Source organism: Dendrobates tinctorius, unplaced genomic scaffold, assembly GCF_039654945.1.
Source record: "Dendrobates tinctorius isolate UK_male_01 unplaced genomic scaffold, ASM3965494v1 ptg000156l, whole genome shotgun sequence".
Classification (NCBI taxonomy): Eukaryota; Metazoa; Chordata; class Amphibia; order Anura; family Dendrobatidae; genus Dendrobates; species Dendrobates tinctorius.
In genome coordinates, this window is record NW_027361823.1 from 11,274,162 (window position 1) to 11,418,340 (window position 144,179).

A 144,179-nucleotide genomic window follows, 5' to 3' on the forward strand; every position below is an offset into this window, starting at 1 on the left:
AGCTCACCCCAGCAGGGAATGGCAGAATACAGAAAAGCAAGGAAAACAAAAAACAAAACAAAAATGCTAACAGGCAAAACAGAAAACTTAGCTTTAGAGGAGCAGGAATCAGACTGGTGTCCTAGAAGTCCACAGAGAAATCACCCGCAGGGCAGAAGGGCTTCGGCAGCCTTATATCCAGTCCGTGACTCCACTCAGCCAGTCATCCTCATTATGGTCAGGTGCCTGATAATCAGGCTCATTACCTTCCTTTACCAGAATAGGGAGTTCACCAGACCTCAGTGACGAAGGGGAAAATGAACTCACAACAGTATACTGTTTTAAATGGGGGGGCGGTCCTGTTACTGTGCAGAGCGACACTATGTCGCCTTTTTTTCTTCATGTGGTGTAATGTAGAAGTTGGGAAAAAATAAGTAATGTGTTCTGCAAGCAGAGCTCTAGATAACTGTGTTATTTCCTGCAGAAACGAGTCCTGGCTGGAAGACGTGATGGCGATCTGTGCTGGATGAATGAAAAGCAAGGATTAAGGACTTCACCTAGAGATGTCACTGGTGAGTTAGTGTGTTACCTGTACACTGACACTATACATTGTATACTATATATACAGATTTCCTGTGTATAATGTCACCAGTGATCACTGTGTTACCTGCACATTATATACAGAGCTCCTGGGTACTGTATAATGTCATTGATCACTATATTACCTGAACACAGACACTGCATACTAAGTGCAGATCTCCTGTGTATAATGTCATAATGCCACTTATGGTGATAGTATTATGTTTTTTTATTAATGATCAGTATTGTAGTATTCAGTCACCATGTGGTGGTAATATGTGGTCTGGGCATGGTGCGGTGGTATTTGTCCCTTGTGTGTGCTATTTGGTCACTTTGTGGTGGTAATATGTGGTCTGGTCATAGTGTGGTGGTATTTGTTCCTTGTATGTGATATTATTCGGTCACTATGGTAGTAATATGTGGTCTGGTCATGGTGCGGTGGTATTTGTTCCTTGTATGTGGTATTATAAGTCACTATGTGGTGGTAATATGTGGTCTGGACATTGTGTAGCGGTATTTGTTCCTTGTATGTGATATTATTGGTCATTTTAAAAATTGAAAAATAAATAAAAATATACCTATGGTAAATTGTATTGCATATTTTAACAAATATTTAATAGGTTACAGTAGAGTAGAGCCCGGCCAAAAGTGTCTACCCTGTTATGGTGGCAGCTTAAAAAAATCTTTTGTTCAAAGCAAAAGCTGCTTGCTATATGTGTGATCTGGTGATGGGAACTGTTAATGTGTGATAGGTGAGAAGTGGAGTTTTTCCAAGAGAGAGCGGTAGGACTGTGGACAGTTTGAGGGGTGGAGGCGGGGCTGGTTGGAGCCTGGGCGGAGTCTCAAGGGGGCCCCAAAATACCTAGTGGCAGCCCTGGGTGCATATATGAAAAGACTTTTTGGGTTACCCACTCTAGAGCAAACAACGTAGAACTGTCCATGTGAAAAACACGGGCTCTCTAAATTAATGCCGGCCACTTTTTCAGTGATTGACATGCGTGTGTGGTCCTTGCGTGTGTGAGTGATATGCATGTGATATTTATGGGGTGGTGTTTGTGTTGTGTGTGTGTGTCTAGAGTGGTCTAGTGTTTGTATGGTGTGTTGTGGCATTTGTGTGGTGTTGGGCTTGTGGATTGGTGCATGTGTGCTGTCTGTGTGATGTTTGTATAATGTTTCTGAAATGTTTTTGTTTAGTGGTGCGACCCCTTTAGCAGCGACTCTTTGGCACCATCCCTATAACCCGTCCCTGTCAGTCACAACTGTTTTCCCCTCAGCACTTTTACTTTGACCTTTCTCCAATATATGTATAGGGCCTAACTTCGGTGGCCCCAATCTCATGATGGAGGGGGCTAGCAAAATTTAACGTGCGCAGTATTCTGCTCCTGTGGGTGGAGAAGGGGCGTGCCAAATTTCACCCAAATTGGGTGAGTACTGTGGATTTGTATAGAGCGGGCTACTACAGATTTCACATATCCCCATTATATGTATAGGGCCTAACTTCAGGGAACCTAATCTCATGATGGGGGGTGAGCCAGCGAAATTTAACATGTGCAGTTTTCTGCTCCTGTGGGTGGAGAGGGGGGCGTACCAAATTTTACCCAAATCGGGTGAGAACTGTGGATTTGTATAGAGCGGACCACTATAGATTTTGAGTTTTATATACAGTATATATATTGCCATACTCTACCCCCTGCATACAGTATCATTTAGTTTCTTTTATAGCCTAGATTTTAAATTTTAATAACATTTCTTTATTTTATTGTGGTATTTTGTGTCATTTAGCTTTATGTATCAATAATATAATTAATCCATCATATGTTTAATGAATTTTTTGTAGGTTTATCTTTATATACATTAGACTAATGTCAGACAAACCTGCCAATATCAGTGAGACTGGCTGACAGTCTGATGTGTATGGTGTCGGGGAAGAGAAAGATCCAGTATGTCTGATTGCAAACTGTAGATCACTTTGTTCTTCCTCAAATAAGCTGCTGCCAGGTGTCTGGCAGCCGCTCTCTCATAAAGAACACAGGGGTCGCGAGCTCGTGTGTGAGGATGTCAGGAGAGATAGCTGTCAGCCAAAAGATCAGCAGAACTATTGCTCATCAGACAGCTATTCATTCTATATGGGGGCTTTTCACTGTAGTTTCAAAATGCAACTTTTCAAATAGATTTTATCTACATAGAAAAACTTGATTGTTGTTTGAAGCTGCTTTTAAAAGGTTGATCCAGTCCTTTTCAAATATTTTTTTTAAACACTTTTGTAATTAACTTCACAACACAATACCCTACACTTCTCCTTATCTAGCTAAGCCGCAAAAGTGGTTTTTTAGTCTCAAATGCGTGGGTGAAGATCTGAATCCCCGATCTGTGCCGGTCAAGGTTCAGGGGCCAGACGACGACAACCAGGAGCCAGAGCCAAGCCCTCTTTCCCCTAGTCCTAGAAGACAACCGCCGTCAGTCAAGCACCGAAGATCCAAGAGGAGACTTCGACAGGGAGAGGATGCCTACTGTGATAGAAGGGAGACACGTTTGAGACAGGCGGTCACTTCTTACACCAACGTATGGTACAGGGTTGACCTGAGCAAGGACAGCAGGCGGGGTGGGGGTCGGTTGGGGCAAATGAGCTTAGCATTCCTTTATAGACTTCATTAAGAGGACTTATGGCCTAGCAGGATTACCCTGTGACCCCCGCTAGAGTCATTGTGTCAAGAGGAGCTAGCTTAGCAGTTCTTCCAGGAACTGATGTACCACATCTGTTGAAGAAACACTAGCATAATCCTTTACGAGACTTCTCTGATTATTTTGATTGAGCTGTAAGACTTATTGTATGTTTTGCATTATATAACCCACTTGTGTTTGTGCTGCTTCCTATTGTTTGACTGCTTCCCCAGAAATTCCCACCATACTGGAAGCAATAAATAGTTTTGCTGTCTGTTCCCGCCTTGTGCTTGTCTGTGTGTTGCATCCGGTCACTTACTTACAGGTGCTGACGGAGTCACCGTGTGCTCTGTCGTGCATCATTTTTGGCTGTATATGCCTATTGGAGGCAGAAGGATAGATGCAGTCTACTATGTCTTGCTGGCCGTCTCAAATAGGTGTATACAGCCGAAAATGATGCACGACAGAGCACATGTGACTGTCTGCACCATTATAGTCATTGGGCGATTGGAGCATACGCCCGAAAAAACTTTTTTTTTTTAGGGGTTTGCATGTAAGTTCTGATGGGACCAGTAAACACAAGAAGAAAGAAAACACTGTGTGAAAGGACCCCCAGAAGCTGCAGCAGAGGAGATAGAAGCTGTGTGAGAGGCGAGTACATCACTGGCAATCTGCTTCTATCACCTTGGATCCAAGACATCTGCAGAGGGCTGTGTTACAAGAAAGTGTAGAAAGCAACTGCTGATGACAGGAAGGGTGATAGGAGCTGTGGGAAAGTGACTGCAGCCCCAGCCTCCTGTGCCATCACATTAGAGACTACTCTCAAACAAAATATCACAAAAAGTGAATAAAAAAAAACAAAACACATTTAGGGATTAGCTAAACAGGGAGAAGTTTAGAGTATTGCCACTTTTTAATAAAGTTAATTACAAAAGTGGTTAAGGTGTTGGATTAAAAAAAATAATAATTTTTAGGTACCGCACCCACCATTTAAGGAGTTGTCCAGGGTTTGAAAAATATGGTTGCTTTCTTAGAAATGAAATGTCATGCCTGGACTGCTGGTTTTTTTTTTTTTGGACAAGAGGAGCCATATTTTAATTCCAACTTGGAATCCAGATCAATAATTTGCAATGGGTTTTAGAACAGCATCCTATAAAATTCAAAATAATGATTCGCAGACAATTTATGAACATTTTTTCAACAAACAAAAAGCATATTATCACTCAGGGTTATTGGTTGTATATACAAGTTTATTAAAGATACAGTAATCAATCTCTCAGTTAATTAGTACATTTGTCAACTAGTATTTACATCTGCATTTGATATATAGGGCACCAATTTGATTTATTCCTTGGAGAGTTTCTCCACATATCAAGATAATTAAAATCCACTTTCTGCAAATGAAATATCCCACAGAGGTGTCTGTAAATACCCTGTGACTCCTGCTTGTGGCTATATGTCAGCTATCAAGACACGGTTTTCAAATAGACTCCTTTAGAATACTTATATCTGAGATTACTCATTCCTATCTACTGTTAAAGGGGTTGTTTCAAATTTTTAAATGACAAAGTACATGTAAGAACAAGCAAGTTAGCATTTTACACCTTATTAAAGTCCTCTGTTCTCAAGAGTGGAGGGATTTGGAATTTTCTCGTGTACAGCTCATTGCCTAGCTTATCAGCTACCCTGCAGTCCCAGCATGGTCCATTTCCTAGGCAAGGAGCACTAGCCACAAGCAGATACTATACTTTAGCAGCGTTCCCCAACTCCAGTCCTCAAGAGCCACCAACAGGTCATGTTTTCAGGATTTCCTTAGTATGGCCCAGGTGATAATTGAAGTACCTGCACAGGCAATAATTCCATCACCTGGGCAATACTAATGAAATCCTGAAAACATGACCTGTTTTTGGCTCTTGAGGACTGGAGTTAGTGAACACTACTGTTGCTTGGATAGCTGGATCTGGCCAGCTTTTGTTCCCATGTATTTCTCCATTGCTGCCAAGGCAAAACTGGCTCTACGAGTAGCTTGAGAGAGAGCAAACTTTGGATTAGTGGTGCAGCCTTGCCACTAGCTCCAACCGTCAATCTTCAGGAGTACACCACCACCGGCAAAACAAGAAAGCCTGGAACAGTGTCCTCCTGAAGATTCAGCATGATTCTCAGTATCAGGGCTTGTCCACATGACCGATTATATCAGACGAGTGTGGTTTGTGATTTTGATTGGTAGCTCTCGTACCCATGATATTCTATTGCACCGAGCGGTCTGAGAAAATTTTTTTTAGAGATATCCAAGTGTTGGATCAAAATCGTCAATACAAGTCTAAATGGGTCAGTGAAAAACATCGGACTGCACTCAGATGACTTCTGAGTAAGGTCCAATTTTCAATGACTGACATAATAGACAAGGTGGAAAACCTTTATTTTTTTTATTTTTTTTTTTTTTTTTTTTAGAAAAAACGATGCTACTTTGGTCAAACTCTGATCAGAATAATCAGACTGTTTTTCTCGGATGGGGATAAAACGGTCGTGTGCACCTACCCTCTCACCAATTTTCGCCTTTGGTTTTACAAATAAGCCAGGTAATTTTATGGCATTATTTTATCAGTCCAGCTGCAACATTTGGCTACTTTCTCACATGACGGTCACACTATGGCTGAAAACCACAGAAGCCCTGTACCATTCTGGTCACTTAATCTTGCAGGATAAAGCGACTGTGCAGGGCTGTATAAGACTTCATCCGCAATGTGACTGCTCCGTGTGAATACAGCAATAATGCTACATTACTGATCAGTTTATGATGATTTCCTTTCAAGGATTGTATGTTGATAACTGCAGAATTTTTCATTTGATGATAGAACCTTTTATTCACAGTATGACAGTCCTTTACAAATAGCTATACAAACATAAGTGCTTCATGCACATCATAATACTGCTGCCTTTGCTCTTATTTTCCAAATGCAAAAAGAATAAATCAACCAATAACAATGTTACATCCCAGGCCTTAAAAATCAATAGATTTTTTTTTTTTTTTTTAAGTTTGCTTAAACTTTGGCTGGTCATTGTCTGGTCAAGTTCATATTTATTGCTCAATATATTTCCCCAGCCAGAAACAGGACATGTCGATAAAAACATAACAATAAGAATAATCATCAATATCTACCTATTTTATACACTCCAAGATTTTGTAGTGTTTTTTTAATTCTAACAGGTGTGACAAACTTTTGGAGAGACTAATATACAGTATTAGACCTTAGGCATGTGGCAGAGATGTGTGCAGGAAATTAGACACTGGCTCAGAGTTCACTATGGTCCTGTATTATGGAGCTGCAGATGTGCTCTATGTTAAAGGCTATGTGCACCTTCAAATGGCATTGCTTCCTATTTGCGGAATTAAGCAACATTCTAAAACAGCTCTCTCTTATTTTGTACCATTTTGTTAGTTTCAGACACGCTGCACTCTTATGTGGGTGACTACTTCAGTAAAACATACAAATTCCTCAGAACTCTGACTTCTGCTCCTCATTGCGCTCCTTCCCTTCTTTTAGTGTTAGAGATAGCTGGAGGGAGAGGCTTTTGTGCACAGATATGCAGTGGAAAGGGGAGATCGTATGTAAGGGATGGTACAGAAAACAGGCTGCAGACAAGGAGGAATGTACACAGAGTGGGGATAAGTACAGTATTGGAGCTGTGCTTATACATACAAGCAAGGGAAGACAGCAGCACTCTGCAGACACACAGAGCTCCCATCCAGCCTATCTTACTGAGAAAGCCACTCTCATAAGAGAGGAATGTGAAACTTTAATCACACTGCAAAGTGCCTGAAAATGAATCATAAGAGAGGAATGTGAAACTTTAATCACACTGCAAAGTGCCTGAAAATGAACAAAAGAATGAAGAGGGAGAACTGAAACTTAGTGCAAGTTTATTAACTAAAGGTAAAACTATCATATGTTAATATCAGCTTCCCATTTTGAGGATGCCCATAGTCTTTTAAGATGTTTTTGTCCTAGAAGTAATGCTTTAATGGAAGAACATGCCCATGTCATGGTAAGAAATTGCAGGCACAGTAGAGCCCATTATAGGCTACATTACATCACAGTGCCACAAGGCCTCTAATAGTTCACACTATTCACATTGATTTCTACTCCATATATTATCTTCAAGATGTGCCAAAAACAAGAGCAGATCTTTTAGAAAAAAAGGAGGTAAACCTTAAAGAAACACTCTCAAAGTTTTTATCCTCATATTATATTGGAGTTATATTATACAGCACTGTGTGCATACAATTGCTCATTTTGCCATTCGACCCAGTTAATTCTTCTTTTCTCCATTAGGCCTATGACAGCATGTGATTAAAAACCAGACTAGCTGAATCCATCTAAGCTCTATGTAGAAGCAGAAAGTCTCTTTCTGTAGGAGTCCTCATTAGATCTACAATCCTACATCACTGCTAATTCCGTGGCAGGGGAAAGGAGCAGTGCAGCTAAGTCAGGAGTTGAAGAGGTGGAGCTGGGCTGCTGGGAACTTTGCAGAAGTGTAGTATTGCAGTTGTAATGATGACTCATGCAGGAAAAAGGGACTTCCTGTTTCTACAAGGAGCTTAGAAGGATTTTGATAGTCACATGATGTCATAGACCTAATGGAAATTGAAGAATTAACTTGGTAGAAGGTAAAATGAACAATTGTAAGTACACAGTGCTATATAATATGATCATTGCAATATATTAAGGGGATAAAAACTTTGATGGGAGGATGAGGAGTGCTTCTTTAATTTATTACCTTCCTACAATGAAGTCTACTTTATTGGCTATGTGTATATGAATCTAATAATTAAAAAGATAGTTCTTTCTAATTGACTTTTGACAAATGCTTAAAGTCCTCCGTAGCCTTTGAGGCTGAGCCTGCAGAATATATTAAAAAAAGTGTCAATAATATCAATATTGAGAAAAAGGACCTCCAAATCGGAGATAAAAGCCAGCTACAAAAACTATGGCCTAAATAACTCATTACCTTCTTCACGAAATAAAAAATGACAAGGAAATGGAATAAAATACAATAAAATAAAAATAAAATCCCGATCTCTCGTTCACATTCAACGGTCACATGAGGTTTTGTTTAGAATGTTCCATATGCATCTCCTCGAGCCGCCACAGCAAAAGCTGGATAGGCTTCATAAGCCGCATAGGCTGCAAGGTCTTGTCCCAAGGCTACAGCTTGTTTCAGTTGTGTGGCGGCCACTGCTGCTGGTGCCGAGGTGGCTATGGCATATCCTACAGTAATAAATCACAAACGCCGCAGTAATTAGTATGTGACACGGTGTTTGATACTTTGACAAACAGGTGAAAAGAACGTGAGCAATCTAAAATAATCAGACAAGAGTCAGCTGAGCTTAGCTGGGATTTGCTGATAACCTTATGTGAGGATTGGGCATGTTGGTTTTAAACATGTCCGATCCTTCGTTCTCATAGGAAATGGGCGATTTGCAGCAGGGGTATGGTAGTGGCTCATTCTATAAACTTTATTTACATGAAAAAATAAGATGTTTCATTAGTTTTTCCACTTTTATCTGAAAGTTACCTGCAAAGGCTGCTGTTGTATCTGCTGTTTCAGTTGGAATCCCCAAGGTCTGAAGCGTATACTCTGCTGCATAGTTTTTTGCTTCATCCACTGATATACAGAGTTTAGGAGGTGTAAATGGGAGTCTGCAAAAAAAATAATCAAAATGAATAAAAAGAGACCATTGCTGGAGGAAAAGAAATAAAGGGATCATCTAGGGCAGCAGAATATTAGAAGCAGCTGGGTTATTATTTAGATGTTCATACCGATCCACTTTAAGGGAAGGTGCAGACTGCCGCAGATTGTCTCACCCGAGAGATTCGGGTTGATTGTGCAAATCACACTCTGATCAAACCGAGTGTGAGCACAGTGGGATACAATGATTGCCTCAGATGAGGAGAAGATGGAGAAAAAAAATATGACCATCTCCTCCATTCTGTGAGGCTGCAGAAATCGGACTGCACTCCGATGTCATTCAAGTATAGTCCGATGTTTCCCATGCACTCATTTACATGCATGGCCGAGTGTGAATCGAACATCAGATCAAACTCAAGCATGTGCAAGGCCTCATAGTAAAACATTGGTCTGGTGCGATCAGATGTTTTGTTGGATCACACTTGGACAGCAAAGAAGCCCGTCTGCACGTGCCCCAAGTCAATAATATTAGGTATACGTTACCTTACTTTCTATTATAGAGGTGAAACCTGTAGGAAATGTGTTTTCAGAAATTGATCTACTGCTTACTGTATTTTTCAGACTATAACATGCACTTTTTCCCAAAAATTTTTTTGGGGAAAATGAGGGTGCATCTTATAGTCCGTATGTACTTACCAGGAGTGTGGCGGCAGCAGGAGTCAGGTGCTTCTGCCAGCCCTGGACTGGGAAGAGGGGGTGTTCTGTGGTCCAATGCTACAGGGCAATATGACTCCCATCCTAGTCTGGTTAGGCGGAACAAAATCTCATTGCCAAGATCTCAATCTGCACATACGCCGCCTCCAGCGGCTATTTTCCCAGAGGCCACTGCATTGCAGCAATGGAAGTGCGGGGGCTCAGGGCTTTCACAAAATGTCGGCACCACCGAACCTGCTGCACCGCCTGGATGAGAGTAAAATCATCACCGGACCATCGAACACCTCCTTTGATCCCGCTCCACCAGCACTGCCGATCAGCCCCCTGATAAGCTGAATTCAGACTCTAATGGACGCATTAATTTTTTTTCCCCTTTGTTCCCCTTCTGAAAATTTGGGGTGCGTCTTATGGTCCGGTGAGTCTTCTAGTCCAAAAAATACGGTATATCGTTTTTAGATTAAATGTATTTTTTTTTATTACATTTTTTAGCATTTTTCTTTTACTTTTCATAGCACAATTTGTACTAAAGAGGATTAAACATCTTCTAGTTTTCACACTTGCCGGAGCTATTCTAAAGTGATACTTTCCATTCTTTCAGAAACTCTACATGTACACTAAAGCCCCCATTACACTAAACGATGTCCCAGCGATCCGACATGATAGGATTGCTGGTGAGCTGTCACATAGACAGCCCCAGCGATCAGGACCAGCGATCAGCGACGCTGGTTGCTAATGTAAACGTCAGGTATCCAGGAGCAGTGCGACTCCAGTATACCCGACGTTTACCTTGGAAACCAGCATGTACGCCGGCTTCCAAGGTAAACAGCGGGTATCCAGGAGTCGTGCTGCTCCTGTATACCCGACGTTTACATTAGAAACCAGCGTCGCTGGTCTCTCGCTGCCACACGCAGCGATGCGCCCTGGGCAGCGGGAGACCAGCGATCAAAAACCGTCCCTGGCCGCTCAAGCACGATCAGCGATACCCGGCAGGGGGGCCGGTCGCTGATCCCCGTCACACACACAGCGATCTCGCTCATGTGTCACAAAATCAGCGATCTCGCTAGCAAGATCGCTGTGTGTCATGGGACCCTAACAGCATTAGACTGAAACATATCCTGTCTTTTGTATTGAAGCAACTAATGAGAGAGAGGGTGCAAAGGTCAATGTGAATGGAGGAGGAACAGAGGGAATTGTGACATCACCTATAGTGAATGGTGGATCCTGTATCATCAGCTGAGTATAGAGTTGTTACCTGTTGCTTGAACCCTGCCTGTGATAATGAGACTGCTCAAAAGTTTTCTGAAAAGAACAGGAAGTATGAGTCTAAAATGGCCAGAAGGAGAATTGCCAGATTTCTTTTTTTAATACAGATTGTGATATGAAAAAAATAGCCTACATTAAAAAAAAAGAAAGAACAAACCCTTCCTTTCAACTCTTTCATTTTGTTTTCTACCCCTTAAAGTTAGTACTTCAATTAAACATAGTTTGGTGCCTATTTACCCGAATTATTGGCCTCATATGAGCAGCAAAGCTTAAAGAGCAAACAGAAGACAGAGATAATACATGAACTCACATGGTAGGGTTCTGGCTCGCCAGGACGGGAATTGTAATCTTATACAGAAACAGCTGCCTTTGGTCTGAACCAATTGCTGAGTGTAGCTGATAAACTGGTTGTCCCCAACTGTTTTTTTGGCAGATTTCTTCCAGAATCTTAAAAATGGAAAGGTAGATGTAAAACCTATTCATATGGATTTTACATTCATTTTAAACAAATATACATAATCAGGGAGTCACCAAATAAGTGATATCAGTACACATAAAGCAAAGCAAATGTTATTGTTCTTTTATGGATGTTTCATATCCTGGATGATTTCTTAGGCTTTTGGAAGGAGTGGAAAGAGCCTGAAACAAGAGAGCTGCAGTATTTTGTTATATCTAGTAGATCATAGAACGTCCATTACCAGTTCTGTACATATAGCAATTTATTAGTCGCCCAAACAAGAACTCATATGTATAGAAGGCAACCTAAAAAGCTACACACTACAGAACAATGGGTAAGATAAAAAGAAGCCGAGAACATCAAGACAGATTATGGTAGTATGGTAGTCAGCTAGGATTGTTTCATTTCCTGCAAGACTGATGTATATTAGAAAAAAACATGATAAAGTTTCAAACTCCAAGTATCAAAAGCTCACTGGTGGAAGTTAACTCATTTTGCAGTCATCAAAAACAGTGAAATAAAAAGCTCATAAAACCTAAATGGTGCAAAAGTTTTCGTGAAAGGCACGTGAATGATTTATTTTTAGCCCAAAATACATATTAAATAACGAAATTAGCCCCCAAAGGGATTCCCATTTACAGGATCAATTAAATAATGCCAGAGTTCAATAGCGCATGCTGTACATATGGGGGAAATAACACGTAGCCTTTCTAGATTGAAATCATAATGTGTGTCTCATCTGTCTTAGAGGATTGAGGCCGCTAGGACTATGGACCTTCGTGCATTGGCCGAATGCCCAAAAATAGTACTCTACAGGGCGACTGGGTATTGATACCAATTTTTTTTTCCTATTCTGTTAAGGAGTTTCTTGGTTAAAACAAGAAATATTTCTACTTTCATAAGATGTCTGTAAGAATGGCACAACAGGGGTTGTCTTCTAGTCACCTGACCGCTGCAGCCAAACAAAGGCCGCAGCGGTGCAGAGCAGTAGCAGGTCTCTGGAGTGGCCTGCACAGGCGATTTGGATGCCCTGGAAAGTGATTATGCCTTTGTTTGTTATTTTCGAACAATCCATACCTACGAAAACCACTGTCTAATAACTCCTTTATTAATACATTTTATATTTAATAAAAAATAAAGTAAATAAAAGTATTTACTGAAAGTCAGGAGACCTGATATGTCCCCTTTACCTACAGCTGTGGCAAAAAATTAAGAGACCACCACATCAAAACCCTGTCATGGGCAGCCCATTCTCCAGACTTGAACCCCATTGAGAACCTCTGGAATGTAATCAAGAGGATGATGGATGGTCACAAGCCATCAAAGAAGAACTGCTTATATTATTGCGCCAGAAGCAGTGTGAAAGACTGGTGGCAAGCATGCCAAGACGCATGAAAGCTGTGATTAAAAATCATGGTTATACCACAAAATATTGATTTCTGAACTCTTCCTGAGTTAAAACATTAGTATTGTTTTTAAATCATTATGACCTTGCTTTCTTTGCATTATTTGACGTCTGAAAGCACTGTTTTGTTTTTTTTAAATTTTGACCATTTCTCCTTTTCAGAAAAAAGCAAAAACAAAAATGATTGCTTGGAAATTCGGAGACGTATTGTCAGAAGTTTGTAGACTAAAATAATTTACATTTTACTAAAAAATATACCTATAAAGAGAAAAATCAGACAAACTGAACATTTGAAAGTGGTCTCTTAATTTTTGCCGGAGCTGTATGGGATATTAGAATGGTGCTAATTCCGCTCATTAGTTTTGCTTTCTTGACTTTCTTGGTGGAAGATGGCAGAAGGAGCAGCATCCACAATTGAGGTAGGTTTTCCTGATCAATAGTTACTCTGAAGAATGAAACTTTCATTTCTGTAGTTAATATTGATATTTAGCCTAAGGAGTATTTAGAAAAACAAAAGGTTACAGTGAAGATTTCAATCTATATTAGCTCCCTGTCATTTACACGAGAGAACTGATGTTTCTGTAATTTGCTGCCTTATTCCAGCAGACAGAACACAAGGTTCTTTTCTTTATCTAATGGTGCATTCCCTAATCTGCAAATTAAGGTAAAAAGCTTCTCGGCAGATGTAGTTGTGGAGGATGTGGTTGGATAAATTACATAATGGAAATGTTGTATTTGATAAAAGTCATTTAGACTATGTGCTCAAATGCATTTCAGGAAGCAACATGTTTTATTAGTCTATTAGGAGTATCATTTTTTACTGTTCTAACGACAATATTATATCAGCAGGAATAGTAACGACTAAAGGGATTATGAGTCTTTATGTCAGAAAGTCCTCTTCCTCTCTGAAGAGACAGTTTGCATATTTAATTTACCAGGGGAGCATGCAAGACTTAAGTCTCCTCATACTGGCATGCCAGACCTGGCCTGTCACTCTCCACAAGGAGAAGCCTTACCACTTGATATCTGGAAACTGGTGTAGGGTTGCCAACTTGACATTTTAATTTTTATGAACAGGTTTTGAAAACAAATCACAGACAGACAATATTTTTTACGCACAACCAACCATTATGATCAGTGATCCATGTTTACAGTCAATAATTCTGATATCAATCTCCATTCATTGTAGACTTTAAAATGATGATAATTACAGTTTAAAATAATCTGTATAAGTTCCTTAAGCTTCAAAAAAAATCAGACGCCATAAATTCTTTTTATGGACAGGGCAAAAAGATGTCCTATGTTGGCAACCCTGATCTGGGGACAATATAACGGGGACAAAAATATACAAAATATGACTTATCACAACATTCAGTTTCCATTTAGGGCATGCTATGACTATTCATCATTAATAAAATTCCTAAAATATTATAAAAACAATCATATGTAACTGACTAATGTAGAATATGAATGGGTACAATAAATATTGAAACCCAGTGCTGGTCTATTGTAAATGTCACCATTCACTGAAAAGATTATATCCTCCTGTAATTAAAGGGAATCTGTCTGCAGGTTTTTCCACATCATCTGAGAGCAAGATAATATTGAAAAAGAGACCCTAACATCTGTCATGTATCACTAAGTTTATTGGGTACAGCACTTTTGACACAATCCTAGTTTTTAGATGTAGCAGAGATCAAAAAGCTAACCCTGCCCACACCAGGCTCTCTATGTACATTGTCTAATGACAGTGAGCTGCTTATCAGTGGAGGGGGTGTGGTCAGGCCAGGGCTCAAGGGAGCTGTAGCCAGTAGCATTAATCTCCTGGTCATAAAACCTTCATTGTATGAAAACAGCACGCAGCCTAATAAGTGACACATCCCTGAAATTTGTGTCTCAGCCCCAACTTCATGCTATTCTCAAATTACATAGCAAAAGCCTGCTGACAGATTTCCTTTAAATTCTTTGTACCTTTATCTCAATGCATTCGTTCACCTCTGTGCCAGTAGATGAATAGACCAATATATGGATATGTAGTGCACATCCTGATCATAGCAGGAGGTACACACTTGGTCAAAATTGTTGGTACCCCTCGTTTAAAGACCAAAATGGTGACAGAAATAACTTGAATCTGACAAAAGTAATAAATAAAAAAATCTATGAAAATGAACAAATGAAAAGTCAGACATTGCTTTTTTGATGTATTATTGCCACCTATGTAGTGTATCAAAGGAGGCCGGTTTCCTAAGCATATAGCGCAGGATTGAAAACTCTGTAGTGGAGCACAGAACATTGATTAGTGACCTCCGACTCACTCCATAAAACACTGGAGCAGCCAGATGACAAACTGCAGAAGGCGGTCCGGAGCGTTGGCGGGAACGGATGAAAACGCTGGAAGGTGAGCATCACACAGGAGGCAGGGGACTTGGATTTTAAGCACCACTTCAGCAGTGAAATAAAAAGATGCTGGAGTGGTGCTTTACAACTGGACATAATGTGTACTTTACATTGGGCCTAATAAACAAACAACGACTTCTAATTCTAGAATATGGAAAGTGATCAGATAAAGAACTATTTTAGAGCATCATCTGATTGGCTCCAAAATTTGCTTCAAACATGGATCCAAAATCGTTAAAAACTATCTTCAGTGTAAAGAAGGACAAGCAGTCCTAGAGGTGATGATACGGCCCCACAAAGATCTGATCTCTACATCATAGCATCTGTCAGAATACATGAAGAGACAGAAGGATTTACACAAGTCTACATCCACAGAAGATCAGTGGTCAGTCTTCTAAGATGTTTGGAAACATCTCCTGCAGAGTTCTACAAAGAATGTGTGCATGTGCATCTATAATAATTGATGCTTTCATGCTGTTTTGAAGGCAAAGGGTGATCACACCAAATATTGTTTTTGTTTGCTCACTTTGCATTTTGTTAATTGCTAGGAAATAAACTATTAACACGTCTATGTTAGAAAACATCCTTACCATTTTTCCACTGCTGCCTAAACCTTTGCACAGTACTGTACATATTAAATACCATATGTAACGTTAATGGGCAGCTTGATGAGAGGATGATAAGCCCGCAATCTAAAACACTCTACAACAGAGTGAATACATTACCATTTCTCTTAACAGATTATGTAAAGCTGAATAAAATATTTAAGCCCCAATTCAAAGTTTTGTGACCTTTCTGCAAATTTTTGGCCTTTTCTTGTTGGACAGGAGCACAAAAGGGGCAGGACGCCATAGCTCGTCTAGTTCATGAAGAGCTGTGGCGTGCCTTATGCCAGAAATCTTACTTCAGTTCCTGACTGGAGTAAGTTTTGTGGCAAGGCTCATGCCAATTGTTTGATGCTCCTGATTTACAGGCGTATGCGCCCTCCTAATGAAATCAGTAGCACCAGACTCCAATATGCCCTCTCGTCAAGATCAATGTGAACATCGCTGGTCTGGATGAATTGGGGGTCATAGACTTTATTTGTTCTCAGGGAGATAATCCATTGTTTCAAGTGTTTGGCAGGATCTTATTTCTTTCTCCCAATTGATGACACATACGTGGCGAGCCACACTGAGTGTTTGTGTGTATGGGGAGGTTATGAATGATAACTTATGGCTCCCATATATTGAAAAAGTGTGGGTATCTTTAGATCAAAAATCTTTGAACACCAGGCTTGATGAGGGGGTGAGGTGGAGTCAGAGTCCTCTTAATATATGACACATCTTAACATTGTTGTGCGCCTCAATGTGCCTAGCCATACTTCTCCCTCCAGTTGTAGACTGGAGTAAGATTAGTGATGTAAAGTATGCCACTGCTCGTCATGAATTAGACATGCGGACAATGCCATGCCTGTGTAACCCTTTGATGAGTCGGGTCCACAGTGTATAATGTGCTTTTCCTTAGTTCTGCTCCAGCAATTTGTTTACAACTACACTAATAATCCATCTTACCTGTGATGCCAGTTTGATGCCCTGTGGTTTCAAAGCCACAGCACTCATAGGTGTGAGCTCCATTCCTGGTAAAATATCATAGAGTTTCTCTTCTCTCTTGTCTCCTTTCATCTGGTATCCCAGACATCCTCGGCCCAGTCCAGTGTATGCCAGGTATCCCCGTCCTCCCAGTCCTCTAACGCCCGCAGCCCCTACAGGTACACTCATGTAAATTTCTAGGAATGTAAGAAGGCATTAAACTGAATCAAATCAGCAGAAAATCACCCAGATTCACGATATAATAAAGAAGCTGGAGCCATGTGCATTGAACATGCTTGAAACAATGGAGTCGTGTCACAGTCAGTGACCTTAAACTAAAGTGCATATGTTGTAAAAAGGTAAAGAAAAGCATCTAAAAGCTTGATATATAATAAAATCCCACTATTTCACACGGAAGTAGGTGTCACATGGAAAAACTTTCCAACATACAGTAAAATGCTACCTGCCATCGATAAAAAGAAGAGCGCATCATGCGGCCAGACTAACACTAGATTTTTAGCAATCCAATATGACCATGATTATATTCTTCCCCTTCTTAACCAGACAAAATGTCAGCCAAGTATCAAGCTGTTATGTAGAAAACCTGTGGAAACTAGAAGAGCCCAGTTTTCTACGATAAAGGTGTAAATGCCCTTCTTCAGGTAGAGGTCCTCCATTGTTCAGAAGATGTTTAACACATGCTGGTTCCAACTTTCTATGAAATTATTGCACAAATTACAGCCTTTTAATTACTTTAAACACATAGTACTGTCCAGATTATGCACAAGCACCATTAGTATATGATAGCTGTAGATCACCAATATTACTCTTCCTCCTGATGAATTACAAAATGTAGGTGATCACATTGTAATAAATTGGAGCTGTGATCACGAGTCACCAATGGAATTCATAATGGTGTTTAGCGCCTTGAATAAGCCATTTAGGCTAATATCTAAATCCTGTCATATATGCTCCACACAATCATACAAAAAACTCTTTTTTTTCACGGTCAATATCATATAAAGAAATGATCGAGAAACAAAAGCCGTTTAGAAGTCTCTAATCTAGCTACTGTAAGCTCTCCCGACAAGTGGGTTTTAGTAAGCCTCCTATGAAATATCAGTTATGGAGAAGCTTTCTGTTTTGACAGATATGCATTGTATGATATTCTGTTATTCCTCTTGGGAATGTTTGAATAATTTGACAACTGGAGGCTAAAATTTCCTTTGTCAAAGGGGTGTGCCCTTCTATATTTTAACATTGTAAGCCACATCCCTGTATAAGGCCGGGGTCACACTTGCGAGAACCTTGCACGAGTCTCGTGTCTCAATACCCGGCACTGCCCCCGGCACTCAGACCTGAGCGCTCAGCTGCATAGAAACACATACAGCAACACACTCCGGTCCCGAGTGCCGGCGGCAGTGCCGGGTATTGAGACGCGAGACTTGTGCGAGTTTCTCGCAAGTCTGACCCCAGCCTATGAGGAGTGTCAGTGCGAAAGTGACAGTGTAATCATAAATTTCCCAAAGAAATAAGGAATGAAGAATACAGATGAGCAACATCAAAAAATATTATCCAGACTACATAGATAGACATGTCAGGAAAACTAACAGATCCTCTTTAACTAATTAGGTAAATCCTTGGGAAAAAAAAAATCTAAAGACTTATCCTGATATAGTGTGAATACAAGACAAGGCATATACTTAGATGCAAGGATGACTAGCCCAAGCTCTAGACCCAATTCTAGAATTGTAGAGGAATTCTTGGCTGCAAAATCTCATTTTATAAAGCATAAAGAAAAAAAAGTTCTAAGAAAATTGTAGAGCTCAATTACTGCAGATATAATTATAGAAAATATAGGCATAGATTAAATCTAATTACACCCATTTTGCATTCTATGGTTTCACATATCAGGACATAAAAATAAATAAGTACACCATTACTACTTTCATTAGAATTAGTGTATGGGGGCAGTCAGTGGGTACAAATGGGTGCTTCTATTAAAATGCTGCTGAGTAATTGCTCATCAGGAACTGGGATCACCTCTATTAAAGCAGAAGTTTGGGCAGTTTGCTGGTCTGATACTACCAGGCTGCTCTTTAATTAATAAAAAAGAAACTCCTTTACGACCTTTGACGTGGGCTGAGCTGATCTTTCCCTGCACATGATTGCTAAATTTAATGAGCCATCATGTGCCTCCCGCAGCTGTTAGGGCCCCGTCACACATAGCGACTCACCAGCGATCCAGACAACGATATCAACTTGTCAGGATCACTGGTGAGTCTCTACTTGATCACTGGTGAGCTGTCAAACAGGCAGCTTCACCAGCGATCAGCACCAGCGACGCCGAGCGCGAGGCGTCGCTGTTTACGTTAGTTACCAGCGCGCAGATGCAGGGAGCTGGTAACTAAGGTACACATCGGGATTGTAAGCGGCGTGCGTCACTTAGAAACCCAATGTGTACCTTGGTTACCAGCTCCCTGCATCAGCACACTGGTAACTAAGGTACACATCGGGTTTCTAAGCGGGTTTCTAATCAAAGAGGCAGAATTACTTTTTTTTGTCAGTCATAGCATTGCAGTAAAATGATATAGGAGGCGATGAAAACATAATACACTCCTCAAAATGGTATCAAAAACGTCAGCTCGGCACAGAAAATGAGCAATTGTGGAATTGTACTTTCTTCGCAATTTCTACGCACTTGGAATTTCCCCCCTCCTTTTCCAGTGCGCAATGTGGCAGAATGAAAGGTGGCATTCAAATGTACAACTTGTACCACTAAAAACAAGCCCTCTCATGTTTTGTGGATCGAAAAATAAAGTTATGGCTCCTGGAAGAAGTGGAGGAGAAAACAAAAAAACAAAAAAAAAATGGAAAATTGTCAGGAGGTGGAGGTGTTAAAATCCTTGTGACAGCCATATAATAGTAGAAAAAGCGCACCCGGGAACCCATAACATCACAAGACAGAAAGCGCTGTCATAGGGATTTTGGAATACCAGGAAAATGCTTAGCCCCTTCACCACTTTGTTATTTTCTGATTTTTTTTTGCTCCCCTTCTTCCCAGAGCCATCATTTTTTTTTATTTGTCCATCAATATGGCCATGTGAGGGCTTGCTGTGTGTGGGAAGAGTTATACTTTTGAGTGGCATAACTGATTTTACCATATCGCGTACTGGAAAACGGGAAATAAAATTCCAAGTGTGGTGAAATTGCAAAAAATGTGCAATTCCACAATTGTTTTGTTTGTTTTTTTTATTTCCCATGTTCACTATATGGTAAAACTAACATGGAAATATGATTCTCCAGGTCAGGACAAGTATGCAAATACCAAACATGTAGAGGTTATATTTATTTAAGTGGTGAAAAAAAATCCAAAATTTGTATGAAAAAAGTGCTTATGTTGCCATTTTCAGAGACCAGTAGCGGTCTCCATTTTTAGGGATATGGGGCTGGCTGAGGGCTTATTTTTTGTGCCCTGATCTGATGTTTTTACTGATATCTCGGGGTAGAGAAAAACCATTGTATCGCCTCTTATTCCTTTTTAATGCAATGTTGTGGCAGCCGAAAAAAAAAAAAAAAAATCGTAATTCTGGCATTTCGATTTTTTTGTTGTTACGCCGTTTACTGATAGATCGGACATTTCTGAATGCAGCAATACCAAATGTGTATTTTTAATGGTTTTATTTTGAAATGAGTAAAAGGGGCGTGATTTAAACTTTTGTTTTTAATTTTTTTTTTATGTTTTTCAAAGTTTTTTTAAACTTTACTGACTTCAATAGTCCTCTTAGGAGGCTTGAAGCTGCGATCATCCGATTGCCTGCTCTACACATAGCAGGGCTTCAGAATCATGTGTACCAGAAATCACAATCTCCTATGAACGCATACGGGTTAGCATTCATAGGAAATTCACAATGACAGACACGGGGCTCTTCGGCAGACCCCCGACTGTCATGACAACCCATCAGTAGTGATTGACAGCGGCAATGGTTAACAGCTGCTGTCATGTGCGGGGAAAGATGTAGGCTCAACACTGGAGCCTGCATCAAAGGCAGGGACACAACCTGAAAGGGTTAATAATTAAACTTTTGCTTTATTTTTGTGTAAAATAGATTTTAGCATGAAGTATATAGGAGCTCTTGTTAAAAAATACAGTAAGTTGATGATCCTATGAAAATGTTTTTTCTTACTGACTCTCCAGTTTGTAAAACCTATTTTATTAAACATTTTTAGGTAATTCGTCTTAATATAAGGAGTCTTGTGTTCAGAATCCTCAGAGTATAAGTGGTTACAAAGAGCGTCTCTCCGGAGGACCCGTTCGGTGTGACACAGACAGCCCAATAATAGCTTTTTAGTTATACAAACCAAATTCAATCACTTTGCAGTTTGCTATATTGGTGCAGTAGGTGTCTACATAAATTGGTGTAATTTAACTCAAATAAAAGCAATTACAACCTATATTATCATGTATTCCATAAAGAATATGAAACTATGTTGCAATTGATTCTCTTCTGTATTAGAAGCAAAGATTAATTTGCAGTCATTTTTCATACTCTCAGTAATCTATTTACAAAGTATCGGACACGCATTATGCAAAATCTCAGGTTAGTAACTGCTCCCTGTATATTACAAAGGTGACTGATTAGGATTCTAATTAAATAAATTACATAGCGCTAACTTGCAGAGGGATTCTAAACAGCTAATTAAATGTCTAAATTGTCATGTCACGCTCTGCCTTCTCAATTAACAACAAGTGCCGACATTTATTACACTTAATATAGATTCATTGAATTCAGTTACTGCGCCGTTACCTCTAACAGATGGAGGTCGGATGAGGCCACGGTTGCTGACATAGCCTTTGGCAGGTGGAAAGTGAAAGCTGGGGATAGTCGCAGCGTAAGTGGGTGGCGCATAGAATACCGGCGCTCCAAGATAGGCTGTAGTTGGGTCATACACGTGGCCTATGGTGTAGGCATATTCTCCTTGTATGGATCCACCTCTTCCGCCAGTTCCTCGTGTATATCTTACATAACTGTCTTTGTCTACTGGTTTAGCCAAGCTTACTTCTATGGGAGAGCCATCTATGATCTACAAACACAGACTTATAAGACATTTGCACATTTATATGTACTGTATATACTGTTTGTAGGTGTGAATCACATTGGCATAGGGACGCAATCAAACTGAATGCAAACTCTGTCTATCTGGAGCTTATAGGGGGGTCAACCAAACTGGACGCAACACTTGCACTCATGAATTCTGGCTTTTTTCATATCTACCACAGTAACGCTAACCTTGGGATAAACCATTAGTTCTTGTGAATACATGGATTTATATTATATTTTTTCTCAGATCTGCATTAGCGGGGTTAGTTACCCGTGACAATGCTTTTTTTTAACAATGTGCCTAAGAGCTAAGAGTCAGATAATTGCTAAGTACCTACCTGTTGTGCCCGGCACCAATATCTGCCAGCTCAGAGTCGTCACAGACCACTACTGCCAGCAATTCAATGGCTTGCATTAATGCAACGTCAGCAGAGCAGCAACTTCTCTTCTGCTTTGCACTTCTGAAGGGGAGTGGCTGCCAATGTCATGCTGGTTGACAACCAGTTCTCCGTTGCCTAACTACTGGAAGCTGGCTGTCAATCAGCATGATGTCAGCAGTCATGCCCTGTTGGCAGAACAGCCTGGAAGAAAAGCTGCTCTTTTGAAGCGGAGTAGCCGATTTGCCGGCAGGAGCAATCGGTGACCGCTCTCAGTCGGCGCCGGGTACAACTGGCAGGTACTCCATGAGTAAAGGCTGAGATTCAGTTCAAAACATCTAGAAAAAGCTCTTATATTTATTATTGTTTCTATAGTACTGGGAGTGTTCTGTTTCAATTCCACATCTAAAATTGTTTTGCAATTTTTTTACCCAAAAAATGGCTGGAAATACCTACAGTACATTTTTTCAAGTTGCCTCTGTTAGCAACTAACTGACTGTTAGTTTTTAGGCCTATAGTAAAAAAGTATGCCTGGATAACTCTTTAAGAGCTATATGAACACTTACTAACTACCTCAATCCATTAAAAAATTCTGCATATTGTAAAGCAGTAAATACTAAATGGAGGAGGAGGGGGATGCAGCTGAAGTATTATGTCTTAGCTGTTGTACGAGATGAGACTTATGCCATGAGAATGTAAGAGGACAGTAGTGTCCAGATAGGCGAACATAGCTCTAAGCAAACGTTTCCTTCTTTATCATATGCACCCTTATTATTGCCCACTAGCACTGATGTCATCTATTCCAACTTCTGTACAAGCATGCATACTACACATAGTGTTTCAAATCGTACCTTTCCATTTAAAATATTCATTGCTTCAACTGCATCATTACGATTGTTAAAATGTACAAAGGCATAATCTCTAATTTTCTTTACCCGTTCAACTGCGCCTATAAAAGTAGTAAAGAGGAAAAATAAAAACATATATTAGTTACAAAACACAGTGTTGCATAACATGAAAGATCTGATGTCTAACAATTTGGTTAGCCCATTCCCGACATGACTGTTTTCCATTTTTGTGTTTACGTTTTTTCCTCTCCCTCTTCCAAGAGGGACATATTATCGCTGTTGGAAAGGGGATTTAATGTGAAGTTGACGACATTAGTAGAGTATGTTGACACTATACAGGGTGATTTAAATATGATGGTGCAAATTTGTAGTCTCTGTATTCATAACCAAGAGAACATAACACTAATTTATTAACTTGAAAATACTCACGATCCATCCAAGTTTTATCTATACACTACCAAGGTTCAAAGTGATTTCTTTTGGTGACACGGAAGAGGTCTAGTCGGTATTCCAGTTGTGACATTATATTCTCAGATTTTTACTCCACTGTGTCAGTGATATGTGAGTCCTTGATATAGTACACAAAAAAAGTCATAGGGCGCTAGATCTAATGATTGTTGAGACCAGCACAACATTGGTGAATCATTTCCTCACTGGCCAATCCAACATTCCGGTAGAGTTTCATTCAAACATCCAAATGGAAAAGTTGATGTTCATCATTCTGTTGATAGACTAAATTTGGCAGATCTTCCTCTGTCTGTGGCACAAGCCCATCCTTTAACAGGTCATGATTTGCTTCCTCCAACGCAAAATGCAATTTCTATGCAGAGAATATCTAGAAAATTTGTTTTGAAAGTTTCGCTGCACAGTCACAAATGACCCTGTCCAACGTGCAAACCGATTTTTTCCCCTTAAGTGTGGCCATCTTATCTCACACCATGTAAGATCATTTTAAATTTGGATCTTGAAAAATTAAATCTGTAATGTGATTGGTTGCTAAAGGCAAGTTTTGGTTTGATTTTTAGTCACTTTACCATTGATGTTACTTTATCTAGAGACCATTACTTTTGCACCATCTTTTTGTATTCACCCTGTATTAAAAATGAAATGTAACAAATTAATATGGCATTTCAGCCTGTTGTTAATAATCCAGTTTATCAAGATCTTCAATAACCCTAGGCAGGAAACCCAGTTCACTGAGCTTCTTATATCACAACACTTCTGCTATCTAGAAACTTATCCTTAAAATATAATCAGACCAATAGACATGTTTCCCACTGTCTGTTACATCTTTTTCCATGCTGATTGGTCATTCAATCTATATTCACTTTAGAACCGACCTTACATACTCACCAATAAAGGGAATTGACATTAACAAAGTGATCCGGTCACTCAATACATTGAACGTGCTGGATGTGCTTCATTCAGTCAAAATGCTTAGATTTGCTGAATTTATCCTTCTAGAGCTGTAAAAATAACTTCTTGGCCAAGTACAAGGACAGGACTTTGAAGTCAGACAGAAATTACAAAGCTTTTGACTTAATCGCTATCTCTCTAGTTGATTCGAAAAGCATGTCAATAACCATTTTATTACCTACAGATTTATCAAGTTTCAGGGTTCACAGTTCAAAGTTTCCACATTTTTAACTTAAGAACTGTAGGTTAAATGGTAAAACAGTATTTGGTTGGATTTATGTAGAATGACTTGTTGGTCAGTAATAAAGGATCCTGCAAATCAAGACATTTCTCTAAATGTGTTCTCAGTTTATGGATCTCTTCCATCATAGGTTCTCATCAATCTCTGAAGACACTCAATCATTGATGGGGCAGCACGGTGGCTCAGTGGTTAGCGGGTCCTGGACAACATCTGCAAGGAGTTTGTATGTTCTCCCCGTGTTTGCGTGGGTTTCCTCCGGGTACTCCGGTTTCCTCCCACATTCCAAAGACATACTGATAGGGAATTTAGATTGTGAGCCCCATCGGGGACAGTGATGATAATGTGTGCAAACTGTAAAGCGCTGCGGAATATGTTAGCGCTATATAAAAATAAAGATTATTATTATTATTGATGTCAGGCAAGATCTCTAGAATTCACTTTAGCAAAATAGGTACATTCTAAGCAGAAATACTATAAGCTTCACTCAGTCTTTGCCGATCATGTTCAGTGGTATAGTAATTTTGCTATTACTACTCAGAGGTGGAATATGGAAAAATAATGGCAGCTTGGGATGTTAAGGTGGACAATGGAAAAATTAAGACCATTCATAATAATTTAATGGACATTTATAAATAATTGTCATAAAGTATATTACCGGGTTTGATGTTATTAAATTCCTTTTCAATTGCCTCTTCTGTTGTTGTGAGCATAAGATTTCGTACATATAAAATTTTAACTGATGACATTGTATCTTCATCAACTTCAACCTCTGGTTCTGCCCAGTCCACTGCTATTGGATGACCCCATAACTGAATACGTCCTGTAAAGGGACACCATAAAATGACATTTGTGAGTATTTTATTGGGGAATTTGAAACATGATGACATTGTCCAAGGCAGATCATCCCTGTATTGGACAATGTCAGGTGTCCATAGTCTTTAAGATGTAAGGTAGACGGATTAGATTTTGTATAGATCTGGTCTCCTTCAGCTGAATCCGGCAAAAAAAATAAATAAAATAAGACATAATATATAGTGTATTGCCAATTTTACATTTTTCTTTCATCTACGTGTTTAAACTCGTACATTTTTTTCATTGCTATGAATAACATGGCCCTTTATCCCACCTGGTAATAATTTCCGTCTTGCCATAGCTGCTGCTCGGTGACTTTCATATTCTACAAAGGCAAACCCGCGATTTTTAGTTTTATCGGCAGCACTGGGATAGACAATAACATCTAGCACACCATCTGTGACCTTCTTCATCTCAACTAAGATTTCTTCTCTCTTTTTGGTTTTTGGGATCCCACCAACAAATAATCTGCAGTTGTCCACACTGGCACAGACCCCAAGCAATCTCCCATTCCTGCAAAAAAAAAAAAAAAAAATTATTACGATTTTAAAGTAATTCTATTATTTTTACTATTTAGAGTAAAATGATCCAATGTAATAATTATTCTAATTATTGATGAATTACTTTTTTGTTGTCTTTATCTATATCAATAATTTTCAAATGCAGTATATTGCCATAGTGGTACCTCAATGTTTGACACTCACAGAAGTCCGCTGTTACCTCAAAGAAGCTTGTTTATGTAATGCAACCCTTAATATAAATCTTGTGCAACACATGATGGCCAGAGCTTATACCATATTACATAAAACATTTTGATTAATTTGTTTTTATGTCTCAAAAACAGCAGGTTTACCAATATACAGTAAGTCCAGGAATGGGGTAAACGCTCCAGTGATTAAGTGGTTAAAATTGCATACATTTTGTTAAAAAAAAAGTTACAATTGGGGCTGCACCGGCCATTCCAGATGTGCTCTTTAGTCTTTGAGTGCCAAGTTATGATTTTTGTGTAAGGGCCAAATTGTTTATGTCCATGAAGTTCTAAGCGCTTAATGTATATGAAAACAAAATCACAGGCATCCATCCCTCACTAAAAAACTCACAAATGAAAAAAAAGTATTTTGCAAAGTTATAAAAGCAATATACTTACCGAATTTCATAATTATTGAGCTGTTTGATTGCATTTCTGGCATCCTGTCTGTTAGTGAATGTTACAAAAGCATATCCCCTATTATTTCCATTGAAGTCCATCATCATTCTCATTTCAAAGATTCTTCCTATCTGCCAAAATAAAATTACATGACATAAAACACCATATATGAATAAACATTAACCATTTAATCTTCACTGTCAGGAAACAGCTTAGATTCCTATTCACTTACTCCCTTAGTGTAAAATGACATACTGTACATGTGAACACTGGGCTCACCTTGTTTGTAGGGGGCTCAGGAGTGGAGTTCCCCCCCAAAATGCGGTAGATGCTGGCTGTGTTACACAACCAGCATCTATCTCAAACAGCAGTGGCCGGAGCTTAGCTCTGATCGCTGCTGTTAGCCATTTAGATGCTGCTGTCAATCTTGGACAGTGGCATTTAAATGTAACTGTTACCAGGGCACACATGAACAAACTCCCATTGACCCCCTACTATATGTTCACAGGGCACCGATGGGTTATGATGGCAGCTGAAGGCATTCTAAAGGTTCATGTTTTTGCCATTTGGTTGTCCTTTGAAGCTCATCCACCTGATAAAAAAAATATAATCTCCAATTAAGCTTATCACTAAATATTGCAATACTGTGGTATTGTATTGCTGTATATAGAATTACCGATCAGACTCACAAATTCAAGTCCATTTAGGGGACTAAAAGTACTTCTTTAAAATTAAAGAGAAAATTTAAAATACCATAAAATAAACTTTGAATTATCGCAACACCCTCCCCCCCCCTATTAAAAATAAAGAAATAATTAAAAGAAAACATATTTGGTATCATCACATTAATAAAAGTTTGTTATATTAAAATGGAAAATTAATTTAGCCATATGGTAAACACTATAAAGAAAAGAAAAGAAAAAAAGCAATAAAATTTTCTGCATGTACCCCAATTTGGTATCAATAAAACCATCAACAAGTTCTCACACAGATCAATTGATACAAAGATTATAAAGGACCCAGAAAATAGCAACACAAATCAAAATTTGTTTAATTTTGTTTACAAATTTCTGAATTTTGTTTTCAGTACTTTGATAAAAATTAAATATTTGCAAGTTTTGATAATTGTACGGATGCGGAGAATAATTTTCTCAGATAATTTTTTTACCATACAATCAGTATTTTAAAGGCAAAATTCCTAAAGCTAATGCAAAAAAAGGGAAAATGCAAATGCATAATAAAAATGGTCTATGGCAAGGAGTTTGAGTTGCGGCCAAGCTACATAGATATCTTTTTAAAAAGGTTTTTTTTTTTAAAGAATAAACACTGCAATGATCTTTCAGTACATTGTTTTTTTCCCAACATTTCCTGGATTGCCTAACAGTCTCTGCCCATCTGGACTGACATGTGGCCACTAAAATCAATCACTGACTGCATTGGTCCTGCATCCTTAATATTCTTTGTTCTACCTCCTCCATCTGGACTGACATGTGACCATTGCAGCCAGTCACAGACATACAGTTGTGGCCAAAAGTATTGACACCCCTGCAATTCTGTCAGATAATACTCAGTTTCTTCCTGAAAATGATTACAAACACAAATTCTTTGGTATTATTATCTTCATTTAATTTGTCTTCAATGAAAAAACACAAAAAGAATTGTCCTAAAGCCAAATTGGATATAATTCCACACCAAACCTAAAAAAAGAGGGTGGACAAAAGTATTGGCACTGTTCGAAAAATCATGTGATGCTTCTCTAATTTGTGTAATCAAGAGCACCTGTAACTTACCTGTGGCACCTAACAGGTGTTGGCAATAACTAAATCACACTTGCAGCCAGTTGACATGGATTAAAGTTGACTCAACCTCTGTCCTGTGTCCTTGTGTGTACCACATTGAGCATGGAGAAAAGAAAGAAGACCAAAAAACTGTCTGAGGACTTGAGAAACCAAATTGTGAGGAAGCATGAGCAATCTCAAGGCTACAAGTCCATCTCCAAAGACCTGAATGTTCCTGTGTCTACCGTGCGCAGTGTCATCAAGAAGTTTAAAGCCCATGGCACTGTGGCTAACCTCCCTAGATGTGAACGGAAAAGAAAAATTGACAAGAGATTTCAACGCAAGATTGTGCGGATGTTGGATAAAGAACCTCGACTAAAATTCAAACAAGTTCAAGCTGCCCTGCAGTCCGATGGTACAACAGTGTCAACCCGTACTATCCGTCGGCGTCTGAATGAAAAGGGACTGTATGGTAGAAGACCCAGGAAGACCCCACTTCTTACCCTGAGACATAAAAAAGCCAGGCTGGAGTTTGCCAAAACTTACCTGAAAAAGCCTAAAACATTTTGAAAGAATGTTCTCTGGTCAAATGAGACAAAAGTAGAGCTTTTTGGGCAAAGGCATCAACATAGAGTTTACAGGAGAAAAAAAAGAGGCATTCAAAGAAAAGAACACGGTCCCTACAGTCAAACATGGCGGAGGTTCCCTGATGTTTTGGGGTTGCTTTACTGCCTCTGGCACTGGACTGCTTGACCATGTGCATGGCTTTATGAAGTCAGAAGACTACAACTCTGTACTGTAACCTGAAGAAGAGGTGCGGTTTGTCACCTCGAAATGCGTAGTTTCTGTAGTACATATAATAAAGAACTTGAAAGATTTATATGGATTTCTGAAGAATGCTTATCACTAAAGCAGCGCGGATGCTCAGAAGTGCTTTTCTTGGATCCTCAACTGATGATACCTAGTGGACACTGTCCACCTGCACGAGCTCTGCAGCAGCTATATGACTGCAACAAACGTTGAGAGTGGTTGTGTCTGAACACAACCCATAAAGGGTGAGTACTCCAGAGTGCTTTTATATTTTAATTGATTTATACCAGGTGAAGCCCTATGTCTGCGCCCCCGCCCTTGTTTTCTCTTATACAAGGAGAAAAAAAAAAAGAGGCATTCAAAGAAAAGAACACGGTCCCTACAGTCAAACATGGTGGAGGTTCCCTGATGTTTTGGGGTTGCTTTGCTGCCTCTGGCATTGGACTGCTTGACCGTGTGCATGGCATTATGAAGTCTGAAGACTACCAACAAATTTTGCAGCATAATGTAGGGCCCAGTGTGAGAAAGCTGGGTCTCCCTCAGAGGTCATGGGTCTTCCAGCAGGACAATGACCCAAAACACACTTCAAAAAGCACTAGAAAATAGTTTGAGAGAAAGCACTGGAGACTTCTAAGGTGGCCAGCAATGAGTCCAGACCTGAATCCCATAGAACACCTGTGGAGAGATCTAAAAATGGCAGTTTGGAGAAGGCACCCTTCAAATATCAGGGACATGGAGCAGTTTGCCAAAGAAGAATGGTCTAAAATTCCAGCAGAGCATTGTAAGAAACTCATTGATGGTTACCAGAACCGGTTGGTCGCAGTTATTTTGGCTAAAGGTTGTGCAACCAAGTATTAGGCTGAGGGTGCCAATACTTTTGTCTGGCCCATTTTTGGAGTTGTGTGTGAAATGATCAATGTTTTTCTTTTTGCTTCATTCTCTTTTATGTTTTTTCATTTAAGACAAATTAAATGAAGATAATACCAAAGAATTTGTGTTTGCAATCATTTCCAGGAAGAAACTGAGTATTATCTGACAGAATTGCAGGGGTGTCAATACTTTTGGCCACAACTGTATGGGTCACAACCGGAACCTGTGATTGGGTCCTGCAGTCACAGTTCTGTTTAGATGGAGCAGGACGGATGGAGGACTCAGAATAAGGGAATCGCTTACTTAAGTATTACTTATGTTATTTTTTACGCTATTTTGAGAAGCCAGTGATTGGCTGCTGGGATCGCATTTTTGTCCTTATGGAGCAAGACATACAAATTTGGCTGTTGACCTGAAAGTGTTGCAACAAGAGTAGCAGAGGATTACCAAGGTGACTACTACTTATTTGATTAATTTATAACAAAATATGCATTCTTAAATAAGTAGTGGCTTGGCATTCTATTTAAATTTGCCTTTTCAACTTTTTTTTATTTTTCTTCCTCCATTTGACAAATGCAATATTATTGTTGCTCTTGGCCCTTGTTAAAGCACTTGTGTATTTTTTTATTAAATGTGTGTACATGTGCATGTAATGTAATTTCAGTGTACTAATACATTCAACTACCGCTGGTTTCTCCACTGTCCAGCGCTGTTCTGCTTCCTTTCTCAGTGACAACACCGCAGTTACGAATAGCCGGCTCACTCTATGCTCTGTGTGAGCCAGAAGTCTCCTTTAGGTCGGGGTCACATTTGCGTTGAATACGAATGAGTGATATGTGAAAAACATCGCATAGCACTCGGACCACTGTTAATGTACAGGGCAGCTCCATCACCATTTTTTTCTCGCCCATATTCTACGAGAGAGAGAGAGAGAGAGAGAGAGAGAGAGAGAGAGAGATATCGCAGCTTACTGCAATTTGCACTGACACTCGGCCGAGTCTCGGCTCACTTGCACCCATATAAGTCTATGGGCGCGAGTGACACAGCGCACATCACTTGGATATCATCCGAGTGCTGTGCGATATATGCTGACCCCGGCAATGGAGGAGATAAACTAATTTCTGTCTCCTCCCCAGCTGTGCTCCTATTCACTCTGTGCCAGAGGCTCGGAGCACAGATGCATGACACTCGGTTCCTGCTCGCAGCAGAGCAGGAGCCGAGGTTCATTAGTATATCGTATACGATGCCATACGCTAGTGTGACCCTGGCCTTACAGTGTAATTCTATGGATCCTCGTTCTGCTGCTCCATAGACTTACATTGTAAAAGTCACTTTCAGATCACTCAGAGCGCAGAGTGACCCAGAGAGTCTGCAGAGCGGTGACATCATTGAGAACAGAAGAAGAACGGCACTGGACACCCGAAGAGAGCAGCGGTGAGTATATAAATACACTCACATTACATGCACATATACACACATTCAATTTAAAAAAACATAAAAATGGAAGTTCTTTAATAATTTACAGTTCAACTTTTAATTTTTGGCCCCAATTCTTCAAAGTCTTTCCAAATCTGGAGTAAAACACTCTACGTTGTACAAAAGTTGTGTGACTTTAACATTTTTTCGACTTCTGGCATCTTCACACCAGTATCGAGCAGATCTGCCAAAAATGAGCAAAGCATAGGTCGGGTGAGCCATCACAAAGCCACCCGACAATTTTGTCAAATATTACACATCTTTAGTGGGATAATATATACCAGAAACATATTACAGTCCCCAAGATTCACTGTTAAGATATGCCTAATTTATTCAGTGGCATGCGATTCAGGATGAATTACCTGCTTTGAACTCTGGCATGCCCATTAGTCTTGCATACTTCATGAATCAAACTCAATATGTTGAAAATCTTTATAAATAATTGTACCTTTAACAATTTAAAGGGACCGATAAAAAAAACTATTTTGCTGTTAAAGAGTCTGTAAAATCTCTTTTCATATGACCAATATAGATATACGAGTTGAGCCATGAAAGGGAGCCTGGCGCATAAGACTTTGGTTCATCACTAGAGATGAGCAAACCCAAACTATAAAGGTCAGGGTTCATACCTGATACCTAGTGTCCGATGCTGATCACCGAACATGGACTTTTAAAGGAAGTTCATTTTACAGTTTGGGTATCTGGGGAGGAGAGGGAGAGAGATATTACAGATCCAAAGTTCAGGTCCAAATTGGTTTCTATGGGGTTAAGGTGCAACTTCAGGTGAGGTTCTGAACCGAACTTTGGACTAATGTTCGGTTGAACTCAGAGAACCTGAACTTCCATAAGTCCGCTCATTCCTACTCATCACATATTTCACGGATATCTCACATTTAGACTTACATTCTTACAACTTCAAAATGCAAGCAGGCATCATGGGAATTCAACCCATAAGCCATTTTACAAAGAAATAATCAGCCAGTACGTACTTCTCTATGCACTAGATGTTTTGATTACATAGTTGCCCTTAGTTAATAGATCATTACTTTACCTTTTCACATAATGGTATAAGTTCATCTTCAAAAAGATCACGGGGAAGTTTGCCTATAAAGATCTCACATCCTCGTTCAGGAGGTGGTCCTTCCCACCCAGGAGGAGGACCTCCATATCTTCTTTGCCCATTTTCCTGTTGAATTAAATAAGTGGTAAATTACCAGCAGCATATAATATTGAATTGTCTACATATTTCTACTACAGTAAACAGTAGTCCGATTAGCTGGATAAACTTAAAGAAGCACTCCAATGTTTATCCTCTTAATATATTGCAATCATCATATTACAGTGGCATTTAAAGTTTAGGCACGCCTATTCAAAATAATGGTTATTGTGAACAGTTAAGCAAGTGGAAGATGAAATGATCTCTAGAAGGCCTAAAGTTAAAGATGACATGTTGCCTTTGTAATTTAGTAAAAAAAAAAATTATATATTTTCATCTTTTACATTTTAAAAATTACATAAAGGAAAATGGGCCAATGTAAATGTTTGGGAACTCTGCATGGTTAGCACCTGCTAGCATCCCCTTTTAAAATTACCACAGCTTGTAAACACTTTTTGCAGCCAGATAAGAGTATGTTTCCACAGGCCAGATTACGTCAGGAATTGCTGCGGATTGGACGCTGCATAAAGCCACAGCATCCATTCCGCAGCATCTAGATGTTAAAACAAAAAAACTGAACTGGAGTAGACTTGAATGACATGCATGATGTAAAAGCATGTTCACACTGGCCATAAGAGCAAGCAAAACCAAAGGAAAAACAATGTATGTATATACCCTAATGAAAATCAATAAGTAAAAAAGCAAGTGCATTAAATAACATAGGGTACTTGGTAAACACTATTTTGATCAAAAAAGTATAAAGCTGTCCCACCACGGCAAGGTGTACCCATTTGAGACAGTAACTACACTAACGGTTAAAACCTACCTAGTGTGAATAGTGGCAGAGTCTCTGGGTCCCAAACGGACACCCAGCTTCAGAGGGACTATAAGTGAACTACACAGCTCAGTAGAAAGGAGGCCACACCCTATTTGTACTGAATACAAAAATGCTGAAGAAAAAACAAAAAAACTGAACTGGAGTAGACTTGAATGACATGCATGATGTAAAAGCATGTTCACACTGGCCATAAGAGCAAGCAAAACCAAAGGAAAAACAATGTATGTATATACCCTAATGAAAATCAATAAGTAAAAAAGCAAGTGCATTAAATAACATAGGGTACTTGGTAAACACTATTTTGATCAAAAAAGTATAAAGCTGTCCCACCACGGCAAGGTGTACCCATTTGAGACAGTAACTACACTAACGGTTAAACCGTTTTAACCGTTAGTGTAGTTACTGTCTCAAATGGGTACACCTTGCCGTGGTGGGACAGCTTTATACTTTTTTGATCAAAATAGTGTTTACCAAGTACCCTATGTTATTTAATGCACTTGCTTTTTTACTTATTGATTTTCATTAGGGTATATACATACATTGTTTTTCCTTTGGTTTTGCCAGCATCTAGATGTTGCAGCATAGTGGAGGAGATTTTATGAAATCCCATCTCCACTATGCGTTGTGTCTTTATAGACCGCAGCATGTCTATTTATCTTGTGGAGATGCGCCGTCTCCGCAAGATAAATAGCCCAGTCTATGGATACGATGCAGTGATACCGCATGCGTTCATTGAACACATGCGGTATCACCGCACGTACAAAAGGGGGTGGCTCTTTGGGAGGAGCAGGGTTTCCGCAGCGTCCAAAGCGCCGGCAATCCGGCCCGTGGAAACATACTCTAAGAGTCTTTTAATTCTTGTTTGAGGGATTTTCAGCAATTCTTTTTGTAAAATTCTTCCAGTTCTGTGAGATTCCTGGTTCGTCTTGCATGCACTACTATTTTGAGGTCTAGCCATAGATTTTCAATAATATTCAGATCAGGGGACTGTGAGGGCCATTGTAAAACCTTCAGCTTGCGCCTTTTGGGGTAGTCTATTGTGGATTTTGACATGAGTTTAGGATCATTATCCATTTATAAAGTCCAATCTCTTTTCAACTTCAGCTTTTTTACAGATGATGTTATGCTTGCATCAAGAGTTTGTTGAAATTTCATTGAATCAATTCTTCCCCCAAAGCATGATTGCTCCACCCCCATGATTAATAGTTGTCGAGATGTTCATTCCTGAAATTGTCCCCTTTTTTCTCCACACATTCATATGATCATTGTGACCAAAGAGTTCTATTTTAACCTCATCGGTCCACAGGACGTACCTTCCAAAATGAATCATGCTTGTTTAGATGTTCTTTTGCATAATTCTGACGCTGCATTTTATGGTGAGGACGCAGGAGAGGTTTTCTCCTCATGACTCTTTCATGAAGGCCACATTCGTTCAGGTATCTCTGAACAGTAGAACAATGTACCACAACTCCAGAGTCTGCTAAATCTGCTGAAGGTCTTTCGCAGTCAAGCAGGGGTTGTAATTTGCCTCTCTAGCAATCCTACGAGTATCTATCACTGAGATTTTGCGTGGTCTCCCAGATCTTGTCTTGACTTCCACTGTTCCTGGTAACTGCAAATTCTTAATTACATTTTGAACTGAGGAAAGAGCAACTTGAAAATGCTTTGCTATCTTCTTACAACCTTCTACTGCTTTTTGGGTCTCCACTATTTTCATTTTCAGAATACTAGGCAGCTGTTTTGTGGCACAAGGTTACCTGGGCACACAAATCAGCAGGGTTGCCCACACTTTTGCATTGACTCATTTTCCTTTTTGTAATTTTTAAATACACACACACACACACACACACACACTATATATATACACTCACTGGCCACTTTATTAGGTACACCATGCTAGTAAGGGGTTGGACCCCCTTTTGCCTTCAGAACTGCCTCAATTCTTCGTGGCAGAGATTCAACAAGGTGCTGGAAGCATTCCTCAGAGATTTTGGACCATATTGACATGATGGCATCACACAGTGGCGCAGATTTGTCGGCTGCACATCCCTGATGCGAATCTCCCGTTCCACCACATCCCAAAGATGCTCTATTGGATTGAGATCTGGTGACTGAGGAGGCCATTTGAGTACAGTAAACTCATTGTCATGTTCAAGAAACCAATCTGAGATGATTCGAGCTTTATGACATGGCGCATTATCCTGCTGAAAGTAGCCATAAGATGTTGGGTACATTGTGGTCATAAAGGGATGGACATGGTCAGCAACAATACTCAGGTAGGCTGTGGCGTTGCAACGATGCTCAATTGGTACCAAGGGGCCCAAAGAGTGCCCAGAAAAAATTCCCCACACCATGACACCACCACCACCAGCCTGAACCGTTGATACAAGGCAGGATGGATCCATGCTTTCATGTTGTTTACGCCAAATTCTGACCCTACCATCCGAATGTCGCAGCAGAAATCGAGACTCATCAGACCAGGCAACGTTTTTCCAATCTTCTACTGTCCAATTTCGATGAGCTTGTGCAAATTGTAGCCTCAGTTTCCTGTTCTTAGCTGAGAGGAGTGGTACCCAGTGTGGTCTTCTGCTGCTGTAGCCCATCTGCCTCAAAGTTCGACGCACTGTGCGTTCAGAGATGCTCTTCTGCCTACCTTGGTTGTAACGCGTGGCAATTTGAGTCACTGTTGCCTTTCTATCAGCTCGAACCAGTCTGCCCATTCTCCTCTGACCTCTGGCATCAACATGGCATTTCCGGCCACAGAACTGCCGCTCACTGGATTTTTTTTCTTTTTCGGACCATTCTCTGTAAACCCTAGAGATGGTTGTGCGTGAAAATCCCAGTAGATCAGCAGTTTCTGAAATTCTCAGACCAGCCCTTCTGGCACCAACAATCATGCCACGTTCAAAGGCACTCAAATCACCTTTCTTCCCCATACTGATGCTCGGTTTGAACTGCAGGAGATTGTCTTGACCATGTCTACATGCCTAAATGCACTGAGTTGCCGCCATGTGATTGGCTGATTAGAAATTAAGTCATAACACACAGTTGGACAGGTGTACCTAATAAAGTGGCCAGTGAGTGTATATATATTATATATATATATATATATATATATATATATATATATATACACACACACACACATGCACACAATATAATATACATACATACACTGCTCAAAAAAATAAAGGGTATACATAAACAACACAGTGTAAATCCAAGTCAATCACATTTCATGGGATATTAAAAATGATTATTATAAATTAAAATTTTGTTTTATTGCTCTCAATGCATTACATGTGTAATGAATAAAGATTTGCAAATGGAATTGGTCAGTGATATCTAGGATGTGTTTTTTTTGCCTAAATACGGTGGAAATGTGTCATCTTTAACTTTAGGTCTTTTTAGAGATCGAGATCATTTCATCTTCAACTTGCTTAACTGTTCCTAATGACATTAATTTTGACAAAGGGTGCCCAAACCTTTACATGCCACTGTATGTAGCACTGCGTACTTACAATTGCTCATTCTGTCATTCTTCCTAATTAATCTTTTTCATTAGGTCTAACACATCACATGAACAAAAACTGACTAACTGAAACCTTCTAAGCTCTATAAAGAATCAGGTAGTTCTCTTTTCCCTGCATGAGTCATCATTAAAACTACAATTCTACATCACTGCAAAGTCCCTGACAATGGAGAAGAGCAAACCAGCTGGTTCAGGAGTTGAAGACGGGTAAAGCTGGGATGCCAGGAATTTTGCAGTTATGCAGAATGTAGTTCTAATGAGGACTCATGCAGGGAAAAAAAAAAAAAGACTTCGAAGGATTCAGCTAGTCTGTGTTTAATCAAGAAATGGAATAGACCTAATTGTTTTTTTTTTTTTTTTAACTCTGGCATACTCCATAAATCTAGAAAGAACCTTATGGCAAAACTAGTCCCATGGATTCTTGTGCAGTCAGTTTTATGGTTGGTGTTATCTGATGTGACATCAAAAGGCTCCCATAGATAAGACCATGTCCATCCAAGGACACAATGTTGATCCGAATTACAATTGGCGATATTTTTCCGTACATATGTCTAGACTGATAACATCGACATGTGTTTCTCAATACAATAGATATTGAAAACCTTGTGATAAATAGTCACAATTGAAGTAAGGAAGGGAAATCTAAAAAACAATTGAGATTCCGATATATCCATGCCATTACATGATACAAGGTGAAACCAACATACATACCATACAGTATGCAGTAAAATATAATACAGGTAACATATTGACTAGAATATAGCATGTTACAATATGGTTGTACATTACGCTTTGGCCAACAGGTATTAATTCAGGGTTTCATATAGGACTGTCTATAAAAAGCGAGTTGTAATGAATGGTGACAAATTAGAAATGATTTATAAAAAGGCAAATCTCCAAATACATTTGACACATTTCCGACTGCTTGAAAGCTAGAAAGCAATTTTCTGGTTGAAAAATTAAGACCAATCCCTCTCCTAATCCACAACCACGTTTTTGGATTTTCAGAAACACACCTTGTTAGGCTAGGGTCAGCCAAGAAAATCAAGGACGATTATGCTAATCACACTCTGATCAAAGTATGCTCAGATTTTTTTTTTTTTTTTTTTTTTTTTTTTTTTTTTTTTTTTCGGAAAAAATTCTCCATCATCTCCAATCTTTGAAAATCGGACCTTAGGCTGGGGTCACACTAGAGAAGTACAATGCGAGAAACTCATGAGAGTCTCTCGCATCAATATCCGGCATTGCTGCCAGCACTTGGTACCGGAGTGTGCGGCTGCATAGAAATACATGTAGCCACACACTCGGTCCGAGTGCCGGCAGCAATGCCGGGTATTGATGCCAGAGACTCGCACGAGTTTCTCACATCACACTCGCATGTGTGACCCCGGCCTTACTCATATTTCTTCTGAGTGCCATCAGAATTTTTCCACAGACTCACTGACTTGAATGGTTGAGTGCGATCTGAATATCAGAAGGCAATCATGCATGCTGCGATTTTTACCTTGCAGACTTGGTCCTAGGGAAAAAAAAAAAAAAAAAAGAAGGTGTGCACGGCCCCATAGAAAAACATTGGTCCTAGTGTGAGCTGATGTTTTGTTGAATGGCACTCTGACAATATGGTCGTCTGCACAAACCCTCAGGGTATGTGCACACTATGTTGTTTAGACACTGGCGTACCCGCAGAGTTTTTGAAACAAAACACACTTTAGGAAAACGACTGCCGGCTTTTTCCTGAAGAATTATCTTTGGCGTCTAATTTTGTCGTTTTTGTGGCACCTTTCTCACAACATTGTTTTTTTAAAATTTCATACATAAGATAGTGGCGGCTTCCAAGAAGAAGCCGCCTGAAGACTGATCAGGTCACTTCTTCCAAACATACTCAACAATGGGGCGAATGGTTCCAGGCACCAGAGATACGAGAAATGACAAGAACATTTGGTGAGTCATTAGTAAATCAGTTACACTTAATAACTTTTAGAAGTGTGTAAATACAGTCCACGTCTCACAGTCGTGCATTCATGTACTCTGTGTAAAAAACCCCACAGTCTTTTGTTTTTAGATTGTGAACCCATTCCATTTAAAGGATTCTTATTAGAGATGAGCGAATCTAAACTTAAACGCCGGTGCTAAATGCCGAACATTTCCCGGAAGTCCGTTGCAATTTTAGGAGTTGGGGGGGGGAGTTGGGAGACAGAGCGAGAGAACCCAAACTTCCACAGGTCGACTCATCCCTAATTACAAATCAGCGACAGCAAGCAGTAATTTTGAATTTATGAACCTGAGAATTTATGTGTCATTCAAAAATAAATGCTTTTTTTTACATTGATTTTTTCAGTTTTCCATATCATTATCTACACTGAAAAATAAAAAAATAAATCTAACATTAACCCCTTCACGCCGCAGACCATTTTAATTTATGCATTTGTTTTCTGCTCCCCTGCTTCCCAGAGCCATAACTTTTTTTTTATTTTTCAGTCAATATGGCCATGTGATTGCTTGTTTTTTTGCGGGACTAGTTGTACTTTCGAACACCACCAAAAATTCCAAGTGCGGTGTAATTGCAAAAAAGTGCAATTCCACAACTGTTTTTTTTTTTACCATGTTTACCAAATGTTAAAACTGACCTGCCATTATGATTCTCCAGGTCATTACGAGTTCATCAACACCAAACATGTATAGGTTCTTATTTTAATTAAGTGGTGAAAAAAAAAATCCAAAGTTTGTTAAAAAAAAACAAAAGCGTCTCCATTTTTCGTGATGTGGGGCTGGGTGGTCCAGATACGATTGATCGCCCATTTGTGGCGACCAAAAAACGTAAATCTGGCGTTGTTACATTTTTTTTGTTACCCCGATAGGGTTAATTATTTTTATATCTGATTATTCTGAACGCGGTGATACCAAATGTGTATTTTTTTTCTCTTTTTAATTGCTTTATTTTGAATGAGCGAAAGGGAGGTGTTTGAACTTTAATTTTTTAAAATTTTTAAAACTTTTTTTTTACTTTTCACTTGCTTCAATAGTCTCCATGATAGTCTTCTGATCGCCTGTACTACACACAGGTGATAATCTGATTGCCCCAGCTACACACAGGCGATGACCAGATTGCCTGTGTGTAGCAGGAATGCTCACTTGCTATGCGTGCCGACCACTGGGCGGCGCTCATAGCAATCCGGCAATGACAACCATGGGTGTCTGCTGCGATCACATTAAATGCCACTGTCAGATTGACAGCAGCATTTAACAGGTTTACAGCTGTGGGTGGATCGCGATTCCACTCGCGGCTGTTAGCTGACATATGCCGGGAATGATGTGGGCTCAGCGCCGGAGCCCACATCACAGTGAGAGATACAACGTGTGCTGTACATGTATGGTGCATGTCTTGAAGGGGTTAAAAACTAGAACTTTTTTTGACTTATACTTCACTGTAATTATCATTTCAGACAGAATTATGACAGGCAACACCTCTGTACACAGCAGATATCATAGGATCACCAGTCACAATATGTGATGTTACAGCTCACCTTCCCCACTTCCTTCACAATGACTCTTGCTCTGATGAGAGTTTGCTCATCCCCCAAACGGACGACATGTAAGTCCTTTAATACTTATTAAATTCTTACCTTTCTTGCAGAAATTCATTTTGCTGTTTTTGAGAAATCCTTTGTTGAAATTGTATGGGTTGACACTTCTCTGCCTTTTCTTCACCTGCTGCCTATTGTCTGACTGGTAGGAAACTTTCATGTTTCAGTGATCGGTCACTGAGAGACAGGAGGCAGGCAGTGGGCACGTTAGAGCTGTAAGTGCAAGGCACATCCTGTGCACTTGCAACTCATTAGTATACAATTTCAACTATAGGTTTATCTACAACAGCAAAATGGATGTCTACAAGAAATATGAGGATTTAGAGAAGTTGTCCACTACTTGGACAACTACTTTTCATACCCGATAAAACAAAAAAGCCTTTACTCTCCTCCCATGCTGGCGCCGTTATCATAACTGCCACCTGAGGAAGATGGAGCTATTCCGTTGAAACGCATTGTGGAAACTAATAAATGAAGACTTTTAATGCCAGCTGAACTGCGTCGCTTGCGCTCCTTATGACCGGTCTTTTACTTTCATCATATCCTTGGACGATGGCAGCAGAGGAGGTGTAGAAATTAATTTTTCTCCTCCACAGCTGTGGTCAGCGCACTGACACTTGGCTTACGCTGGCAGCAGAGCAGGAGCCAAGGGTCATTAGTGTATTGCATCCGATGTACTCGCGTGAGAGAATCATCAGATGCCATACGCTAATGGGACCCCAGCCTAAGTCTGTCTTTAAGATGTCTTTTTATATGACTTGTAAAAACCGCTTTGGACTTTTTCCTTTTCTGTTTGCTATTTTTTTTTTTATGAAGTACCTGGCATTCTTTGAAGTACAAGCCGTCTTCACTTTCGTACCGAACAACATTGGCCTGGCATCCTGAGCACCTCTTGCACTTACCATACTTCACAATATCACGGCGATGTGATGTCTAGTCACGAGGTTTTACCAAATATCATTAATTGTGCTGCACCATGAAGTCATGAAGTGTTGCCCCACGAGGCCTAGCAGGTGATCCAAGATACCAGGCACAGAAATGAAAACCGAATGCCATTGTGGACTGGACTCAATGCCAGGTCAACATGAATCAATCTGCTTATCACTACTTGTTATGTATATAAACATCAAAAATTCCGGCACTCTTATAATATGCAGAAATATTGAAGAAATCCCAAAATTCATAACGTTTCGGTTTTACATCTAGACCTTCAGACGGATTGCCATGGAAGTGAGGAATGCCCAAATGCTTCTGCAGCCGATGAAGTAACATTTTACCTATTTGGTGATGGGTGTTATGCCTATAAAGCCAATAATCAGGAACGAGCTTTCTTATAAACGATTGTTTGATTATCGTCTGGTGTAAAGGGATCGTAATACTAAGAATAAGTATTATTAAAGGTAAAGTATCTCATCACTGTGAATGCTATGCCATTATGACACTTCTTTCGTGCCTACCTATGCATTGGCAACATTTCTGGGGATGTTTAAGTCTTACATCCCAAAGTTGTTTCTCTTGGGAAGCCCTGTGGCCCTCCTGGGAATGCCACCGGCCCACCCGGAGTTTATACCCAACCCCCCTTCAGTCCAGGAATACTATGATATTCAGGACATTTGGTAACCATGCTTATGACAGCTGTATGTACCAAATTGTGCCATAGATTTAAAAGCTATCAAAGCAATTGACAGCACTGCTACTACTACAACCACTGCTGATAATTAAAACTATTCTTCAGATCATTAATAAATTGTCTAATGCAGAGAAGAGAAGGAAACCAAAATAAGCAAGGTATTAAACAGGCTGCAGATACAGAGCTACATGATTGCTGGTGAGCTGCCAAGCAGGCAGATCTCAGCAGCGATCAGGACAGCAACACGCGGGTAAACAAGCGACGCACGTCGCTCAGTTACCCACAGTGTATGTTAAGATACCAGCGCGCTGGTGCAGGGAGCTGGTAACCAAGGTAAACATCGGGTTTCTAAGCGCCGGGCGGCGCTTAGAAACCCGATGTTTACCTTGGTTACCAGCTCCAGTTCGCTGATCGCTGGTCTCCCGTCTGCCACACGCATGCCAGCGGGAGACAAACGATCAAAAAAAATGACCAGGCCATTCAAGCACGATCAGTGATACCCGGCAGGGGGGCTGGTCGCTGATAAGTGTCACACACAGCGATCTCGCTGGTGAGATCGCTGTTGCGTCACAAAACTTGTGACTCAGCAGCGATCTCGCTAGCGAGATCGCTGTGTGTGACGGGGGCTTAAGGGTGGATTGACAAAGAGAAAACAAAGGAGACATGAGATAAGAGGAAAGAGATAAAGGATGCCAGCATTAAGGGAAGGGGAAGGACACAGGCACACAATGTGCTTTACAGAACCATAGATCAGGAGCATGTTGTCTCCACACTCCTATTTTCTATGGTTACAAATGTTTTTTTTTTTATCTGAGATTAAGGATCTAAATGAAGTGTCCAGAATTGACCTATTGATAAACAATCCATAAGATAGGTCACCAATATGATGAGATGGTTGGTGGTCTAACACCTGGCATAGTCAGCTAAAAACTCCAACAGAAAAAAAGCAATGCATCACATGCAGCACAGTTGCAGATAGATCACCAGTAGTTCCGTTCTACACAACTTCTCTAAACACTATGAATCTAAAGGTGTAAGGGGTGGAAGATGTCTTAAAATCCATCCAAAGTGGTTATATTTATTTCCTAGAATCTCCCTACACAGGGGTGTACAGTATCTGTAAAAAAATATAATGCAGTACTCACTTTGGAAAGCAAATAACTTCATATTGGAGATGAGCAAATCGATTTGCAGGACCCTGCTCTAGTGGCAACGGTAGTAGTCCATGGCCATCGGACAGGAGTCCTACAAACCGCCTCCTACCTGATGGCATTCTGGGCTCCTCTGCTTAGTAGGGTCTGAGTGTCACCATGCTTGTGACATGTTGCAATGATGATGCTGTGACAGGTCTACAAATCAGAAGAGACACTGAAATTTCCATCAGGTAGGAAGCCCTTTGCAGGGCTCCTATATGGTGGCCATGGACTAGTGACGAGGCCACCGGAAAAGGGTCCTGCCAAGTTATTATCTCAGTTTTACTTTATATGTTATATTTCTACATGTAATAACTGCAGTATAAGATGATGTGGAGCATCTTTTAGTAGATAGTTTATTACAATTGGAGTCAAAATTACAAGCATCCAGAGCTGTCACGGACCGCCCCCGACACGTTAACCCCTTGCACACCGCAATCAAACATGATCGCGGTGTACCGGGGGTTAAAGGGAAGCATCGGCAGGGAGGGGGCTCCCTCTGTGCTTCCCTGAGCCCCCCACGGCAGCGCAATGTGCAGCGCTACGGCGGGGGGCTCCTTTCCTGCAGGCCCCCGAATCCAAGATGGCGACGGGGGCCTTCGGGGGCCTGCAGGAAGCTGGCTTCCTCAGTGCCTGCAAAGCGCAGGGAAGAGGAAGTCTTCTTCAATGCCTGTGACAGATTGCTGATCTGTCACAGTGATCTGTGATGTGACAGATCAGCGATCTGTCACAGGACAGTGATGTCCCTCCTGGGACTATGTAATAAAGTAAAAAAAAAAAATAAAAAAAAGGTGTAAAAATAAAAATCGCCAAATAAATTAGAAAAAAAACAAACAAATATTCCCCCAAATAAATCCATTTTTTGGAAATAAAAAAACCCCAAAACAAACAATAAAAGTACACATATTAGGTATCGCCGCATCCGTAACGACCCGCCCTATAAAACTGTCCCATTAGTTAACCCCTTAAGCGAACCCCTTAAAAAATAAAAAACGAAGTAAAAAATAATGATTTATTATCAAACCGCCAAACAAAAAGTGTAATAACGCGCAATCAAAAAGACGCATATAAATATCCATGGTACCGCTGAAAACGTCATCTTGTCCCGCAAAAAACGAGCCACTACACAGCATCATCAGCGAAAAAATAAAAAAGTTATAGCTCGCAGAATAAAGCGATGCAAAAATAATTATTTTTTATATAAAATAGTTTTCATTGCATAAAACCGACAAAACATAAAAAAAACGACCTAAATGAGGTATCACTGTAACCGTACTGACCCGAAGAATAAAACCGCTTTATCAATTTTACCGCACGCGGAACGGTGTAAACGCACCCCCCCAAAAGAAATTCATGAAACGCTGGTTTTTGTTCATTCTGCGTCCCAAAAATTGGAATAAAAAGCGATCAAAAAATGTCACGTGCCCAAAAATGGTACCAATAAAAACGTCAACTCGTCCCGCAAAAAATAAGACCTCACATGACTCGGTCGGTCAAAATACGGAAAAATTATAGCTCTCAATATGTGGTGATGCAAAAACTATTTTTACAATAAAAAGCATCTTTTAGCGTGCGACAGCTGCCAAACATAAAAACTGCCATAAATAGTAAATCACACCCCCCGTTATCACCCCCTTAGTTAGGGAAAAATAATAAAATAAAAGAAATGTATTTATTTCCATTTTTCCATTAGGGTTAGGGCTAGGGTTAGGGTTAGGGCTGAGATTAGGGTTAGGGGTGTGTTGGGGTTCGGGTTGGAGTTAGAATTGGGGGTTTCCACTGTTTGGGCACATCAGGGGCTCTCCAAATGCAACATTGCATCTGATCTCAATTCCAGCCAATTCTGAGTTGAAAAAGTCAAATGGTGGTCCTTCCCTTCAAAGCTCTGCCATGCGCCCAAACAGTGTTTAACCCCCACATGTAGGGTATCAGCCTACTCAGGACAAATTGCAAATTTGGGTCCAATTTCTCCTGTTACCCTTAGGAAAATAAAAAATTGGGGGCAAAAATATCATTTTTGTGGAAAAAAATGATTTTTTTATTTTCACGTCCGAGCGTTATAAACTTCTGTGAAGCACTTGGGGGTTCAAAGTGCTCACCTCACATCTAGATAAGTTCCTTAGGGGGTCTAGTTTTCAAAATGGGGTCATTTGTGGGGGGTTTCCACTGTTTAGGTACATTAGGGGCTCTCCAAAGGCAACATGACACCCGCAGACCATTCCATCAATGTCTGCATTCCAAAACGTCACTACTTCCCTTCCGAGCCCTGACGTGTGTCCATACAGTAGTTTTCTCCCACATATGGGGTGTCAGCGTACTCAGGACAAATTGGACAACAATTTTTGGGGTTCAATTTCTCCTGTTACCCTTGGGAAAATAAAAAAATTGGGGACTAATTGATCATGTTTGTGGAAAAAATACGATTTTTTTATTTTCACGCCCGGGCGTTATAAACTTCTGTGAAGCACTGGGGGGTTCAAAGTGCTCACCACACATCTAGATAAGTTCCTTGGGGGGGTCTAGTTTCCAAAATGGTGTCATTTGTGGGGGGTTTCCACTGTTTAGGTACATCAGGGGTTTTCCAATCGCGACATGGTGTCCGATCTCAATTCCAGACAAAAACGTCAAATGGCGCTGCTTCCCTTCCGAGCTCTGCCATGCGCTCAAATAGTGGTTTACCCCCACATGTGGGGTATCAGCGTACTCAGGACAAATTGCACAATAACTTTTAGGGTCCTGTTACCCTTGGGAAAATAAAAATTGGGGTGAAAAGATCATTTTTGTGGAAAAAATATGATTTTTTAATTGTACCGCTGTACGTTATAAACTTCTGTAAAGCCCTTGTGGGTTCAAAGTTCTCACCACATATCTAGATAAGTTCCTTGGGGGGTCTAGTTTCCAAAATGGGGTCACTTGTAGGGGGTTTCCACTGTTTAGGTACATCAGGGACTCTCCAAACGTGACATGGCGTCCGATCTCAATTCCAGCCAATTTTGCATTGAAAAAGTCAAACAGCGTTTCTTCCATTCTGAGCTCTGCCATGCGCCGAAAAGTCGTTCCCCCCCCACAAATCAGGTATCAGCGTACTCAGGACAAATTGCACAATAACTTTTGCAGTCCAATTTCTCCTGTTACCCTTGGTAAAATAAAAAAAAAATTGAACCTGAAGTATTATTTTTATGAAAAAAAGTTAGATGTTCATTTTTTTTTAAATATTCAAAAAAATTCCTGTGACGCACCTAAAGGGTTAATAAACTTCTTGAATGTGGTTTTGAGCACCTTAAGGGGTGCGGTTTTTAGAATGGTGTCACTTTTGGGTATTTTCTATCATATAGACCCCTCAAAGTGGCTTCAAATGTGATGTGGTCCTAAAAATAAAATGGTGTTGTAAAAATGAGAAATCGCTGGTCAACTTTTAACCCTTATAACTTCCTAACAAAAAAAAATTTTGGTTCCAAAATTGTGCTGATGTAAAGTAAACATGTGGGAAATGTTAGTTATCAAGTTTTTTGTGTGCCGTATCTCTGTAATTTAAGGGCATAAAAATTCAAATTTGGAAAATTGCGAAATTTTCAAAATTTTTGCCAAATTTCCATTTTTTTCACAAATAAACGCAAGCTATTTGAATGAAATTTTACCACTAACATGAAGTACAATATGTCACGAGAAAACAATGTCAGAATCACCGGGATCCATGGAAGCGTTCCAGAGTTATGACCTCATAAAGGTACAGTGGTCAGAATTGTAAAAATTGGCCCGGTCATGAACGTGCAAACCACCCTTGGGGGTGAAGGGGTTAAAGAAGCACTCCCATGAATATTTTTTCATGTTAAATGTGTGTATCTAAGCAGGTAATGTAATGTGAGGGCATTAGTATACTCACCTACTGCTGCATTCTCTGAGATCCGGCGCCGTTCTGCTCCTCTTCTCAGTGAAATCACTGCTCTTCAGACTATCCGGATCACTTTATGCGCTATATGTGAACTGGAAGTCTCTTTTACAATGTAAGCCAATGGAGTCTTGTTCTGATTATTCATAGACATATTGTAAAAGCCATTTCCAGTACAGGTAGAGCACAGCGTGACCCAACGAGTCTGACGTCACTGAGAAGAGGAGAAGTATGGCGCTGGACAGTGCAGAGGTCAGTGGTAGGCGAGTATATTAATACACTCACACTACACGCCATGCACATACTGTATGCACACATTTAATGTAAAAAAAAATATTCATGGGAGTTCTTCATTATATCTCCATTATTACCATTGCCTATACTGGCCGTGCAGATCTGTCTTTTCAGGGATATTGTACATCAAGAAAAATTGTGCAAAGCGTCATTTTATACGTTCGGATATCATTTATTGAAAGATCACTATGCGTCAAGCCTAAAGCGCCTACCTGAGTCAAACTATATCCTGTACGCTGAATCAGAGCGCGCAGTGAGGCCTCCTTCTGTGTGGCGGACATTCCATCCCCGGATTTTTGATTTGATTCCATTGTGAGTGATTATCAGCAAAAAATCAGGTTAATTAGGTGTGCTCACTGCAATCAAATTTAAGATAAATTAAATGAATTAATATTTCTGAAAATTAAAAAGGTTGCAAATAATTTAAAAATTATTGTATGTCACACTGCATATAGATAGGAATTATTTGGTGACAACCATTTGTCTTTATTGATATAGATATTATTAACATAAGAAATTACAGTATACATTGTACGTCACATTATCAGACATTATATATAGAGGTGTCCACATTACATTTTCACAAATGGTTTTAAAGTAAACCTGGCATCTTCAAAATGCTATCTGATCTGCCAACAGGACGTTACTTAGCTGAACTGATTGATAGACATTTTTAATAACGTTTCAGTAAACCTTACACTTTATTAATTGAAATCATAAGGGTTGGTATGCATACAAGTCAAGTGGGCGGTCCTATTCATTCATTGACAGTTTATATGACTTTAGGTCTGCCCACTGGGCTTTCCCCACAAAACTATATATCATTCTGCTCAGCTTCTACTTCTCTATACCATACTGCAAGACTGTATATGCAACGCGACAAGTTCCTTTTAAAGAGGTTGTGGTTTTTGTGCTAAAAATAAAAAAGTACATTCACCTCAAGTCTGTAGTTTAAGTAGTTTAAACCCCTTTAAAAGGAACCATCACAAACTTACCTATTGTTTAAATTAAGTTTTTGTGTTGAATCTCATTTGAAAAAGAATTGGTGCAGTCTGTATAAAAACAAATCTTGCATTTCTCATACTGGTCACTGGGGCTAGTTTAGATTCATACATTATGGTAGACTTTTCCGAAATCTCATAATCATCACAGGCAGGAATAACATGACAGGTAATGCCTTTACACACAGCATCCACCATTCACTGTAGGGTGGAGGACAAATATCGTTAGTAGGAATGTTTGGTCCTTCTAAAGTTTGCATATTGTCGGCAGCACAGAGTAGCTTGAGAAGTATACACCCCCTTGGCTTGTTACCTATTTTGTTACATTACTACTTCTGTTTAAATAGGTTTGTATTCTGATTTGTGTGGGATGAATCAGTACTAAATTGTCTAAGTTGGTGAAGTGAGAAAAATTTAGGCATAAACTAAAATTTCTGGGATCAAATAGCAAAAAAAAAAAAAAAAAAAAAAATTAGCATGTGCATATGTATTCACCCCTTTTATCATGAAACTCGTAAAAATTATGGTGCAAGCAATTCCCTTCATAAACCACATGGTTAGTGACAGGACGTCCCAGTGTGTGCAATCTAAGTGTCACATGGCCTGTCAGTATATACACACACATTTTTTCTGAGAGGCCACAGAGGCTGCAACACCGTTAACCAAAAGACACCACTAACCAAACACCATTTAGACCAAGGAGATCTTAAACAAGTCAGGGGCAACGTTGTTGAGAAGAACAAGTCAGGGTTGGGTTATAATAAATAATAATATTGCTTTTTTTTTTTTTTTTATATATCCTGATCTCTGAAGACTCACCAGAGAACCATCAAATCCATTGTCATCAAATGGAAAGAGTGTGCTACCCCGACAAACCTGCCAAGAGACGGCCACCCACCAAAACGCTCAGCCAAGGCAAGAAAGTCATTAAAAGGAACCTGTCAGCAGGATTGTGCTGAGTAACCTACAGACATTGTCAGTTTGGCGCCGTTATACTGATTACAATGATACCTTGGCTGATGAAATCCGTCTTGTGGTTGTTTTTTAATCTTTATTTTCAGTTTTGAGTTAATATGTTCGTGCTCTGGGGCGGCCAGTGGAGGTGTCCAGTATAGCTTCTGACAGGTCACTGATCCCTCACTGACCTACCTCATAGTTTGCAGAATGAATATTATAATAAAATAAATATAATAATATATCTAATATATCTAATATATTATAAAAAAAAGAAAAAAAATCACATTCAGCAGGAAGATGCCTGCACTGCAGCATGATCGCATGTATAATGTGCATTAAATTATTTCATTTGATATAAATTTATAAAAAAAAATAAAAAATAAAAAAAAGATGGTTTCCTCTAAGAATCGGGCTGGCGGTACCTGCTCAGTAGCATCTATCGGATCGCTGATAGATACTACTGCACAGGTACCATTTTGGAACAAAATTTTGTTTTTCCGAATAAATTTATATCAGGAAATAGAATCATTTAATGCAAGTTATACATGCGATCATGCTGCAGGCAACCTGCCTGCTGAATGTGATTTCTTTTAATATAAAATATTGATTCTGTAAACTATGAGGCAGGTAAGTGAGGGATCAGTGACCTGTAAGAAGCCAGCAGTATGAACACATAATCAGAGCACCACATGAAGACCTCCCACAGGCCGCCCAGGAGCACAAGAATCTCATTAACGGAAAATAAAGATTACACAACAACCACAAGACAGATTTCATCAACCAAGGTATCATTGTAATCAGTATATCGGCGCCAACGTGACGCTGTCTGTAGGTTACTGAGCATAATCCTCTTCACAAGTTCCCTTTAATCAGAGAGAGGCAGCACAGAGACAAAAGGTAACCCTGGAGGAGCTGCAGAGTTCCCAAGCAAAGACTGGAGTATCAGGCCATATGACCACAATAAGCCATACACTCCATAGAGGTGGCCTTTATGGAAGAGTAGGCAGAAATAAGCCTTTACTTACACACAAATATTATAATGCTCATTTTGAGTTTGCAAATGACATGTGGGAAACTCACCAAACGTATGGAGGAACGTGCTGTGGTCAGGATTGAACTTTCTGGCCATCAAGGTAAACACTATGTTTGGTGCCAAACTAACACAGCTCATCACCCCAAAGAACACCATCCCCACAGTGAAACAGCATGGTTGCAACATCATGCTGTGGGGAATTTTTTGGCAGCAGGGACAGGAAAAATGGTTCGAGCTGAGGGGAATATGGATGTTGTGAAATACAGGGATATTCCAGAGCAAAACCTGTTTCAGTCTGTCAGTGATTTGAGGCTGTAACAGAAGTTCACCTGCCAACAGGACAATAACCCAAAGCATACTGCTAACTCAACACTGGAGTGGTGTAAGGGGAAACGTGTAAATGTTTTGAAGTGGCCTATCCATTGAGAATCTGTGGTCAGACTTGGATTGCTGTTCATCAGAAGAAACCATCCAACTTGAAGGAGCTGGAGCAGTTTTGCCTTGAGGAATGGGCAAAAATACCAGTAGCAAGATGTGAGGCGTTCATAGAGACTAAGGGTTCCGTCACACATAGCGACTCACCAGCGATCCCGACAACGATATCAACTTGTCAGGATCGCTGGTGTGTCGCTACATGATCGCTGGTGAGCTGTCAAGCAGGCAGCTTCACCAGCAATCAGCACCAGCGACGCCGAGCGCCCGGTGTCACTGTGTACGTTAGTTACCAGCGCACTGATGCAGGGAGCTGGTAACTAAGGTACACATCGGGTTTCTAAGCAGCGCGCGTCACTTAGAAACCCGATGTGTACCTTGTTTACCAGCTCACTGCATCAGTGCGCTGGTAACTAAGGTACACATCGGGTTTCTAAGCACCACATGGTGCTTAGAAACCCTGCGTTTACCCTAGTTATCAGCACGCTGATCGCTAATCGCTGGTCTCCTGCCTGTCACACGCAGCGATGCGTGCTGGTCAGCGGGAGACCAGCGATCAAAAAAAGTCCTGGCTATTCCAGGACGATCAGCGATACCGGCAGGGGGGCCGGTCGCTGGTCAGTGTCACACACAGCGATCTCGCTGGTGAGAACGCTGTTGCGTCACAAAAATTGTGACTCGGCAGCGATCTCGCTAGCGAGAACGCTGTGTATGACGGGGGCTTTATCCAAAGCCACTTGCATATGCAAATCACTCTGCAAAGCAGTGACTTTGGGGGAGTGAATACTTGTGCACACAGAAGTTTTTTCAGTTATTTTGTCATATTTATTTCTCAATAAATAGAAAACCAAATGTTCACTGTTGTAGACTGTTCTTTATGTGAACGGATACGAGCCTTAAAAAAAAACAAACAAAAACACTGACATTTCAGGTTGTGAGGTAGCAAAACACACAAAATTCCAAGGGGAAATGAATACTTTTGCAAGCTACATTACCTTTGTTTTTTTTTGTGTTTTTTTTTGTTTGAGAGTCCAGCATGCTGAAAAAAAAGCATAAAAGATGCCCCACTACTTCTCCTTACAGTGCATGTGTATTGGAAAAAATATGTCTGAACAATGCACCACTGATGGGGACAGTTTTTGACTGAATAGTTTAATTGTTTGTGTGACTGGAATAAGATGTACAAAGTCTGTTTCTGGCCCATCTTTGGCATAGCATTGATAAGGCAAGTATGAATATTCCATTATTTTTCAGCATGATGGGTTGCTTTTTAATCTACAGTAGACAACCCTTTTATTGAGACTTTTCAGAAGTTTCATTATCATCACAGGTAGAATTAGAGGCAACACGTCTAGATGCAGAATCCACCCTACACATTAGTTGAGGCAGGGGGGCGGACACTGACAATATATAAATATATAGCCACACATACATACATTATATATATATATATATATATATATATACACATACATACACACATACATACATACACACACACAGTATATATTACATAGTCTCCTTTATTATGTATATTGCTGGCCCTTATACAGTGCCCTCTCTTGCTACGTACAGCACTGCCCCTTACATATCGGATACAGCCCTGTTTTTTATTACATACCGTCCTCTCTTGTTAGCTCTATAATGCAATGATGGGAATGGTTCCTTTCTATTGGAGTAGCTGATTGACTGGTAGTTTGGTCACTGGCTGCTCCATCAGCAGTCATTTTTTATCTAAAAAGAGAGGGGACTATGTAATAAAAGAGGGCGCTGTGAATAACAAAATTAACAAGAATACACTATGTAAGAGAAAGCACTGTACATAATAGCAGAAGAAGCTATAATAAGGGACGGCACCATATATAACTAGAGAGGATGGTACGTAATAAGGGACGGTGTTTTACATAAAAGAGGAAACTATGTAACTAAGGATGGTGTTATACAGAATTAGCGAGTACACTATATATATATTAAGGGACTGTTATACATAATAAGTACATACACTATATACTAAGGGACAGTGTTAGACATAATAAGCGATAATGTCTTACTCCATCTCCCCCTGCTCCTAAGTCCATTATAAGTCCCCATTCCTCCCATCCAAGTTCTTCACACCCGTCATTGTCCTCCTCCCCCTGCATCCCATTATTGTCCTCTCCCCCACCCCATCATGGCCTTCTCCCCTACCACTATCATTGCTTTCTGCCCTGCCACCCCATCATTGCCCATTCCACCACCTCCATCATTTTCTTCTCCACCACCCCCATTATTGCCCTTTCCACCACCATCGCATTCTCCTCTACCACCCCCATCATTGCCTCCTTCCCCACCACTCCCATCATTGTCATCTCCCCTACCCCCATCATTATCCATTCCACCACTTCCATCATTTCATCCTCCACCACCATCCCCATCATTTCCTCCTCCACCACTACCATTCCCCATCATTTCCTCCTCCCCATCATTACCTTCTCCCCATCATTGCCTTGTCCCCTCCACCCACCCACACACACACCTCTATTCCCCCGAAGAGCTACACATGCGCGCACACACACACACACACACACACACACACACACACACACACACACCACTTCTCACCTGTCTGCACGCTCTCCCGCAGCATCATCACCACCTCTCTCAAAGACAGGAAGCAGGACGGATCCCTGCAGCTCCGCTGTAGGCAGCGGAGCTGCTGGGATCGCTCCCTACCAGCCACACATGAGGGCAATCTAGCCAGGGGCCCCCCGGAGCCTCGGGCCTGGAGAAACAGGCCAGATTGCTCTCATTATTAGCCGCACTGCAGGGAGCCCCCCCTCCACTACTGGGCCCTGGTGCAGCCACATAGGCGGTATGTCCACCCATGAGTTGAGGTCACACCTCCTCTTGCTTCAATTTCTTCATGAGGACCTTTGCTCATGCTCACTAGGTGCTTCATTACAAAGAGATGGTCACCGACAGTCTATTGTTGCCAATATACACGTGCATTTTCTGAAAGAACAGGAAGTACAATGCTTCAAAAGCCTGTCGCCAGTGTGAAAACCGAAATTTTTTTTTAGATACAGATTATGACATGAAAAATTTTAAACACATTACCAAAGTCTAAAAAAATATTTATTTACCATAAGAAACGAGAATTAGCCAGTAGGTAATTTTCTAGTGACACATTTCTCTTAAAGACTCCAATCTCTATACAAATTTGATACTTTCTCATGCAGACACATGTAGCATAAGCTGTGTCCAACTGAGTATCTTGTGCCACCTAACTTGGAACATGTCAGTGAAAGAGAAAAGTATGGGTGACAATATCTTCTGTACTTTTATTTTTAGACTACAACAAAGGAGACACAAGATAAGAGAAAACTATAGAATGTTTCATCTTGTCCATTAAAGGGATGTTCTGATACCTATAATGCCCTTTCTAAATATCTATCTGTAAGCCCTAACCACTTCTGCAATTTGCTTTATTATAAAATTCCCTGCCATTCTCCCTATACAGCCAATCCCTAATCACCTAATATATTTTCTTTTTACTTTCAATAATGTTTCATTTGAGTGGAGTCTCAAAAGGGACTGTTCAATAGAAAGGACCTGCAATCACTTCCCCACAGTTTGTACTACCCCTCAAAATAGACGTTTATCAGGGGAAGGTCCTGCGGACACTTAGCACGACTTTGTTACTGCCTTCTGATACTGCTTCGAAGTAACTGCTGCAGAGAAGTGAATGCTGGGCCATCCTCCTCTGACATCCCATTAGAGACTTCTCTCAAACGAAAGGTCACAGGAGGTAAGGAAAAAAAAAGGACAAATAAAAAGGGATTAGCTGTATAGGGGAATTTATAAAGAATTGCATAATAACACAAATTAAAAAACTGGTTAGGGCTTAAAGAGTAACTATTGTTTTAATTTTTAATCCATAGTGCAAATAAAAATAAGCAACTTTGTGATCTTATCAGAGAAATTTGCTTCTTTCTCTGCTAAAATTGATGAGCCATTATCAAAATTCTCAATTCTGAGATAAAAAAAAAATAAAAAAAAAAATTGATATTCAGTGAGGACAGACTTTCCCATTACTGAGATAGGAGATGGCAGCTGCTACTGATAAGATTCTATAACCTAAAGAATATAAATTGGTATGAATGCAATGTATAGGTGCATGTTCACACTGGCCAATAAAGAGTCAAAGCCTAAGATAAAAGCCATCCCACCATATCACAGTTACCCTATTCTGGACATAAAAGCTATTCCACCCAGTCACGGTGATCTTATGAATAGGGTCACCGTGATGGGGTGGTATGTCTTATGCTTTTTTTATCAAAATTATGTTAACCAAGTACAGTACCATATATTATTTTCATGCACTAATGTTATTTATGTCATTTATTGCAGAGTATTTGCTCACTTTGTTTTTTATCTTAGGTTTTGATAAGATTCTATGTAGATGAGGAGGAAGGATGAATCTTAAGTGCCTGTCACACTAAGCGATATCGCTAGCAATATCGCTATAACGTCACTGGTTTTTGTGACGTAGCAGCGATATTGCTAGCGATATCGCTATGTCTGATACTTACCTCCAACCGCTCCCCCGCTGGTTATCGCTGATCGCGCGAGAACGTCCTGGACCATTTCTCGTCGTCAGCTTCCTGCTGTGACGACGACAGACGCATGGACGCGGGCGGAGGACGTCAGGATCACCTCGTCTGACAGGTAAGAAGCGACCTCCGACCCCTGCTATGTCGCTGGTGAGATCTGCCTGTGTGGCAGCTCACTAGCGACCACTTAGCGATGCACCAGCGATCCTGACCGCGTCATATCGCTGGTCGGGATCGCTGGTACATCGCTAAATGTGACAGTACCTTTATTTGTAGCATCTGCCATCTCCTATCTCAATCATGGCAAAGTCTGTCTTCACTGAATACAGATTTTACCTCAGAATTGAGAATTATGATATATTACAAAGTTATTTATTTTCATGTAGACGATTGATTTACGGAATAAAAATTAAAACGGTGGTTACACTTTACAGACAGATATTTATAAAAGGCATTATAGATATAGGGCACCCCCTTTAATGTAGCCTCAATATAAGAGCTTCCAAAAATGTTGCATGTCTATTGAAGTGTGATTTAAATAAGGTAACTTGAATAAAGTGTCCAGTTTATCTCAGATAGCAGAATTTGTGGGACTAACCATTTGTGGGTGAACATTTGTGGGGCTAACCACAATGTAAACATGGGTTCTGGCAAATCTATGGAAATTTTAGTTCTTAGTTAATTTGGTAATGCTAATAGGTGAGTAAAAATATCAATCACTACATGTTTGCTTAGAATCCACCAATATCTAGTAAACCTTACTATATGACTTTTTTATTGAATTTAGTAACAAAATTATTTAGAATACTACTGCTTATAATAGTAAATTAATATAATAGTAGTGATTATAATAGTTACATTGATGACACTAGTGCTTATAATTACAATGATAAAAGTAGTGATTATAATAGTAGTATAATATGAGTTACATTGATAATAGTAGCGCTTATAATACTACTATATCAGTAATTGAAGAACTACTATAATAGTAGTACTCCAATTTAATCCATCTGCCTCCCGCTCTGTCAATCCCTGCACTGGCTTCCCATTACCCAGAGACTCCAGTTAAAGCCCTAACCATGACATTCAAAGCCATCCACAACCTGAGTCCTCCATACATCTGTGACATGGTTTCCCGTTACTTACCTGCACACAACCGCCAATCCTCACAAGATCTCCTTCTCTACTCCCCTCTTCCCACAATCACATACAATTTCTCCCACATCCCCCCTACTCTGGAACGCTCTACCACAACATATCAGACTCTCGCCCACCATGGAAACTTTCAAAAAGAACCTGAAGACCTACCTCTCCCGACAAGCCTACAACCTGCAGTAACAACTGATCAACCAAACCGCTGCACGACCAGCTCTGCCTTTGCCTACTGTATCCTCACCCATCCCTTGTTGATTGTGAGCCCTTGCGGGCAGGGTCCTCTATCATCCTGTACCAGTTGTGACTTGTATTGTTTAAGATTATTGTACTTCATTTTTATTATGTACACCCCCTCCTCACATGTAAAGCGTCATGGAAAAAAATGGCGCTATAATAAATGATAGTTACATTGATAATAGTAGTGCTTATAGTAGTTACATTTATTGTTGCACATTATGATAAAAATTACTTCAACTTCGCTCATCATTGCCACATATATTGTAAACACCTCCCAGCAGGCTATTTTTTTTTTTTTTTACACAAGCTGGCCATTTTAGGCCACTCATGTTGGAAAATGTTAATATTGGTGAGGAAGCACATTTTTGTATGTGGCTTAAATTGCAACATTAGTCATCAACTGGTGGCTCTCTAACTTCTGTGAGTACAGCTCTCCATATACGAGAGTCTTGACAGCTGCCAGTTAAGAGTCACTGGTCTTAGGCAACTATGTTAAAATGTTATATTGACAGCTGTATAGTGGACCACAACACCATCTGTCCTAGGTCCCACAAAACAGAAAGAACACGTGAGAACTGAGAGATTAATAAATCCATCTTTTGTCCTACCAGTGCACAGGGTCAGAAATGCCCCATCATTGTGCTGCTGATACGACATAAGGGAATCTATGTTTATCTTCTATCAATTACATTTTTTAGTCTATCTTATCTGCCATCAGAAAGGTTTGGTCCCATTAAACCATACATTCATGTGGCACTGTCTCCGAGCTGTCACCATCTGATTACTTCTCCATGTCCCTCTGATCACTGTTTACTCTGCTAATATCCATAAATCTCATACTGTGTGACTGCTCCGATAAGCAATGTGTCACAACTTCACGTGAACAACATTATATTCTTGAGCCACGATCAGAAAAATAGGATTCTACTGAAAGTCTGAATCATTCCTTAGATGCATTGCCTGCTGTTTCTGATCCTAACCCAATTATTGATTTTGCATGGGGCTTCCAAGACAGGACATAAGTCCTACTCTTAGATTAAGTTCCCATGATGAGTATTTTGTAAACTTAAAAGTTGCAGACTTTCTTCAGCAGTTCTACTAAATTCAGCTACTTGTCTTTTCTTATGCTGGGGTTGTTGTCTCTTATTTTGTCTGTCATGTTTTCGATGAAGCTGCTTTGTTTTTGATACTTCCCAGTATTTGGCTTTGAGAAAACTTTACTGCGTGGTTTACATGTTTTTATTGCATTTCCACAGCAAAAATGCATTAAAAAAATGATTTTCCATAAGCAGATTTTTCACAACTAATGCAATCCTATGGGGAAAATCTGCACATAAAGCTCAGCGTACCTGCAACAGAAATTGACATGTTGCAGATTTGAAACAAGCATTTTATGCAAAAAAAAAAAAAGAAAAGAAAAAAAAAAAAAAAAGCATAGTAGGCATGAGATTTCTATATATCTCATTCACTTTACTGGAATTGTAAGACGCTTTTTTTTTGCACAGAAAAAATATGTAGAGTCAAAAACTTATGGTGGGAACTTAACCTTACAGATTCTCAGACTCTTGAATTGAACAGCAAGGTTACACAGCTACAAAAAAAAGATCTTAAAAGTGGCGAGTACCGTAAATGTATTGATATACCAATATTGACCTATTCTGTCTCCATTTTAACCCCTTAACGACTGCCAATACGCCTTTTAACGGCAACAGTTAAGGGTAATTAAATCACAGTGCCGCTTTTTAATGGCGCTGAGGTTTAAGGTTATATCGCTCCCAGCATCAGAATTTCTCCAGTAGCTGAGACCCCAGTGAACATGATTCGGGTCGGTTTTTACCATTAAGGCAGAGTCACACTGCCGTATTTTTCGTCCGAGAATTGGATTGTAAAACTCGCACTGACTGTCTGCTCTCCTGACCTGAGCTTGACATCTGCATAGTAATCCATCATGCTGTCATGCTCAGGTCAGGAGAGGTGCCGGCCAGTCCGTACAGTGCGATGCGATTATTGCAGGAGAAATACACCAGTGTGTCTCTCCCCTTAACGGTATAACGGCAACAGTAAAAATAAAAAAAAAAAAAAAAATCCAATTTTACATTTTATTTCTCTCTCCTCTGATGTGATCACACATCAGAGGAGAGAGAAATAGGGTCCCCTGATCAATCCCCCACCACCTCTGGTGTCCGTGCATGCCCCCATTAAGTTCCCCGGGCTGCCGGAGTGTTCTTCTGGGAGAAAATGGCAGGCACATGCACAGTGCGCCCGCCGAGATCTGCTGGCCAGAACCTGGCAACAATAGGAGATTTTTCCTATTGGTTAATATTGATCACTGTGATAGTGTCTATAACAGCGATCAAAATAATAAAAAAAGAAAGCAAGTCAAACCCCACCCTTATTTAGATAAAAATACAAAATAAAAAAATGTATTTACATTTTCCCATTAGGATTAGAGTTAGGCAAAAATTAGTTGTGCTAAAGTTAGGGTTGGGGCTAAAGTAAGGGTTAGGGGTGGGATTAGAGTTGGAGTTAGAATTGAGGGGTTTCCACTGTTTAGGCACATCAGGGGCTCTCCAAATGAGACATGGCATCCAATCTCAATTCCAGCCAATTCTGTGTTGAAAAAGTCAAACAGCGATCCTTCCTTTCTGAGCTTTGCCATGCGCCCAAACAGTGGTTTACCCCCACACATGGGATATCGACATATTCAGGAGAAATTGCACCAAAAAAATGTAGTGGTTCATTTTATAAAAAGAATAAAAAATGGTTCTGAAGTAAAATGTTTGAAAAAAGTAAAATGTTCATTTTTTCCTTCCACATTGCTTTAGTTCTCGTGAAGCACCTGAAGGGTTAATAAACTTCTTGAATGTGGTTTTGAGCTCCTTGTGGGGTGCAGTTTTTAGAATGGCACTTGGGTATGTTCTGTCATATAGGTCCCTCAAAGTGACTTCAAATGTGATGTGGTCCCTAAAAATAGATTTTGTAAATTTTTTTGTAAAAATGAGAACTCACTGGTCAACTTTTAACCCTTATAACTTCCTAACAAAAAATGTTGTTTCCAAAATTGTGCTGAAGTAAAGTAAACATGTGGGAAATGTTATTTATTAAGTATTTTGTGTGACACCTCTCTGATTTAAGGGCATAAAAAGTAAAAGTTTGAAAATTGCAAAATTTTAAAAATTTGCCATATTTCCATTTTTTCATAAACGCAAGTCATATCAAAGAAATTTTTACCACTAACGTGAAGTACAACATCTCATGAAAAAACAAACTCTCAGCATCAGCGGGATCCGTTAAAGCTTTCCAGAGTTATAACCTCATAATGTGACAGTGGTCAGAATTGTAGAAATTGACTTGGTCATTAAGTAGCAAATTGGCTGTGTCACTAAGGGGTTGTCTTTTTGGAGATTCTTTATTTAAATTGGTCAAATTTTGTATTGAGGTACAGTAGGTGTAGGGCTTTTGTATTGGTTTGTGGTCTGTTTGCCTACTTTGACACGCAATTTTAAAGGATATCTGTGACCATGTTTTTTCTACCCCCCATTTGGGAGCAGCACCAACAGATCCTGATTCCAGTCCTCTAGTGAAAAGCTCCTGCTAATAAAATCATGATTTTATAAAAACTACACTAAGCAGACCAGTAAGTGACACATCGCTGGAATCAGGGACTGTCTCTACATTAAGCTTCTCTCAGATTAGGTAGCAAAAACTTGCTCACAGATTCCCTTTAAGATTTTTTTTCAAGCATTTTAGTGGCCTTTTTCCTTTACTTTAAACATATATTTTTCAATTTACTTTTCCTGCCATGGTGAACATGTATAGAAAAACACAGCATGCTACTTTGTTTATTAGAATAAACAACTCCAAAAACTCCCACTCAAAAATTGTTTGTCTCTCGTGCATTTTGTAATATGCTAAAGTAACAGCTGGCTGAAAAAGAAAAATCACCAAAATAAGATTGTCAAACATCACAAAAATGCCCAAAAAACCCCATCCAAAATATCTAAAACCAAGGTAAGTTCGCATATAACCTCACTAACATGGCTAACATTTTAAAGTGGAATATCCAATATTAATAGGAATTTTATGGAAACAATGTGCAAATATTTGTATCCACCTAAAAAGAGATGGCCGGAGTGAGCCTCCCAGCCCCCCCCATAGGAGGCGTGGGTGGAGGCCATCATGACGGGGGGGGGGTTGGAGGGTTTAGTGGGGGGAGCTGCTGCTAACAGGGAGGGGGAGCCAAGGGGTATTTAGGAGAGGGTCGGGGGTGTTCCCGCCCTCTGTTCCCGCTCTCCCAGCACCGAAGCAGTGAGCTGCACTTACCATGATGGCTGGTGTGGAAGAGGCATTAGATCGGCTGCGGGCCGCAGCACTGGTGCAGCTGCCGGGATGGCTGGAGGCACATGTCGCCGGCCTGCTCCCAGGTCCCTCCGGGCAGGCCGAGATGAGGGAGCGCAGATCAAGGCAGGTGAGGCCTCCGGAATGGCTCTCACCCGACACCGCTCCCCGGGCCTCGTGTCGCCGCAGGAGCCCCTCCGGGGACCCTCCAGGTCACACAACGTGCAATCTTCCTTGCAGCGCATCGTGACCTGGGAGGAATCCTAGGGTATGGCGAGGCCCTGCGGCGGTGTCTGGGCCTCCACCTTGGTCCAGGAGGGGGGACGGAGCAAGCACGCGCCGGGCGACACATTTTACCTGCTCCTTCGGGGGGCCGCGGCGGTGATGGGCACGCCGCGCGGCCTGCCTCCCCAGCTCTGAGGACGTAAGCCGCCGGCAGAGTGGCGGCCTGCTGGGCGGTAGGGCCCGTTTCAGCATCCCCCAGCAGTGTGGGGGCATCTGTTCTTGCAGGGGGGCGCCGCTGCGCAGGCCCCGCAGCTGCGTCTGCCCTGGACACGGTAACCGGCGCTTTCAGCTCTGCTACTGCGGTGCGAGTGGCAGGCAGCACGGCGGGGTCGGTGCCTGCTGCAAGAAGCGACGGTGGCAGGACAATTTCAGGCTCCCAGTTATCGTGGGGGGCCCCAGACGACCAGCTGCAACAGGACGGCACACCGGCAGGAGCCCTCGGTGGGGGGGGAGCCAGGCGGCATCTGGGTTCAGGGTACTGCAGCCTGGATCATTCCAGGAGCTCAGGCCTCCCACCCCGGTCCTCCCTGCGGGGAGCTTCGGGGGTCAGCAACGCGCCGACGAGTCCGCCACGCCACCGGGAGTCGTGATGGTCTTGAGGCTTCGGGGGATCCAGGCTTTCTGGCTGGAGGGCACACAGCCCCCTCGCAGCCCAGTGAGTATGTGTCCGTGTCTCCTGTGTGTCACCCGCTTTTGTCTTCAACAGTGGTGGAAAGGGGGCCCTTGGCGGAAGTTAGTAGTGTCGGGGTGGGGGCTGGGTTGAGCGGCCTAGGTTCGCCTGGGGGAGTGTGTGATATGCTTGCGGATGTGCGTAATTTGCTGTCGCGCTTGGAGCGGGGCTTCGTCGGGTCGTCACCCATAGCAGCTTGGGTCGGGTCGTCCGGTCAGAGCCAGTCTTCTACTAGGCATTGCTCCCACTAGTCAGTTTCCTACTCCACACTGATGAGGGGCAATACCCCGAAACAGCTGTCTGTGGATGGATACCATGTTTTGGCATAGGTGGTTTCCTTCATTGGAGACTGCCCTTCCCGTGGTTGTTCCTTCCCGGGGAAAGACCTGGCTAGTCATTGCTTGCGTTGAGAAACATGTGATGGTGTCTCCGCGGCTTGTGTTTTGCATGTTTTTGCATATTTCCCATAAGGGATGGGGGCATTGCTCTAGAATCACTGCGTTGAGAAACATGTGATGGTGTCTCCACAGTGTTGGATGTTGATCTCCATGAGTTCATTCATCTTCATATTTCACAGTCTTCTACTAGGTATTGCTCCTACTAGCCAGTTTCCTACTCCACACTGATGAGGGGCAATACCCCGAAACAGCTGTCTGTGGATGGATACCATGTTTTGGCATAGGTGGTTTCCTTTATTGGAGACTGCCCTTCCCATGGTTGTTCCTTCCCGGGGAAAGACCTGGCTAGTCATTGCTTGCGTTGAGAAACATGTGATGGTGTCTCCGCGGCTTGTGTTTTGCATATTTCCCATAAGGGATGGAGGCATTGCTCTAGAATCACTGCGTTGAGAAACATGTGATGGTGTCTCCGCAGTGTTGGATGTTGATCTCCATGAGTTCATTCATCTTCATATTTCACAGTCCGGTCAGAGCCGGGCCCCCGCTCCCGCGAGCCAGTGTCCGTGTCGGTACAAACCGAGAAAGAGAAGGAGTGTCGTGTGCATTTAGACGATCGGGTGCATGGCGAGGTGTATGTATGCTTTGAAGGTTTGTTGGGTGCTCACTTAAAACAAGAGGTGAAAGAGCGGATTTGGAAGGATGAGTATGTCGAAACATTTTTGTTGCTGCCTCTTGAGAAGTTTAATTTAGACAAAAGCAAGAAGGATGACAGCAAGAAGGAGGAGGAAAAGCGCAGGTGGTGTTTGATCCCTCAGACGTTTGTGAATTGGCAACAAGCTTTTGCCATTTTGGCAAGCATTATTGGGGAAAAGGCCCCTGACAATTGTTCAGCGCTGTTTTGTTACCTGGACACTATAGGGGAGGCTTACAGAGTGTATGGCGGCCAGGCATGGTTGAGGTACGATGAGCAATTCCGTACGATAAGCAAGGCTGTGCATCCGCCTATTCGCTGGGATCAGAAAAATATTGGATTGTGGATGCGTGTGATAGCCCAAAATAAGTTTGGGAGCTCCTTTCATGGGGGGGCTGGAAGCACCAGCCAGAATAGCGGCAACTCCAGCTCCACGGGTGGCAGAAGTCAAGGGCAGACAGGAACGCACAAGGCGGGGGTGTGCTGGCAGTTTAATGATGGCCAGTGTAAATTCGGGGCGAATTGTAAATTCAAACACCTCTGCTCCAATTGTAATGGCGCCTCACATGGAGCGTCGAAGTGTTTCAAGAAAGGGAAGCCCAGAACCGGGGGGTGGAAATTCGCAAGGGGGAGACTCCAGTGAATCTGGAAAGGATGGTTCCCTATCTAAATAGGTACCCGGACAGGGAAAAAGCGGTGTTGCTGTTTGCAGGTTTTCAGGATGGTTTTCCTATACCTGGTCCTCCGTTTGAAATTCCGTTAGTTTTGAAAAATTTGTGCTCAGCCATGGAGCATTCAGCAGTTGTTTCTGAGAAACTCAGAAAAGAAGTTTCGCTGGGCCGCATGACGGGCCCTTTCGTTTCTCCTCCTTTTCCATACTTTGTAGTTTCCCCTTTGGGGGTGGTTCCGAAGAAGGAGCCGAATAAGTTCCGGCTTATTCAGCATTTGTCCTACCCGCCATTTTGTTAGATTGTCGTCGGAGCTCAGGGCCGATTTGGCGGTTTAGGAGTCTTTTTTGGAGGAGTACAACGCGGTCGCTCTTTGGTAATGGCGGAGGTGGTAGGTAACGATGCACTGGATTTGTTTACGGATGCTGCTGGCGGGATCGGTTTTGGTGCCTATTTCAGAGAGCAATGGTGTGCAACTCAATGGCCCGACACTTGGGTTTCGGCGGGTCTGGTGCGCAACATCATGTTTTTGGAGATTTTTCCGATACTGGTGGTGGTGCATTTGTGGGGGTGGGATTTCAGGAACCGGCATGTGCGTTTTAATTGCGACAACATGGGCGTTGTGAGCGCGATTAATGGCCTTACTGCATCATCCCCTCCAGTTGTTCGAGTTTTACAGCAATTGGTGCTTTTGTGTTTGTCTTTGAATGCTCATGTGACCACGACGCATGTTCCCGACGTCAGGAACAAGATAGCTGACTCTCTCGTTCGCAGTGGGATCGTTTTCGTTCTTTGGCTCCGGAAGCAGAGATCGAGGGTCTAACCTGTCCAGAGGAACTGTGGAGGGTGGCTTACTGGCCGCAGAGTCACTGATTGAATCGTCTCTGGCACCAAAAACTTGGGAGGCTTACCGGGCAGTGTGGCAGATGTGGGAGGAGGTCCTTATGGCCGGGCTTGACCAGGAGGAAATGTTGTTGCCCTGGTTGGGGCGAGGTACTGGTGAGGGTTGGTCCCGTGCAAAGTTAACGCGTTTATTAGCGGGTTTGTCTTTTGGTTTTCGGGTTGCACGGGAGCAGGGATTTGACGAAATCATTTTTGGTCAAACAGGCGGCAAAAGTTTTCCGCCGTTTCAGAGGCGGGGGTGATTTAAGACGGCCAGTATCTTTCAATTTATTGGAGCAATTAGGACATGTTCTGGAGTCGGTTTGTCCGGCTCGACACAAGGTTTTGTTGTTTCGCCTGGCTTTCTCGTTTGCATTTTTTGGGGCTTTGCGAGTGGGGGAGCTTGTGTCTCCCAATAAAGAGTCGATGGGTGACTTATTAGCCAGGGATGTGGTATTGACCACTCGGGGTGTAGAATTCTGGCTGCGACGGTCCAAAAAGGACCAGTCCGGAAAAGGCCACCGAGTGGTGTTGGGTGGCATGTCTGGTTCCTTAATGTGCCCTGTTCAGTGTTTGCGGAGTTTTTGGGAGCTTTGTCCTAGCTTGAGCGGTTCCTTATTGTGCCACGCAGACGGTGGCAGTTTGTCTCGGTTTCAGTTCGGCGCGGTTTTTAAAAAATCCATTCGGTGTTTGGGGTTGGATGATTCCCGCTTTGCCTCATTCATTCAGGATAGGGGTGGCGACCGAGGCAGCAGCGTGTGGTTTGGGTCCTGCTTTAATACAGCAGATTGGCGGGTGGAGGTCCGATCGGTACCGCAGTTATGTTCGGCCTTAATTTTGGAATGGGGGGGGGGGTACGGGTGGTCTTGAACATGGGACGAATAGGTGTCTGTGTGGGTTGGTGTTAAATTTATGCTGCAAGTATATTTTTCTGCTAGTGTCGTTTTCTGTTTCAGGTGCTGAGCCGCTGCTGGTCTGGATTTTTGGTCACTCCTTCGTTTATTGGGGAGCATTGCGAGCCAATGTCAGGAACGAAGGCAGACAGCTGGGGATTCCCAGGGCCGTGGCGGTGGTGCGGTGGCTTAGTTTCAGGGGCCTGGTGTGGCGAAGGGTGTTGCCCGAGATCCACGAATGCACACGGTTGGACCGCGCACCGGACATTCTCGCTATTCACGCTGGGGGTAACGATCTGGCGGTTCGGCCTTTTCGGGAGTTGGTTAAGGACATTAAGCAGCATTGCTTAAGGTTGTGGTTGTTGTACCGGGGGGGTCACTATTGTGTGGTCCGCAGGCGTTGGAGGTCTATGAGATCGTTGGAGAAGGTTAATCGGGCCAGTATAAAAGTTAACAGGGTGGTGTCTGCTTTTATTGTTAGGAATAGGGGAGTTGCCGTGCGGCATTTCGATTTGGAAAAGGGCGAGGGTGATTTTTGGTTGGCGGACGGGATCCATTTAAATGCAGTGGGTTCCAATATTTGGGCCCTCGCCCTTCAGGACGGTATAGAGAGGGCCGTCGCATGGCGGGTTGAGGGGGTCTCGGGTCATTGAGGTGTTCAAGGCCACCTCGTTGTGGCGGTTTTGGAGAGGGGGGGTGGGGTGGGGAGTCCTTGAAGTTGGTGGAAATTGGTGTTGAAGACTCGGTGTGTAGGGTCTCCTCCGTTAAATGGTATGTTGGTCGTGATCTGGTGAAAGGTGGTTGGGGAGTTTTCCGTCAGAAGTGGGCGGATCTCCAAGTAGTTCGAGGACAATATTTATTGGTGTGCTGGTGCTCCAGAGCCTGTGGGGTAACGGCTGGGAGAAAATGGATGGGGTTTGTCCACAGTATTTTGGACTACTTCACCATGATCTTGTGGCTTCAGGGACTCTTCCTTTCAGTGTTCAAGTCATTGTACTTATGTTATTTATGATAGTGTTTGTTGGTTTAATGAAAGGCTGCTGTGGCCATAAAAATTCCAAAGAAAAATATTCGTGTCCGTGTCTTAGTTGGTGTCTTAGTAAGGGGAGTGGGGTTTTTTTTTTTTTATGGTCACGCGGGGCTAACGGGGGAAGGCCAAGATGCTTGGAATCCCCTGAGGTAAACTACTTGACAATACCAACGTCATGCTTTAAAAATGACTGGAACAGCTTGATACATGGGCACAGCATTATAAAATGTTGCATCGCTTTTTTTTCCCCCATAATATTTTTTTCATAATACTAACCAGATGATTAAACTTTGTTATTATAAAACTACCATAGATAATTGTGCATTTTGTGATGTATCAATGTAGCAACCAAAACTCCTTGTGACCCAGATTACAACATGTACTGAGACATGAGTATACTGTATTGCCACTAGATAAGAAAAGGTTTTGATGTTGCTGACACAGAAGCAAGTTCCTACTACATCACAGGTCAGACAAGAATGTTCTTAATTTGTCTTTTAGTTCAGAAGAGATTCTCAGAAAAATGAATTTCCTGTTATGTACAATTTTCCAGGTAAGTTTTTGACAACAGAAAAATGTTTACAGTGGGGAAAAAAAGTATTTAGTCAGTCAGCAATAGTGCAAGTTCCACCACTTAAAAAGATGAGAGGCGTCTGTAATTTACATCATAGGTAGACCTCAACTATGGGAGACAAACTGAGAAAAAAAAAATCCAGAAAATCACATTGTCTGCTTTTTTTTTCATTTTATTTGCATATTATGGTGGAAAATAAGTATTTGGTCAGAAACAAAATTTCATCTCAATACTTTGTGATTGATATATCCTTTGTTGGCAATGACAGAGGTCAAACGTTTTCTGTAAGTCTTCACAAGGTTGCCACACACTGTTGTTGGTAAGTTGGCCCATTCCTCCATGCAGATCTCCTCTAGAGCAGTGATGTTTTTTGCTTTTCGCTTGGCAACACGGACTTTCAACTCCCTCCAAAGGTTTTCTATAGGGTTGAGATCTGGAGACTGGCCAGGCCACTCCAGGACCTTGAAATGCTTCTTACGAAGCCACTCCTTCGTTGCCCTGGCGGTGTGCTTTGGATCATTGTCATGTTGAAAGACCCAGCCACGTTTCATCTTCAATGCCCTTGCTGATGGAAGGAGGTTTGCACTCAAAATCTCACGATACATGGCCCCATTCATTCTTTCATGTACCCGGATCAGTCGTCCTGGCCCCTTTGCAGAGAAACAGCCCCAAAGCATGATGTTTCCACCACCATGCTTTACAGTAGGTATGGTGTTTGATGGATGCAACTCAGTATTCTTTTTCCTCCAAACACGATAAGTTGTGTTTCTACCAAACAGTTCCAGTTTGGTTTCATCAGACCATAGGACATTCTCCCAAAACTCCTCTGGATCATCCAAATGCTCTCTAGCAAACTTCAGATGGGCCCGGACATGTACAGGCTTAAGCAGTGGGACACGTCTGGCACTGCAGGATCTGAGTCCATGGTGGCGTAGTGTGTTACTTATGGTAGGCCTTGTTACATTGGTCCCAGCTCTCTGCAGTTCATTCACTAGGTCCCCCCGCGTGGTTCTGGGATTTTTGCTCACCGTTCTTGTGATCATTCTGACCCCACGGGGTGGGATTTTGCGTGGAGCACCAGATCGAGGGAGATTATCAGTGGTCTTGTATGTCTTCCATTTTCTAATTATTGCTCCCACAGTTGATTTCTTCACTCCAAGCTGGTTGGCTATTGCAGATTCAGTCTTCCCAGCCTGGTGCAGGGCTACAATTTTGTTTATGGTGTCCTTTGACAGCTCTTTGGTCTTCACCATAGTGGAGTTTGGAGTCAGACTGTTTGAGGGTGTGCACAGGTGTCTTTTTATACTGATAACAAGTTTAACCAGGTGCCATTACTACAGGTAATGAGTGGAGGAAAGAGGAGACTCTTAAAGAAGAAGTTACAGGTCTGTGAGAGCCAGAAATCTTGATTGTCTGTTTTTTTTTCATTTTATTTGCATATTATGGTGGAAAATAAGTATTTGGTCAGAAACAAGCAATGTGATTTTCTGGATTTTTTTTTCTCAGTTTGTCTCCCATAGTTGAGGTCTACCTATGATGTAAATTACAGACGCCTCTCATCTTTTTAAGTGGTGGAACTTGCACTATTGCTGACTGACTAAATACTTTTTTTCCCCACTGTATATCAGTTCTTTGTAGCTAATTCCAGAGGCATAGAAAGCTCAGGTGTACTGTCAGACTGAATGGTTGACACCGTCTGTGCCACGCTGCCTCAATGAGCTGGCATTTCAATGAGCTGTCTGTGATGTAACCTAGAACGAGCTGAATGGCATATATTAAAATACTGGCCCTCTCACTTCAAAGTCAAAATTTCAAATTAATTAAAAACTTGTCAACTTTTAAACACATTTATACTGTGCTGTTAGCTAATCAGATACATCTCACCTATTAACATCGGGGGGCAAAATATATACATTTTAGTAAAATCAAAATACAGGCTATGTTTAAAGAGAATCGATCATCATTCTATACTCCCATCTGAGAGCAGCATGGTGTAGGGGCAGAGACACAGATTCCAGGGATGTGTCTTTTTGGCTCCTTGCTGTCATTTTAATAAATCTCTGTTTTATATACTTAAAATATAGCAGTGCTTTGAATGCTGAGGACTGTATAACCCAGACCACAACACTGATTAGCGGCTTTCTATGTGCACTGTGCATAGGCAGAAAGCTGCCAATCAGCGTTGGGGGCAGGGTTGGACAAACTGGATGATAATCTTCTGCTGATAAAAAATTGATTGTATAAAGATTACACCAAGCAGCCAATTTAGCAACACATCACTAGAATCAGGGTGTTCACTTTTACATTATGCTGCTCTCAAATTAGGTTGCAAAAACCTGGTGACAAATTCCCTTTAACCCCTTCTCCACCTAGAATGATTCCACCTTCCTGACTAGGCCAAATGTTAAAATTTCGACTAACGTCACTTTATGTGATAACTCTGGAACGCTCCAATGTAGCCAAGTGATTGTACTTTACATTAGTGGTAAATTTAAGACATTTAAGACAATTTTTGGCATTTATTTGTGAAAATATTGGACTTTTGACAAAAATATTGAAAATGTAGCAATTTTAAAACTTTAAATTTTTATGAAATAATAGATATTTGCGCTATGGTTCAATATGCAACGAATATTGAGATCTGAAAAAGGTTAGTTACCAGTAGCGGTAGAGCCAAGGTAAGGCAAGAGGAGGAGGCAAGTTTAATAGTTGTGGTTGGTAGTAGCAATGTGTCAGTAAGGAATATAAAGGCTGGTGGCGTAGTAGTGGTACTTAGTAACTCTAAACTTCCTAGTTGTAGTGAAGCTCTACAATAAGCAAATGTGACTTGATACCCATAAGATATTGCATAGTAGGACAAAAGAATTATATGGCAAATCACAGAGATCACTCTAAGTGTTGGGTTACCGTGTATCAATGCTGGAGTGTCACTGCCTTTGTAAGGCTTTTACGTAGTCTCAGTCATGTACGAGACTACAGAAAAAAAACGCAGGTAGGTCACAGAAATTTATACCATTTGGCAGTGAAGAAAAAATGGTTACATTTTTAAGCACAAAAGTTTTGATTTAGCCCCAGATTTTACATTTTCACACAGGGAAATGGGTAAAAAAAAATGGCACCAACATTTGTCACACAAGTTCGGCTGAATGTGTCAATGCCCGATATGAGGCTGTACAGTACTGCTTAGCCACATGGCGAGACTCGGAACGGAAGGAGCGCTATTTGACTCTTGGAAAACAAATTGTAGAATAGTTTGTGGACTCCATATACAGAGCTTTTACGTACCAGAAGAGCAAAATCATAGTAACATAGTAACATCATAAGCAAGGCCGAAAAAAGACATTTGTCCACCCAGTTCAGCCAATATTCTGTCAGTATAAATCCCCAGATCTACGTCCTTCTAAAGAACCTAATCACTGTAAGATACAATATTGTTATGCCCCAGGAAGACATCCAGGACTCTCTTGAACCCCTCAACTGAGTTCGCCATCACCACCTGCTCAGGCAAGGAATTCCAGATGCTCACTGCCCTAACAGTAAGGGCAGTTTCACACGTCAGTGTCTCCGGTACGTGTAGTGACAGTTTTCTCATGTACCGGAGACACTGACACACGTAGACACATTCTCAGGAATGTGTCTATGCAGATGTCAGCGTGTTTTCACGGACCGTGTCTCCGTGTGCAAAACACGCTGACATGTCCGTTTTTGTGCAACAGCACGGATCACATGGACACATACAAGTCAATGGGTCCGTGTAAACACGTACCGCACATGGATGCTGTCCGTGTGCGTTTTTAAAAGTCAAAGGGTTAACATTAAAAATAATTATTCAAAAACGCGGACAGCACACGGATGGTACACACGGACGTCACACGGATGACCTCCGTATGCACACGGATAGCTCCGGTACCGGAATTATCTGGATGTGTTTAACTGCCCTAAGGCTGTGTGCACACGTTCGCTTTTTTTTTTTTCACGTTTAAGCGTTTTTTCCTTGCAAAAAAGCTTAAAAAATGCATACATTAAGCATCCCATTATTACAATGCATTCCGCAATTTTTGTGCACATGATGCATTTTTTTATCGCAAAAAAAACGCATTGTGGAAAAAAACGTAGCATGTTCATTAATTTTGCAGAAAATTCCCGATTTTCAACTATATTCATTGAGAATGTGGATGCTCCGGAAAAAAAAAAAAAAAAACGCAAAAAATAAAAATGTGAATTTCCTGGGAAGGAGTCAGATTTTGCTCAGGAAAATCCTGCTTACGTGTGCACATAGCCTAAAGAATCCTCTTCTATGTTAGTGGAAAAACCTTCTCCCCCAGATGCAGAGAATGCCCCCTTGTGACCGTCACCTTCCTTGGTATAAACAGATCTTTAAAGAGGTATTTGTATTGACCATTTATATAGTTATAATAACCATGTATATCGACCCTCAGTTTTTTTTAGACTAAATAATCCTAATTTTGCTAATCTCTCCCCTCAAGTGACCACATTTTAAAAATTACACCCATTTTAGAATTTATCTACAGGTGTAGTGACGATTTTGACTCCATGGGTTTTTTCCAGAAACAAGCAGCAGTGGGTGTTGGCGAGTGAAAATTGCAAATAAGCCCTTGCAGTGCTGTACATTGTAGTGCCCATACCTTATGCCCAGCTCCCGCTTCTGTAGACATGCAACCGTAAATGAAGTGGGCTCTAGTCACTACAGAAATGCCAAACATGTTGTTGCTAAATGTGGCTTAGGTACACTGTTGGGCTCAGAAGGGAAGGGAGCATTTAAATTCGGGAGCGCAGATTTCACTGGACTTCTTTTGGGGGGCTTAGCTCTCTTTTCAGAACCTTTGTGCTTCCAGTAACGTGGAAGCCCCTATATTTCCATTGACATAACGGACCTGAGTGGGGACATTTTTTGTGTGGATTGAGTTGAAGATTATATTGGGAACATTTTACACAACATTTATGATCACATTTAACCGGCAATCTACGCCGAGCACTTACATCGGGGTTTCCATCTAAATCTCCAAGTGACACGATTCAGATGAAATGAAACCCCCGAGGGATCCATTCACTAAGGCAGCAGAGCTACTCTGTACTCTGTCTGGAGCCTGTTCAGTGGAGTCCCTCTTTTCAGATGTTCACAAAATCATGGCTGACCACGCTGTTATGCATGCTTAAAAAAAGATGCACACCACCGGATCATAGGCCAGATGGCGTCCACAATGTCTCCATCTGCCTCATCATAGGGAATCTTCCGCCTGGGTTTTTTCAACATTTGACTTTTGATCGTGTTTTATTCAACTTTTTTTGGCGATGTGATAAAAGCAAAGTTTTTTGCCCCCCCCCACTTTGTTTTTACAGTGTTCACTGAAGGGGTTAAATAGTGTGACCGTCTTATAGATCTGAATGTTCTGGATGCAGTGATACCAGATATGTGTACTTATTTTTTACATAAAAATATAATTATTGGCAGTATTGGTTTGATATTTTTCTCATGTTTATTTTATGATTTTTTTTCAAGCATTTTTACAAATTTATAACTTTAGTTTTTAATTTAGTCACTATGGGATTTTAACTTACTAGCTTGGCCCGTGCAAAATTTTCGCACATTGGTCGTCGGGGGAGCAAGCAATTTCAAAAAAAGCAAGCTGGTCAAATGTATATATATTTCATGAGATGATGAACACAGCCAGGTATTTATATATGTAGAATGGTAATACAATAAATTGGTTTGATATGCAGAGGCTAAAAAATGTCTTCTGATTGAGGTGCCATCTGCAGGTTATTGTGTCTTTCTGCAGGTTTATGAAAATGAATGTTTAAACTGTATGTAGTGATAAAATCATGAGTGTGTGGTTTGTTTGGCTCTTTTGTTGCTGAAGGGAGCAAGTTTACCTTTCAAATGGTGCATCATTTGTGTGTGTGGGGCGAAGTAATCACCGAAAAAGCAGTGCATGTATACAAATGTGTTTGCATATGTGACTCACCTGATGTGAAGTGTGCAATCCTCCAATGTGCCTGAAATAGGCTGGGCAAGCACTTGAGCAAGCTGGAAAGACCACAAGGCAAATGTTTGGATTTGTTTGTGATATCTGTAAACAGCTTTGGGGTAGTGTGCTGCCACCTGCAGGTCATTTGACATTTCAAATGGTGTATCATTTGTTTGTGTGGGTGGAGTATGAACGGAGAAAGTGTGCAATTCAATATGTAGAGCATTTTTGCAAATGTGTTTGCATATGTGCCTCACCTGCAGTGAAGTGTGCAATCCTTCAATTTGGCAAAAATAGACTTGGCAAGCAGTTCAGTGAGCTGGAAAGCCCCCAAGGCAAATGTTTGGATTTGTTTGTGATTTCTGTAAGCAACTTTGTGGTAGTTTGCTTTGGGGTACTGTGGTGCCACCTGCAGGTCATTTTTCCTTACTGCAGGTTTATGAAAATTAATGTTTAAACTGTATTTTGTGATCAAATCGTGGATGTGTGGTTTGTTTGGCTATTTTCTTGCTGAAGGGGGCAAGTTTACCTTTCAAATGGTGTATTATTTGTGTGTGTGGGTGCAGTATGAACGGGGATACAAAGGAATCATCGAAAAACAGTGTTTAGAAATAATAGAAGAGATTACTTTGATCACTGGTATAATGCACCAGCATTGTAATGCATTATACCTGTTAGTGCTGCACTGACAGAAAATAAGCTAGTTGAAGATTAAAGGATCTCTAAAAGGCCTAAAGTTAAAGATGACACGTTATCTTTGTATTTTAGGCAGAAAAGCTGTATTTGCCATTTTTTATTTTAAAAACTACAAAAAGGAAAATGGGCAGATGCCAAAAGTTTTAGTACCCTTGGAGATTTGTGTGCTGAGATAACTTTGATCAAGGTTTCAGACTTAAATAGCCTGTTAGGGTTATGGCTTGCTCACTATCATTGTTAGGAAAGACCATGTGATGCAAGTTTCCTAGCGTTATAAAAAATTCAGGCTTCACTAACCTTGTGCCAAAAAAAAAAAAAAAAAAAAAACAGCAGCCATGGGTTCTTCTAAACAGCTGCCAAGCACTCAGAAAATGGTGGAGTACCACAAAGCAGAAAGAGGCTATAAGAAGAGAGCAAAGAGTTTTCAAGTTGTCCTTTCCTCAGTTTGAAATGTAATTAATAAATGGCAGTTAACAGAAACTTGGTAGGTCAAGATAAGGTCTGGAAGACCAAGCAGAATTCCAGTGAGAGCTGCTCGTAGGATTGCTAAAGAAACAAATCTGAACCCACTGATTTAGGAGACTCTGGGATTTGTGGTAAGTTGTTCTGCTGTTTAGACACCTGCACAAATATGGCCTTCATGGAAAAGTCATCAGCAAAAACCTCTCCTGCATTCTCACCTTAAATTCAGCATCAGTAGTATGCAAAAGAACATTTAAACATGTCTGATGCATTTTGGAAACAAGTACTGTGGACCGATGGTTAAAATAGGATTATTTGGCCACAATGATCAAAGGCATATGTGGGGAAAAAAGGGCACAGAATTTCAGGAAAATAAAATCTCACCAACCATTAAGCATGGGGGTGGATCAATCATGCTATGGGATTGTGTTGTAGCCAATGACACAGGAAACAGGATACAGGGAGAATGAATTCAATTAAATGTTAAGAAGTTATTGATGGAAACATAAAACCATCTGTAAAAAAGCGGAGGTTGAAAAGAAGTTGGCTTCTATAAATGGATAATGATCCTAACCACAAGTCAGAATTCACAATAGACTACCTCAAGAGGTGCAAGTTGAAGGTTTTACAATGGCCCTCACAGTCCCCTGATCTGAACATCATTGAGAATCTGTGGCTAGACCTCAAAATAACAGTGCATGCAAGATGATCCAGGACTCTTACAGAACTGGAAGAATGTTCCTTGGAAGAATTCATGAAAATCCCTCAAACAAGAATTGAAAGACTCTTATCTAGCTACAAAAAGTGTTCACAAGCTGTGATACTTTCAAAAGGGGTGCTATAAGGTACTTGCCATGCAGGGTGCCAAAACTGTTGCACTGGCCCATTTTCCTTTTTGCATTTTTTAAAATGTAAAAGATGAATATATAAGGCAGCGGTAGCACCATATGCAGTAATGAGGCAGTGACCCACAAAGTTCAAACATAAAAGTCTTTAATGTGTTATCGTCACGCAGAAAGGTTCCAATCCACACACTTGCATACAACTTTAGTGCATATTATCAATGTTCAATTCACATTCATTCATAGCACTTCATAGTACCCGGCTTTGTATCGCAGTCACTTAACATGCCGTACTTCACCTTGTCCAGTTCCCATGGGCGACTGCACGCCATGCAAATGTCTCTCACTTACACCCTCCTTTATTCTGCAGTCATGACACACACTAGTCCACCTCTGACTAGTTCCCGTGGGTGTCCTGCACCGCTGTATCACAGTCTCTCCTCACAGCCATACACAGACCTTAACATCCTTTTGTCTGCTGCTGTGAAACACGCCAGTTCTTCCTTTAGGCACAAGACAGTCTACTTCCAGTTCACCTCCGGGCACAAGACCTGTCCACATCCGTGACCAGTCATCATGGACAGCAGCACCACTGTATATGCTGTGGTTTGCCAGGCCTCACTCTGGCCCTGACACACCTGAGACTCACTAACCCTTTCTTGCAGGGTTTTTAACATAGCAAGCTGTGGCTTTCAGCCACATGGAAAACCTGGGGCCGGAATGGAACAGACTGCACAAACTACTATCATGCATTCTGCTTCACACAAAACATCCAGAGCAGGTTTTCCGTACCTCTGCCTTAGTCTTAGACATGTTGGTGTTTAACACTTACTTTTATCAGTCTGCATTGCAGTTTCAGCTACACCTGTGACTGCCATGCACACCTATAGCCTTCCCCAGTGCATATCCTGGGGAGACTACACAATGACCCCTACTTGTCACATTGGTCACTGCTTCACCATTGCAATCCCAGGTATGCATGTGACCGCAATGCATTCCCATAACCTCAATACGCCTCTGTGCGTATCCTGGGGGGAACACAGCACCCCCTAGCTGTAACAGGGGTCACTATATATAAAAATAAAATACAAAAGGTGATGTGTCAACTTTAACTTTAGACCTTTTAGAGATGACTTCAACTTGCTTAACTTTTTCTAATAATTTGATCAGGGGTGCCCAAACTTTTACATGCCACTGTAAATGTAACATAGACCTAGAAAGAGGAAGATCCTGAAATTTGGCTTTGTAGTTTTTATTAATAATCTTTGTAGACCATATTAAAACATAGGAAAAACTATTTTACATTATACTGTAATGCCTAAAAAAAGTGTGGAAGACCTCACGGTTTCACAATTAGTTGAGACGCAATTGGAGACAATTTTTGATAGGTGTGCAACAAAGTGCAAGAAGATAAAAGTGTAGGACTCGCCACATAAGTATGATATATATACATACAGTCCAAAAAAAAAAATACAAAAGCGGCAACAGCACCCTCAGCAATAAAAAAAAAAAACAAAAGCAAAAAAACAGTGAACTGAAAAGTTGCCACAGGTGAATAAACAGTATGGACTATTACACTGCCATATGGATGTTTTGGGGGTTTTATTTTTTTTACCTACAGTAGATGCAGGTTCCATAACAAACAACTATCTGTGCTATCTGTTAAAAAAAAAACGGATTGCACTTGGAGCAATGTCATTCAATGGAGCAGTGCAAATGAGCAATTTTTTTCACTGACTGAATCTGCATGTGAAAAAAAAAAATCATAGCATGTACAATTTTCCTTGGAACACCAGTAAAACATCGATTTTTCTGTATAAATTGCCATTTTGTAGGACAGGAAACTAAATGTCAATGCTTAATAGCTGCTGAGTAAAAACACAATTGCACACGGATGACAAGTGAGAAAAAAAAAAGTTTCTAGATACAACTCTGAACGATCTTTTATACAGTTGTGTGAACCTGGTCTAAAGGCCCTTTTACATTTAGCGATGCACCAGCGATCCGACCAGCGATCTGACCCGGTCAGGATCGCTGGTGCATCGCTAAATGATCGCTAGTGAGCTTTCATACAGAAAGACCTCACAGCGATGCAGCAGCGACGCAGCGCACGATACTTACCATTCACACACAGCGATCCTGCGTCCTCCCGCCCGCCTCCAGCGTCGCTCGTCGTCACAGCAGGAAGTCTCAGCAGGAAGCGCCCGACGAGAAATGGAGCCGGACATTCTCGCGCGATCAGCGATGGACAGCGGGGGAGCCGGTCGTTGGTAAGTATCACACATAGCGATATCGCTAGCAATATCGCTATAACGTCACAAAACCAGTGACGTTTTAGCGATATTGCTAGCGATATCGCTTAGTGTAAAACCCCCTTAAGGCTAGGTGCAGACAGATAAGGGATTTTTTTTCTCATCCAAGAAAATAGGATCAAGTATGCTAAGCACACTGATCAAACTCTTGGAGGAGGAGGAGAGGACGAAAAAAATTCTCCTTCTCCATTCTATCAGTCTGTGGAAATCAAACTGCACTCAGATGTCATCCGACTGCACTCTAAGGTTTTCCACAGACTCATTGACTTGCATGGCCGAGTGGACTCTGAATATCAGATCAAACCTGGGCATGCACCAATTTTTTTCTCAGACAGAATGAGGAAAACATCTGACATGTGCCCGGCCCTATAGAATAACATTGGCCCGGTAGTGATCATACCTTGTTGCTTATAGCAGCGAGCAAAGATGATCTTGTTGAACCAAAAAGTGAACCCGTCAGCAGTTTTGGCCGATATAAGATTCGGCCATCACCTTTCTATAATGCTGTGGATATTATAAAATGATGTATATCAGCCCTGAAAGGCAGTGGCCATAACTTATATCTGCCAAAACTGCTGACAAGTTCCCTTTAATGACCCTATGTAGAGGCAAACCTGGGGTTAGGGGAGGCTTCAGGTAGTGCATGTGATCTAGGTGCTAGACATCAGAAAGGCACCATCACTCACGTTGCCTCGGCCGTAATGTTTAGGCCATGTACACATGAAGTTTTATTGACACAATTAGATTTTCAAGCAGAAACTGCTCCTGGGGAAGATTGAGAGTGTTGAGTTTCTTTTTTCTTCTGAAGTGGTTTTGAGGATTTTTATTTTTCTGAAGTATTTTTTTCAGCCTTTTGATTTGTCTCTATCTAGTTGAAATGGATTCTATCTAGATCTACTTCAAAGAAATGATAAATTTATTTTTCCACCAGGCTCTTTTTAAAACTTTTTCAGGGAGAATAAAGGTTAAAAAAAACAACAACTGTGAATAGTAAAGTGGATTTCCCATAGGAATAAAGAGGAAGAGTTTACCAAGTGATTTTGAAGTTGTTTTTGAGGAGGATTTTTGAGTGGATCAGTTTTCAGAGTTCGGGGACCGCATTAAAAGTTAATGGGCTTTTACTTTTTGTGAGATTTATGGCATATCAAAAGTATATACCGTATTTGTCTGATAGGTGCCAGTTTTACTTGCAGGATTATTATCTCCACCGATCAGCACTTGAAGATTGTGCCCATGATGAGCTTTTTTACACTGCTTGTTTTTGCTGTATCAAAAAAGCAGCTCCAGCATAGTCCATGGGATCTATAGAAATCTCATGTTGTCTATACTGACCTGCGGTTCATGTTTCAAATCCACAAAGTTAATTTTCTCTTGTGAGTTCGCTGAGAATTAGGCCCCGTTCACACGGTCAGTATTTGGTCAGAATTTTACCTCAGTATTTGTAAGGCAAAACAAGGAGTAGGTGAAAAATGAAGTGGTGCCGTGTTTCTATTAGGCCGATCACACTACCGTGTGAGGTGAGAAACTCGCACGAGTCTCTCGCATCAACACCCGGCACTGCCACTGGTACTCATCAGCGGAGCTGCGGCTGCATGTATTTCTATGGAGCCGCAGCTCCGGTCCTGAGTGCCGGCGGCAGTGCCGGGTGTTGATGCGAGAGGCGAGTTTCTCGCATCACACATGGTAGTGTGTTCCCGGCCTTATATGAAGCTTACAAATACTGAGGTAAAAAACTCAAGTACTGAACGTGTGACTGTGGCCTTATGCACAGAATTTCCCATAATATTGCATTAAAATGCATGGGTTAAAAACAAATGAAACTGGAAAGGACTGTATAAATAAAGTTGCCAAATACTAGCAAGTATCAAAATCAAAGCAGCTTTTTTTAAAGAACAACATGTCAAAATGAGACAAGAATGTGATGAAAACGCATATATAAAAAAAAAAACACGCACTCCAAAACTAAATGAATGTGAGCCCCCATAAAATATCATCAAAGGGGGCACTTGGGATCATTTTGCCTTTATTAATTTAATGTTATTAGTTTTTATTAATGTGGTACATTCCATTTATCATTCATTTTCATCCACTCCCCCCCTGTTTCATAAGGTTCTGTTAGTGGTATCACCCTTCTAAGGGTTTCTTCAGTATGTCATGTGATAAGGCAGATTTTGGTAGCAGGAATTTGATTGGCAGTTGGCGGTTTAGGCGGGAAACGGGCATCTATTTAAACCTCTGCTTTTCTACACGGAAGCATCTGCTTGCCCACCCGTCCCTATTTTATTGTTATTTGTAAATGATTAATAGCTGCTGAGTAAAAATACAATTGCACACGGATGACAAGTGAGAAAAAAAAAAAAGTTTCTAGATACAACTCTGAACAATCTTTTATACAGTCGTGTGAACCTGGTCTAAGGCTAGGTGCAGACAAGGGTCTTTTTTTTCTCATCCAAGAAAATAGGATCAATTATGCTAAGCACACTGATCAAACTCTGGGATGAGGGGGAGATGACGAAAAAAATTCTCCATCTTCTCTATTCTATCAGTCTGTGGAAATCAAACTGCACTCAAATGTCATCCGACTGCACTCTAAGGTTTTCCACAGACTCATTGACTTGCATGGCTGAGTGGGCTCTGAATATCAGATCAAACCTGTGCATGCACCAATTTTTTCCTCAGATAGTGTAGGGAAGGTGACCTGACGGACGGACGGACGTGTCAGTATAGAGAAAGATAGGTTTGCACAGTTTAGACAGGTGTCAGTTACTACAGTGGGGAAACAGCTAGGAAAGTGTAGTGGACGTGCAGTACCTTGGGTTGACCATTAGATGGCAGGGAGGAGTGTGAGCAAAGGACTTGACATCAACTTAGGGCTTTAGAAACCATTGGTCATGGGGGGCGGAGTTACAGTGACAGGGGACCGGGAGTGCTATAAATACTGAGGGAGGGTTCCAGAAGGTTCCAGTCCCCAGGGGGAGCTCCAGTGACAGGAGGACTGACAGTCTGTGCGCTGTGAAGAGAATCCGAACCAGGGGGACTGAGGAGAGAGAACGTCAGGGGGGTGGTCCTGACAGGAATACTGCAATATAGACGAGACACAGAGGTTACGGATACCGTGTTAAGAAAGACGTTGTGACCAGTGAAATTACTGTTGGTTTACGGGCCAAAGGCGGCCACAGTGACGGACCTGTCAAAAGCGACAACAAGAGTAAAGGGACAGTACGTATATATACGTCCCTGGCGAAAGTACGGTGTTCTGTGGTGTATTGTAACCGGAGAGCCTTGAGGAAAATTGCAGAGTGCTGTGAGGCTGTCAGGCGGACAGCGAGTGAATAAAGCTTGGACCTGTTGCACCCAGAATTTGTCTCCATCTTGTCTCTGTCGTCTCTGCGCGGTAAGAAGAGAGACCACCCCCCCAGCTCGCCCCACCGACCCTACATTTGGCGTAGTCGGCAGGATCGCCGCCGCTATTACCCCATCTTCTGCGGCAGGCCTGCCTCAAGTAATGGGAAGAGATGTGGAGTGAAAGCCCCTGAGGATTACAACTGGCTTACCTGTGGATTACAAATTGGGAGCGCTGTGATGACTCAGTGGTGCTGACAGAAGATCCGGGGCGGTACCAGGTGCTGCGCAAGATGGCGGCATTGCTTCAGCGCAGCGGAGAGGTCCGGGTGTTTGCAGTCATGTTGAATGGACTGGGGCCCCCTCCAACGTACCCCCGTGGACAGCAGTATGTGCCCGGAGGCCGACGCTCCCATGTACTGGACCCTGGCAGATGGGTGGAAAGGTCTGCCAACACCCCACCCAGCAGGAGGAGTGGCACAGAAGAAAAGCTAGGCTGCAGCTGTCTGGCGCCATTCGATTGCTGCCCAACGGACGGTATGAGACGCTGCGGGTGTCGGGGCATCGGCCGCCTAGAGTGGCAATGGCGGCGGGAGATGGAGCTGTGCCAGAAGTCGCCCTCAGAGGCTCGGGTGAGCAGCGGGATACTGAGCTGGGGAGCGGAGCCTGAGCGGAGTCATCGAGAGCGGCCGCCACCAATACCGGCAGAGGACTTCTCAGCGGAGCCCCCGAGTCCGGAGGGAAGGCCCACAGGACAGTGGAGCAAGGAACGGAGGCTGCGGGGGAAACCGCGTGATGATGGGATGGAGGCCGCAGCGCCGGGGAAGGTGAGAGTACCCCCGGCCCTACCAGTGCCTCCACAAGCGGCCCCCACCATTCTGCTGCAGCACGCGGCCCTCTGCGAACCGGAAGGCCTAGTTATCACGGGCCCATTGGTGTATGTGGAGCTGAGCGAGGCCTCCGCTCAAGTCCCTGAGCTACCCCGCCCGGAGCTACCAGTGCGGCGCTCATCCAAAGAAGACGCTGCTAGCGCTCCCCTTGCCAAGAGTAGCTGCCTTGTTGGAACCGGCCGTTACTCCGGCTCCGTTGGAAGTAATGGATGCGGCCAGTCCTGAGGCCGCGGTAATGCCGGTGCTGGAGTCGGTTGTGGCCGGCTTAGCGGATCCTGTGATTCCAATCCCCGAGGACCCAGTTGTCCCCGTTTGCCATCTGACCCCAGTGGCTGCTGGGCCACAGAGATCATCAGCAGCATCTGTCTCACGGTCTTTTTCAGCGGAGTCCCACCCACCGGACTCCAGGGCCCGTGCTGTACCCTCTGTGTGGGTAGCAGAGGTGATCAAGAAGAAGAAGGCCCGGGAGCAGGAAGTGTGGAACCTGCTCCACACTCAAGGAGAGGCCGGCATGGAAAAGGAGAGATCTAGGGGACGGCTGGTCTATACCAATCTGGACCGGGGATACGGGTTTATCCGTGACGAAACAGGCCAGAAGGTTTACATTAATGTGGCCTCAATTCGCCATGGTCGGGCTCTACATGAAGGGGACTTAGTGTCCTACTATAAGGAGTACTGCCCCGTGGGTATTATGCGGTGGCAGTACTGGCGGAGCCCGAAGGAAGCGAACCCCCGTAAAGAGGACTGTTGTGGACACTCCCTGCATCCCAGGAGCTCCACGGTGGTGGGGCCCCTTGCTACCGGCCATCAGGAGATGGTCTGGACTGACAGAATTTCGTTGCACCGTTGTGCAGGCCACAAGGACAGTTTTCCGTCCAGGTTACAGAAAAATGTTTTGTTTTTTAGTTGCAGTTACTTTACCTGACATGGCAGGGATGCGGAAAAGAGGGGAAGTGTCAATGACAAAGTAAGGGGGGAAGGAGAACATGTGATGTTGCATTGTTATATGTTGGTTTTAGAAGCAAAAGAAAATGAAAAAAAAAAAAATATAAAAAATGGGGTACTTGTGATATTGTAAAGTTATTTTGTTGTATAAGATGCACAAGTAAGTGCAACAGGTCTGGGCAAGAGAAGGTCTGAGGGACCAACGGGAAGTGTGAGATCCGAAGAGGGGTCTATGTGTGAAGAGGGTCTGGGAGACCGAGACGCCTACCATGACATGTAAGGCTGGAGTCACACTAACCAGCGCAAAATACGGTCAGTATTTTACATGCGTAATATGGATGACAGACCCCTAAATAGTGCTCCGTATGTCATCCGTAATCAAGGTGTGGTCGCGTATTTTGCGCATGTCAGCATCCGTATGCAATCCGTATGGCGAGATTTTCTCGCAGGCTTGCAAAATGGACATACAGTATAATGGAGCCCTATGACAGGGTTTCTAACAGAAACCAAAGAATAGATATAGACACATAGAATGCATGTATATATATGTATTCTATGTGTATATATCTATTCTTTCGTTTCTTTATTAAACCTGTCAGTGTGAGTTTACTGTATAGCGCACTGAATTGCCGGCTTTGCTAAAAGACACCTGGTGCGTATTTCTCGCAAGTCACATTTGTGGTCCATGTGTAATCCGTATTTTTTGCGCACCCATAGACTTGCATTGGCGTATTACGGGTGTAGTACGCTGACAATCGCAGCATGCTGCGATTGGCACGGACCGTAGAATACGGATGAGAAATATACGGCTGGTGCGAGGGACCCCATAGAGAATCATTGGTCCGTGTCTCATGCGTGCTTTTAGCGCCTCTCACTCGGCCGTATTCCTCGCCAGTGTGACCCCGGCCTAACTGAAAGAAAGGTAAAAGATGTAAGACGGGGGAAAGACAGCCGTCCTAGGTCAGGTTCCCAACACCACGGACACCCCTGAAGGAGGAAGGCGGGCGCTGGTAATGATCTGGTAAGTGTGATACCGCGATCATGGCGTACCGAATAGTGGAAGGTGAGAGTAGGGGAAGGTACACGCCATAGAGAATATGGGTGTACCTAGCCCAATTTGAAAGACGTTGTCATGTGGCGTGCGTGCTGGTGAGTAGCAGTAGGCTGCTCAGAGCATAGTGCTCCCAGTATGGTTCGGCCCCCGCAGGTAGTAGGTTTGGCCCAACAGCGTGTAGGTGTAGCTTCAGAACGACGAAGGCAGGGATGACGATTGTCGAGGACGACAATGGACAAAGGAAGGGAGAGTGTAGGGAAGGTGACCTGATGGACGGACGTGTCAGTATAGAGAAAGATAGGTTTGCACAGTTTAGACAGGTGTCAGTTACTACAGTGGGGAAACAGCTAGGTAAGTGTAGTGGACGTGCAGTACCTTGGGTTGACCATTAGATGGCAGGGAGGAGTGTGATCAAAGGACTTGACATCAGCTTAGGGCTTTAGAAATCGTTGGTCATGGGGGGCGGAGTTACAGTGACAGGGTACCGGGAGTGCTATAAATACTGAGGGAGGGTTCCAGAAGGTTCCAGTCCCCAGGGGGAGCTCCAGTGACAGGAGGACTGTGACAGTCTGTGCGCTGTGAAGAGAATCCGAACCAGGGGGACTGAGGAGAGAGAACGTCAGGGGGGTGGTCCTGACAGGAATACCGCAATATAGACGAGACACAGAGGTTATATCGACGAGGCACAGAGGTTACGGATACCGTGTTAAGAAAGACGTTGTGACCAGTGAAATTACTGTTGGTTTACGGGCCTAAGGCGGCCACAGTGACGGACCTGTCAAAAGCGTCAAGAGTAAAGGGACGGTACATATATATATACGTCCCTGGAGAAAGTACGGTGTTTTGTGGTGTATTGTAACCGGAGAGCCTTGAGGAAAATTGCGGAGTGCTGAGAGGCTGTCAGGCGGACAGCGAGTGAATAAAGCTTGGACCTGTTGCACCCAGAATCTGTCTCCATCTTGTCTCTGTGTCGTCTCTGCGCGGTAAGAAGAGGGACCACCCCCCCAGCTCGCCCCACCGACCCTACAATAGAACGAGGAAAACATCTGACATGTGCCCGGCCCTATAGAATAGCATTGGCCTGGTAGTGATCATACCTTGTCTGATCGCACTCGGACAGATATTACAGTCGTCTGTACAAGCCCTAAGAATGAGTTTGGGTTGCTTATAGCAGCGAGCAAAGATGATCTTATTGAACCAAAAAGTGAACCTGTCAGCAGTTTTGGCCGATATAAGATTCGGCCATCACCTTTCTATAATGCTGTGGATATTATAAAATGATGTATATCAGCCCTGAAAGGCAGTGGCCATAACTTATATCTGCCAAAACTGCTGACAAGTTCCCTTTAATGACCCTATGTAGAGGCAAACCTGGGGTTAGGGGAGGCTTCAGGTAGTGCATGTGATCTAGGTGCTAGACATCAGAAAGGCACCATCACTCACGTTGCCTCGGCCGTAATGTTTAGGCCATGTACACATGAAGTTTTATTGACACAATTAGATTTTCAAGCAGAAACTGCTCCTGGGGAAGATTGAGAGTGTTGAGTTTCTTTTTTCTTCTGAAGTGGTTTTGAGGATTTTTATTTTCTGAAGTATTTTTTTCAGCCTTTTGATTTGTCTCTATCTAGTTGAAATGGATTCTATCTAGATCTACTTCAAAGAAATGATAAATTTATTTTTCCACCAGGCTCTTTTTAAAACTTTTTCAGGGAGAATAAAGGTTAAAAAAAACAACAACTGTGAATAGTAAAGTGGATTTCCCATAGGAATAAAGAGGAAGAGTTTACCAAGTGATTTTGAAGTTGTTTTTGAGGAGGATTTTTGAGTGGATCAGTTTTCAGAGTTCGGGGACCGCATTAAAAGTTAATGGGCTTTTACTTTTTGTGAGATTTATGGCATATTAAAAGTATATACCGTATTTGTCTGATAGGTGCCAGTTTTACTTGCAGGATTATTATCTCCACCGATCAGCACTTGAAGATTGTGCCCATGATGATTTTTTTACACTGCTTGTTTTTGCTGTATCAAAAAAGCAGCTCCAGCATAGTCCATGGGATCTATAGAAATCTCATGTTGTCTATACTGACCTGCGGTTCATGTTTCAAATCCACAATGTTAATTTTCTCTTGTGAGTTCGCTGAGAATTAGGCCCCGTTCACACGGTCAGTATTTGGTCAGAATTTTACCTCAGTATTTGTAAGGCAAAACAAGGAGTAGGTGAAAAATGAAGTGGTGCCGTGTTTCTATTAGGCCGATCACACTACCGTGTGATGCGAGAAACTCGCACGAGTCTCTCGCATCAACACCCGGCACTTCCGCCGGCACTCAGGGGTTCTAGGGGTTTCTTCAGTATGTCATGTGATGAGGCAGATTTTGATAACAGGAATTTGATTGGCAGTTGAGGCAGGAAACGGGCATCTATTTAAACCTCTGCTTTCTGGATCTGGAGCTGTCTGACTAAGATTTCTACACAGAAGCATCTCACCGCCCACCCGCCACTATTTTATTGCTATTTGTTTTCTTGTCGCAGTGCTTCTTTTGGGGAGGGGAGGGTGTTACCCAGCAAATCCTGGGTGGACAGGATTTTAACCCCTTCCTTACATTGGACGTACTATTCCATCCATGAGACCTGGGACTTAACCCCCATGGACGGAATAGTACGTCACATGCGATCAGCGGCGCTCACTGGGGGGGGGGGGGGGAGCGTCGATCGCGGCCGGGTGTCAGCTGATTATCACAGGTGACACCCGGCACTATGTGCCAGGGGCAATCATGGGCCGCCCCGGCACATTAACCCCTGGAACACTGCGATCAAACTGATTGCAGTGTACCGGGGGCACAAGGAAGAATCGCGCAGGGAGGGGGCTCCCTGCGTGCTTCCCTGAGCCCATCAGATCCAATATGGCCATGGGGGCCTTCGGGGTCCTGGAGGGAGGCGGCTTTGTCAGTGCCTGCTGAGAAAGCCTCCTCAGTGCCTGTCAGATCACTGATCTGACACAGTCCGCTGCAAAGTGTCAGATCCATGAGCTGACACTTTACAGTAACGTCCCACATTGGGACAATATAATAAAGTAAAAAAAAAAACATGTAAAAATAAATTTATAAAAATTTCCTAAATAAATTTTAAAAAAATCCCTAATAAATCCTTTGTAAATAAACAAAACACAATAAAAATAAACATATTTAGTATCGCCGCGTCAGTAACGACTCGCCCTATAAAACTGTCCAACTAGTTAACCCCTTTAGTGAACTCCTTAAAAAAAACAAAAAACAATGCTTTATCATCATACCGCCAAACAAAAAGTGCAATAATAACGCGCGATCAAAAAGACCTATATAAATAAACATGGTACCGCTGAAAACGTCATCTTGTCCCTCAATTAACGAGCCGCCGTAAAGCATCAGCTAAAAAAAAATTAAAAAAGTTATAGCTCGCAGAATAAAGCGATGCAAAAATAATTTTTTATATAAAATGGTTTTTATTGTATAAAAGCGCCAAAACATTAAAAAAAGACCTAAATGAGGTATCGCTGTAACCATACTGACCTGAAGAATAAAAGCGCTTTATCAATTTTACCACACGCAGAACAGTGTAAACGCCCCCTCCTAAAAGAAATCCATGAAATGCTGGTTTTTATTCATTCTGCCTGCCAAAAATCGGAAAAAAAAGTGATAAAAAAAGTCACGTGCCCGAAAATGGTACCAATAAAAACGTCAACTCGTGCCGCAAAAAATAAGACCCCACAGGACTGTGGGTCAAAATATGGAAAAATTATAGCTCTTAAAATGTGGTGATGCAAAAACTTATTTTTGCAATAAAAAGCATCTTTTAGCATGTGACAGCTGCCAAACATAAAAACCCGCTATAAATAGTAAATCAAACCCCCCCGTTATCACCCCCTTAGTTAGGTAAAAATAATAAAGTTAAAAAAAGTATTTATTTCCATTTTCCCATTAGGGTTAGGGGTGTGTTTGGGTTAGGGTTGGAGTTAGAATTGGGGGGTTTCCACTGTTTGGGCACATCAGGTGCTTTCCAAATGCAACATGGCATCTGATCTCAATTCCAGCCAATTCTGCTTTGAAAAAGTCAAACGGCGCTCCTTCCCTTCCAAGCTCTGCCATGCTCCCAAACAGTGGTTTACCCCCACATATGGGGTATCGGCGTACTCAGGGCAAATTGGACAACAACTTTTGGATCCAATTTCTTCTGTTACCCTTGGGAAAATAAAAAAATTGGGGACTAAAAGATCAGGTTTGTGGAAAAAATATGATTTTTTTATTTTCACGCCCGAGCATTATAAACGTCTGTGAAGCACTTGGGGGTTCAAAGTGCTCACCAGACATCTAGATAAGTTCCTTGGGGGTCTAGTTTGCAAAATGGTGTAATTTGTGGGGGGTTTCCACTGTTTAGGCACATCAGAGGCTCTCCAAGCGTGACATGGCGTCCGATCTGAATTCCAGCCAATTTTGCATTGAAAAAGTCAAACGGCGCTCCTTCCCTTTCGAGCTCTGCCATGCGCCGAAACAGTGGTTCCCCCCCACATATCACATATCAGCGTACTCAGGACAAATTGCACAATAACTTTTGCAGTCCAATTTCTCCTGTTACCCTTGGTTAAATAAAAAAATTGGACCTGAATTTTTTTGTGAAAAAAAGTTAAATGTTCATTTTTTTTTTTCAAACATTCAAAAAATTCCTGTAAAGCACCTGAAGGGTTAATAAACTTCTTGAATGTGGTTTTGAGTACCATCAGGGGTGCAGTTTTTAGAATGGTGTCACTTTTTGGTATTTTCTATCATATAGACCCCTCAAAGTGACTTCAAATGTGATGTGGTAAAAAAATGGTGTTGTAAAAATGAGAAATCGCTGGTCAACTTTTAACCCTTAAAACTTCCTACCAAAAAAAAAAAAAAATTGGTTCCAAAATTGTGCTGATGTAAAGTAAACATGTGGGAAATGTTACTTATTAAGTTTTTTGTGTGTCATATCGCTGTGATTTAAGGGCATAAAAACTCAAAGTTGGAAATTTGTGAAATTTTTGCCAAATTTCAGTTTTTTCACAAATAAACGCAAGTCATATGAATGAAATTTTACCACTAACATGAAGTACAATATGTCACGAGAAAGCAATTTCAGAATCACCGGGATCCATGGACGCGTTCTAGAGTTATTACCTCATAAAGGGACAGTGGTCAGAATTGTAAAAATTGGCCCGGTCATTAACGTGCAAACCACCCTTGGGAGTAATAGGGTTAATGTATTGAGGTAGTTTTGGTATAATTATTTATTACATATTTGATTAAAATGTATTTGAATTTACTTTGGGTAGCCCTAAAATAAACACCGTGGCCTTTACGCCAACTTCTGTTGTGTCTCAGATTTCTTTATTTACATGATATTTAGACTGTAAGGCTATGTGCCCACGGTGCGTGTTAAAACGCACACCAAAAACCGGACTCCTTCCAAGAAATCGCGCGGTTTTCCGCGCGATTTCACCACGATTTTGCCGCGATTTTCGTGTGCGATATTCAAGCACTTTCCAAGCGATTTGAAGCATCGCTTGGAAAGTGATTGACAGGTTGGTCACACTCGTCAAACATAGTGTTTGACGAGTGTGACCAGGTTTTTACTATTGAGGCCGCCTATGCGGCTTCAATAGTAAAAGATAGAAAGTTAAAATGCTAAAAAAAAATCAAAAAAAAAAAATCGGTGTATATTTACCTTCCGGCGTCCCGCGCTGTATTCCCGGGCCACAGCGCTCCCAGTAATGCCTTGCAAGACCTGTGATGACGTAGTCTCGCGTTGCTATAGTGACCTCGCGAGACCGCTAGAGTCACGCGAGACTACGTCATCACTGGACCGTGCCGCAAGGCATTACTGGGAACGCTTAGGCCGGGAATGCAGCGCGGGACGCCGGAAGGTAAATATACCCCGATTTTTTATTCTTTTTTTTTTACAGGGGTATGGTACCCAGGGCCTGGAGGACAGTCTCCTCTCCTCCACACCGTGGGTACCATCCGCACATGTGACGCTTAACTTCCCGCATGGTGGGCATAGCCACATGCGGGAAGTAAGCGATTCTCATGCATTCCTATGGGTGCGGAATCGCGACAGTTCTTTGCGATTCCGCACAAAAGAATGAGCATGCTGCGATTTTTTCCGCGATGCGATTCCGCCGCGGAAAAAAGCGCAGCATTAGCACAGCATGTGCGGAATGCCATAGGAATGCATGGGGGCGTTCTGTACACGATTTTTAAATGTTTTCGCGCCGAAAATCGTGGCAAAAACGCTTAAAAATCGCTACGTGGGCACACAGCCTAATTTATAGGCACATATGAGCCCAAGTAACCTAACTTAACAGGTGCACAAATACTACATAAAATATGCAATACCAAAAAACTTACCAAACACGTATCATGAAAATGTAGCCTCATGGTTCATTCAAACAGAGTAAAAAACTACAACAAATCTGACTGAATTTAATTAGTAAGCTCCGGAAATGCACACCGTAATTTTTTTTCCACGTTATTTTGAGCATTTTCTAGTAAAACTAATAGGAAGCTTATTCAAAGAGTAACTGAAGTATTTTTATGTGGATCTGCAGTAAAATCCTCTTCTAAATCCCCACAAAAAAATGTGAAAGGCCGTACAGATGTAGAGGTGATGCATGCACATGGCTCTCTAGACCAGATTTTTTTTTTGCTTACATTCAGGGGCTTAACGACAGCGGTTACAGTGGTTGCTGCGGTGACCGGACCCAGTGAGCGAGGGGCCCGCTGATGCCAGCCCCTACTTCAGCTGGATGTGCGTCCTCGGAAGGGGGGTAGGGGCACTTATTGTATTTTATTCTGTGTATTGAACAACAGTGGGGCCATATACTAGGATGAGATCTATATATCAGGATGGGGGCCATATACCAAGATGGGGTAACATCTACCATAATGGGGGTACCATATACCAGGATGGGGGCGACATACCAGAATTATTATACTATATGGAGGACTGGGCTGTGCATTATAGTGCAGGGACGACTATGGAGGGTGCCTTAAACTGTATGGAGGATTATGGAGGTGCATTATATTACTTAAATAGACTATGGTTTGCATTACACTAAATGGAGAACTATGTGGAGTGTATTCTACTTTATGGAGGACTAAGGGGAGTGCATTATATTATATAGAGCTGTGCATTATACTTTTTATGTTCACCCCTGGTGAGTATAATGGTTTATTGTTTATCTATATATTAAAGAACAGTGACAGAACGGGGGATATATATCTCTCTATCAGGATGGGGCCCAAGATAAGGGACGTAAACCAGGATGGAAGGCATATATGTGTATATACAGTGGGTATGGAAATTATTCAGACCCCTTTAAATTTTTCACTTTGTTTCATTGCAGCCATTTGGCAAGTTCTAAAAAGTTCATTTTTTTCTCATTAATGTGCACTCTGCAACCCATCTTGACTGAAAAAAACAGAAATGTAGAAGTTTTTGCAAATTTATTAAAACATAAAAACTGAAATCACATGGTCATAAGTATTCAGACCCTTTGCTCAGACTCTCATATTTAAGTCACATGCTGCCCATTTTCTTGTGATCCTCCTTGAGATGCTTCTACTCCTTTACTGGAGTCCAGCTGCGTTTAATTAAACTGATAGGACTTGATTTGTAAAGGCACACACCTGTCTATATAAGACCTCACAGCGCATGTCAGACCAAATGAGAATCATGAGGTCAAAGGAACTGGCCAAGGAGCTCAGAGACAGAATTGTGGCAAGGCACAGATCTGGTCAAGGTTACAAAAGAATTTCAGCAGTACTCGAGGTTCCTAAGAGCACAGTGGCCTCCATAATCCTTACCAAGGATGCATTAAACTTGCCAGGAGTGAGACGATTAGTGCAAGGACTAAGCACATTGATGTAAAACATCACCACTTACGTGACTTAGTGGAATATGGTGTATTCAAGTTTGTTTATTGCGAGTTACAAGATGATAGCTGATGGTATGACAAAGCCATTATCAAGAGCCAAGTTTGTGGACTTCAGAACCTCAATGGGACTAACAGGTTAAGTAGTTGTTGAGTGGGGGTGTTGGAATATGTTTGGTGTAACCACTCCATTCCTGTCTGAGTGTTTAAATTCTAGATTTGCATGCGGTTCATAAAGTTAGTACAAAAGAAACTCCCAGAGGCTCACACAGGGAGAGCATGTGACTATATTTCCTGTGTCTGTGTATGAGAGAAGCAGCCTGCTGAAGATGCTGCACAGATAGACACAAATGATTTATTCCTGATCTATTAAGCTTATCATATATTGTTCCTGTTTGTTCCTGAAGAAAGAAGCCCTGTTGTCACGTGCTTGGAGAGTATCGGGAGTAATCCGCTGCCTACAAGTATTGTAATTTATGGAGATAAAAACTTTTGGGTTTTCATTGGCTGTAAGCCATAATCATCAACATTAACAGAAATAAACACTTCAAATACTTCACTCTGTTTGTAATGACTATACATAAATTATGAGTGTCACGTTTTGAATTTAAGAACTGAGATAAATTAACTTCTTGATGATATTCTCATTTTGTGAGATGCACCTGTATCTACCATCACCCCTTAACGGAGCTAGGTACGAAACGCGTCTCGGATGCGGTTCTCTCATTGACTGGTGAGTCTCCTCTATGCCACTGTGCACACTTACATTTCCCTCTTATGGGACTAAGACTTATGCTCTTGCCATTTCATGACACTTCAGTCTGACATACCATGTCTGTTTATTATGCTCTCTTATCCTAACTGGTATGTATTGGGATTACATGTATATTTTGCTATACTAGTATACTTACCTCTTGCATTTTACCATGCAGTATTAAGCCTGTATCTATTAAAATATTAGATCTGTATCATGCTGTTTACACAAAACTATGCTCGTCAGCTTTGAATATCGTGTGTTTTACATTTTTAAACTTTTCTAAACCATTTTTTCAATAAGTTATGTTTTACTGGGTATATTGTTGCCTTGCACTTATTCTTTCGGGGTTTCGTGATTATGTATGACATTAAAGCTGGAAAAAGTTCTGAAATGATTCTTCTATTTTTTTACAATAAAAACCTGGTTTTTAACAGGGATGTGTAGACTTTTTATATCCACTTTATGTTATTTACAAAATGCTTTTATCATCCTGTGTTTGTGGGGGATATTTTGTTCCATTTTCTGTAAAGATGACAGGAAAATATTTTCTTGTCATTTCTGAAAAAAAAAAAAAAGCCACCAAGACTGGATTGTAAAAAAGATGCATTTTATTGCTCGCTACATTGTCTTTATTATGAAAAAATGTTTTTTTCGTTCAAGTAAATGGATTATAGGTATGTTATGTCTGCTACAGACAGCCATAAAGAATATATTGCACAGTATACATTTTTATTTTGTGAAGGGTTGCTTTTAGAAGTGCATGTTAGGTGAATCATTCAGAATATATTCAACAGAGCACCATTGATGTGGTGTATGTTTAGGGCGGCACGGTGGCTCAGTGGTTAGCCTTGCAGCGCTGGGGTCCTGGGTTCAAATCCCACCAAGGGCAACATCTGCAAGGAGTTTGCATGTTCTCCCCGTGTTTGCATGGGTTTCCTCCCACACTCTGAAGACATACTGATAGGGAATTTAGATTGTGAGCCCTTCGGGGACAGTGATGCTAATGTGTGCAAACTGTAAAGCGCTGCGGAATATGTTAGCGCTATATAAAGATTATTATTATGTTTAGCTTTAGTTGCTCTCAGGGTCAGACGGCTATATGAAAAATGGTTTAATTTTCATCCCGAAAACGCTCGTCCATATTGTCATCTATGTGTCATTTGTGTTTTCATATTTCACATCTGTGTGATATCCGTGTATCCGTATTTTACGTCCGTGTGACATCTGCATTTATGCATCAACATTTTAAAACATATGATGATAAAGTTTCCTAGTCTAACAATGGCAATGTACCTGTAAAAACTGAATGCTATGGGAATGTTCTGTATGGAATCTTTTTTTTTGTCCTCTCATAGACTTGAACGGGCGAGTTTCATCCAATATACGCAAGAGATCAACGCATAACGTGATTTTTTTCTGTCTGAAAAATAACACGTCTTACCAGCTCTGCTTAATCCCATTGGTCAGTTTGCAGGCTGATTTTTACTCAGACAGCACAAGGTTATATAATACGCTGATCTTATAAAGCGCTTAGGCTGTATCAACACTCCCCCCTCCCCACAGTACATTTATTTTGCCATTATCGTGCTTAAACCCCCTTCCCAGCATTTTTTATGCAATTTTTGAAAACACCTTAAAAAAAGGTAAAATGCAACGTGACCACTATTTGTAAATGAAGCCCAGAGAAAGAAAAAAAAAATAAAAAAATTAAAAATTGGAAAAGAGCCATTTTTCATGTAAAAACACTCAATAGAGTAGAATTGCTATAAGACTATGTGCACACGCTGCGGATCTGCAGCAGTTCTGCAGAGAGTGTACAGTACAGTGTAAGTCTATGTGATTTACAATCCGCAGTGCACATGCTGCAGTTTTTCAACTGTGGAAAAGCTGCGATTTTGAATCGGTAGAAAGAATTGACATGTCAATTCTTTCTGCGGATTCTGCTGCGGTTTGCCACCTATTCCATTGTCCAGGTGGCAAACCGCAGGTAAAACCGCAGGTCATTTTAGCTGCGGTTTTACCTGCGGATCCGCAGATACAACTCAGCGGGTGAATCTGCAGCGTGTGCACATAATGTAGCAGCCATACTGCCTGGACTAGCATGAACCACAATGAAAAGTATTTGTGCACTTTAAGATTGTCTAGTCTAAGTTTTCACTGCCTAAAATGAGACAGTTTTAGCAATTCTACCCAATATTTCATCAAAATTCAGGCTACATTAAGCCATGTTCTTTTTGTTTTACGAACCAACGTTATTATGTAAAGTAGTGACATTTCTTAGCTGAATTTTAAAATTACTTGTTAAATATTCCGCCCTTCCACATCATTTACTTCTGATAAAATATTAGGAAATCTAACAAACATTGTGACTCCTAAAAGGCCGATCAATATAAATTAGAGTATTTGAACAAGCAGCAGATACAGATCACAAAGTTCTACAGAAAAGGAGTAAAACATTTATCATATTACTCTTTCCTGCTTAAGCATATTGAGAAAACAAATACTTGTCCAAATAAAAATTGTGCTTTTTTAACTGGCGCCTGTAATCATAGCATACATGCTAAGGCTCTGCCGGGCCAAAATATGTCAAGGTTACTATATTTTGGTGTATAGAATAGTGCGACAGACTGCGTTACGCCATGCACAGACAGCCGCTAATAAGAGTTTATACCGCACTTCTACATTTTAATACAATTTTCTTGGTGACTATGGATGATGGATGTCAGGATGTATATTCCAGAGGTTTCCGTTAGGCAACCTAAAAGTGGAACCATTAGGGTATGTGCCCACATTGCGGATTTTTCCGTGCAGAATCTGTAGAGTCCGCAGGTAAAATGACCTGCATTTTACCTGCAGATTTCGCCTGCGTTTTTACACCTGCAGATTCCTATAATAAAATAGGTGTAAAAATGCTGCGGAATCCGCACAAAGATTTGACATGCTGCAGAAAATAAACAGCGGGGTTTCTGCGCGGAATTTTCCGTAGCATGTCCACAGCGGTTTTCATTTTCCATAGGTTTGCATGGTACTGTACATCCCTTGGAAACCGCTGTGGATCCACAGGGACAAATTCGCTGCGGATCCGCAGCCAATTCTGCAACGTGTGCACATACCCTTAGGCTATGTTCACACCTGGCATGTTTTGCAGCAAAGCAGCTCGTTTTACAGTAGCAGAAAAAAAAAACAATTTCAGAAATCTGACACACAGCCCCCCCACCGAATTTGAGCACTGCACCATTTTTTGTCAAATCTTTCCAGGTTTTTGCAACAGTTTTTACCCACATCAAGCAAGGAGAAAGTGCAAAAAAAAAAAAAAAAACGCATATCATTTGTGCATAATTTTATTTACATGTTGTTATCTGCCTGAAAAATGTAGCAGAAAAAGTAGCAACAATGCATCTATTTGTTACTTATTTACATTTTTGCGCAGCGCTTTTACTGCCAGGAGTGAAGATTTTGGCTGCAGAAAAAAAAACAAAAAAAAAAACAATCAGCTAAATGTGAACATACCCTAACTCAAAAAGTATATTGCAAAGGTTTATATTTCTTTTTAATACACTCTTTAAAATATACAAACAAAATGTTTCCTGCCTGAAAGTAGCTTTGTAGAGTAAGTTCATGCATAGGAGAAAATTTCTATGGCTGTTCCATTAATGAAGCTGTGTAAGCAGCCATGCAAACGCAACAGAAGCAACCCAATCTGTAGTTATACTAAATTGGATTTTCAGTGTAAAAATGTCTGCGACAAATCTGAGAAGTGAACTTACTATATGAAGAGCTGAATCCCTTAATGGCCCAGAATGTAGAATTGTTCTGCAAATTATGAATTTTTCATCAATAATAATATTAGCTCCATGTATTTCCCCATGACCCGTTATATAACAGATTTCTTCTATACGATAGGGGTAACAACAATGAAATGTATTGTTGTTCTTAATTAATTTGCATTTTATCAGCATATAAAGAAGCTCCATGGTTAGGATTATACTTTTACACTAAATGATAACAGCAAATTTTAAAGTGATTTGCATTATATAGTAATAATACAAGTACTACTAAAAAATATTTATACTAATAATGATACTAATAATGCCAGCAAATTATATGCATATATCAAAAAACTGTTCATACAGTGCTAAAAATTAATGAAAGAAATCCACAAATGGTTTCTGGAAATATAAATGATTAACAGCTGCTGTTTTAGATAGTGAGACAGACGCTAATGAGGCTCCACCATATCATACCACATGTAAACTATATACATTTACTGTGTGGCGCTGTATTGCTCTAGACTTATACAATGCAACACCCGCATCTGGTCATTTTTCTTTGTTTTTAACTAGAAAGACATTAGGATGCTATGAAACGTATGCGATGCGCAATAGGTCTTACAGGGAAGATTTTCTCATTATTTTATTATACATGTGCTGTCTTTAACTACTTTTATATTAGCATTATATAGTAAAATCATTGTTTTATAGGTAAAAAATATCCCACCTTACCTGAGCAATTTCAGAGATCACCAACAGCAGGTTTTGCTTGATTATGGCAAATTGGAGACGTGTACCTCTGGTTATTCCTTAATCATATCAAACTCCAAAGGTTCATTGGCCCTAGGTTTGCTTTACAATCCTTACAGGTTAAACGTTAACTTGCTCTATCTCTTAGCTTGTATAGCCCTTTGACCAGATAATTAGGTTGCAGCACACAGCATCATCGGAGAGGCAAAATCTGTGACAAGACAGTAGCATATGGAACAAAACAGAAAATATTATATAGTCATTTCATTTCGTTTCTGAACACATGTATTTTGAAAAATAAGCCCAAGAATGTGGTCCAAAAAGCTGTCACAAAATACCGTACTATAGAATCCTAAATTTTTATATTAAAGTAAAAGTTTTTAATTTCTTTCTTCTATAAAATAATCCAAATGTATAATGTACATATGAATGCAAACATATAGCTATAGGTTTCAATATGTACGGTATATTATCGACTTAAATTATAAAACACACACATTTATTTATCTGGGTATATACAGTTATGGCTGAAAGTGTTGACACTCTTGAAATTGTTCCAGAAAATGATGTATTTCTCCTAAAAAATTATTGCAATTACATATGTTTTGTTTATCTCCTATGTGTGTATTGGAACAACACAAAAAAAACAGAAAAAAAATTGGACATAATTTCACACAGAATCTCAAAAATAATTGTGGGCACCTTTCCACAATTGTTTCAAACATGTGATGCTCGTTCAAACTCACCTGTGACAAGTAACAGGTATGGGCAATATGAAAATCGTACCTGAAACTAGATAAAAAGGGGAGTTGACTCAATCTTTGCATTGTGGGTCACTGTATGCCACACTAAGCAGGGTACCAAACCACTTTTTTTGTTTTACTAAATGGAGGATACCAGAATGTCGGTACCAAACCACTTTTTTCGTTTTACTAAATGGAGGATACCAGAATGTACCATACATCTATGGAACTGAAAGATCGTTTGGCTAACACACTAAGCATGGAGAACAGAAAGGAGAAACGTCTGAGGACTTGAGAACCATAATTGTTGAAAAATATCCATCTCAAGGTTACAAGTCCATCTCCAGAGATGTAGCTAATCTCCCTGAATGTGGACGGCAGAGACAAATTGATGAAAAGTTGCAAAGCAGGATAGTCTTGATGGAGGATAAGCAGCCCTAATCAAGTTTCAAATGAATTCAAGCTGCCCTGCAAGCTCAGAGTACATCAGACACAACGTGAACTATCTATCCACATTTGCATTAAGTGAAATGCTATGATAGGAGACCCAGGAGTACCCCACTACTGACATACAGACATAAAGCTAGATTCCAATTTGCCAAATGTACGCAAGCAAAATTCTTTCTGGGAAAGTGTCTTGTGGACAGATGAGAGCAAGATAGAGCTTTTTGGTAAAACACAATTCTACTGTTTACTGAAGATGGAATGAGGACTACCTCTTGAAGCTCATCAAGAGAATGCCAAGAGTGTGCAAAGTAGTAATCAAAGCAAAAGGTGGCTACTTTGAAGAACCTAGAATATAAGACATATTTTCAGTTGTTTCACACTTTGTTAATTATATAGTTCCACATGTATTAATTCATAGTTTTGATGCCTTCAGAGTGAATCTACAATTTTCATAGTCATGAAAATAAAGAAAACTCTTTGAATGATAAGGTGTGTCCAAACTTTTGGTCTATACTCTAATATATATATATATATTATATATATATATATAAATATATATATTATACACACACACACACACACACACACACACAGTATATATTATTTATAGCTCAATTATTAGGCAATATCAGTAACCAATATAGTCCCCCTTTTCAATACCTGTCATAAGCCTTTTTGTCCATGGAGTCTGTCAGTTTCTTAAGCCCCCGTTACACATAACGATGTCCAGCGATCCCACCAACGATCCGACATGATGGGATCACTGGGACATCGTTAGACAGCCCCAGCGGTCAGGACCAGCGACGATGGGCGCTGGTTTCTAATGTAAACGTCGGGTATCCAGGAGCCGCGGCTCCTGGATACCCGCTGTTTACCTTGGAAACTGGCTTACACGCTGGTTTCCAAGGTAAACAGCGGGTATCCAGGAGCCTCGGCTCCTGGATACCCGACATTTACATTAGAAACCAGCGTAGCTGATCGCTTGTCTCTCGCTGCCACACGCAGTGATGCGTGCTGGGCAGCGGGAAACCAGCGATCGAAAAACGTCCCAGGCCGCTCGAGCACGATCAGCGATACCCGGCAGGGGGGCCGGTTGCTGATCCCCGTCACACACAGCGATCTTGCTGATGTGTCACAAAATCAGCAATCTCGCTAGAGAGATCGCTATGTGTGACGGGACCCTTAGTCACATTCTCAACAGGTTTAGGTTAGGTGTGGACAGGAAACAATGTAATTATTCTTTTATCTTTTAGGCCTTTACTGGCAGCCAAGCAGTGGAAACTTCGATGCTGTGATGGAGCATTGTCCTAAGTAAAAACCATAATTTTCTTGAAGGATGTAGACTTTTTCCTGTACTACTGCTTGAAGAAAGTGTCTTAAGAACTACCGGTAGGTTTGGGAGTTGTTTGCAAGTCTGTCTTCAACCTGAAGAGGTTCAACTAGCTCATCTTTAATATCAACAGTACCCCACCTCCACCTTACTGGCATCTATGTCGAAGTGGAGGTCTGTTCCCATTACTGATCCAGCCACGGCCTCAACCATGTGGTCCGGCAATTGGTCCATAAAACCTTTGAATAATCTACCGTCAGATATTTCTTGGCCCAATCTTGATGTTTCAACTTTTGTTTATTGTTCAGTTTTGGTCATGTTTCAGGTTTCATTACCTTGGCCATGTCGCTGAGCATCTTCTACTTCTGAACACTCCAGACAGGTTGCAGTTCTGGGATATGGCAGCATTGGAGCATAATGACTTTCTGGTTGTTTCAGGTTTATTTCTTCTCAATCTTTGGCAGTTAATGAGCGCCTTTTTTTCTCAACATGTTTTTTGTGACCCCGTTGATTATTTGCAACAAAATTTTTGTTGGTTCTGTGATCACTCCCCAATATCTTAGCAATTTCAAGAGTGCTGCATCCCTCTGTAAAACTTGTGAGAATACATGAATTTTTATTTTTAGAGCCAGTTAAATCTCTTTTGGGTCAATTTTGCCTGAGGAAAATAAGCTGCCTCTTAATTATGCACACTTTGAAAAAGGATGTTATATTATCTGTCCACACCCTCCTTATTACACAAACATCACCTGATCTGCTTCACCTAATAAGCATTCAGGTTTATACAGTTTGGAGTTGGAAAATCTGCATAAAAATGATGATGTGGTCAAACTAATAATTGCCTAATAATTGTGCACACAGAATGTTAGAGTTGGAAGGGACCTCAAAGATCTTTGTATCCAACCCCCTGCTCAGTGCAGTGCAGGATTCACTAAACCATCTCAGACAGATGTCTGTTCAGCCTCTCTTTAAAAACTTTGAGTTCCACTCATTGATAACCTTCACTGTCAAAAAGTTTTCTAATATCCAATCTGTGTCTCCTCCCATTCAGTTTCTTCCCATTGCTTCTTGTGTTTCCATGTGCAAATGAGAATAATGATGATCCCTCTACACTGTAATATCCCTTCAGATATTTGTAGACAGCTACTAAGTCTTCTCTTAGCCATCTTGTTTTGCAAGCTAAACAATCCCAGATCTTTTAATCGTTCCTCGTAGGACATACTTTACAGTCTGTTCACCATCCTGGTAGCTCTTCTCTGAACTTGTGTAGTTTTTCAATGTCTTTTTTTTTAAATGTGGAGCCAAGAACTGCACACAGTATTCCAGATGGAGTAGTAGAGGGGGATAATTACTTCACTTGATATTGATTCTATGCTTCTCTTAATAAATCCTAGAACTGTGTTTTCCTGTTTTACTTCTGCATCACACTGTTGATGCATTTGCAATCTGTCATATACTAGTATACCCAGTTCTTTTTCACACATGCTGTTGCTTAGCTGTATTACTCCCTTTCTGTAGATGTAATTTTCGTTTTTCTTGCCCAGGTGTAGAATCTTGAATTTTTTCCTGTTAAATACCATTCTATTAGTTGCTGCCCATTGTTCAAGCTTAGCTAGATCCTTCTGAATCTGAATCTAATGTTAGATATCACTCCTTCCTTTGCATTGTCTGCAAATCCTATTAGTTTACCTTCAGTTCTTTTATCTAGATCATTTATAGATATGTTGAACAACACTGGGTCCAGGGCAGAGCCTTGAGGTACCCCACTTGAAACACAATTCGATGCGCAACCATTTAATACCACTCGAGTACGATCACTGAGCCAGTTATAAATCCACCAAACGATAGCCTTGTCAATCCAAAACTTGGTCATTTTTTGAATAAGGATAGTATGAGATACTTTATCAAATGCTTTGCTGAAGTCAAGATATACTATACCAACCTCATTTCCCTGAACCACCTGTAAGGAGGAAGACCGGGCTGCGGGTATCTGTACCGTGCCGGGTCCGGAACTGTTGAGGCAGCCGGCCCAACCTCAGGACCTGGATAGGAGGGGCCAGATAAAAGAGAAAATGCACGCAGCGGTGGGCAGTTTTGCACAAACCAGCAGCGTGAGCAGTGTGCTCCGTTCCCTGCGCATCAGCGCTGCGACCTTTCATGCTTGCCGACGCCCACCGTCTTCAACAGGACCGATGGAAAGATAGACTCCATGCACCCATTGACTGTAGGAGATCACAGTGCCATGTGCTCTGAGACAGTGAGTACCACGCACGTGTGGTAGGGAGAAAGTCAGGTGCACAACCACGGCCTGCCTCGCCAGTTGCTGTACTTCAACCCACAATTGTTTCTGGAAGTACTGTGGCTCCTTGTACGTTAACCGCACGTGTTTGTGGACTAGGGGCTCAGCGGAAGGTACCGGAGCAACCCCTGCAGGACCACTTGCTGAGGAGGAGCATAAAGGACACAATAAGTTGCTTAACTGGACTGCTATTGTTTTACTTACATTATTCTTATTATCCCTTCTTTATCCATTTACCTCCCTGCGAGGAGTGAATACCCTGTTCTATTAAACTATTGCATTTGGTTAATCCTTGCTCTGCCTTCTGTCTGTCACTGCATCCAGCAACCTGCTTACACACAGTCAGTTATTCCATCATAGAAGGAAATTAGAGTAGTCAGGCATGACTTGTTTGATGCAAACCGATGCTGGCTCTGATTAATTACTGTATTCTTATCCAAGTACTTACATACATGCTGTTTAATCATTTGTTCAAAGATTTTTCCTGGTATTGAAGTAAGGCTCACTGGCCTGTAATTTCCTGGTTCCATCTTCTTTCCTTTTTTGAAGATAGGGACAACATTTGCCCTTCTTCAATCTTCTGGAACTTATCTTGTTCTCCAGGAGTTTTCAAAGATTCTGGCTAATGGTTCTGCAATTTCCTCTGCTAACTTTTTCAGCACCCTAGTATGTAATTCATCTGGGCCAGGAGATTCAAGTTCATTTAAACTAGCTAAGTGTTTCTTCGACATCTCTGTTTATATATACAAGTGTGGATTCTTTTATTCCTTCAGTGGCACTGTGTAGATCAGTTGATGTTACCATTGCTTTCTCAGAGAACACAGATGCAAAATAGGTGTTTAAAAGTTCGGCCTTCTCAACATAATTTTTGACCACTTCACCCTCTTCATCCTGTAAAAATCCTATAGCATCTTTGACTTTGTTTTCCTTTTGACATGCCCCAAAATACTTTTTTACTGCCTTTGGTCTACCCTGCTAGCCTCAATTCATTACTGGCTTTACTATTCTAATGCTAGCCCTGCATTCCCTTCAAACAGCATTATATTTTTCTTTAGGTATGCCAGACAATATAAACTGTGCTCTCTACATCCAAGTACGGAATTTAGGGTATCCGTCGCAGAGTGGACGTAGATAGCACAGTATGTATGTACGGTGATTGTTGTCTGTCTTTGGCATTTTAATTGGTTTAAAAGTTAAATTTTATCCTTTGTATCAAAATAACTCAGGTTTTTTTCTGGTTAGTCCTTTTTGATTTGTAAACCCCACTAGCTAATGGTTTAAAAAACAATTCTTTTCTTCCAGTAATTAAGTTCTGTTAACATCCATCCTGGTCTCTATAAATACTTCCAATTCTTCCATTTCAGGATTGTTACCGATTGTGCAGTGAGAATTTTAATTAGCAAACTCCCATCCTTCTTGGACATATCTTTCCTTTAGAGCATACAGCCACTGGACCTTTCCTATACTTTGAGTCCATTAAAATCTGTCTTTCTAAAGTCCAACCTTAACGACCTTAGGTATTTTTGGTTTTGCATTTTTTGTTACCCTTCTTCCCAGAGCCATAACTTTTTTCATTTTTGGACAAAATGGCCATGTGAGGCTTGTTTTTTGGGGTATGAGTAGTGTTGAGCTTTCCGATACCGCAAGTATCGGGTATCGACCGATATTTGCCGTATCGGAATTCCGATACCGAGTACCGATACTTTTTTCGTATCGGATACCGGAATCGGAAGTCCAAAATGCAATGAGCCACTTTTGTGGCTCTGATTGGCTGCCGAAATGACGTCATCATGATGCGCTGTCTGTGCGCATCATGATGCGCCGTCAGTTCGGGCCTTCGGGGGGGCTGTGCCGACTGTCCGGGGGTCTGTACCGGCCTGCCGGTGGTCTGTGCCGGCCTGCCGGGGGGCTGTGCCGGCCTGCCGGGGGGCTGTGCCGGCCTGCCGGGGGGCTGTGCCGGCCTGCCGGTGGTCTTTGCCGGCCTGCCGGTGGTCTTTGCCGGCCTGCCGGTGGTCTGTGCAGGCTCCGGGGGTCTGTGCCGGCCTGCCGGTGGTCTGTGCAGGCTCCGGTGGTCTGTGCAGGCTCCGGGGGTCTGTGCAGGCATCGTCCGATGGGACTACAAGTCCCATCGGGCGATGCCTGCTACCATGACAGTGATTGACACATTAGCCAATGATGGGACAGTAGTAGTCCCATCATCCGGCTAATGTGTTGAATGTAAAAAAAAAAAAAAAAAAAAAAAAAAAAATTTACATGCTACATACATACAACATGCATACTACATGTAACATACATACTACATACATGCTACATACATGCTACATACTACATACATGCTACATACATACTACATACATAATACATATATGCTACATGCATGCAACATACATACAACATATATACTACATGCATGCAACATGCATACTATATATATACACTATATATACTACATGTAACATACATACTACATATATACTACATGCAACATGCATACTACATACATACTACATACATAATACATGCATGCAACATACATACAACATATATACTACATGCATGCAACATGCATACTACATATATACTATATATACTACATGTAACATACATACTACATATATACTACATGCATACTACATACATACACTACATGCATGCAACATACATACTACATATATACCACATGCATGCAACATGCATACTACATATATACTGCATATATACTACATGCATGCAACATACATATATACTACATACAATACATACATATAGACATACAGTACATATAACATAGAGTACATACTCACCGTCACTTGTCACTTTGATCCCCAAAGCCATTGTCGCCTGAGGAATAAAATAAAAAAAAAAGGAATATCAAAATAAAAAAACACCAATATACTTACCCCGATCCGCAGAAGTCCACGAGGGTCCCACGTCCATCTTGCGTGGAGAACAGCAGCATCAACTGATGCTACCGTTCTCTACCAGCTCCAGGAATACAATGACGGAAGGTAGGTATCCTTCCGCACTGTATTCCTCCACCACTGTAAAAAAAAAGTCCCTAGTCTCACTTTATGCCATTGCTGCGTGGGAATTTCCCACGCAGCAATGGCATAAAGTGAGACTAGGGACTTTTTTTTTTTTTACTAGGGACTTTTTTTTTTTCGGCAACATCAGTTTGCCGAGCTGATGTTTTTAATGATACCATTTTGGTGCAGATACAATCATTTGATCACTCGTTATTGAATTTTAATTGACTTATTTTTCTTGCCACGCCATTAACGATCAAGTTAATCCTTTTTTTATTGATAGAGTGGTATCATCGCATTCAGATTGGCCCAAATATGTGTAGGTTTGAGTTTTGTTTTATTGTTTAATTTGACTGGGGTGAAAGGGGATGTGATTTGAACTTTTATATATTTTTTTTTTTTTTTACTTTTGGCATGATTCAATAGTCTCCATGGGAGACTAGAAGATGCCATAATCAGATCGGCTTTGCTACATACAGGCAATGATCAGTTTGCCTGAAAGAAGCAGAATTACTCACTTGGTACGAGCGGCGACCACCGGGTGGCGCTGACAGCAAGCCGGCAGTGACAGCCATCTAGGTCTCCAGGAGACCTCTGGTTGTCATGCCAACCTATCAGTAACCCGCGATCACATGACTGGGGTTACCGATGGGTGGATTTTCGACCAGAGGGCTGGAAGCGTGCGTTAAATGCCCCTGTTAGAGTTTGACAGCGGCATTTAATGGGTTAATAGCAGAGGGTGGTTCACAGTTCCACCCGTGCTTGCACCGCCGCATGTCAGCTGTTCAAAACAGCACACGTGCCGGGAAAGATGTGGGCTCTGCGCTGGACCCCACATCAAAGGGAGGAAGTCTGACATCGGCGAAAATGTATGCCGGATGTCGGAAAGGGGTTAAAGTTTGAGTATTCACTGTTTTCTTCCTCTTGTAATCCAAAAATCGAGGATAGTATGATCATTGCCTCCTAAATTCCCAGCCACCTTTACTCCTCAACCATTTCATCCCTGTTCATAAGAATTAGGTCTAAGATTGCAGATCCTCTTCTTCTCTCTTCTACCTTTTGAAAGATAAAGTTGTCAGCAAGAGAAGATAAGAATTTTCTGGACAGAGTACTTTTCCCTGAGAGAGATTCCGAACAAATATCTGGATAGTTAAAATCTCCCATGATCACTATGTTGTACTTTTTTGAGAACAGATGTAAAAAGAGATCATCCATATCTTCAGTCTGTCCAGGTGGCTTATAGTTAACACCTACAATAGTGTCCTTTCTGTTCTCTCCTTGTATTCTTACCCAAACAGTTTCTGCAGAGCTACCAGTAGAGATGGTGCAAATAGAGTTGCAGGACCCTGTCCATTGGACACGATAATTATCTGTAGCTGCTAGACAAGAGCCCCGAGAATCGCTTTTTTTTTTTTTAATATATATATATTAGATTGTCTGCTAGGACATGACACACATGTGAAATTGTGCCAGTCTAGCTAATTAAATAAGAGCTGCAGATTCTTATAGGCAGTAAGTTGTCCGCCGAGCTCTAATCAAGAGACCACAGATTCCTGACATGGTCTCTAGTCTGGGTCCAGCAAATTGATTTGCACCAACCATATTGTATATACTATATAATCCATGCATTAAATGAATATCACACTCTTAACTCAGCAAAAAATGGAATGCCTAGTGCATGTTGCAACAAGGATAGAACTCCAAGAGAACAAATCCAACAAAACAAAATGACTACAGCACCAGGGTGTTCAAGAAAAAAAATTATTAGTGTGGCGCCCCTGAGGGTTCAGTTGCCACAGAGGTACTGCACCTCCTCCTGAGGTGTGGTACCCCACCATCCAGGTAAGTTGGAGGCTCCTGACCACGCTCCAACACTTGCATCCCACACAACACAGTAGTTCAGCAAAGCCACATTGCGGCTCCCTGCTTGGAGTGTAGCAGAGCACCTTTGGTGCTCCCTGCTTGGAACACGAAACGTGCTGGGAGGCGGGTGGAGTTAGAATACATAAAAGAGCGGGAAGGTTTAGGAGTAGAGTTCAGTTGAGTTGAGTTGCAGTTCAGTTCAGAGTTGGAGGAGAGAAGATCCCTGGGAGAGGGATGGAGGAAGGAGGTGCTGCAGCAGATCTCAGTGACCTGGGTCTGCTGGCACGGGAAAGGAAAGAAGGAGAAAGACATTGAACAGAAACCTGATCTTCCATAAGAAGGAAAGACTAGTATGGAACGTAGGAGTAAAAGGGAACAGAGGACATGAGTTAGAAGAGAACCCTGCCTAGAAGTTCTAAGCGCAAGGCCGGGGCCCGGTCCCAGAGGTTATATGGATACTAATGGTCCTACAGCAGACACCGGTGGAGTAGTGAGCTGCAAATGCACTACTCCCATCTAAGACTTGGGGGCACAACAGCAACTTGGATAGTGAGCCGGGACTCAGGAATAAGGAGTCCCCGAAGCAGGCTACAGCTGTCTGCCGTACAAGTATTGTTCTTGGGAACATCTGTCAGGAGGAACTCCAGTGTAACTCAGTACTAGGAGTACTTCACACCAAAGGCGCTATAAGAGGAGACGTTCAGAAAGGCACATGTTGGCGGAGTGTTGGAAGTTAGCATTCCATCTGACCTGGAGGTTGACTGAGTCCCTGACCCGGAGGACACAGCACGGAGGCAGGCACCTGTGTGTACTACAGACTGTGAGTAAAGCTTTGGAACTACATGCTCTGGTGTCCTCCAATTATTCCTGCGCTAACACACCCTGTACTACTACATCTAGGTACCAGCTTCTACACCACCTGTGCCTCTCCTCTACCCCTACATCTACACTGCCTTGGGACTACAGCTCCAACTGTGGGGAGCTTCACCATCTTGGCTGCAACACACCACCAGTCCCAGAGGATCTGCATGCAGCATCGGCTTAACATCTCACTTGCCGAATACCACAGGTGGCGTCACAAACTATTCATTTAATCAACTACATTCCACCATTTCAATTCCCCCATTACTTGGGCACCCAGGGCCACGGACCGGGTCACCACTGCTGTGACACATCCCGCTGACACCGGCCCGGTACTGAGTACCCCACATGATGTGTAAAGTTTCAGCTCTAAAATGAGTTTTCCTGAAGCAGTTAGCAAGTGCCCAAATACAGATGTAAACACGTGCAATCTTATTTAGGAAGTCTAGCCTAAAGTACTGTATGAAATAAAAGAAAAAATACAATTACCATAAAACACAGACCAAATGTGAGTCTCCATATGACGATATTAATCCATTGCATAAGAAAACCTCACGTTCTATATATATACTAAAATATCACATAAAACATTATTGATCAATTATCTACAGTAATAAAGTTCAAGCAATGTGTACTGAGGCCACAGCTTATGTATTATGCAATACAGTAATTTCACTATTTGCACGCTGGTGGCTTGTGGCTACCTAGTTTTCACTAGTGCTCTTGATGGTGGAGCTAGGCTTGAGCTGCATGTAGCTGCCAGGTACCACTGCAGGGCAGTCCCTGGTATTGCAGCAGTTGAACCCAAGGGTCAGGAACTCAGGTATGGACTCAGAGTCCAAGGCAGGACTGAAAACTGATGCTAGTCCACAGGGCCGGCTCCAGATGTATGAGTCTCCGTGGACTCCTTTAACAGATACCACAATTAATGATGCACAGATAAATATAGAAACAGTACAATGCCAAAAATTTCACTTCTTACATTACATGAGTGATATCTATTGTAAATTCTACAATAGCTCAGAAACCAGTGAATCCTCGAAGCATACAGTGCATGCCCTGAAGGGGATTCAATGATTTTCATTTTAGAATGGACAGTATAGTCCTCCATACAGTATAATGAGCCCAAAATATTGCTCCATACAATATGACGCCCCATATATTATTCATACAGAATAATGGGCCCTATATAGCGCTCCATACAGAATAATGGGCACCAAATCAATGGACCTCATAAAATGCTCCATATAGAATAATGGACCCCATATATTGCTCCATACAGAATAATGAACCCCATATATTGCTCCATACATAATAACAGACCTCATAATGCTCCACGCGGAATAATGGGACCCATATTATGCGGCATACAGAATAATAGGACCCCATAAAATGTTCCATACAGTATAATGAACAAAGAACAAGAAAGATTAGTCACATGATGGGTGTGCACACCTGTTTCAATACTTAGACCAAGAAAACAATGATAAAATATACAGCTGTAGGCCGGGGTCACACTGGCTAGGAATACGGACGAGTGAGAAGCGTTAAAAGCACGCATTACACACGGACAAATTATTCTCTATGGGTTTGCTCCCAACAGCCGTATATTTCTCGGGCGTATTCTACGGTCCGTGCCAATCGCAGCATGCTGCGATTGTCAGCATACTACGCCCATAATACGCCAATGCAAGTCTATGGGTGCGCTAAAAATACGCTTTACACACGGACCACACATGTGACTTGCAAGAAATACGCACCCGGTGTCTTTTTGAAAAGCCGGCAATTCAGTGCGCTATACAGTAAACTCACACTGACAGGTTTAATAAAGAAACGAAAGAATAGATATATACACATAGAATACACATATATATACACATACATGTCATTGTGACAAACATATATATATATATTTATATTTCACAGAGTTCTTCAAAGCAGAATAGCCGCTAATTAAATTGCTGGCTTCTATCAAATCATTCCCAACCCGACATGAAATGACACATGGTTTACATTCAGTAAAACATTTCATTTCATGTTTTTTAATATGTAACTGACTAATAATTAGATGAGGGTTTGAGTGCAAACTTTGGGAGCTGTAGTTGTTATTTTAAGGGGTTAATTCATTGTTAAAAAATGCGTGGGCTTCCCATTGCCCTATAGTGGTGGCGAGTGGGTTAATCTAACAAAGGGTTAATGTCACCATTCGATTGTAAGGTGATATTAACCCTTTGTTAGATTAACCCATTCGCCACCGCTACAGGGCAATGGGAAGCCCACACATTTTTTAACGATTTAACCCCTTAAAATAACAACTACAACTCCCAAATTTTGCACTCAAACCCTCATCTAATTATTAGTCAGGGACATATTAAAAAACATGAAATGAAATGTTTTACTGAATGTAAACCATGTGTCATTCCATGTCAGGTTGGGGAATGATTTGATAGAAGCCGGCAATTTAATTAGCGGCTATTCTGCTATGAAGAACTCTGTGAAATATAAATATATATATATATATATATATATATATATATATATATATATATATTGTCTCAATGACTTGTGGTGTGTGTATATATATATATATATATATATATATATATATGCATTCTATGTGTCTATATCTATTTCGTTTCTGTTATAAACCCTGTCATAGGGCTCCATTATATGTCCGTTTTGCAAGGCGGCGAGAAAATCTCGCCATACGGATTGCATACGGATGCCATACGGATTACATACGGATGCAGACATGCGCAAAATACACAACCACACCTTGCTTACGGATGACATACGGAGCACTATTTAGGGGTCATTCATCCGTATTACGCCTGTAAACTACGGACCGTATTTTGCATCGGTTAGTGTGACCCCGGCATTATTCAAAAACTAGGACACACAAATCCACAAACAATAAAAACAATTGAAAACATGTAAACATCATGGCAGTCCACCCATGCTCCTCAAAGTTAAAGGGTGACTATTTGATTTTATAACCATGTGTTAAACCAACAATAGACAAATTACAGTTAGTAGTAAGCTATGACAGGATCACATCATAGCATATAGCAATCATTCATGAGGATAGATAACAGACAATACATAGCAGCTATAAGGCTGCGTGCACACGTTGCAGATTCTGCAGCGGATTTTTCAGCGCAAATTTGACTAATTCCGCAGGTAAAAAGACCTGCGTTTTACCTGCGGATTTAGTGCAGAATTGCCTGCGAATTTCTAGAATGGAGCAGGTGTCAAAATGCTGCGGATTCCGCAAAAAGAATTGACATGCTGCGGATTTAAATCCGCTGCTAATCCGCGTGGAAAAATCCACAGCATGTTCATGGCGTTTTCCATTTTGCATAGATGAAAATGATACTGTACAATACAGCAAAATCTGCTGTGGATCTGCAGGGCCAAATCCGCTGCGGATCCGCAACGTGCGCACACACCCTAATCCTATGTAGACAATGTGTCCCAGTGAAACTCTACAGCAATGGATTAAACATGATTCAACTATATTTGGGATTGCATGGTATGGAGGTCACACACACACACACACACACACACACAAAAAGTGCACATCAATAAGATCTAATCAAGTGCAATGGTATTCAATGCTAGCAGGGGAGAAGGCTAGAGAAGTAAATAGAAATAAGCCAATGACTGGATAAAAGGATCCTTATGTATGGCTACCTGAAAAACACACGGGAGGCACCAAAAAACTGCTATAGTGAACAGTGCATAAGAAAGGAGGGTTGGGTGGCAGCGCCCACACATATCACTGTTTTAAGACAACTTCATCAGGGAAAGAATGCCCTTAGATCCAAAGCATAGCATATATAAGCAAAAAGTTTAATTAGCAACAATTATTTACTGGTGTGGTAGAGGAGTCCAATTGGTCACAAGGGAGAATGTGGCAGGGGACCATGGCAACACCATGTAAACAGTGGACAATCACATGTGTTGTCTGTCTGGAGAGCGCCATATTCTTGTGCACGCGTGGTAAGAGAGCAATGGTGTCATCAGCAAGCCAACAATGCGATCTGAGCATAGCGAGCAGCCGCGCCATGAAGCCATGCATGCGCATTTGCAGGAGAAAGCACTTACTAATGAGAGAGGAACAGCATCAAAACTGCAGTGAGGGTGGGAGCCCAGATACAATTGCAGAAGCACAAAGCACGCATGTGCACATGGGTTGAGACAGAAGGACATATTTTTTTTTTTGTGACCTCCATACCATGGAATCCCAAATCTAGTTGATTCATGTTCAATCCATTGCTGTAGGGTTTGAGTGGGACACATTGTCTACATCTACACGAACAGGTCACTCTGACATTGGATTATATCTGCTACTGTATGTACTGCCTGTTATTTTTCCTCATGAGTGATTGCTATATGCTATGTTGTGATCCTGTCATAGCTTACTACTAACTGTTATTTGTCTACTGTTGGTTTAACATACGGTTATAAAATCTGATAGGATTAGTCACCCTTTAACTTTGAGGGGCACGGGTGGACTGCCATGATGTTTACATGTTTTTATATTTTTTCATTGTTTGTGGATTTGTGTCCTAATTTTTGAATAAGGCTGGGATCACACTACTGTGTGTGATGCGAGAAACTTGCACGAGTAGAAATACATGCAGCCGCAGCTCTGGTCCTGAGTGCCGGTGGCAGTGCCCGGTGTTGATGCGAGAAACTCGTGCGAGTTTCTCGCATCATACACGGTAGTGTGATCCCGGCCTTAAGCTCTATATTTTATAATTGCTTTTTTGGTCTGAGTATTGAAACAGGTGTGTGTAGGGGAGTGAAGCAAGACGTCCCCTTTAAGGTCATCTCCCTTTAATAAGTCTTAATATATATATATGTCATTATTCACGCTACTGCTACTATATTACCATTGTTTGTTTTATTGGTACTGCCACAATATATATGTGTTACCATGCTGTAAAGATTGTAATATATTGTATAATGTTCTGTATATTTATGTATAGATTAGGGTAAGCTAGTGCATCCTTTGGGATCATTAGAGGAGGGGACTATTAGTATAGGGTTCTTAGATATGGGTAAGTGTAGTTCTGTTGTGGGCTACTAGATGGGGGCATACTAGTTATAGGTATATCTTGTAGAAAGTTCATAGAGGGTTAATCGTAGGAGGAGCTGCTATGGGTTAAGTAAGTGTAGGAGATAGGAACAAAGCAGAAGGGTGAGGACTCCCGAAGTGCCCACAAGGGCTCTAGGCCCAGGATGACATAGCAGCTACGAAACGTTCTGTTGGAAGAAAAGTGCACGGGCACAATCAGATGGTTGCTGGATGAGCTCTAAGCACCCCAAGAGTTACTGTGTTTCACAGCAGCAAGGAAAGGACAAAATTCCATGGTCCAAGAGTCGTGCAGGGCGCAGAATATTCACAGTGTGGCAGATCTTATATAGGGCTGAAGCGGATGAATGGGATCCCCTATGTCTTGATACTGCGGTACAGCCTAGGGCGCTACTACCCTGTAATGTGCGTGAGGACAAAGAAAGCAGGAAAGGGAAAGTGCATGAGGAATTCTGTGTGGACTGTAATGTTACTGATGTGCCCGGGACCGTTGAAGAGTAAAAAGTAAAATCGTTTGTTTGGCATCTGAACCGGTATCTGTGTCCATTCTTTCCACCCTATGCATTGAAGTTGAGTGTACAGGAGTTGTGCAACACCCGCTATGGAATCCCTGACAGTGAACTAGAACCTCAAACAGGTACGCCGGTAGAAGCTGACAATTTTTCTGCGGGAGGAGGCCAGGACACCAAGGCCCTGGAGTCCTTGGTCATGACTACCATCCTGGCTCCTTCTTACATGTGCACACCCATCTTGTGTCTGGTCTTTCTTGCTTTTTGTTCATGTTGTATTTCCAGGCACGGTGTGGCACCCTGGTAGTTACATACATTGACATGCATACTAATAATGGAGGTGCACGCTATTTCTCTTTGTTCCATACGGGTATAATGGACCCCATATAATGCTCTATACAGAATAATGGGCCTTATATAATTCTCCATCCCAAAAATATGGGCGTCATATAATGCTCCATACAGAATAATGGGCCCCATATACTGCTCCAAAAAGCCTGGGCCCTTTATAATGCTCCATACAGAATAGGCTCCATACAGTGCTCCAAACAGAATAATGAGCCTCATATTATGCTCCATGTATATAATACTTCATACAGAATGGGCCCTTTAAAGTGCTCAATACAGAATAATTAGCCCCATATAATGCTCCATACAGAATAATGGACCCCATATAATGCTTGATACAGAATGGGCAGCTTATAATACTCCATACAGAATGGGCTCCATATAGTGCTCCATACAGTATAATGGGCCGCAGATAATGCTCCACAGAGAATAATGGTCACCACATAATGCACCATACAGAATAATATACCCTATATATTGCTACATGCAGAATAACAGCCATACAGAAAAATGGTCACCATATAATGCACCATACAGTATAACCGGCCCCATATATTGCTCCTTACAGAAGAATGAACCTCATATAATGCTAATGCTCCATATAGAATAATGGGCTCCATATAATGCTCCATACAGAATGGGCACCATATAATGCTCCATACAGAACAATTAACCTCATAAAATGCTCCATATAGAATAATGGGCCCCATATAATGCTCCATACAGAATAATGGACCCCATATATTGTTCCATACAGAATAATGAGCATCATATAATGCTCTATACAGAATAATGGATCCCATATACAGAATAATGGGCCTTATATAATGGTCTGTGCAAAAAATGAGCCTCATATAATGCTCCATACAGAATAATGAACCCCATATAATGCTCCATACATAATAGGCCTCATATAATGCTCCATACAGAATAAAAAACCCCATAAAATGTTCCATACAGTATAATGGATCCCATATAATGCTCTATACAGAATAAAGGGCCTTATATAATTCTCCATCCCAAAAAATGGGCCTCATATAATGCTCCATGCAGAATGGGCCCCATATACTGCTCCAAAAAAACTGGGCCCTTTATAATGCTCCATACAGAATAGGCTCTATATAGTGCTCCAAACAAAATAATTGGCCCCATGTAATGCTCTATGCAGAATAATGGGCCTCATATAATGTTCCATGCAGAATAAAGGGTTCTATATAATGCTTCATACAGAATGGGCCCTTTAAAATGCTTATTACAGAATAATGAGCCCCATACAGAATTGGCTCCATATAGTATAATGGGCCCCATATAATGCTCCATACAGAATTATAGACTGCATATATTACTACATGCTGAGTAATGGGCCTCATATAATGTTCCATATAGCATAATTGTTAGGCATCGGGTTTCCGTCGCTGCACAGCAGGAATCCCGAGCCTTGCCTTTGGCGGTCTCCCATTCTTCTCCGTTCACAGAGGAGCCTGCTCAGCAGACTTGTCAATCCCGGTGCTCTGCTCAGACCAGCTTTGTAGGTTTGGTTGCTGCTTCCACCTCTGGTCCAGCTATAGCAACGCATGCTGGTCAGCAACGAACAACTCCAGGGACTAAGTCCTTTCGGTTCACTGAGCATGTTTGTGGGACGATCTTCCATTGGAGGTCGGAGGTCACATGCTCAGGTCCTTCTCCAGCTCGGAGTGGACCATCAGAAAGGTCCCGGAAGGATGCTGCTATAAAAGGCTCACATGACCGCCCCGCCATGTGCTATGATAGGCTTTGATTCTATATTGTTTAGTGGTATGTGTGATGATGGATGTATGAAACTGGTGACTGACTCATTAAGACTCCCTCCCTCTGATACACATGAGCTAGGGTCCTAGAGTCAGAGTTAGCACCTAGCACTAGGACTGCTTAGCGCCACAGTGTATTCAGCTCTCCTTCCTGCAGTGCCTGTGGGCGTCGGTCAGTACAGGCTTCACATACCGCTGATAACACATTGTTTGCCAGAGCGGCGCCGTGCGCAGATACTTGTGCTTTCCACCACTTTTCTTATGCTGGTTAGTGATGACCACCAGAGTAGACATTGTACCCGCTCTGAGCGATAGTTTGCACTGAGTCATGATCTGTGATGCTTAACAGGTCACGCTTATATGCCGGCTAGTACAGACTCTGTGAAGTAACAGAGTCTGCCCTTGCACGCACTGGGTCAGAGGTTACCCGCCAGTGTCCTGCTACCTCCTGTTATATCCCATTCATCATTGCCTAGCTGCAGTTTACATCTCTGCACGGTGGACCCCGGGCTGCGAATGCACCATATACCTTATACCATCTTCATTATTTAGTGCGTTCCACCAGCCCATAGCATTATCATAGCACCAGGGTCTGGCTGGCATGATGGAAGAGCAGATGAGCAGCGTCTGCAGAGATATGTCCAGCAGCTGGAAGGCAGGTTGTCAGCTCTCGAGCGGTCAGCCTCAGCTGCGGATGTCACTGCAGTCGCTGTACAGGCAGCTGCAGAGGCTGTTTCCCACGCCTCCATGTCCATTCCTGTCCCGACGTTGTCCCATCTCCCGTTGCCCGATAAGTTCTCGGGTGACAGCACCTCATGCAAGGGTTTCGTGAGCCAGTGCTCTATTCAGCTTGGGCTGCTGGCTACGCGATTTCCCTCAGAACAGGCTAAGGTGGGATTCATTATCTTCCTCCTGTAGGGCAGGACTCTGGAATGGGCCACTCCATTGTGGGAGCGTGATGACCCCATGGTACAGAGTGCCTCCCAGTTCCTGGTCTCTCTAAAACAGTCCTTTCTGGGGCCACGGGTCACACATGATACCTCGCTTCTATTGTTGGCACTGGTATAGGAATCCTTCTCGGTCAGCCATTATGACGTCCGGTTCCGGATACTGGCTTCTGAGTTGGAATGGACAGACAAGGTGCTTATACCAGTGTTCTGGAGGGGTTTAGCGGAGCACGTCAATGACGCTCTGGCTACCAGGGAGGTTCCTGTTACTCTGGAGGAGCTTATTACCATCTCCACCCACGTAGATCTCCGTTTCACTGAGCGCGGGTTGGTGCGCTCCCAGTCCAGATCGAGGGTTAGGTTGGCTCTCTAAACCTCTGGAACTTCCTTGGTGCGCACCCCTGTGCTCTGTTTCCAGTGTCGACAGCCTGGTCACCTGGCTAACAGGTGCCCACAGCGGTCGGGAAACGCCCGCGTCTAGTGGTAATTGGAGGAGGACAACTAGACACTTTCTCCTCCAAGCTGTCCTTTAAAGGGACTCTAGAGTTTGGTCCTTCTACCTTGGTGGTAGAGGTTTGGTGGACTCTGGGGCAGAAGGCAATTTTATGTCTTCAGCCTTCGCCCAATGGCACGCAATCCCCTTGCTTCTGTTACCTCACACAGTTACCATCAGGGTGGTGAATGGCTTGACAATACTCTCACAAATTACACATCAGACTGCTCCCCTTAGGCTCTTGCTGGCTCCTTCCCACCACGAGACCTTGTCTCTCCTGATTATGCCAGAGGGCATCGATCAGGTTCTCTTAGGAGTTCCCTGGCTGCGTTGCCACTCTCCTCACATAGAGTAGTCCTCGGGGAGAATTCTAGGCTGGAGCAAGTCCTGTGAGGGTAGATGCTTGAGGGAGTGCAAACGGGTAGCTTCCACTGAGGTCCCCGCGGATCTTTCCTCACTCCCTAAGCACTATTGACAGTACGCGGATGTCTTCTCCAAAAAGGCGGCGGAGACTATTCCGCCGCATCGCCCCTATAACTGTCCTATAGATCTCTTGCCTGGTGCAGAGCCTCCTCATGTTAGTGACGGCGGAACACAATAAATATTAAATAATAGGAAGTGCGCTCACTGCCCGGGGTCCACTGTGCAGCAGGTGTTAAAACCTCTGCTAGACAATGGCAGACGCGCTATATGGCGGTATAGCACACGCGGGTTATACGTCACCCGATGTGCACTGGGCGTATCCTGTTGATTCACAGAGTCGCCTAAGGCATGAACATAAATGCCGAACCAGTTGACCTCACAGGACTCAGCGAAGTGCACGCACGGTATGTGGTAACAGGACTAAACCCAAGACTCAGGGCGATGTCCGTCTAGACCTACCATGCGTGTGGCGTCGCTACCGCGGATGCCAACTAGTGCTGCTACAGCAGCGCGGCGACTGACCCAGCCGCAATGCGACAGTGCCCAAGAGGGGCGCACTGTCGGACGCTAGCACTGTGGATGATGTGCCGTGTGGCCAGTAACTTGCCACTGACTGGCGCTGACTCTATAACTAGATCTCTAAACGCACTCATAATATCAGAGGGAGGGGAATCTTAATGAGTCATTTGCAGTCCATACATCCATCACCATTCACACAGCAGCAATTAGAGTCTATACTAGCACATGGCTGAGCGGCCATGCGGACCTTTTATAGCCGTGCGCTTCTGGGACCTTCCAGATCTCTGAGATGGACCAATCAGATCAGAAGGACCTGAGCACGTGACTCCTGATCTCAAATGGGAGATCGTCTCGTGAGCATGCCCAGTAGCACGATAAGAGGACTTAGCCACTGGGGTGGCTTGCTGCAGGACAGCCTGCGCTGCCATTGCTGACCCAGAGGTGGCAGCAAGAACCAGTCGTACAGAGCTGGTCTGAGCGGAGCATCTGGGATGTCGAGATTGCTGTGCAGGCTCCTGAGCGGTCGGTGGAGCATGGGAGACCGCTGGATGCAAGGCTCAGGATTCCCGCTGTGCAGCTGCAGGAACCTGACACCTAACATTACCCCCCCTAGGGCCCCCTCCCCTCTGAGCCTTGGTACTCTCAAATGCCGCGATCAGGAGCAGGGCATGGATGTTTTCCACTGGCTCCCAGGTCCGGGCCTCAGGACCATGACCCTTCCAGTCCACCAAATAAAATTTTTTGCCATGCACAATCCTGCATCCCACAATGGCATTGACCTCAAACTCATCCGAGGACAGGTCTGATGTCCCGGCAGATGACTCGGAAAACTGAGCCATGTGAGCTTGAGAAGGGACACATGGAAGACGTCAGAGATGGCCAAGTGTGGTGGAAGAGCCACAGTCCTCAGGCTCTCAGTGGGGGCAATTAGCCAAGGCTCAGCCTCCTTTTCCTCCACTGAGACCACCGAGCGAGAGAGCATCCGCACGGACGTTCTTCTCTCCAGACAGGTAGTGCAAGGTGAAGCGGAAGCAGGAGAAGAAGAGCAACCACCTAGCTTGACGAGAGTTCAAGCACTTGGCCGTTTGCAAATAGACCAGGTTTTTATGGTCATTGTACACCTGGAAGGGAAACCGGGCTCCCTCCAGGAGATGTCTCCACTCAGAAAAGGCCATTTTCATGGCCAGCAACTCCCTGTCCACGATGGAGTAATTCCTCTCCGCCGGTGAGAATGTCTTTGAGAAAAAGAAGCAGGGATGCTTCCGACCTTGAGCATCCTTCTGGAAAAGGACTGCTCCTGCACCGACGGATGATGCATCCACCTCTAGGATAAAGGGTTTATCCACATCGGGACGGCGGAGGATAGGAGCGCCAGCAAAATGGCACTTCAGAGAAGAAAATGTCACGGTCCTGTTGCCACCGCTGAGCAAGGACTCACCCACACTGCAGAGGGGCCCGGGGTCAGACAGTTCAGGCAAACAGGACCTGGAGGAGCTGAAGTCAGTGAGCAGTGAAGGACCTACGGTCATGTGACTGCAAGAGGGTGGGGCTTAGCGTCCTGCTGCCAGAGATGGCAGGACACTAATACAGGAATACTCAAAGTCAGGCAAACCGGGTCATACACAGAAATAGCAATAAAGTACCAGGGATGAGACAGAACGGAGAGTCGGGGCCAGGCAGTGGTCAAAGCCAAACAGACATAGAAGGTACTAAGCAGAATCCAACAAGCAGTATCCAGAGAACAGACCGAGTCGTACACAGAGTATCAGGCAAACAAGAACACAGCACAAACACACTCAGGGGTCAAACACAACTCTGCCAAGGGTGAAAGTATAACTGACGGGGATGGGAGCTTCCTGAGGCTATAAGAAGCTTTCCCAGACCCAGGGAGAGGCCACAATAATAGGCCCCAGGTATGCAGGTAAGAGCCTGCACTGGGATCTTAACATTTAACCCCAGAAGTGTCAGTCATCAGCACTGGTTCCAGACATTAAGTGTGCGAGACAAACCCGCACTGAGATCATGACAGTACCCCCTCTCAGTGGGGGGCCTCTGGACCCCCAGGCTTGCCTGGGTACTTCACATGGAAAACCCGCACCAGGCGATCCGCATGCATCAACCGGGCCGGCACCCAGGATCTGTCTCCGGTCCATACCCCTTATAATGAACCAGGTACTGTACCGACTGCCGTACCAACCTGGAATCTACGATATGACCAATCTTGTACTCCACCTGCCCCTCGACCAAAACAGGAGGAGCAGCGGACTCGGAGTCTCCCCGACTGTTTCAAAAGGTTTCAGCAGAGATTTATGGAAGACGTTAGGGATCTTGAAAGAAGGTGGAAGGAAGGTGGAAGGCACAGCCTATACGCCACTGGATTGATTTTTTCCACAATCTTGTATGGGTCAATGAATTTGGGCCCCAACTTGGCTGAACATAGTAACATAGTTTTGAAGGCTGAAGGAAGACCTTATGTCCATCTAGTTCAGCCTATTTTTAGTGCAGCTGTTCTGCATTGTTGATCCTGGGGAAGGCAAAAAACCCACAGAGTAGAAGTCAATTTTCTCCATAGGATCCATAGGGAAAAAAATTCCTTCCCCTAAGCGGGGTCAACCATCTACCTATAATATTATGTCATTCGTAACCTTCTATACTGTTACAAGAAAAGCATCCATTCCTTTCTTACATTCATTCAGTGAGTTGGCCATCACCACTTCCTCAGGAAGAGAATTCCAGAGACTCACTGCTTTTACCGTGAAGAACCATCTTCTATGGTGGTGCAGAAATTGTCTTTCCTCCAAACGAAGAGAATGCCCCCTTGTTCTTGTCACAGTCCTTGGTACAAACAGTTCATTGGAGAGATCTCTGTATTGCCCTCTGATATACTTGTACATATATATTAGGTCTCCCCTAAGTCTTCTCTTTTCTAGAGTAAATAAACCTAATTTTGATAACTTTTCTGGGTATTGTAGTGAACCAACTCCATTTATCATTTTAGTAGCCCGCCTTTGAACCCTTTCAAGTTCAGTAATGTCTTTCTTGAGCACCGGCATCAAAAATTGCACACAATACTCCAAGTGTGGTCTGACGAGTGTTTTGTACAAAGGGAGAATTATGTTTTCATCTCGTGACCCCAGACCTCTTCTAATGCATCCCATGACCCTATTTGCTTTGGTGGCAGCTGCCTGACACTGGGCACTTGAATTTAGCTTCTTATTGTCTAAGATGCCTAAGTCTTTTTCCATGTCTGATATCCCCAGCAGTTTCCCATTTAGTAAGTAATTGTAGCATCTGTTTCTCCTTCCCATGTGCATAACCTTACACTTATCTGTGTTAAACCTCATTTGCCATTTTTCAGCCCAATTCTCCAAATTACTCAAAACTGTCTGTAGTTGCAAACTGTCCTCTTTTGTGTTAACTACCTTACATAGTTTTGTATCATCTGCAAATACTGATATTTTACTGTGTATGCCATCCACTAGATCATTAATAAATATATTAAATAGTAGGGGGCCCAATACAGAACCCTGTGGTACCCCACTAGTAACCCTGGCCCAACCTGAGTATGCCCCATTAATAACCACTCTTTGTTTTCTATCACTAAGTCAGCTACCTACCCATCTACACACATTTTCCCCTAGCCCAAGCTTTCTCATCTTACTTACCAATCTTTTATGTGGGACAGTGTCAAATGCTTTAGAGAAGTCGAGGTAAGGCTAGTTTCACACTAGCGTTTATGAGCGCAGCGACGGCCTGCGCACGGCCGCCGCTAAGCCCCGCCCCCGGCCGCGCCTCCGCCGGTAGCTCCGCCTACCGGCGCATGACGCTGCATGCGCCCTGCGTCCCCTATCTTTATCACTGGGGGCGCAGGCCGTGCGCAGTATGCGTTTGGCGGCGCATGCGCCTTTTTGACGGTGCGCAGGCGCAACCAAACTGCAGCAGGCTGCGTTTGGTGCAGGTCGGCGCACCGTCAAAAAGGTGCATGCGCCGCCAAACGCATACTGCGCACGGCCTGCGCCCCCAGTGATAAAGATAGGGGACGCAGGGCGCATGCAGCGTCATGTGCCGGTAGGCGGAGCTACCGGCAGAGGCGCGGCCGGGGGCGGGGCTTAGTGGCGGCCGTGCGCAGGCCGTCGCTGCGCTCAAAAACGCTAGTGTGAAACTAGCCTAAATGACATCCAATGATTCTCCTTGGTCCATTTGAGAGCTTACATTCTCATAGAAGCTGATCAGGTTAGTTTGACAGGAGCGATCCTTCATAAATCCATGTTGATATGGAGTTAAACATTTATTAACATTGAGATATTTCATAATGGTATCCCTTAGAAACCCTTCAAAAATTTTACCCACAACAGATGTTAAGCTTACCGGCCTATAGTTTCCAGGTTCCCTTTTACAACCCTTTTTGAATATTGGTACCACATTTGCTTGCCGCCAATCAAAAGGAACAGACGCTGTTTCTATAGAGTCTTTAAATATAAGGAATAGAGGCCTGTCTATCACATTACTTAACTCCCTTAATACCCGAGGGTGAATGCCATCAGGGCCTGGTGATTTGTCAATTTTAATCTTACTAAGGCGGTTCTGCACTTCTTCCTGGGTTAGGCAGGTAATACTTAATGGGGAGTTTACATTATCACTCTGCATTTCCGCTGGCAAATCCTTTTCCTGTGTGACCACTGTTGAGAAAAAAGTATTTAAAACATTTGCTTTTCCCACATCGCTCTCTATGATTTCACCCTCATTGTTCTTTAAAGGGCCGACACCATCAATTTGAATCATTTTACTGTTTATATAATTAAAGAATAGTTTGGGGTTTGTTTTACTTTCCTTAGCAATGAGTCTCTCAGTTTCCACTTTTGCTAAATGTATTTATTTGTTTTTTACACATTTTATTTTTTTCACTATAACTTTTTAATACTTCTTCATTGCCTTCTTGTTTTAGCTTCTTAAATGCCTTGTTCTTGTTATTTATTGCCCTTTTTACATCTTTATTTAGCCACATTGGTGTTCTCCTGTTCCTTACCCTTTTATTTCTGTACGGTATGGCTAGCTCGCAGTGGGTGTGTAAAACTGATTTAAATATTTCCCATTTATTTTCTGTGCTCCTATTTTTGAGGACATTGTCCCAATCAATTCGGCGAAGGTCCTCTCTAAGCTGATCAAACTTTGCTTTCCTCAAATTCAGCGTTTTTGTAACCCTCTTCCAGGGCACCTTACTGACGGCCAAGTGGAATTGTATTATATTGTGGTCACTGTTCCCTAGGTGCCCATCGACTCGTACTTCTGTTATTCTATCTGGCCTGTTGCTTAAAATTAAGTCCAGAAGGGCTGTCCCTCTAGTTGGGCCCTGCACAAGTTGTGACAGATAATTATCCTTGGTCACTGACAGAAATTGGTTTCCTTTCTGAGATACGCAGGTTTCAGTTTCCCAGTCTATGTTGGGGTAGTTGAAGTCCCCCATAATAATCACCTCATTGTGATCTGCTGCTTTGTCTATTTGTTTCAATAATACATTTTCCCTCTTGTATATCTTGTCTTAGTGTGGGCTTTAAAGTGGACTTTATATATAGACAGACTCCACCCCCTTTCCTTTTTTTACAATCCCTCCTAAACAAATCATATCCTGCATGCTCTTATCATCTCCCGCCTCGACTACTACAACCTCCTACTCTCTGGCTTCCCCTCTAGCACTCTGGCTCCGCTCCAGTCCATCCTATACTCTGCTGCCCGACTAATCCACCTGTCTCCCCGCTAGTCCCCAGCCTCCCCCCTATGCCAGGCCCTTCACTGGCTTCCTATCTCCCAGAGGCTCCAATTCAAAACCCTAACCATGACATACAAAGCCATCCACAACCTGTCTCCTCCATACATCTGTGACATTGTCTCTAGGTACCTACCCGTACGCAACCTTCGATCATCTCAAGATCTCCTTCTCTACTCCCCCCTTATCTCTTCTTCCCACAACCGCATACAAGACTTCTCCCGTGCTTCCCCCATACTCTGGAACTCACTGCCGCAACACATCAGACTCTCACCATGAATGGAAACCTTCAAGAAGAATCTGAAGACCCACCTGTTCCGACAAGCCTACAGCCTGCAATGATCCTCGGTCTACTGAACCACAGCATGGCCTGCTCTACCCTCTCCTACTGTATCCTCACCCATCCCTGTAGACTATGAGCCCTCGCGGGCAGGGTCCCCTCTCCTTATGTACTTGTGTGTCCCTTGTCTTACACATGTTTACTATACTTGTTTATATTTCCCCTTTTCACATGTAAAGTGCCATGGATAAATGGCGCTATATAAATGCATAATAATAATAATAATAATAATAATATCCTTGCAAGTTAGCCACCCAGTCATAACTGTCATCTAACCATGTCTCAGTTATTCCTACTATGTCGTATTTTTCCTCATATATTACCAACTCCGGATCTTCAATCTTATTGGTCAGGCTTCTTGCGTTGGTCAGCATGCAGGAAAGGAGTTTTGCTTCCTTTTTCTTAGCTTCCTTCTGAGTACCCTGTCTTGGGTCCCCTTTACCACATCTAGTATCCTTGATTAGTTTGTCCTTCTGCTGCATGTTCTTGTCTGCTGTTTTTCCTCCCATCCCCTCTTCTTCTAGGTTAAAGCCCTCCTGATGAGTGTGGCAAGTCTTCTGGCGAATGTGTGTTTCCCAGGTTTTTTGAGGTGTATCCCATCTCTTGCGAGAAGTCCATCGTAGAGGTAATTCACGCCATGGTCCAAGAATCCAAATCCTTGCTGCCTGCACCACCATCGTAGCCAGTTGTTCACCTCTAGTATCCTATTCCATCTTCTGATGCCATGACCATCGACTGGGAGGATTGATGAGAAAACAACCTGTACGTTCCGTTCCTTTATTTTCTTCCCCAGAATTTCAAAGTCTTCGCAGATAGTTGGTAGGTCATTTCTTGCCGTGTCGCTTGTGCCTACATGTACCTTCAACTTAATGTTTCGTGTGGAGAGCCAAACCTTCTCTCCAACCTGAAACGAGGGACCCGGTGTTCGTTTCCTGTCCGCGAAAAACTTATACCTGCCCTGAGACCTAGATATATTTCGCTGGACTTCCGCCCACGTATTCTTTAATTGCTGAACAGAGCCCAGGGACTGGTTAGTGCTCTCCGTCCGACCATTGCTCTCTGGATGGTATGCAGACAAAAAGGACAGAGACATCCCTAATTTTTTGCAGAAAGCACGCCAAAACTTAGCCACAAACTGAACACCATGATCAGACACCACATTCAGGGGTACCCCATGCAACCGGATCACATGCTGCACAAACAATTTGGATAAAGTCTCAGCTGACGGTAGGCGAAGTTGCTCTGGGACAAACAACTTACTCCCCGGCTAGGCCGCCGGAGCCAGCGACTGGGCCCCCTGAATCTCCCGTTCCAATTCAGTTGAGACCCCTGCTAACACAACCCCAGGGTGAACAATGGAGGACGGTGGCTCAGGGGGAGACACTGGCTGAAAACTGCGAGATAAGGCGTCAGCTTTGACATTCTTAGACCCTGGATGAAATGTAATAGTAAACTGGAAAAAAAAGTGATCAACGGGCCTGTCTGGGCGTTAGTCTTTTAGCAGACTCAATGTATGACAAATTTTTGTGATCGGTGATCACAGTAACCGGGTGACTGCCCCCCTCCAAAAAGTGCCTCCATTCTTCAAACGCCAATTTGACCGCAAGAAGTTCTCTATTGCCCATGTCGTAATTTCTTTCTGCAGCAGAGAACTTCTTGGAAAAGAAAGCACATGGCATGAGGTTGGTTAGGGTGGCAGGCACTTGGGACAACACCGCCCCCACCCCTACCTCAGAGGCGTCCACTTCCACAATGAATGGTTTGGATGGATCTGGCTGTACCAACACGGGAGCAGACATAAAGCATCTTTTCAGGGTCGCAAAGGCCTCTTTTGTGAGCGAGGACCAATTTCTCACATCCGCACCTTTACATGTAAGATCTGTGAGTGGTTTAACCACCCGTGAAAACCCCCGATTAAGTTTGCAGTAATAATTGGCGAACCCCAAGAAGCGCTGAAGACCCTTAAGATCTCGGCATTGAACCCAATCCGCAACGGCCTGCACCTTCTTGGGGTCCATGCGAAAACCCTCACATGACACAATTAATCCCAAAAAAGACAATTCTTGAACAAAAAACACACATTTCTCCAATTTGGCATACAGATGAATTTCCCTCAGTCTTTGGAGAACAGTTCGTACATGATTCATATGAGACTGACTGTCGGGAGAGTATATCAGAATATTGTCTAAGTAAATGACAACAAAACGACCTATGAGATCCAAGAATACCACGTTGATGAAATTCTGAAATATAGCGGGGGCATTGGTAAGACCAAATGGCATGACTAAATTTTCAAACAGTTCCTCGGTCGTGAGGAACGTGGTTTTCCATTCATCCCCCTCCCGGACCCTTATCAAATTATATGCCCCCCGAAGATCCAGTTTGGAGAACCATTTTGCCCCTGAAAGTCAGTTACACAAATCGGGAATCAACGGAAGGGGGTACGTATTCCGTACCATAATCTTATTGAGCTCACGAAAATCGAGGCAGGGACTTAAACCGCCATCTTTTTTCTTTACAAAAAAACCCCCTGCCGCCACAGGTGAGACTGAGGGACGTATGTGTCCTTTGCGAAGACTCTCAGCAATGTAATCTTTCATGGCCAAGCGCTCAGGGCCAGATAAATTAAACAGACGGGCTTTAGGCAATTTAGCCCCTGGGACTAACTCGATAGCGCAGTCAAAGGATCTATGTGGCGGCAATGGCTCGTCCTCGCTTTCAGAGAATACATCTTCGAATTCTTTCAGGTACTCCGGAATACCTCCCAGGTCGACAGATGACACAGATACAGATTTAACAGGTTCAACCAGTAGTGCAGATTTATCACATAACATCGAATCAATAAACCCCCATTGAACAATCTCCCCCATTTTCCAGTTAATAACTGGGTTATGGCATTGTAACCAGGGCATGCCCAACACCAATCCTGCTGGTAGATTGTCCAGAACTAAACAACTTAAGTTTTCCACATGGGTAGCGCCCACTCTGAGCGAAAACAAGTCAGACATAAAGAGAATTCCCTCTTTAGTGAGGGGGGAGGAGTCAATGGCCACCACTTTGATCGGAACCTTGAGTCTAACTATCTCTATCTTACAGCGTGTGACCAATTGGGAGTCAATAAGATTGATGGATGATCCGCAGTCCACGAAGGCTGTAGAGGGAAAAAACAACCGTCCACTAACAGTTTCACATGAAGCAACACCTTAGAAAACGAGGAAAAGGGTACCTGATGGTCTGAGTAGTCTCCCCGCTGACTACCCAGACCTAGTCGTTTCCCGCAAATTGAGTCGAGGATGGACAATCAGGACACTCCCTTTTCCAATGTCCCGTTTTACCGCAGTAGAAGCATAACTGCTTTTCTCTCCGGCATTGTCTCTCCTTTTCCTTCAGGGAGAGAGCCCCTACGTCCATGGACACAGAAAAAGTCTCTTTTCCACTAGGGAACAAAGGAGTTTCGACCTGCATCAACCCCGTGGCCCGCAACCTGCGGTCCATCTGGATGGCCTGGGTCATGGCGTCCTTGAGTGAGTTAGGTGGGGGATGTAACGCCAAGGCATCCTGCAGTCGCTCGGACAAGCCTGTCACGGTCACGTGTGTCTGGACGCAGCGAGTACCGCAAGGCGAACCCATATGACACACGTGACCCTGGATACACCGCCTCCAGTGGGGCGAATTTAAATAATAACATGTGCAGCTGGATACGCCGCCTTCAACTGGCGAATTTAGATATCACACGTATATATAAAGTAGTCTGGAAACCCCGCCTCCAGTAAGGTGAATTTAAATAATAAAGGGGATCCTGGGTAACATTAACAATGGTGGGCCCTGCGATAGGGAATGGGGAAGTGGAGACCTCCTGTACTCCCCTGAGCCAGTATCCCTGCACTCCTAATGTTCCCTATGCCGGTTCCACACCGGGCGACGCACAGGAACCTAAAAACCCTAGCTCGCCCTGAACCTAAACCCTCACTAGGGAATTGGTCGGTGCGGAAACTAATCCCACCACTGCACTAAAAACACATGAGGGAAAATGACAATACAGGGGAAACACCACTTAACTTTGCTCTGTTGCGTACGCTCCTAGCAACAGAGCCCACCACCTGTGTGCAGCTTTGCTCTGTTGCGTACGCTCCTAGCAACAGAGCCTACCACCTGTGCGCATCTTCTCCTCCACCCGGATCCATCACCATAACTGGATCCTTCACCATAGTGCTGCCTTGGAGCAGAGTCCACCACCAGTTGCAGCTGCCCAGTCCCAAAGATGAGTCCAGCTTCTGCCAAAAAGTCCAGCATGCTTGAGTCCAGTTTTCAGCCACCAAGTCCAGCATGCTGAGTGCAACTCTCACCATCGTCGCCACTCCACCAAGCCATGCAAGCACCTCCTGCTGACACCGTAAACTGTGACTCCACCACACCATGCCAGCCCTTCCTGCAGACGACATAGCTGCCACTCGTCCCCTCTGGCTGGGCTGCGCAGGACTCATGTTCAGCTCCTTCTTTCACCAAGGCTTCCTTGTAAATGACTAACACACAATATCACCAACAGTGATTGAACACACCTGGCTCTCTTTTATAGAGCCTCACACCTGAATTATAATTACGTGCACTAAACCAAAGAAACTAAAGTGCACTACCACTCTCCACCACCGGGACAACTTAGAATGAACGACACCACGTGTAATAATTCTAATGGCCACTGGGGGCAATCACATCACTTTGGCACCTAGCTAAAGGAAAAAAGTTCACTTATCCATTTAATCTGTCAGATCCATGCTGGATCATGACAGTACCCCCTCCTTAATGAGGGGCCTCTGGACCCTCAAGACCACTCCCCATTAGGGAAACACCAACAGCGGGGACGCCCAGATCCTGAGTTCACCCCACCACTACTTGACACTTCAGGTTAATGACAAACGCACCGCTGGTATTGGCAATAATGTTCGTTTTGGAGGCACCACTCATCTCCACAGTGCCGACCTGGGGAACGAGGTTATGTATGTGAATGTTTAGTATGCGCTGGTAACACTTCGCAACACACTTCCACTGATGATTTTTTTTTTTTTTTGGTGGCCACCCATACACGCTCGTTCACACACAGGTCCGGACCTGAACATTTATTGCACACATTCGTTAGTCATAAATTTGGTGAACTCATTCTGGACTTGACAACAGAGGCGTCCCTCCGCTGTCACCACACTCACACCTCCGTAATTCACCAAGGGACACCACCCTCCAACCCTTTCATCATGAGGTCTGCGCCTCCCAGGGTTGGTTAATGGCGAGGGTTGAGATATGCCCCCACTCCCCCGCAGTGCACCTGCTGCTCACACCTGGAGGTGAAGGGACCAGGATATGGAGGAAATATACACTCACTGGTCGCCTTCCTCCAAACGACCAGGAGGGGGCAGCTTCTTCGGTGGTATTGAAGAATGGGCGTGAGGCCCGTGGACTGTCACCAGTCTGCTCACTACAGGGACGTACCCCTTCACCTCGGGGAACCCCAGAGAGCACCATAGGGATCACCAACTCCACCCACCTGTCTGGTTACGTCCACCTGTATGGACAAGTCCCGCTCCCCAGCAGCGACTCAAGGGGGCTTTTACCAAAGCCGCAGGGACATGGAGAAAAAAATACACTCGCTGGTCGCCTTCCTCCACACGACCAGGAGGGGGCGGCTTCTTCGGTGGTATTGAAGATTTGGCGTGAGCCTCGCGGACTATCACCAGTCTGCTCACTACAGGGACGTACCCCTTCACCTCGGGGAACCCCAGACAGCACCATGGGGATCACCAACTCCACCCACCTGTCTGGTTACGTCCACCTGTATGAACAAGTCCCGCTGCCCAGCAGCCACTCAAGGGGGCTTTTGCCAGACTCGCAATTTGCCAAAGCCGCCATTTTGATTTCCTGGTTGCCTGAGCAGAGGCCCCAGACCCTGATAACTGCTGCTGCAGCGGCTCTAACACACCTTGCCGCTCCCCACTCACCTCAGTGAGGCCCGGCAGCAATTACTCACAGGTCTCCACATGGCCAAAGCTCACCAGAAAAAAAAAATGTAAGGTTGGTGATAATATCACGGTCACGTGTGTCTGGACGCAGCGAGTACCGCAAGGCGAACCCATAAGACACCCTTGACCCTGGATACAGCGCCTCCAGTGGAGCGAATTTAAATAATAAAACGTGCAGCTGGATACGCCGCCTCCAACTGGCGAATTTAGGTATTACACGTATATATAAAGTAGTCTGGAAACCCCGCCTCCAGTAAGGTGAATTTAAATAATAAAGGGGAACCTGGGTAACATTAAAAATGGTGGGCCCTGCAATAGGGAATGGGGAAGTGGAGACCTCCTGTACTCCCCTGAGCCAGTGTCCCTGCACTCCTAACGTTCCCTATGCCGGTTCCACACCGGGCGACGCACAGGAACCTAAAAACCCTAGCTCGCCCTGAACCTAAATCCTCACTAGGGAATTGGTCGGTGCGGAAACTAATCTCACCACTGCACTAAACACACATGAGGGAAAATGACAATACAGGGGAAACACCACTATTGTGAGTTCATTTTCCCCTTCATTACTGAGGCCCGAGGAACTCCCTCTTCTGGTAAAGAAAGGTAGTGAGCCTGATTATCAAACACCTGAGGCTGATGATGATGACTGGCTGAGTGGAGTTACTGACTGGATATAAGGCTGCCGACGCCCTTCTGCCCTGCGGGTGATTTCTCTGTGGGATCCTTGGAGACCAGTCTGAATTCCTGCTCCTCTAAAGCTAAGTTTGCTGCTCGGCCTTTTGCTTTGGTGCTTTGACTTTGTTTTGCTTTGTTTTTCTGGATTTCTGCCATTCCCTGCTGGGGTGTGCTGAATTCATTTAGCTCTGTCTTCTGAAAATACCTGAGTGCTGATTTAGTTTTTGAAGCCTAGCTGCTTCAGGGCATTTTTCATATCAGCTTGTTGGCTTATGTCTTTGATAGGGTTTTGGCAGATTGCAGACAGCAGCCTTCCTGTCCTTTCCTATCTAGGTAGTTTGGGCCCCGTCTTTGCTCAGTCTATCTTTCTGTCTGTGTTAGTATTTTCATCTTGCTTCACCGTCATTATATGTTGGGGGCTGCCTATTGCTTTGGGGTCTGCTCTGGGGCAGTTTAGATTTCCCCTTTCTTTCTTTAGGCCTATGTAATTCTCCGGCTGTGATCGAGGGGTCTAGGGCATCATAGGAACCCCCCACGGCTACTGCTAGTTGTGTTGATAGGTTCAGGGGTCTGCAATCTGATAGTTGCCAACTTCTCTGGTTTTCTGGACTTAGCTTGTATTTCTGCTTTTGCCTCCTACGGTGACTCATTCATAACAGAATCACCCGCCATACCGCAGATCCTAGGGTACTCAATAGCAGGAAAGAATTGTAAAAAAAAAATTTTTTTTTTCTCTCAATGGAGATAAAGCATTTGTCTGATCGTGTGGAGCAGGTCGCTGCGGAAGTGCGGGGAATTTCCGCCTACCTTGCTCATTCACATGCTGCTGAACCAAAAATTCCTACACCTGATGTATTTTTTGGGGATCGGTCTAAATTTTTGAATTTCTAAAATAATTGTAAATTATTTTTTGCCTTCAAGCCTAACTCGTCAGGGAGCTCCGAGCAGCAGGTTAAAATTGTCATCTCTTTGCTGCGTGGCGATCCCAGGGATTGGGCGTTTTCTTTGAAACCAGATGATCCTATTCTGACTAATGTGAATGCATTCTTTCAAGCTTTGGGGTTGTTGTATGATGAACCTAATACCATTGATCAGGCTAAAAAGACCCTGCTGGCATTGAGCCAGGGTCGTGATTCTGCAGAATTGTACTGTCAAAAATTCCGAAAGTGGGCAGTACTTACTACCTGGAATGATAATGCCTTGGCTGCTCTCTTTCGGAAGGGGTTGTCAGAAGCCGTAAAAGATACTATGGTGGGATTTCCTGTTCCCTCTGGTCTTGACGATTCTATGTCATTAGCCATTCAGGTTGATCGGCGTTTGCGCGAACGCAAAGCTGCACGAGAGGTGTTGCCACCTGTTGAACAAATGTCTGAACCTATGCAATGTGATAGAGTTTTTTCCAGAGAGCAGCGTCAGGAGTTCAGAAGGCGTAATAAGTTGTGTTTTTTCTGTGGAGATGCCTCGCATATTATTTCTGTCTGTCCTAAACGAGAGAAACGCTTCGCACACACGTTTTCTGTTGGGGGAGTTCAACCTAAGTTTCTTCTGGCTATTACTCTGATCTGCTCCCTGTCCACATTTTCCGCCAAGGCGTTTGTGGATTCGGGAGCAGCCCTAAACCTAATGGACTTGGATTTTGCTAAACGTTGTGGATTTCCGATGACACCTCTGCAGACGCCTATCCCTTTGAGGGGGATTGATGCTACTCCTTTGGCTAAAAATAAACCCCAGTTTTGGACCCAGGTGGTAATGCGGGTCGCCCCAGACCATCAAGAAATTGCAGATTTTTGGTGTTGCATAATCTGCATGATACTATTGTTCTGGGGTTTCCCTGGTTACAGATTCATAATCCAGTGTTGGATTGGAAATCTGTGTCTGTGGTGAGTTGGGGTTGTCGGTGTGCCTTTAGTGAGGCTCCGGTGTTTTCCACCTCTCCTCAGTCGCATGATGTTCCTGATTATTTGGCGGACTTTTATGATGTATTTAGTGAGAATGAGTCTGCGTCTCTGCCTCCTCATAGGAGTTATGACTGTGCAATTGAACTGAGCCCGGGGTGTAAATTTCCCAAGGGTCGGCTCTTCAATTTATCTGTACCCGAGCACGAGGCTATGCGATCCTATATTAAGGAGGCGTTGGAGAAGGGTCATATTAGACCATCCTCATCACCCTTAGGTGCCGGGTTTTTTTTTGCAGCCAAAAAGGATGGATCATTAAGACCTTGTATTGATTATCGTGCTCTCAACAAAATTACTGTTAAATATCAGTATCCGTTACCCCTGATTTCTGATCTATTCTCCAGAGTTAAAGGTGCTTGCTGGTTTACCAAGCTTGACCTCAGGGGGGCGTATAATCTTATTCGCATGGGGATGAATGGAAGACGGCGTTTAATACTCCGGAGGGACATTTTGAGTACCTGGTGATGCCTTTTGGGCTCACTAATGCCCCCTCTGTCTTCCAGTGCTTCATGAACGATATTTTCCGAGATTTTGTCGATAAATTTTTGATTATCTATCTGGATGATATTTTGATCTTCTCCAAGGATTGGGATTCTCATGTGGAACATGTTCGGACTGTGTTCCGGATCTTGAGGGAGAATTCCCTGTGTGTCAAAGGATCTAAATGCCTTTTTGGAGTACAGAGGATTTCTTTTTTGGGATTTATTTTGTCCCCGTCAACTATTGAAATGGACCCGGCCAAGGTACAGGCCATTCACGACTGGGTTCAGCCCACTTCTTTGAAGGTCCTCCAGAAGTTTTTGGGTTTTGCTAATTTTTATCGGAAATTTATAGCAAAATTTTCTAGTATTGCCAAGCCATTGACTGATTTGACTAAAAAGGGTGCTGATGTGTTAAATTGGTCTCCGGAGGCTGTTTCTTCCTTTCAGGAGCTGAAGCGAAGATTCACCTCCGCCCCGGTTTTGCGGCAACCTGATGTCTCACTTCCATTCCAGGTAGAGGTGGATGCTTCTGAGATTGGTGCAGGAGCTGTTTTGTCCCAAAAGGATCCTGTAACTTCTAAAATGAATCCCTGTGCTTTCTTTTCCCGAAAGTTCTCTCCATCTGAACGTAACTATGATGTGGGGAATAGGGAACTGTTGGCCATGAAATGGGCATTTGAGGAGTGGAGACATTGGTTGGAGGGAGCTAAGCATCAAGTCGTGGTCCTCACTGACCACAAGAATTTGATTTACCTAGAGTCGGCTAAGCGCTTGAACCCTAGACAGGCTAGGTGGGCCTTGTTTTTTACACGTTTTGATTTTGTGGTTTCTTTTCTTCCTGGAACAAAGAATGTCAAGGCAGACGCCCTCTCTAGGAGCTTCTTTGCTAATTCTCCTGTAGTGACCAAGCCTGCTACCATCTTAGGCGAAGGGGTAGTTCTTTCTGCCATCTCGCCCGATTTGAGACATGCTCTGGAAGAGTTCCAGGAGGACAAACCTGAGCGTTGTCCCAGTGGAAAGTTGTATGTTCCTGACCAGTGGAAGAAGAGAGTGATGTCTGAAGTTCATTGCTCTGCTTTGGCTGGTCATCCAGGTATTTTTGGTACTAGAGATCTGGTGAGTCGGTTTTTTTGGTGGCCCTCCTTGTCTCGTGATGTCAGGAATTTTGTGCAGTCCTGTGGGACGTGCTCCCGGTCTAAATCGTGTTCTCGCTCTAGTGGGTTGTTGATGCCTTTGCCTGTCCCCAAGAGGCCATGGACCCATATTTCAATGGATTTCATCTCTGATATGCCTATCTCTCAGAGGATGACTGTTATTTGGGTGATTTGTGATAGGTTCTCTAAGATGGTTCATCTTGTACCACTCCCTAAGTTGCCGTCTTCCTCTGAGTTGGTGCCCCTGTTTTTACAACAGGTGGTTCGTTTGCACGGGATTCCTGAGAACATTGTATCTGACAGAGGAGTCCAGTTTCTGTCTAGATTTTGGAGAACTTTCTGTTCCAGGCTGATACAGGAAAGATGTATATCTTTGTACCGTGTTAGCCAGTAGATGAGTACTGAGGATATACTGAGGACTCTCAATCCTGAATATTGTTCCAGGCTGGGAATTCAGTTGTCCTTCTCCTCTGCTTTTCACCCTCAGACCAATGGGCAGACAGAGAGAACAAACCAGACCTTGGAGTCATATTTGAGATGTTTTATTTCTGCTGATCAGGATGATTGGGTTTCATTTTTGCTCTTGGCCGAATTTGCTTTAAATAATAGAGCTAGTTCTGCCACTTTGATGTCACCTTTTTTTTGTAACTTTGGGTTTCATCCTCGATTTTCTTCAGGGCAGGTGGAGCCCTCTGCCTGCCCAGGTGTTGACACTGTGGTGGAGAGAATGCACCAGATCTGGGACCAAGTGGTGGATAAGTTATCTCTCTCCCAGGAAAAGGCCCAGCGGTTTTCCAACCGACATAGGACCATTGGTCCCCAGTTTAAGGTTGGTGATATGGTGTGGTTATCATCAAAAAATATTGCTATGAAGGTGGCTTCTCCTAAGTTTAAGCCTAGATTTATTGGACCTTACAAGATTGTGGAGATTATTAATCCGGTCACTTTTCGTTTGGCTCTTCCTGTCACATTTAAAATCCATAATGTGTTCCATAAATCTTTGTTGAAGAGGTTTGTTGAACCTGTTGTTCCGGGGGTGGCACCTCCAGACCCTGTATTGGTTGAAGGTAACATGGAATATGAGGTAGAGAAAGTACTGGATTCCCGTCTGGCTAGACGGAGACTCCAGTATTTGGTTAAGTGGAAGGGTTATGGTCAGGAGGATAATTCCTGGGTCTCTGCCTCTGATATTCATGCCAAAAGATTGGTGCGTGCCTTTCATCGGGCTCACCCTGATCGCCCTGGTGGCGTAGTTGAGGGTTCGGTGACCCCTCCTCAAGGGGGAGGTACTGTTGTGAGTTCATTTTCCCCTTCATTACTGAGGCCCGAGGAACTCCCTCTTCTGGTAAAGAAAGGTAGTGAGAATGATTATCAAACACCTGAGGCTGATGATGATGACTGGCTGAGTGGAGTTACTGACTGGATATAAGGCTGCTGACGCCCTTCTGCCCTGCGGGTGATTTCTCTGTGGGATCCTTGGAGACCAGTCTGAATTCCTGCTCCTCTAAAGCTAAGTTTGCTGCTCGGCCTTTTGCTTTGGTGCTTTGACTTTGTTTTGCTTTGTTTTTTCTGGATTTCTGCCATTCCCTGCTGGGGTGTGCTGAATTCATTTAGCTCTGTCTTCTGAAAATACCTGAGTGCTGATTTAGTTTTTGAAGCCTAGCTGCTTCAGGGCATTTTTCATATCAGCTTGTTGGCTTATGTCTTTGATAGGGTTTTGGCAGATTGCAGACAGCAGCCTTCCTGTCCTTTCCTATCTAGGTAGTTTTGGGCCCCGTCTTTGCTCAGTCTATCTTTCTGTCTGTGTTAGTATTTTCATCTTGCTTCACCGTCATTATATGTTGGGGGCTGCCTATTGCTTTGGGGTCTGCTCTGGGGCAGTTTAGATTTCCCCTTTCTTTCTTTAGGCCTATGTAATTCTCCAGCTGTGATCGAGGGGTCTAGGGCATCGTAGGAACCCCCCACGGCTACTGCTAGTTGTGTTGATAGGTTCAGGGGTCTGCAATCTGATAGTTGCCAACTTCTCTGGTTTTCTGGACTTAGCTTGTATTTCTGCTTTTGTCTCCTACGGTGACTCATTCATAACATACCACTTAGCTTTGCTCTGTTGCGTACGCTCCTAGCAACAGAACCCACCACCTGTGTGCAGGTTTGCGCTGTTGCGTACGCTCCTAGCAACAGAGCCCACCACCTGTTTGCATCTTCTCCACCCGGATCCATCACCATAACTGGATCCTTCACCATAGTGCAGCCTTGGAACAGAGTCCACCACCAGTTGCAGCTGCCCAGTAAACAGAGTCCCAAAGATGAGTCCAGCTTCTGCCAAAAAGTCCAGCATGCTTGAGTCCAGTTTTCAGCAACCAAGTCCAGCATGCTGAGTGCAACTCTCAACATCGTCGCCACTCCACCAAGCCATGCAAGCACCTCCTGCTGACACTGTAAACTGCGACTCCACCACGCCATGCCAGCCCTTCCTGCAGACCATGTAGCTGCCACTCGTCCCCTCTGGCTGGGCTGCGCAGGACTCATGTTCAGCTCCTTCTATCACCCAGGCTTCCTTGTGAATGACTAACACACATTATCACCAACCGTGATTGAACAAACCTGGATCCCTTTTATAAAGCCTCACACCTGAATTATAATTACGTGCACTAAACCAAAGAAAGTAGAGTGCACTACCACTCACCACCACCGGGGCAACTTAGAATGAACAACACCACGTGTAATAATTCTAATGGCCACCGGGGGCAATCGCATCACTTTGGCACCTAGCCAAAGGAAAAAAAAGTTCACTTATCCATTTAATATGTCAGATCCACGCTGGATCATGACAAAGCCTCTGTGAAAGAGTCCTCGGAGTGTGGCGGCGTCCCAAGAGACATCTGCGGCCCAGTGGTGGAATTCAGTACAAAACCACTCAGGCGAGTGTTTCCCCTGACAGACACTCATCACCATGTCCTCTGCCAACCGCACTCGGTCCGGCTCATCATATATGTGTCCGAGGGCCTCAAAAACTGCATTCACCGACACTCTCTCAGGGGCAGTGGGAGGAAGGGAGAAAGCCCAACTTGCGGGGACCCTCTTAATAAAGACATAATGACCCCAACCTTCTGACTTTCATCCCCAGAGGAACGTGGCCTCAAACTAAAGAAGAGTTTTCACCCCTCCATGAAGACCCTGAACTCCTTTTTGTTCCCAGAAAAGAAGTCAAGCAGTTTAACAGGTGGTTCTGGAGACACCAAAACAACGTCACTCTCCCCAGCCCCCAGAGACCCAGCAGCTAAAGCCCCCCGCACCGTCTCAGAAACCTGCTGCTGAGAACGAGCAAGAGCTTGCTGCTCCAGAGATAAACCCTGAAACATCTGACTCAGATTTTTCATCTGTTCAGCCAGAGATTGTATGGGATCCATAGTTCTCAGCAGAGAAAAAAACCCCAAAAACTTAATGGTCAGTTATAATGTCACGGTCCTGTTGGGGTCGGCGTGCCGCCACCACTGAGCAAGGACTCACCCACACTGCAGAGGGGCCCGGGGTCAGGCACAGCCAGACAGTTCAGGCAAACAGGACCTGGAGGAGCTGCAGTCAGTGAGCAGTGAAGGACCTACGGTCATGTGACTGCAAGGGGGCGGGGCTTAGCGTCCTGCTGCCAGAGATGGCAGGACACTAATACAGGAATACTCAAAGTCAGACAAACCGGGTCATACGCAGAGATAGCAATAAAGTAAGAGGGATGAGACAGAACGGAGAGTTGGGGCCAGGCAGTGGTCAAAGCCAAACAGACATAGAAGGTACCAAGCAGAATCCAACAAGCAGTATCCAGAGAACAGACCGAGTCGTACACAGAGTATCAGGCAAACAAGAACACAGCACAAACACACTCAGGGGTCAAACACAACTCTGCCAAGGGCAAAAGTATAAGTGACGGGGATGGGAGCTTCCTGAGGCTATAAGAAGCTTTCCCAGACCCAGGGAGAGGCCACAATAATAGGCCCCCGGTGTGCAGGTAAGAGCCTGCATTGGGATCATAACATTTCACCCCAGAAGTGCCAGTCATCAGCACTGGTTACAGACATTAACCCCAAGTGTGCGAGACAAACCCGCACTGAGATCATGACAGAAAAGGCCGTGGAGACCTGCTCTGATCAGACCTTATGATTGGCTCCTTTCTTGGTGAGAGCGACCAAAGGAGCTACCAGTGTGGAGAAATGAGGAATAATCTGACGATAATAATTAATGAACCCCAAAAAGCACTGCACCGCTTTCAAGGAATGTGGCTCCTGCCAGTCCATTACTGCTTGCAATTTGGCAGGATCCATATCCAACCCCTGGGCCAAGATGATGTAGCCCAGGAACGGCAAGGACTACTGCTCAAACTGGCATTTCTCCAGCTTGGTGAAGAGAGAATTTGCCTGCAAATGGTCGAAGACCTTGCAGACGTCTCTCCAGTGAGAGGTCAAAACTGGAGAAAAGATGAGAATGTCATCCAGATAGACCACCGAGGTGGAAAGCATATCACAAAAGACGTCATTTACGAAGTCCTGGAAGACAGCAGGTGCATTACAGAGGCCGAAGGGCATGACCAAATACTCGTAGTGGCTATCCCTGGTATTAAAGGCTGTCTTCCACTCGTCTCCTTCGCGTATGCAGATCAGGTTGTACGACCCCCGTAGATCCAATTTCGTAAAAATTCGGGCCCCTCGCAACCTGTCAAACAACTCAGAGATCAAAGGAAGAGGGTATTTGTTCTTTACAGTAATGGCATTAAGACCTCTGTAGTCAATGCAGGGGCGCAACTCTCCACTCTTCTTCTGCACGAAGAAGAACCCTGCACCAGCCAGTGACACCGATTTTCTGATAAAACCTCTTGCCAGGTTCTCCCAGATATATTGTGACATAGCCTCCTTCTCGGGGAGAGATAGAGGATATACACGGCCTCTTGGAGGTTCCGCGCCTGGCAATAGGTCTATCGGGCAATCGTATGGATGGTGCGGCGGAAGCGTCCCCGCAGACTTTTTGGAGAAAACATCCACGTACTGCTGGTAGTGTGTAGGAAGCGCGGAAAGGTCTGCGGGCACTTCTGTGGAGGCTACTTGGACACTGCCCCTCATGCACCTCCCCTCACAGTCCTTGCTCCAACCCAGTATATTCCCCGAAGACCAATCAATATGAGGGGAATGGTAACGGAGCCAGGGAACTCCGAGAAGCACCTGGTCGATGCCATCAGGCAAAATGAACAGGGACAAGATCTCGGGGTGAGATGGTGAAATAGAGAGACCAAGAGGTGCTGTCTGGTTGGTGACCTGAGATGGTAAAGGTGCACCATTAACCACTCTGATAGTCATGGGATGGGGCAGTAGCACCAGCGGGATAGCGTGCTTTTGGGCGAAGGACGAGGACATGAAATTTCCTTCTGCCCCAGAGTCCACCGTGACCTCTACCTCCCAGGTGGAAGCACCGCTATCTAACGTCCCTCGGAATACCAGTTTGGGAGAAAAGGGTTTCATATCAGATAGACCCCCTCCTACGACCACGGGACGCGATCGTATTTTCAACCGCTGTGGACACGTATTAGCCAAGTGACCAAACTGCCGGCACTGATAACAGCGTGCGAAGCTTCACATCGGACTGGGCTTAGAGCCGGTGCGAGACACCTCCGTGGGTTCAATATAACGGAGATAAATGTGGGTGGAGATAGTAAACAGCTCCTCCAGAGTTACGGGAACTGTTATGAATGGGTCACCGAGGAGAAAAAAGCAAAACAAGCTAAGTCACAGAAAACCAGAGAGGTTGGTAACTATGCAGATTGCAGATCCCTGATCCTACCACACAACTAGCAGCAGCCGTGGGGCGTACCTACGATGTTCCTAGATGCTTCGTCACAGCCGGAGGACTAAATAAGCCTGAAGCATGAAAAGGGGAAAGCTAACTGCCCCAGAGCAGACCCCAAAGGAATAGATAGCCCCCACACATGTATTGACGGTGAAACAAGATGAAGGCACAAACGCAGGCAGGAAAATAGGCTGAGCAAATGATGGGGCCTAAACTAACTAGAGAGGAAAGGAAAGGAAAGACACTGTTTGCAACCTGCAAAAAACCCCACAAAAATAATGTCCAACACTTCTGATAGCAAAATTAACCCTGAAGTCACTAGACTTCTCCCACTATATCAGCACTCTGAAATATTCTGAGACAGAGCAAAACGAGACCAAACTAGTAAGGGACAAAAAGCAAATTGGCAAAATACTGATAAATAAGAGTGGAAATTCAGCACAGCCCCCAGCCGGGGCTGGCTGACCACACCGAAAAACTGAATAGACCAAAAAAATCAAGTGTGAACATTAGCAGAAAAACTTAGCTTTAGATGACTGGAACAGAGCTGAAAACCAAGAGCTGACAAGCCAGAAGGAATCACCAGCAACTGAATAGGGCGTCGGCTGTCTTAAATCCAGTCTGAGACTCCTGAGGATTAATCGTCATCCTCATTCTCAGGTGGCAGATTACCACCGATCAAATCAGCCTCACTATCTCCTGTTACCACCAGAGGGAGTCTGGAAGGAGAACTCACAACTGGTGAACCAGAGAATGAGCTCACAACAGGGAACCTCCCTGGTAGCTAAAGCATCTTTGACATGCTCCGCCAAACCCCTCCAGAACACAGGGACGAGCGCCTTATCAGGCCACTCCAACTCGGAAGCCAGTGTCCGAAAGCGAACAGCATAGTGGCTGACCGAGAGGGAGCCCTGTGTTAAAGCTAATAGCTGGAGAGAGGTGTCGAGAGTGACCCGTGGTCCCAAAAAGACCTGTTTTAGAGAGGTGAGGAACTGAGCAGCGCTCAGAATTACGGGGTCACCATGCTCCCACAGCGGTGTGGCCCATTCTAACGCCCTGCCCGACAAGAGGGAGACGATAAACCCCACCTTAGCCTGTTCTGTAGGGAATCGTGCGGTCAGTAACTCAAGCTGGATAGAGCACTGGCTCACAAAACCCCTGCAGGCGGAGCTGTCGCCAGAAAATTTATCGGACAACGGGAGGCGGGACATTGCCGGCACTGGCGTGGGCACACGCGACACAGCCTCTGCGACTGCCTGGGCAGCGGCTACTGTAGCATTTGCAGCTGAGGTGGAGCTCTCAATAGCCGCCAGCCTGCTCTCCAGCAGCCGAATGTACTGCCGTATGTGCTGCAGGTCCGCCATTACTAGCCAGACCCTGGAGTTTGTATAATGTTAGGGACGGCGGAACGCACTAAATATTAAATAATAGGAAGTGCGTTCGCTGCCCGGGGTCCACCGTGCAGTAGGTGTTAAAATTGCTGCTAGACAATGGCAGACATGCTATATGGCGGTATAGCACACGCGGGTTATACGTCACCTGATGTGCGCTGGGCGTACTCTGTTGATTCACAGAGTCGCCTAAGGCATGAACATAAATGCCAAACCTGTTGACCTCACAGGACTCAGCGAAGTGCACGCACGGTATGTGGTCACAGGACTAAGCCCAAAACTCAGGGCGATGTCTGTCTAGACCTACCGTGCGTGTGGCATCGCTACCGCGGATGCCAACTAGTGCTGCTACAGCAGCGCGGCGACTGACCCAGCCGCAATGCGACAGTGCCCAAGAGGGGTGCACTGTCAGATGCTAGCACTGTGGAGGATGTGCCGTGTGGCCAGTAACTTGTCACTGACTGGCGCTGACTCTATAGCTAGATCCCTAAACACACTCATAATATCAGAGGGAGGGGAATCTTAATGAGTCATTTGCAGTCCATACATCCATCACCATTCACACAGTAGCAATTAGAGTCTATACTAGCGCACGGCAGAGCGGCCATGCAGACCTTTCATAGCCGTGCGCTTCCGGGACCTTCCAGATCTCTGAGATGGACCAATCAGATCAGGAGAAGGACCTGAGCACGTGACTCCCGATCTTCAATGGGAGATCGTCTCGTGAGCATGCCCAGTAGCGCGACGAGAGGACTTAGCCACTGGGGTGGCTTGCTGCAGGACAGCCTGTGCTGCTATTGCTGACCCAGAGGTGGCAGCAACAACCAGTCCTACAGAGCTGGTCTGAGCAGAGTGTCTGGGATACCGAGATTGCCATGCAGGCTCCTGAGCGGTCGGTGGAGAATGGGAGACCGCTGGATGCAAGGCTCTGGATTCCCGCTGTGCAGCTGCAGGAACCCAATGCCTAACACCTCAGGGTCACGTGTATCCCCTGTCTCTCCTGGAGATGGAGGCCATGTCACAATATATCAGGGAGAATCTGGCAAAAGGGTTTATTAGGAAGTTGGTGTCACCAGCGGGGGCGGAATTCTTCTTCGTGCAGAAGAAGAGTGGAGAAATTTGTCCTTGTATTGATTACAGGGGTCTTAACGCCATAACCGTTAAGAACAAATACCCTATGCCCCTGATTTCTGAGCTTTTTGATTGCTTGCGTGGAGCAAGGATTTTCTCCAAATTAGATCTACGATGGGCCTATAACCTGATACGTATTCATGCGGGGGACGAATGGAAGATGGCCTTTAACACCAGGGATGGCCACTATGAGTATCTGGTCATGCCCTTCGGCCTCTGTAATGCCCCATCCGTCTTCCAGGACTTTGTAAATGATGTCTTCCGAGATATGCTCTCTACCTCTGTGGTGATCTATTTAGACGACATCCTTGTCTTCTCTCCAGATTTGGACTTCCACTGGAGAGACGTTTGCAAGGTCTTCGACCGCTTACGAGCGAACTCCCTCTACGTCAAGTTGAAGAAGTGCCAGTTTGAGCAGGAGTCCTTGCCTTTCCTGGGCTATATCATCTAGGCCCAGGGTTTGGCTATAAATCCTGCCAAATTGCAGGTGGTAATGGACTGGCAAGAACCCCACTCCCTTAAGGCAGTGCAGTGCTTTTTAGGGTTCGTTAACTACTGTCGCCAGTTCATTCCCCACTTCTCCACCTTGGTGGCTCCTTTGGTCGCCCTCACCAAAAAGGGAGCCAATCTTAAGGTATGGCCGGAACAGGTCTCCGAGGCCTTCTCCTCCATCAAGACTCATTTTGCTGGCGCTCCCATCCTCCACCGTCCCGATGTGGATAAACCATTTATCCTGGAGGTAGATGCCTCTTCCGTCGGTGCCGGAGCGGTCCTTTATCAGAAGGACGCTCAAGGTCGGAAGCACCCCTGCTTCTTCTTCTCTAAGACCTTTTCACTGGTGGAGAGGAACTATTTCATTGGGGACAGGGAGTTGCTGGCAATGAAGTTTGCCTTTCCTGAGTGGAGACAACTCCTGGAGGGAGTGCGGTTCCCCTTCCAGGTGTACACCGACCATAAAAACTTGGTACATCTGCAAACGGCCCAGCGACTGAATTCTTGCCTGGCCAGATGGTCGCTGTTTTTCTCCCGCTTCCGTTTCACCCTTCACTATCTGTCCAGTGAGAGGAACGTCCGGGCCGATGCTCTCTCTCGCTCCGTGGTGTCATTGGAGGAGGAGGAGACTGAGCCTTGGCTAATTGTCCCATCCAAGAGCCTGAGGACTGTGGCTCTGGTCGCTCTTGAATCGGTGCCCCCGGGCAAGACCTTTGTCCACGCCCATTTGTGACTAGAAGTTCTCTCTTGGGCCCACGGATCCAGGGTGGGAGGTCAGTTTGGGACGAAGCAGACCACCAAACTCCTGGCGAGGACATATTGGGTTGTCACCGATCATTTTTCTAAAATGGTGCACCTCATGCCACTCTCGCGGCTACCTTCTGCACGGGGCCTGGCAGCGTTGTTCATAAAACATTTACTGTATTTCGCTTGCA

At 43.0% G+C, this 144,179-nt stretch overlaps 1 protein-coding gene across 7 annotated transcripts; it reads right to left on the reverse strand.

The window, feature by feature from the left end:
* Positions 1-4,448: 4,448 nt before the first annotated feature.
* A1CF (APOBEC1 complementation factor) lies at positions 4,449-111,718 on the reverse strand. Of its 7 annotated transcripts, XM_073548237.1 has the most exons (14): positions 111,590-111,718; positions 97,310-97,538; positions 52,795-52,907; positions 47,963-48,106; positions 32,686-32,820; positions 26,701-26,831; positions 25,828-26,066; positions 25,357-25,521; positions 23,048-23,145; positions 21,526-21,802; positions 16,700-16,914; positions 11,198-11,334; positions 8,797-8,921; positions 4,449-8,489 (listed from the first exon to the last, which is right to left on the reverse strand). In XM_073548237.1, the coding sequence occupies exons 4-14, from the start codon at positions 48,059-48,061 to the stop codon at positions 8,335-8,337; spliced, it is 1,776 nt and encodes a 591-aa protein (XP_073404338.1). In that variant the 5' UTR covers positions 48,062-48,106; positions 52,795-52,907; positions 97,310-97,538; positions 111,590-111,718; the 3' UTR covers positions 4,449-8,334. The 7 variants fall into 7 exon arrangements, with proteins under 7 accessions (XP_073404338.1, XP_073404341.1, XP_073404337.1 ...); XM_073548240.1 differs by lacking the exon at positions 52,795-52,907 and having other exon boundaries at positions 16,700-16,890; XM_073548236.1 differs by lacking the exon at positions 52,795-52,907.
* Between the last annotated feature and the right edge of the window lie 32,461 nt (positions 111,719-144,179).

What these genes read in the sequence shown, in the direction of transcription:
- A1CF (XM_073548235.1), bottom strand. Translation starts at nt 76,137, where the DNA reads ATGTGGACAGGTCTTGTGCCCGGAGGTGAACTGGAAGTAGACTGTCTT. An exon ending in AAGACGGAAATTATTACCAG is followed by an intron (nt 25,522 to 25,827) that starts GTGGGATAAAGG and finishes GTCCCTTTACAG; the next exon opens with GACGTATTCAGTTATGGGGT. An exon ending in CCGACCTCCATCTGTTAGAG is followed by an intron (nt 16,915 to 21,525) that starts GTAACGGCGCAG and finishes TTACATTCCTAG; the next exon opens with AAATTTACATGAGTGTACCT.